This window comes from Mixophyes fleayi, chromosome 9 (assembly GCF_038048845.1).
Source record: "Mixophyes fleayi isolate aMixFle1 chromosome 9, aMixFle1.hap1, whole genome shotgun sequence".
NCBI lineage: Eukaryota > Metazoa > Chordata > Amphibia > Anura > Limnodynastidae > Mixophyes > Mixophyes fleayi.
The window spans coordinates 30680013-30824191 of NC_134410.1; the positions used below are offsets into that span (position 1 = coordinate 30680013).

The 144179-nt window shown below is 39.3% G+C and overlaps 3 protein-coding genes across 7 annotated transcripts; 2 read left to right on the forward strand and 1 right to left on the reverse strand.

The window, feature by feature from the left end:
• Positions 1-21786: 21786 nt before the first annotated feature.
• On the forward strand, positions 21787-101586 carry LOC142102367 (fibronectin type-III domain-containing protein 3A-like). 4 transcript variants are annotated; one of them, XM_075187202.1, is made up of 27 exons: positions 21787-21992; positions 50486-50578; positions 55391-55529; positions 67971-68061; positions 68692-68768; positions 71394-71628; positions 72530-72808; positions 74359-74417; positions 76395-76552; positions 78829-78888; positions 80143-80281; positions 80372-80425; positions 81540-81661; positions 81972-82146; positions 82330-82416; positions 83584-83722; positions 83809-83877; positions 84597-84715; positions 85843-85948; positions 86881-87056; positions 87152-87265; positions 90546-90695; positions 90800-91083; positions 91914-92126; positions 92682-92848; positions 93375-93496; positions 95551-101586. In XM_075187202.1, the coding sequence occupies exons 3-27, from the start codon at positions 55419-55421 to the stop codon at positions 95866-95868; spliced, it is 3624 nt and encodes a 1207-aa protein (XP_075043303.1). In that variant the 5' UTR covers positions 21787-21992; positions 50486-50578; positions 55391-55418; the 3' UTR covers positions 95869-101586. The 4 variants fall into 4 exon arrangements, with proteins under 4 accessions (XP_075043303.1, XP_075043302.1, XP_075043305.1 ...); XM_075187201.1 differs by lacking the exon at positions 50486-50578; XM_075187204.1 differs by lacking the exon at positions 50486-50578 and having other exon boundaries at positions 21788-21992; positions 67986-68061.
• Positions 101587-104041: 2455 nt separating this feature from the next.
• Positions 104042-112874, reverse strand: LOC142101407 (growth hormone secretagogue receptor type 1-like). The gene is made up of 3 exons (XM_075185870.1): positions 112118-112874; positions 105861-106158; positions 104042-104171 (listed from the first exon to the last, which is right to left on the reverse strand). Exons 1-3 carry the CDS (start codon positions 112872-112874, stop codon positions 104042-104044), a joined length of 1185 nt encoding a protein of 394 aa, XP_075041971.1.
• Positions 112875-117889: 5015 nt separating this feature from the next.
• Positions 117890-127809, forward strand: LOC142102366 (transcription initiation factor TFIID subunit 9B-like). 2 transcript variants are annotated; one of them, XM_075187199.1, is made up of 7 exons: positions 117890-118261; positions 121358-121439; positions 122477-122613; positions 124046-124180; positions 125054-125132; positions 125844-125957; positions 126334-127809. In XM_075187199.1, exons 1-7 carry the CDS (start codon positions 118028-118030, stop codon positions 126498-126500), a joined length of 948 nt encoding a protein of 315 aa, XP_075043300.1. In that variant the 5' UTR covers positions 117890-118027; the 3' UTR covers positions 126501-127809. The 2 variants fall into 2 exon arrangements, with proteins under 2 accessions (XP_075043300.1, XP_075043301.1); XM_075187200.1 differs by having other exon boundaries at positions 117894-118261; positions 125880-125957.
• Positions 127810-144179: the final 16370 nt, after the last annotated feature.

A 144179-nucleotide genomic window follows, 5' to 3' on the forward strand; every position in this document is an offset into this window, starting at 1 on the left:
TGGAATGTCATAATCTCCCCTGAGTTCTGTATTCCTCTTGTTGCTCCATTTCCTCCCGTTCTTCTTCCTCCTCTCTGTGCTCATGATTTACAGACCTCCCATTGTGGCGGTGCCTCTCCCTCATCTTCCTCTGAACCATAGTAGCCCCTCTTCCTGTTCACTTCACCCTAGTATACCTCTTCTCCGCCCTGTAGTAACCTTGCATGTGATTCTTGGTGTTGAAGTATTTCATGCCATTGTCTTCAGACTAAAACTGAGCTGTTTCTTCTGCTAACGATGCTTCTTTTCTTCCTGTCCCTCATGGTTCCTGTGGTATCACCCCTTGCTATTCCAGTGGTATCTTCTATCATGCTCACCTTCTCCTGAGCTGTCTTTTTCACTAAAATGTTTTCTCTTCCATTTGGATATTTCAATCATCATGATGTCACCGGGTTTCCTAGCAACACCAGAAACCCAGAGCCTGATTCATTAAGGAAGGCAAATGCCTATACGTGGCAAATTTTGTTTCAAATTGCTCATCGCATGCCCAGAACCGGACCATAGACCAGTGAACACAAGTACATCCCATTAATCCTCGAGAGCAAAGGACCCTTACAACAGTCTACGATTTCAAGGGCGAAAAAGGGAGGGGAATAGGCGTATACACATAGTCAGTGTGCAGTGACGGCATGGCAAGCTTGAGCGCATGCAGCAGCGCCCAATTCAAACTTTGGGCATCTCTAAGGTACATGTTTTTCTGTTGTATCACTTGCACCAGCTACAGGTCAGGTGTAAGTGCCCAATGATAGCGATGACAGTGGCGTATACATGCTAGAACATGTGTTTGCAATCAGCAGTAACTGTAAAAATACATTTTAGGTACAGTAGACATCCTAATAAATGTATTTTGTGCGGTGGGGATGACTATGGGTCTGATTCATTAAGGAAAGTACTCTAGAGCCGTATTCAACAAGGGATGTATCTTCATATTCGCTTGAAGTTGAATATTGATGTGCGTATGTCCGAATTATGTGCGTTTTCAAAAAAACTTTTAGGTTGGTCTTCAATGCATTAATGAATCATGGCTCCTGATGTGGACGTTGTTATCCGTTTGCATCCAGCGCATAGCATTCACTTTAACCACTGATTAAGTATATAATTGTCCTCCTTCACTACCAAACCAATCTTCACATTTTGACAACATATCAGTGTCATTTTTCCACCTTTCCCATTTCTTTCACCTTAGCATACACAAGTGGCTTTTGATGGAACCTCATTTTTATTTAATGAGCATTACGTTGCAAAACAGTCAAAAATACTATTAAAATGGTTTCCTTTTTCACTTTGATATTTCTCCTAGTTACTTTTACACAGTTATTGCTACACCAAATATTTCTGATACTGCTGTAGGGCCCAGGGACATAGATCTATTTTTTTAATTATTTTTTTTTACTCTCATTCTAAGCCTCTACTGCACAAAAGTACAATGTACCTTATAGTTTCCTAATCCACCGGAATGTCTGGGAGACTCACAGATTATTGGGAGATCTCGTAGACTCCCAGGGGAGCAGGCAATCCTCCATGAAGGCCAGTAAGTGGGTGAGAGTCTGTCATAATGATGCAAATTGCATTGTCAAACCACACCCACCTCAGTGAACAGTGACTTAAGCCCAAACACAAGTTGCACGCAACTTGCGGTTAAAAAAAAGAACACGGAATCCATCCGTATTCCAATCTAAACGGATTCCAAGATGTGTTCCGATTCAAATCTGGGTGTAAGTAAGCTCTGCGTAAGCATTATGTTAACAGACAGAACAAAGTGCTGTATACGCACAAGCTTATGTGCAATATAAGGTCATATGAGAGCACAAATAAAAAAATAATACCATTAAATACACAAACAGTATAATCATGTACAAAAACATGGTTGGTTAAAAAATATACTGTATATATTTTTTTTACATTAAACAGGCTTTCATAAATCAACCACATATGCGTTGGAATGCCCACGGCATCACCTTAGTGTACATTGCCAACGTCCATCTGTTTTTGTTATATAACTTTGCTCTTTCATGCAATACAATCTTTGATTTATGATTTTCCTTCTCCATTGTGCATAAAAATAAATAAATCATTTAAAAGCAGGCAGTATGCCCCCTCCCTCCTCACACAGCCCTAGGTCTCCCTGTTATAGTAACCAACCCCAGGCAAAAGACAGTACACCCCCTTCCCAGAAGCTACCAGCTCAATGCTTTAAGCACCTGGTTCTTTCTGCCCCCCCTGGACTATGGGGGCCGGTATAGATAACGGGATTGAAAACGCTGACATTAGTTCCAGTAGAAGTCCTTAACACCCCTCACACCTAAAAAAGTTAACTAAGACACAAACACTTAACAAATTACTCGCCGTATTATTAAAGTACATTTCTTCTGTGATGCGTCATAGTCAAAAGAAAATGAAAATCTTCTTTTCCACACCTGCACACGCACTCTATGAACATTCAAGGATTCCCTGTCATCTCCCACCAATCATAAGCAGCAAGTGTTGTGATTGTCTGGTGTTGAGGGGGGCTCCCGGGTTTGACCTTTTGGCTATTCATGGTACATTGGTCATTTTTATGGGGATTTTTCAGGCTTGTTGTATTTGTAGGACTGGAAATTTGAGCAGAGTACTTTACGCCAAATTCCACCAGCAAAATGTTACTGCCAAATGTGGAATGAGACACATATCCTGCAATTTTTTCATATATTTGCACTTTTAACACATTTTTTTTTTTTTTTTGTGGATACTTTTTATATTTTATTAATTTCATTTTTGGAGACCCTTTAAAATAAAGGAAGGTGTCTATCTGTCCTGCACAATAACTCTATTTGATCTACTATTATCTTGATCTCATAGAATTACATTGCATGTAAAGTACTGTGAGATTAAGGTTACATTTGAGCTAATAGTGCTTGGACATTCCTTGCACTACCAAAGGATTCCCCACACATAAGGTGATGTCACAGTGATGTCATCATGTTGCCTAAAAAACACCTGGAACTGTTCCACATTCCGAACACAGCGCTCTGGAGAGGTGCAGTTGAGGTACAGCAAGGCACATGTTACTGCTGCGATCCGTATTGTTACTCCTCTGACTGTGTGCTAAAGAGCATCTATTCTCTAAGCTGCTGTAATGGTAGCTGAAATGTATTATTTATTTAAAGGTTCTTCCACAAGACATATTTGAAGCCTTGTTTGAGTGGTATTTATGAGACAGACTAGAAGTGCTCAGGGATTATGACATCATACAGACTCCTGCAGGAGCTGAGCAGGGGACAGCTGAGTCACATAATCCCCCTCCCCCTTTGTGTGCGAATTCCGAGCATTCTTACTAAGCTTCGACTTTACTGCAGAACTTAATTCTAAGCTGCCAAGTCTCCAGACTTTGGCACAAAGAAAAAGGATTCATACAGGACGACTAAACCTAATATACAAATTGGCTTATATAAGAAGGCTACAAATATCATTCCTAAGTAGAAATGTAAAAGTGTCTGAACTGAAGATATTTGAGATACACTAAAAATGATTTTTAACACACGTTACGCTATGGTGTAAATAATTTTTCAGATTAGTGATGTCCATGTTTCACCAATTTGAACTATAAAGTGGAGGGATTAACGCACGAAAATATATCAAAAATGCATGCACACTTTTGAGGGTTTTTTTAAAAATGTAATATATATTGTATATATCTGTAATCGTCAATGGGAACTAGCACAGACACCTTGTGCAACATGTACAGTCAAATAACCTTAAAAATGAATTCTCAGCAATTGACGTTTGGTACTGTATATTCGAACATGATAAACAGTTAAATATACTGTAACATGTTTATGATTTGAAAACCTACTTAAAAGAAAGCTAGCAGAAAGCAATGAAGACATGTGAGTTATTTCCTTGTTTATACTGTTACTCAACTTGGTATGCAGTAAGCTGATTGCATAGTCTTATTTTTTTAGATATATATATATATTCTACTAAGACGTTGTATTCAGAAGGACTCCGGAAAGGAAAATGTTAGGATTTCACTATATTCAGGTACATGACAGTTTGAGTCACATATTTCTTTTAAAGTTTGGTAAGGTTATGGTAAAATACAGAAATATTTTAAAGCATTGACTGACTCACACCCTATTTCCTCTTACACTCAGTAAAATAACACATTGCTGACAGCGGTTGTTAAAAGTATGATGTGTGTCAATTAAGGGTGTAACTTTAACCATAGCAGACCATGCGACTGTTATGTGGCCCAGCTGCCAGAGGGGCCTTGACCCAGAGGACAAAAATGTGCCTTAAAGTAAAAGCTTAACAAAGCAGCAACATTAATTTAGTCAGGAATGTTTATGATTTAGATAATAAAGACGATAAAATAGCCATATATATACTTCAAAATAATGTGAAACTAATGTAATTAGTACTCTTCCCTATGGGATACTAACTGCGGATGGAGCAGACAAAATAGTGGGTATCACTTTCACTTTATGATGATGCGTACAGGGCTCCATCACACATTTGTTGAAGTGCCCATGTATTTCTATGCACCTGGTGTATATATATTATGACAGAAAAACCGTGAAGATTTTAGATGGTCTTTATGTGTGTCCCAGATTTTTATCTTATGCTTTTTATGCTGCAGGGAAATTGTTTAGTGTAATGGAAAGATAGCTTTCCAAAGGCTTGGCTCAATAAAGAGCTGCTTTATAGGTTCTTGGAGTGAATAGAAACAGAGGGCAAGCTCCATTCCTGGGGCCCCTTTCGGGTCTTCTGCCTTCCAAGCCAGAAGACAGGCTGATATATCCTCGATATGTACTCGGATTAAGGAAAATGTATGTAAGCTTTTCTTCTGATGGTACTTTGACTCCTCCAAACTGAAAACAATCTACCCTGCATCCACCGACCGTTGCTGGTGGAATTGCGGCTAGCGCGGCACCCTGTCCCACATTTGGTGAAGCTGCCCTAAAATTGTGCCCTTTTAGAGGCAGACATCGGCGCTCAACCAGAACGTGTCCCTTCTGCAATTCCTTTTGCCTCATCTACCTCTTGGGGTCCGCAGATTGATTTGGAAGCACCCCACCCATATTCTTACTGCAACTAGTTGTCTAGTTGCCCAAAATTGGAAAAAATCAGAACCTCCTACAATCCCAGAATTAATAATGTTTGGCAGATATATAAATTAGAACACATCACTAGCATTATCCATGACTGTCCCAATTACCAACTTGACAATCCTGGACCAATTATTTTGATACTTGACATCTCATTCATTGCAGCCTATTGTATAAAGGTCTGACCTGTATTATGAAAGTGCATTATATTTCTAATGATATGCTGTCTTTTCACTGTTTGTTTAAAACTTGTATTGCTAGTGTTTGCTGGGGGAGTTTATTGAGGTTCTGATTGCACTGATCCCACGTGTTTGTTAACCATATATAATCATTGTAGAATGGCTGCAAGCCAGTGATGGCTGCTTAGTGAGTGTGTATAGTTCTTAGTGTGTGTAGTTACAAGTGTATTAAGATTTAAATGGCATAATTCAGAGTTATGCCAGAGTTAAACAGGAGGAAACAGGAGAAAAACATTCTGTCTATTACCACAGCTACACAAGGATTAGTATGGTAGTATAGTATTAGTAGGTCAGTATTCACCTGAAACTCCATATTCTACCCCTGATATTTCCATCTCTCCCTGGCTACAAGCTTCACACCACAAGAAGCCTGTTTTGGACTCTGATCTTATTTTCTTATCAGCTCATGAAAGTTTGGTTTATCTTTAAGTTTATTTTCCCTGCACCATCCCTTCTGTTGTACTACTTGCTTAGCCACTCCCTACCCATGCTGCAGCTGTTTCGGTCCTCTATGTAATCATTGCACTTTCAATTCTACTAAAGGCTTTGTCTCCCATCACAAGTAGGAAGAAATGAAACTGAGTTTGAACCACTTTCCTATTCCATGACTCTGCAAGAACTCAGCTACTACATCAACTGTGATGTATTACTCTCCATTCAACACTTCCACCCACTCCCCCACATGGCCTCCCACATCATTACTCTATACTATCCAGACATCCAGGAATAAACTACATCTACTGCAGCCTCACTCTGCACTACTTCTCTGATTGCACAGGACAATGCAACTAGGTCATTCTTTTAATTCCCTCAATTTTTGCTATTTTAATCACAAATCCCAATGTTTGCCAAATCATTTTCCTTACTCTCCTTTCATGGCGTTATCTTTAGGACTATATCATCCTTCACCCGTCCTGCAACACACACCTCTGTCCACATTGCCCCTTCATTACTTCACTCATCTCTAGTGAACACCCATGAACTCTTTTCCTATTTCAATTCAATAGTTGTAACAGCCTCACCCTGTTGCCAGAAACTAAAAGCACACACATCTTACAATCCTCTTTCCTATCTTTCTTCCTCCCTGCTTCTATTAGCTTGTGATATATAACCTAATCCAGGTCCCCCTCACTTCTCCCATATACATATTTCATAAAACTACTGAAATCCGTCAAACCTCAAACTAATCACCTGTCTCCCATCTCTTCCAAAGTCCTTTAAATGTGCCCTTTGGAATGCGCGCTCTGTTTGTAGCAAACTTACCTCCATACATGACATCTTCCTCTCAAACAACCTCAACCATCTGGCAATAACAGAAACATGGCTCACGCAATCAGATACTGCCTCACCTGCAGCCCTTTCACATGGTGTTCTCCATTTCACCCACACTCCCAGAACTGGAGGCAGACAAGGTGGTGGGGTTGGACTACTTATCTCCCCACAGTGCACATTCACAGTTCCAAATGTTCCATCACTCACATTCACATCTTTTGAAGTACATACTGTTAGGATTTGTTTTTTTTAAATTTGTTTATTGAATTTTTTTAGGGATACAAAAAATAAAAGGTAAGAAAGGAAGGGGTGTACAGGGTCCATTTGGGACAATGGTAATCTACTAATAAATATATTTGTATATAAATATCATTTAGGCATTATTCACAAATAAACATATATATAAATCATAAACCATATAGTAAAGAGGAGAAATAAGGTCCATTGGGTGAAGGTCCTAAGACGTGAGGAGTAAAAGTAGGTAATTGAAGGAAATGAGAGACCAGGGAGGAGGACAGGGGGTTGTTAGTAGAGGATAGTAGGGGGATATAAACTGTTAAGTGTACAAAGGAGTTAAGAGTGTGGCTTATTCTATAGGTCTGTTGTGAAATAGGAGGTCCAGGCGTTCCAGGTGGAGGAGAACTGGAGGGGACGGTTGTGAATAATACTGGAGATATGTTCCATTTTATGTGTTTGTCAGAATATTAGAATGAGTGTTTGAAGAGTGGGTAGGTCTGTCTTCTTCCAATTAAGGGCCATTAGGCATCTCGTCATTACAAGAATGTGTTCAATTAACTTTTACCCTCCCTGCTGTCAAACTCTTCTACCTGTAGGAATATTAACTTTATTGATTTTCAACAGCTTTCCACCTCTCTTCAACATTTCTACATTCTCCTCCCCTGATATGACAGTTCCTCATTTTCACTAAACCCAAGAAACTGCCCTTGATCAAGTGGCTCCAGCGACTCTTCATACGCCACGCAGACTTCGTTGCCAACCGTGGCACACTAAAGTAACACGAAATCTACAAAAACTCTCTCGCAAAGCAGAACGTCACTAGCGTTGATCTTGTACCTCTAATGATTTCATCACATAACAGCTATCTACCACTCCTATCAAAATGCTCTGGACACTGCAAAACAAACATATTTCCAATCTCTCATCTATGCTCAGGCTTCTAACCCCAAACGCCTTTTTAACACATTTAGATCTCTTCTAAACCCTCCCTCCCCAACCCTCCGACTACCATCAGTGCCCTCTTCTCATCATTCTCATTTTCTTCTTTCATGTACTAACATTCCCTGGTTACCCTGTCCTCCTTCTTCTCTTTCTGCTTCAATCCAGTCCCCCATTTAGTACACGACCCCTTTCTTTTTTTCCGTTCCCCCTCCCATATTCATATATTATATAAAACTTCAATAAAATACTATTTTAATAAAATATATAAAAGTGTTTTAGAACAAGAAGTGTTTGGAGTATATTTGTGCTGTGTATAAGGATATGTGTTGCCACCAAATCCCTCTAAATTTGTTAGGAAAAAGGACACACTTGGTATAAAAAAATTTTTTTTAGTTAAGATGTCCCTATATATTCGTTAGTTTGTTCTTTTATAACCTATAGGTAACACTGTATCTTCCAATGTCCATTGAATGGTTTAAAAGCTAAAAGCTTTTCCCAATATTGCAGCACACTAGAAAGGAAAGCATTAAAGCAACACTGATTGTAATCAAGATGTTTTTTTACTAACTATAGCTATTGTCAATTCTATTTAACATTTTTTTGCATACCAAGAAAATACTGACTCTTCTTTTTTGTCTATCATAACTATGATGCACCAAAATGTCCAGAGTGCTGAAAATGTCATTTAGTAGGAGTGGAACAAGATGTGCATGTAACCAACAGCAACTTATCACATACTTACTCACTATCCCGAAATATCCATGAGACTCACGAATTCTGGGTAGGTCTCCTGGACTCCTGGGAGAGCTAGTGAAGTGTGAAGGATGGGGGCAACCTGATTTGCCACAAATCGCGTCATTTTGACCCTACAGTGACATTACATGTGTTAAAGAACTGGTATTTGTGTCATAATTGCGCATGTTATCTTCTTCTATTTTTTAATACGCTCGTTACATTACCATACGCATTTACACTTTCCCTCTTATGACACGCCTACTTCAGAACTTTAAACCTAATTTACTGTATCACATAAATTTATATATATATAATATCTCCTGTATCAAGACATTATAAATTCATAACCACAACGCAGATATATATGTATGAAATAGAATCATTACTTGTACAATAATGTAATAATATAATTTCGATAACAATCTTACACACAGTACATATAATAGATGGTATTTTGTGTGTAGGTACAATATCTTATTAATTTCTTTCTAATTATGCATGTGTGTGTACGTACATGTGACTGTGTGTATGTATCTCAGACCATAATGAAACTTCTTCTTACAATGCAAAGTCACCATCCAAAATGGCTTGCTTACAATGCTTTGCTACAAACACATGTTGGCTCAAAGGCTTCACTTACTAACAATGTAAAGTCAGGACAGGCCCTTAACTCATTACAACCAGTATTAGCCAGTCCACCACAAATAGCTCTCTATTCAGCATTCTTGTCTAACAGGGGAGAGATATCTACAAACTTCCCAGCAACATCCCAGCACGGTGGCTAAATGATTAGCACTTCTGCCTCACAGCATTAAATTCCGGACCATGGCCTTATCTGTTTGGAGTTTGTATGTTCTCCCTGTGTTTGTGTGGGTTTTCTCCAGGTGCTCCGGTTTCCTCTCACACTCCAAAAACATACTAATAGGTTAATTGGCTGCTATCAAAATTTACCCTAGTCTCTCTCTCTCTCTCTCTCTCTCTGTGTGTATGTTAGGAAATTTAGACTGTAAGCTCCAACGGTGCAGGGACTGATATGAATGAGTGGCGCTATATAAATAAATTGTGATGATGATGATCAACATCCAAAGAATTCTCTCTCCATCTTATGTGTTTAACTAGTAGCCATTACACACATGGGGGGAGGGGATGAGAGCACACACAGCCAGACCAGCTACCAAATACAGTCAGTATTAAAATCAACAACCAGAACTTCAATATATATACAGTGTTACACAATACAGTATGAATCTTTAGCTATTAGATATTCACAGAGAAGCCACACTATAGCTACATCAAATACAATACTATTCAAGTATGAGGTCTGTTGTATTGGTACAATCAAACTCCTAAGGTATTACTAATTTCAAACCCTTAAACTGCATCACTTCTTAAGCACACTAAAATATACTACAAACACAACATCTAATTCTATGGGGCATATTCGATTCTCGGTGGAAATGCCGAAAATCCCGCGGTCCGCGCACTATTACCGTTGTTACAGTAATAGTGCGCGGAAAAACGTTAATACGGTAATTTTCTCGCTGAATTTCAGCTCGCAGCTCCCTGAGCCGCGAGCTGAAATCCAGCTAACTATTACCGTAATATCGGTAATAGTTTTTACGCGGCGCGGGGAACGGAAGAATTGAATATGCCCCTATGACTATCCCGTGCAACTTCACTTTCTATGCTTACAGTGTTACCCTAAACAAAACACTTCTTAAAAGCTACACCACATGGTCTGTGACTCTATAACAAATCTTAGAACTGTCACGAGCCGCGGTGGCTCCGGGCACCGCCGCGACTCGCTTCCTCCCCTGGACCAGCGTCCCGGCCATCGTCATGACGACCGGGACGTCACTTCCTATTTGTCCCGACCGTCGCCAAGGCAAACGGTCAGGACGCTCTTTTGTTACAGCGCCGTGTCCCGGAATCCTGGGCATTAATTAATCATCAGCCCCCTGTGGCTGATGATCTCCTTCTGTGTCCCCACCTTCCTATTGGTTCCTGCCAGTATATTAAGCAGGGAGGGCCAAACGTCCCTGCCGGTTATAGTCCCTGCTACCCTGCATACTACCCTGCTGTGTTGTTGCTCCTTGCTTTCTATTGCTACCTTGATTATCATTGCTGACCCCTTGCCTGGATATTGACTTCGTGGATTGCCTGTGACCCTTGACCACTTGCCTGGATTCTGACTCTCCTTATCTGCCTGTGACCCTGACCCATTGCTTGGATACTGACGCTGCCGTATTGCCTGTGACCTATTGGACCCTCGGCCTGGACCTAGACGCTGCCGTTTTGCCGGCGACCCTCAATACCTCTGCCGGGATCTTCACTCCACTGTACCTAGCCTGTACCTTCTCTTCAGACAAAAATTAGTACCTTGACATAGTGGCGGAGGAGAGACAATAGTTATTTAAGGAAGGAAAATGGTATATATATAATAATCAATTATATATATCTTCTTCAACATGATTGCACTATTTCGTCGAAGGGGCGTGGACAAAATTATGCAATTCCTGACGCTGCTTTCCCCTCCTCATTTACACGTCACAAAAAACAAAAGTTGAGTATATATTACTTATCAGCATCACTGCTACTGAACTGACTTTTAACAGTTAATTGACAACAGGTTAACACCAGAAAAATATGAGTGCCAAGTTGTGGCTGATATCTCTTTCGGAACGTCAACACTGAAGGAGTAGTAAAGTTATGTGCCCATTTTACCTAGAGAAGTCATAGTTTCTCATGGTAGATTTACATGTCTTGTGATTTCAGCCTCATCTGCTTATTATACAACCAAAGTCTTCAAGTCAGATGTATATATATCCGTTTATAATCCACATACTATACTCAGGCTATTATGCAGAACATAAAACAGTAAATATTAGACGGATGGGGATAGAACAGGATCTAACCTGGATCTAATCACAGTTGGCAGTCGCAGGTTAATGTGTACCCCACAACTGCACTAAGATAATGTTGTGCAATTGGAATGTGCCCATAAAATATACCTTTATGAATATTTCAACGTCTTATTTTGTTAAAAATAAGAAAATAGCACAAGCTTTTGTTCTGTGGCACAAATATCCACAAAATATTTAAATTATTCTATCCTGCACCCTTTTTTCGATGTCAGAACTTAAATATAATTGTTGCCTCTCCAGGCATAGCTGCATGGCGGAGTTTTAAAGTACACAGGCTGCCCTGGGCAGCTGTCAAAGCAGACGCAGCTTATTGGACGCCTGCAGCGACTCGTCCAACAAGCTGCACTGACAACCATTCTATGTAACCTGTGTACTCTCAAACTTCTGCCTGGAGCAGATACTATCAGCATTAGCATCATTACAAATGATGGTGGTGGAGGCATTGAGCCTCTGTGGTTCAACTAGTTGAGACGAGGGGGCGTTATTTGCAAAATATTTTTTCCCAGGGGTTCTCCTTTAATTAGTTTGCATAACTAAAATAAAAAAAATTGAACATACAACAAAAATATTTTCTGCACAGTTCCCAATGGTCACTATATTTTCAGGGCCAGTCCCAAGTTTGATAGATTTGTCTCTAAACATATTTTTTAATATTTTCCAACTGCAAAATAAAAATCCTGTTTTTGTGCATGTTGAATTTAATTATTGTCATTCATTCTTATCATTTTATCTTTGTGAGTTAATATTTCTTTAGGAGAACTATTTAAATTGCAAAAAATAAATGGGCATGGAAGAGTGAAATTCAGTAACCATGTCATGACGGGGTTTTAGTACTCTAAGGTCCACCATGTTTTATCTGTGACATGCTTATATTCACCAGCTTATCTGCAAAGTGACACTAGAAAGTTTTTTTAAAATGTTGGCAACTATGTATCTGTATTAATGGTGTTTCAGTTTTGTCTAAACAACAGGTGCATGTTAAAAAGGCTGTCATATTTTATGTATTGTTGTTACTGTAAAGTTGTATAGGGGCAGCACGGTGGCTAAGTGGTTAGCACTTCTGCCTTACAGCACTGGGGTCATGAGTTCAATTCCCAACCATGACCTTATTTGTGTGGAGTTTGTATGTTCTCCCTGTGTTTGCTGGGTTTCCTCCAGGTGCTCCAATTTCCTCCCACACTCAAAAAACATACTGGTGGGTTAATTGACCACTAACAAAATTGATCCTAGTCTGTTTGTGTTAGGGAATTTAGACTGTAAGCCCCAATATGGCAGGTACTGATGTGTGTTCTCTGTACAGCACTGCAGAATTAGTGGCGCTATATAAATAAATGATGATGTATTTCATCTAAATCTTATTTTACTAAGCGCCATAATCTTTGTTTCTTCTTTTCACAAATAACTACAGCCTGACTTTCACCATTTTTGCATATATATTTTGTTCAGCACAAGAAAGCTCACAAAACTGTTTGATGGAAAGAATTAAAAGAGATGCATTATCCCCTTCAGTGCTAAGCCCTGCACATATACATCAAAAGGGAATTCAAATAATTAAAACTTAAACATTCGGTACCCCACTTGTATTTCCTAACGGTGGGGGCTAGACGAAGAGGCGGCGCATTATAAGGTAATTGTGCCGGCGTGCAGTGACGTTACTGAGTGCACCGGTGCTCAAGTCCTCGGCACTATAGAAACACTAGAAGAACCAGGAGATGGAAGGAGGGCGCTAAAAGTGCTCGATCTCCTTCACTCTGTCTCCCGAAGACTCGGGGCACCCTCATTTTGAAAGAAGGGGTCCTCTGTTTCAAACAATGTGGCCAGATGGAAGATATTGTCTGTTGATCATTAGTGATCACTAGACAATAACACCTACACTACATAAATCATTAATTCCAGGTATTGGGGAGGATCTTCAATAGATTCAGAGATAAACGCCTTTGAAAAGAGGGCTCCCCTCTTTCAAATTATGTGGCCCCTTATACTTTAGTGATCAATTCCAATCACAGACAGTAATGCCTTACACTATTAAGGTGCCCAGAAAGGGGTATGGGCTTTCAATGCCCTGATATCCCACATCTTGGCCCCAAAAAGCTATGGGAACACCTCCTTTGAAAGAGTATAGTCATCTCCCCCATCCTAGTTTAAATAAACACAGGTGTAGGCTCATTTGACGATGTAGATTGTCTACTTATTAAAAAGAACTGCACCTATTATTCCTGTGCAAGTGTGCATTTCATTCAAATTAGCAAAAAAAAAACACTTTAAAAAAAAACCCTATACGTAAAATCCTGCTTTTTGCCGTTGACTGAAATGCAAATTCAAGCCCCTTTTTTGGTGGTGTTTAGAAAAAAAGGAAGTTTGCTTTTAGTTCACTTTCTTGCATTTTCAATTCAAAAAAACACCTTTGGACGTTTTGGGTAGATTTTCTTTGCCGTTTAGGAGGTGTAAGCAAACTAGTGGTATTTTCTGCAATTTCAAAATCATCTGGAAAAAAATACAAGCTATAATTTGTGTGGGTGCACATCCCCCAAAATTGGATGTGGTTATAATATATAGAGGAACACATTATTTAGGCTATATAAAACGTGTGTATTTTATTGCTAACATAAAGAGAGAGATGGTTTTTCTATGCCAGTCATTTAAAATATTTGTGTGGTCAGAGACGATTCACTGGTAAGGAAGGCATTGTTATTGTGGGTGCAGTGGCGGAACTACCATTGTTGCAGCAGGTGCGTGCACCAGGACCCATGGAGACAATGGGGCCCGCTGCATGTATATGATCTTAATATTGATAGGTGGGAAGTGGCAAGAAAATGTACATTCTACTGTCATGTGCTGCCTCTGTACACATCTACCATAGATCATTCTCTTCAGGGGCGCACGCAGGGGGGTTTCTGGGTCAAAACCCCTCCCCTCCACTAAAGAAGTGCCCGTACATAGCGGCACTGTACTATACAGCAGCCGCGGCGCTGTATAGTACAGTGCTGCCGAAATGGACGCCGGCGCATGCGCAGCAGCTCTCTCGCTTTTTTTTTGGGTGGCGGGGAAACCCCCCCTTAAAAATCCTGCGTGCGCCCCTGCTCTTGGAGATTAAAATTCTCCTAGACGCTATACTGAAGTAGAAACAGCAGCTTGCAACTAGAGATCTTCACTGTTCGCCGTGAACTGGTTTTTGGTTTTGGATCTGGATTAGCTTCGTGTTTTGATTTTGGCAAAACCATCCTCGTGTGTTTTTGTTTTGGATTCTTTAGAAAAAATCCTAAAATATGCTAAAATCACATAATTTTGCTCTTTTTTTGTTCCTACATTATTATTAACCTCAACCATACTAATTTCAAGTCATTTGCAGTCAATTTAGACAACTTCACAGGTCACAATATTATTTTCATACACTTTTGGGCAAATACTGCAGCGACCTGGCTGGATGCTAAGCGACAGAGCAATGACACAAACACACGATAGTTCCTAACACATCTAGGACACATTGGCACACAGCAGTGGCAGAAAAGAAAAATGGGGGTCCGTCCTCCCTCCCACCCCTCGCTATGTTAGATCTTAAAAAGAAATTCAAAACTCCCGAGATCCGACGATGACGTTTTGCCACGTTTTCAATTCCGAGGGCGCGTGACACTTGGCACGGTACTCGGATCCCCTAAGTTCGGGTGTGTTCGGTTCTCGAGGAACCGAGCCTGAGCATCTCTACTTGCAACAAGAAGACAGGCACTGCATTTTTAACAGACTGAGAAGGCTATGGATGCTGGTACTGCTAACTCACTGTATACTGCTCACAGGTAATACATAGGTATTTTTTTTTTTTAGGACTATTATGGAACTACCTGTTTCAGTGGCCTTGGTTATCAGGGTATGCCAGCACTACTAATTACACAAGCTCCATATGTCTTAGAAGCCTGTGACAGCCAGAAGGCATGCTGGAGCTTGTAGTGCTACTTATATATTACAGGACCATGGTGTAGAATGGCAAAGTGGAACTTGAAGATTTTATTGTAAAACAAATATCGCTCATCTCTAGCGGCCAGTTAGGATTAACATGATGTGTGTGGATACATAAATATTTTCAAATAAAAGGGACCAACAAGTCCTTATTTATAAATATTTTTATATGAGTTAAGGAAAATGTGGACATGGCCTTTAGACAGAGAAGCTGATAAACTTACTTATTTCAAACATTAGACTGAAAAGCAATAAACAATAACAATAATAAAAGTAATACAAATATTTGTAGAACATCTTATTACAAATTCTGCAACGGCGATAAAAATAAATGAATGAAGATATCCTTTAAATATCAAAGTCAGGAGATTTAATTGGAGCATAAAACTTAAGGGATCTAGCCATAGTACTTTTTAATAGACCAAGTTTTTTTTTGTTTTTTTGAGACATGTTTCTGTGGAGTAGACATACCTTCCATACATGAAATGTGTATCTAGGCTGTCTGTAATTTATACATCTGGGCAAATTACACATTTACACAGCAAATACTGTAGTTTAACTACTCCTCCCATAGTAATTGCAGCACAGAAGTACTCTGATCACCTTGGACAAAAAAAAAATCCTTAAAATTGCCCAAAAAATATTTAAAACAGGGAGTAGACCCAAAGCTCAGCAGAAAATACCTTTAACATGACATCAGCTGGCTAATAACCTGAGGTTATACATTTTTATTATAGAGACAAACCTTAGTGAGGTGGGTGGAGCTAGAGTGAAATAGGAAACTCCATGTTTCTTGAAATTTGCAAGCTCCACATAGACCAGAGACAGGTGATACCTGAAATCTTTAGTACTCGGGCAAACGGTTGTATCAGACTGCAGAGCACTACTATACCATAGGGAACTGTTACACTATCCTGCAAAAGCTGGATAGAGACGCAGCCAGAATTTAGTTTTTATTGAAAAAACTAAGTTGACCACAATCAGAATACAGTTAAAGCTAGTTCCACTGATAGGGCTAGATTCATCTTCGAATGCAATGTGAATGCAGCTTGCTTTTAAAAAAGAATTGGACATTACGTGCACATATGTACAGGGCCGTAACTAAGGCTGTGCGACAGGGGCGACCGCCCAGGGAGCAACGCTGAAGGGGGGCGCAATTTAGGAATGTTTTAGGTTCATTTGGTTAAAATTGAGGGCTAGGGGGGCAGCATTTGTCTTTCTCGCTCAGGGCGCTAGAATTCTAAGTTACGGCTCTGCATATGTATGTCCAGGCAGATCTCAAGAAATGCCCTTACTGTACATTGCCTATGTGCTCCCCTTCCCACCCCTCTTCTGCCTTTCAAGTCGTAGGCAGTCGAAAGTGTCATCTGCATTCGGAGTAGAGTTAGATGAAATTGAGTTCACTGGCGTAAGGTCCATTTCTGAGCATGCGCAGAACAATTTCACACAAGATACGGCACGCAAAGGGACTCATGTCCGAGGATTAATCAGGCCAATAGGGTTATATTTACTAAACGGCGGGTTTGAAAAAATGGAGATGCTGCAACCAGACAGATTCTAGCTGTTATTTTGTAGAATGTACTAAATAAACGATAACTAGAATCTGATTGGTTGCTATAGGCAACATCTCCACTTTTCCAAACCAGCAGTTTAGTAAACATACCCCATAGTGTCTAATTGATGTTGTTACACTAACAGCATGTATTGTATTTGACTGCTTACCATCCCTACCAACAATCATGATTTTCACCATTAGTCTTAGTTTTTCGAGGCCGAAAAAGATTTGGCTTTCTGGAAAAGAGCATGTCATCATCATCTATTTATTTATGCAGCACCACTGTACAGAGAACTCACTCACATCAGTTCCTGCCCCAATCAGAGCTTACAGTCTAAATTTCCTAACACACATACAGACAGACTAGGGTCAATTTGATAACAGCCAATTAACCTACTAGCATGTTTTTAGATTGTGGGAGGAAACCCATGCTAACACAGGGAGAACATGCAAACACCACACAGATAAGGCAATGGTTAGGAATCGAACTCATAACTCATAATCCCAGTGCTGTGAGGCAGAAGTGCTAACCACTAAGCCACTGTGCTGCAGTGGTGTCATCAGCACTGGAGATCTAGCAAGGGTCTTCTGCTCTGTAGGGCCATGCTCTGTTCTATACTAGTGACAGCATCCTTTGATCGATTTCAGCATGCTGTCTGCTCAACTATCGGAAGACTCCTGACCACTAAGCAGCTCGCTATTAATGTGTTAATAACTTTACTTGCATAGCTTCCCATGCACAACAGTAATATTGGTTTTATGTCTGTACCAAAATACTCCTATCTCATATTTTAGCAATGTATGAGAAAAATACAAACACAGCACAATAGTATGGTGGCTTAGTGGTTAGCACTTCTGCCCCACAGCACCGAGGTCATGAGTTCAATTCCCCACCATGGCCTTATCTGTGTGGAGCTTGTGTGGGCTTCCTCGAGGTACTCCAGTTGTCTGCCACACTCTAAAAACATACTAATAGGTTAATTGACTGCTATTAAAATTTACCTTGGTTTGTGTGTATGTTAGGGAATTTAGACTGTAAGTTCCAATGGGGAAGGACTGATGTGAGGGAGTTCTCTGTACAGCGCTGTGGAATTAGTGGTACTATATAAATAGTTGCTGATGATGATAGCCTGCTGGTGTGGTCTATATTGTGAGATGGGGTTTGACATCACTGATTGTGTGGTCAGAATGGAAGAACCAGAATGTTACAGAGAACAAGCAATGGGAAGTCCAACACAACCCCCTAACCTAAACTAAAATGGGTTTCTGTACTAAGATATTATGTAAAACAGTACTAACATTTTGAAAAGAAAATAGTTTTTACCAGGGACATACGCTTGCATTCTACAAGAAATGTATCTCAAAACCTGGCTATAATCTATATTTATTAAAACACATGTGGCCAAATGGGTATGGATGCTGAATCATATTCAAGTAGCCACAAGTGCACAAGTCCAAAATTCTATTACATAAACCCTATAACTGTAAATAAATGTGCAAAGTGCTGAATTACGGTGGCTAAATATATAATACATTTGAGGGACAACACATTAGTCTAATTTAGCTCACGGGACAAAGGCGGGGAATGTGACAATGCGGCTGTGGCATTACTGCTTCGCACAACCCTCCGCAATCGCGTCAGCATGGCTGATCCAGGAGCGTGCAATCTCTACTGAGAATCCAAGAGGACTCCCTGAAATTCGGTATTCTCCTGGACATTCTGGGAGAGTTGGCAAGTTTGAGGGGGAAGCAAGAGCATGGTCAATGCCAAGTAGGTGGAGTTTTTATTAAAATAGTTTTGTCAATTGAAGTTAACCTTTAAGCATTGTTAGGTATGAAAATATTCCTTATTGAAATAATAGAACACATCATCATCATCATCATTTATTTATATAGCGCCACTGATTCCGCAGCGCTGTACAGAGAACTCACTCACATCAGTCCCTGCCCCATTGGGGCTTACAGTCTAAATTCCCTAACACACATACAGACTAGGGTCAATTTGTTAGCAGCCAATTAACCTACCAGTATGTTTTTGGAGTGTGGGAGAAAACCCACGCAAACACGCTGAGAACATACAAACTCCTCACAGATAAGACCATGCTCGGGAATTGAACTCATGACTCCAGTGCTGTAAGGCAGAAATGCTAGCCACTTAGCTACCGTGCTGCCCACAAATATAGTTTTAAATTATAATGGTCTCTTAGCTACCAGGCCATTTGTAATTCCCACTCGTACTGCTCCGGGTCCTGATACCGTCTGCCATCTTCTTGGTGCTCAGAGAAGAATAGTGAGGTGTCTGTGCTAATGAGCTCAATGCTGAGGTAACGTTGTCACCACATGGAATTTGGGTGTCTCAGAATGTCATGTGCGGGAAGGAAGGAGAGAAGAGGTGAGGGGAAGTTGTCCCTCCCTTAAAACCTTAAGGAACACTTAAAAAATTTGCTATGGGCCCTGAAATGTCTAGTTATACCCATGATTGGAAATCTCTCATTGGGCGACAACTACCTTTGGAGACTTGAGACACTGCTACTACAGCCACTTTCTATGGCAGCCTCCTAATGCCGTGATCAGAAGAACACTTTCTTTATCTTAGGGAGGTTTAGCCAATACAAAATAATTCACTAACTGTATGTGAAGGTACCACACTGTGCCAAATGGCTGTGTAATGTACAAACCAAAGTGTAAGCGCACTAAAAACATACCAAGAATAATATGGAACGGGAGAAAATTTGGGGGGCTAGCTCTAAAGACCTACACTTTGCCAGGTAACCCAGAAAATACACTCCCTAATTGGATAGGTCATGGAGAGCTATCACTTTGGCAGGAGGAATGGATATCTCAAAAGTACAACATGGGCAATGTAGTAGCTGTCTTTGATGTTGGAAAGATGCTCATATAGGCCTTCTTTTAATATAAAACATGGAGGAGGCCGAGGCGGTCCTTCTGCTCTGTTGTTTCCATTCCCCAAGAAAATCTTACAATCTCAATCTATTGAGAATTCTACCCAGTAGGGTTGCACTGTGAATCCTCTATTCAGTGCAACCTGCACAGTGCAATTTTTACTATCAAGTTCGGATTAGCACTATTATTCCAGAACAAACAGCTGAGAAGGGACAGTACCACTTACTTTAATACACCGCAATCTTATCGTAAAATTATGTTTATTGGAATAATCAAAACATGACACATCACAGTTAATTGTGGCAAATGGAGCTGGTGTAATGTTATTTTATTACTGCAGCCAGATATAATGTTGCAGGTTATACCTCAGGACTCTTGCTAAGGGAAGGATATGAACTTGGGGCTATAACCATTTAGAGCTTATTACAAGCTTTCCATTTGAACACTTTCAGGAACAAGTGCAGGATTTTGTCAGGGGGGATTGAGACTTCACCTTTTACTAAATATGTATATGCTATGCAGGGCCGGATTAACCATAGGGCTAACTGGGCTACAGCCCAGGGGCCTATGGCATCCAGGGGGCCCTTGAAAGTACTCAGCAGCAGTATTGATCAGTCGGGGGCGGGGGCGCCCCCGGCCCGATCAGTGCTGCTGAGTACTTTCACTGCGGTCCTTCCCCAGTGCGCTGTAGTCTCCTTACTGAGGAGATCTCGTGAGTCTCACTCTCACGAGATCTCCTCAGTAAAGAGCGTACAGCGCGCCAAAGAAGGAGGTAAGTGTCGGGGGGCGGGCACCTCAGATCACGGGGGTGAGGGGACCCTCACGGGGGAATGGAGGCCCCCTTAGCCCAGGGGCCTCCATTCCCTTAATCCGGCCCTGATGCTATGTACTTCAAACAGTACATAAAGTACATTTAAATATCTCTCTCTCCTTTCTCAATATCTTAATCAGTAAGTTTGTTATAGTGGAGGATTCTAAGCACCTGTAATAACCCCTGGCCTTTCCTATACACTTTAACATTTGAGTAAACTGACACACCTTTGCTTGCGTCAATAGTTACGACATTAACATACAAGTAAACGAAAGTTCTTTCTATATATAACAGAAGCAGGTAATCTGTAACCTGCTATTGTTGAACTACAAGTCCCAGCAAAGGCTGCCAATGCATGCTTGAACTTGTAGTTCCACAACAGCTGGAGGGCCACACAATGCCTAAGTCTCATTTAACACCACAAACAACATATGGAAACAAAACGATCAATGATCTATTTGAAGTTTGTGTGTTTTCCCCGTGTTTGCGTGGGTTTCCTCCAGGTGCTTTGGTTTCCTCCCACACTCCAAAAATATACTGGTAGGTTACTGGTAGGTTAATTGTCTGATATCAAAATTGACCCTAGTCTGTGTGTCTGTCTGTGTATGTCTATGTTAAGGAATTTAGACTGTAAGCTCCAATGGGGCAGGGACTGATGTGAATGAGTTATCTGTACAGCGCTGCGGAATCAGTGGCGCTATATAAATAATTGATGATGATGATTACACAGTCAATTTGACAAACACAAACAGGAAACCCAGATAGGGCACAGGGATCTTAGCCATAATAAAACAAGACCGCGATAGGCATATTGTCAGGGAAGAATCTTGTAGGGAATAATGTTCTCAAAATCAGGACTCTTCCTTGTGCCTGGAAATGAGAGAGAGCCACTATGCACTGTGGCTTTGTCAGCCAGTGGATCTATGTGCACAATAAGGGGGCTGTGTTGGTTTCCCATGCAGTGAAACTATTTGCACAGTGGAGAGGGAGGCAGTGTGGATTTTCCGAGCAGAGGAACTTTGAGCAAAGCCAAAGGGGTGGTTGTGTAAAATTTCCCTGCCAGTGGGACTAAGAGCACAGAGAGTGAGTGGGCTGGTCCTGTCTGGCCGCCCGTGCGCCTGCGCAGTCCCCGCATTCCAGCATGGCGCTGCAGCCCGGTAGTGGAGAATCTGCGCACTGAAATCGCAGCGGCCCCGGGGACACAACGGAGCAGGGAAAAAAGGGCACCGGGCGACACGATCCTTATACCGCCACCCCCCTCCCCCAGACCTTGGCACCTCTTCCGACCGCACCCAGGTAAGTGCTGCAGTATGATGTCCGGTGCTAACAGACCGGCAACCGGTGTTCTCCACCCTGCACGATCTGTCCGTTCTGGTCAAGGGAATCGCAGGCACTGCCCGAGCCGGCTGTCTGCCCACTTACCGTGGTGCACTAACTGAAGATGTAATCCTGGCTTTTGGCTCCTAATGATGTAATAAATTGCCCCGTGAGTGGGGTGAGTGGAGGACACTTCTGATGTGCTCACCCCGTCTTAACTTATTACCCACCCTGTAGGGCTGCAACATGCCTCCATCGGGACCGCAGGGGTTAAACACTACAGCTCTATGCTAATGACCTGGGCAGAATATGGCATTTGCCCCCACTGTGCCCTCCAGCCAGCAGCCCCCCTGTCTTTGCCTCCTGGAAATGCCACGTAGGCTCCAGTGACTGCAGATGGAGAGAGGCTCCCTGCGCCCTCCCTGCTCACTTTTCCAACCCCCCCTCTCCTCCTCCTTTTCCCTCTTTTTCAGTTCTTTCTCACATTAGTTTTCCCCCTTTTTTAAAAAAAATAATCTTTGTTTTAACTTGTGCTGTTCTTTCATTTTGCAACTATTTTCTCTCTATGCTCCTTTACCCATTGATCTCCTTCAGGCGGCGCAATGTTACCCCCCCCCCCCTCTTCTAGTCCAAGTCATAACAAAGGGCTATTGACTTTTGGAGTGACGTCATCCCCATGGACAGTTACTTGTTGCGGGCGGGCTCCAATGTCAGTAGGACGAGGAGGAGGTGGTGGGCAATGGAGGGGCTTTGGGTTCTAGAATCTGGGATTATTGCTATTCAGGAACTGAATTAATTTGTGGATTGTCTGGCACTAAAATCATACAGAATGTCTCTGCCCCATCACTTATGCAGATAAACTGTATAACCTTTTCTTTTTTATTTGTTTCTCTATCATTGTAAATATTTTTCAAAAGTTTATAAAGCAGGTAAGTGTTTTTTTTTGTTTTATTAGAACTCTTAAGTCATCTGTGTCCTCACCTGTTGTTGAACTACAACTTCAAGCATGTTCTGATGATAGCATTTCTGCAACAGCTGAAGAGCTGCTGGTGGCTTTATCTTAGTCCTATTGTAATTTATTCGCTGATGTGTAATTTGGTAATAGGGTGTATGGATGCTCATCTTGTATAGTAAAAGTTGACATATGGCTCAATTTGATTGTAATACCATATGGGACATCCTAAGTTTATAGCTTTCTTATTCAAATAATGATGTGTATTTGGTCACTGTGTAATAGTAGATTGATAGGTAGCGTAAATTGGCAATTGGGTGCACTGGTATTTATTGTACTTTGTCAAACTCAAAGGAGTTTGTACTTTGTACATTTAGCATCTGCTGAGATTGTGATCTCGTAAGCGGAAAAACATTTTTGACTGTCTTCCTAATTTTCATTTCTGCTTATTACTTTATTTTGTATAACAAAAAATATACACAATGTAATATAATGGCATTGTATTTATCTTTTTGATAATATATTTACATTCCATGTTTACCTTTTAAAGTTTAGCAGTCGCCTACACATAGCGGAGTCATCATCATCATCATCAGTTATTTATATAGCGCCAACATATTCCGTAGCGCTTTACAATTGGGAGTCCATTCTTTTGTGAACTAAACCAATATTCCTGAGAATACAATTTTATCAATTCACTAGGGACTAGTGACGACACTGAGTGCCCATGGAATGGCATAGTCCCAAGTGAATTGATGTGTTAAATATTGGTTCAGCCCACAAAATGGTTTATTCCAGCCATCGGGTACACTTTAAGGCAGCATCCATGAAAATACAAACTTACCTGGTTTCATTTCAATTATTATTGCAATATTCTACTACTTACAGTCCAAGCTAGTTACACCAAATAGCACTCGGCAGACTTGTAATAGACAACTTTCTAGATCATATCTGGATTAGCTGGTTCAATATGCAAATTCTTATTTAAACCGGTATTTTCATATTTAATTAAAACTAGCAAGTGATAACACCGGCTTCCTCAATAAACGCCTGCAGTCATGCACATTTATTAAAGTTATAATGTTTTGTAATATGGTGAATGGCTAAGGAACCTTCCTTATTTTCATGGTTATAGTTTAGTAGATGGACTTAGTGTTGCCTAGGTGATTAAAATGATTTAACTACTCTATATGTGCTCTGTTATTCCTGTCTATCATCCAATACTGTAAAAATGAAAATGTTGTTTTTAGGAGGATGATGATGAAATACAACTTGCTGGCTGTATGTTGCTGAGGGACTCCAGCTAGTTGTATTATCTGTGATTTACTGTTTACATTGTCTCATGAGTGGTTTTAACACCCTGTATAACAGGACCTAGGGCCTGATTCATTAAGGATTTTAACTTGAGAAACTTCTTATTTCAGTCTCCTGGACAAAACAATGTTACAATGCAAGGGGTGCAAATTAGTATTCTGTTTTGCACATAAGTTAAATACTGACTGTTTTTTCATGTAGCACACAAATATAAACTTTAAATTTCAGTGTACAAATAAGCTATCGAGTATTTGTGTGCTACATGAAAAAAAACAGTCAATATTTAACTTATGTACAAAACAGAATACTAATTTGCACCCCTTGCATTGTAACATGGTTTTGTCCAGGAGACTGAAATAAGATGTTTCTCAAGTTAAGATCCTTAATGAATCAGGCCCCTAATCTCTAAAATGCTTGTAGAAGTTTCACTCCACCTGATTGTGCTACTTCTCCTGAGATGAGGTTCATGGGAGATACAGTAGCAATCGTAATGCATTCCATATTCTCAGTGAAGTAGGTATAAAAGGATGTCTCTTTTATGCTGTAAACTCCATTCTTAGCATGACAGGAAGAACATGTAACACTTTAAACTCAAAACTGCTGCAAAGTTGTTTTGTATCTCTGGATAACTGAATTAAGTATCTGCGTAAATGTTGCAAGAGGGTAACGTGTTCTCCAGTTATATAGTCATCCAACAGTGGGTAGCCACATCATCTCCTTGTTCTCCAGAAGGGGATGACTATTCTCCAGCTGTTCCGACCTATGATATTGCTATGTCCTCATTCCTGGCCTGTATGTACTGAGTTCCATTTGAACAGCTGTGTAGTTGGCATCGTCTCCTTCTCTTCCATATGATTCATCCTCCGGTTCTCCATTCTCTAAACCGTCCCAGAACGTCATGGTTGAATTCAGTTACAATGAAAATCCATCCAAATTGTATGGAGCAAACGCATAGTGCCGGATACACTGGTCTTGTTGCTGCTTATATCTGCAAACATTCTTTTTCCACCTTTTTTTTTTCTTTCCACATTATTTCATGGAACGTGCCATCACAAGTGGAACAGATAGGTGTACCTGTGCTTATATTTGTTGTAACAAGTTTACCTACACCCCCACCCCCCAGCAGTACCTTTGGCCTAGGCTACAGCCAGGCAATACCTTGGCAATGACATTGAATAATGAATGTCTAGAAATGTTTCCTGGCAGTCCTTCTGGTTGACTATAAATAGCCTTTTCAAAAATGAGTAAGCTAATACTGTGCTGGGCTGGCTTTATTTTTGCTCATATAGATGCTCTCTCTTTCCCATAGAGAACAGTGATTTCCTTGTTCTCTTTAAGGTATCGGATCTCCTTTACCTATCTTTCTGATGTTCGGTGATTAGCTGCAACACAGCAAGGCAAAGCGGTTCATGTGCTGAAAATGACAAACTGAAATTCAGGAGAGACAGATCATGTTAAGTAGCTTAATGCTGTTTCAGTTACCTATTCAATAATTAGTTATTAATATGTTTTATATAAAATAGTGTTAGGGTATTGCCAGCTTTAGCAAACTTTGAATATATTTATGTTTTGGAGAGCTGTGACTTTTGTTATCCATCAACTGAGCCAGTGTTTGTTCTTTTGTGTTTGTAATTCCACAGTAATGTAATGTATTTAATTTATTTTGTAATCATACCCTACATCTGCACACTTGCAATTCTTCCTATAGCCATTTCAAATTGATGCCAGTCTGGTGCTAGCTCTGCTAATGAGATAACCCTGCTTTGGGAAAGTGTTACCAACCCTTCCACTGGTGGTACTTGAATGGTTTTGGAATCTATACACTTAGGAGGAGATTCAATTCTAAAAAAAATCTGCGCAAGGTGTCTCGAACGGCTGTGAGACACAACGCGCAGATTTTTTTCCCACAGAAATATCCCTCGTTTTTGCTCGCACCCAGGGCCTGATTAAGGGAATGGAGGCCCCTGGGCTAAGGGGACCTCCATTCCCCCGTGAGGCCCCTAATGTGAGCCGCCCCCCATACGCTTACCTGTCACTGCAGTCCTCCTTCCGCGGCGCGGTGTAAGCTCCTTACTGAGCAGATCTCGTGAGAGTGAGACTCAGTCTTACTATCGCGAGATCTCCTCAGTAAGCAGATTACTGAGCGCCGGGGATGGATGACTGCAGTGAAAGTCCTCAGCAGCATTGATCGGGCCGGGGGCATCCCCGCCACCGGATTGATCAATAATGCTGCTGAGGACTTTGAAGGGCCCCCTGGATGCCCGAGGCCCTTGGACTGTAGCCCAGTCAGACCTCAGGTTAATCCGGCCCTGCTCGCTCTCCACAGAGTTCTGAGCAAAAATTAGCAGATATTTTTAACGTCTAAATGGTAAAAATGCGCAGCCATGATATTCTGAGGAACCTGCAAGTCAATGGACCCCCCCTACCTCTTGTGTATGCACACTGCATGATCACCAGTTAATAATAGAGCATTGTTTGCGGCATTGTGAAGTTCACATACATGTGATACTTACAGCCCTGGGCACCACTCCAGTGTTGGTAATCAACTTTTAGGGGCAAAATTCAATTTGGCGTGAGGTGACGCAAAGTGTCTCTGGAACAGTCCACGAAGACACATGGTGTTGGCGGTTTTACAGAAATTCCCGCTAATTTTTCCTTGCGTCCCGTAGAGGTGTGCAGAAAATGAGCAGAGATTTCTTACCATAGTAGCCGGCAATATGCGCATCTGAACATCGAAGCTATGTCCTGCGGCATCTAGCGCCGATTTGAATCTGCCCCTAAATATTGATTACCAGCACTAGAGTGTTGGCAATTGTAAACAGAAAATGGGGGATTAGATATGTTTAGAAAGTTGATTGTTTGATTTTGCACCACATTAGCTGCATTATTTTTTTTTTCATTTGGAATCTCTATATGAGTGATGGCTAACCTGTGACACTCCAGGTGTTGTGAAACTACAAGCCCCAGCATGCTTTGCCAGCTATCGGCTAGTTATCTACTGGCAAACCATGCTGGGGCTTGTAGTTTCACAACACCTGGAGTGTCACAGGTTAGCCATCACTGCTCTATATCATCCATTTGTGATTTTTTTTAACCTGGTGTCTGATCCACTTTAGTAGAGATGAAGGTGTTTTTACTTGGAAACAATTAAATTGGCAGCCATGCTTTAACTGTCAGTCATCGTATGAGTGAATTTTTCTTTTTTCTTTTATTATTTACTTTTATCATTGTTGAAATGTACTCCCCCTTGCAGACTTGTGGAACCAGTATTGTAACGTAATGCACACATATACTTTTTTTTATTTTATTTAATGGATTTTATTATAATATCCAGTTGCAGTTGTAACTGTTGCTGTCTATGCATTGCTGTATGTCATGCAAATGCACAGGCTCATGGATAAATATGGCAAGAATGCACCTATAAGACTGTATTGAAGAGACAGAAATCAGATTGAATAATGTAAAATTTAAACCCAAAGCAGATTATTTGTTTAGATTAGAAATATATTTTATTTGTTGTTTGGTGTGTTGATAGAGGATTAACATTTTCCAATTACTTTAATTTATACATGAATTCCTGCAATTTTTTACACTGTGGTTAAGACTAAAACCACATTATTGGCGGAACCAATTCTGTGACTTGCGAACCTTGATTTGTAAAGTTTTTGCTCCTATCCAAGGAGTGTAAAACCAGATCTTTTCTGCTACCGTCTTCTATGTTTCCACTGTGAACAATTGTCAGGATTAAATTAGAGAGCGAACCACTGTGGCTTATAATTAAACTGTTATCCGGTTTCCACATTATCTTGTGCTAAGAACACGCAGTCCTGTGAGTGAGCTGACTTTTCCCATGGTCCAGAAATATTCAGAACGGGAAATCATGTTTGTGATGTCATTACCTTGACATTCTAAGGTTACTGGTAAACTGTCCGTCATGAGATTACTGGATCTTTGTTTCTCTCTCTTTCTTTTTTGAGTCTGAAATGACAAAGGCTCAGTCTATGTCTGTTTATACATCTTTGAGAATTCAAAGAATGCTAAAGTTAAAGTGGTGTTTCTGATAGGTTGTGATGTAGGGTGAACTGTGTCATCTGGCCTGCCATTGGTGGTCAGAACAGCCTTGTATACTCAGGAAATGGTTAAATGTGGGCAGCACGGTGGCTAATTGGTTAGCTCTTCTGCCTCACAGCGCTGGGGTCATGAGTTCAATTCCTGACCATGGCTTTATCTGTGTGGAGTTTGTATGTTCTCCCCTTGTTTGCGTGGGTTTCCTCCCACACTCCAAAAACATACTAGTAGGTTAATTGGCTGCTATCAAAATTTACCTTAGTCTCTGTGTGTGTGTGTGTGTGTTAGGGAATTTAGACTGTAAGCTCCAATGGGGCAGGGACTGATGTGAGTGAGTTCTCTGTACAGCGCTGCGGAAATAGTGGCGCTACATAAATAAATGATGATGATGAATGGTTGGTCTGTGCTTGCCACCATATTTTTAAGAAGGTCTGCACCACATTCCTAGGAAGCATGCACATAGTAGATCCCCTGTGTTGCTTCTGGCATTGAACAGAGCATAAATGCTCCTGTGAGGAAAGAGTGGGTCATACACATAAATATTCAGGGTTATGTAGCATGAACGATGGATGCATTTTGTACATTTATTTTTCTGTCTGTTTTATACTGCATTCTTCTTGCATTGCCAAATGTTCATGTGTATGTCTCTTGCATTCTTCATAGACATATTATAACCATGGTCTAAATGACATTTTCGCTCTATTCAGTGTCGGATTTATGAATAAATGAACGACAACACAGGGAATCACCTGTGTGCATGCGTCCTTATGCTGGCCACAGATGCTGTAATCTATCCAGCGCAGCCAATGTCTATGGTCCAGTCATTGGGTAGAATTAATGAATCACAAGGTCAGTGTTTCCTGCTGTCTTATGACCATATATTGGCCTGTGTAGGCACCAGACATGGCTTTTATTGTATTGTTTGGGCCTACACATGGTGCTTTCTGTCTAGAATGTTCTAATATGTCCATGTTGTTCACCAAAATCACTATCAGTGGCTACCTTCAGGGCTGATTCACACCCATGGCTTTAACTGCACTTTACATCCGCTGACAACCTGAAAAATGCTGTAATAACTGAATGAATAGTTTCTAATGGGCTCGTTCCCACTATCGCAATTTAACACAGTACACCTTATTTTCCAATGTGCACCACTAGAACAATAGATTGTTTGTTTGTTTGTTTGTGTGTGTATAATATATATTGGTATGGAGAAAGTAGCATCACTAAAGCTTGAATTAGTTTCAATGCATCTATACATTTTGCCAGAACATGTATGAACGAGCCCTAAGCCACGGAGATAGTTTGAGTATGTATTTTGACCCTTTTTAAGGATTTTTGTTACCTGTTGTGTATATTTAAAGAAAGAAAGCAAAGCAATAGGAACACATTTTCATTTATTACTGTATATTCTGCTCTCAACATCCAGTGTGTTACTCAGTTAGCTGTGGAAAGTGTTGACACTATGTAAGCAGCAATTACACGGTTAATAGATGTTTCTTCTATGGCATTAAGCGTGTTTTCCACTTATAATCATTTGAATAATTCTTCAGTTCAAGTTCTGGTGTTGACATTTATGATTTTTTTTTACTTTCCTGAGGTGCACCTAGCTTGGTGATCAGCTGTTATCTCTGCATTAAGTAAAAGCTAAATTGTATTTTTTTTGCATTCCTGCAGAAAATTAACACATTGAACCTCTTTTAAAGCTTGCAAGTCAAAAGTTAGAAGCGCTAGAGGCTTTCATTTGAGTATCTGTTGAGCACACACCTGCAAATGTGAATGCAGTTGTTACAATAGAGGGAGTTCCCCATTTGACCCTTAATAGGCGTACTTCATAGAGATCAAGAAAGGAGCAAACAGATGGTTATGGCTGTCCCACAGGAAATTGATTAAGGATGAATTCAGCTGGTACATAAATGTATGTGTATCTTCATTGGTGGGCAGCATGGTGGCTCAGTGGTTAGAACTTCTGCCTCACAGCACAGGGTTCAATGAGTGTTCCCGACCAGGGCCTTATCTGTGTGGAGTTTGTCTGTTCTCCCTTTGTTTGTGTGGGTTTCCTCCGTATTACATTTATTCTGTGTGGGAGATTCAATTCGACACAAGGTGTCTTCAGGAGACACATAGCGGCGATGTTCTGGCTGAAATCTCTGCTCATTTTTCCTTGCACCTCTATGAGAATAAAATGAGCGGAGATTCCTACCATAATTGTCCGTTCGCCACTAATTGACTCTCCCCCTTTGTCTGTTATTTCACATGTAAACCCCTCTAGTACAATGTATAAATCAATCAGATCAATATGCTCTTCCCATGTTATCCGCAATAAAGAGAATCTATAATGCTGTGGTTACATTATGACAGTACAACGATAGTGGATGCATGATGCACTTGCTGACCTATCTTCAATTTGCTTAAATCATAATGTCACAGTCTAAAAGACGGTGCTTCGGTAGCAGTGGAGTTGGTCTTCCTGGAATTTCCACACCGCTGTAAAAATCAACTTTTTTTTTTTTTCCTAAGTTGTCAGGTGGGCGTAGGTGTCATTTAGATCTTATGATCTGACAGGACCTTGTAAGGTTAATGTCCCAGTTCCTGCTTGAAACATCAGCACTGGATGCCGACATATACTTTCATTGTCCCACGTTTCTATTCATCCAGCCTTAATTAGTTTTAGTCTGTTCCTTTCCTCCTCCTCCCCTGTAAGGCCTTCCGTGTTGATAAATGCTCCCACAGGATATATTTATGTGTGAGTCAGGATTCTAGGACAGAACTGTCTGGAGTTCTGTGGTGTCCTGGGGCAAAGTCATCGTTTGTTTTATAGATGGAAATTGTGTGTGTGATCTGTGTAACCTAATATAGGTTTAGGATGGGAGAATAGTTTACACAGTGCTGGCACTTTAGTGCTTTTTTTACAATGTGTACATGACTGTTTTTTAAACACATTTGACCCTAGCTATTATTCAGCTTATACCCCCGCACGGGCAGCTTTGTGTTTTTAGTGATCGTAAGTTTCAGTATGAAATCCTTGTCATCAAGTAGCATAGGACTTGGCACATCTTATATTATATAATACATAACACATTGAGACAAAACGTTCATCCAGCAGTTGTCTAACTATCCCCTAACCTGCATAACTTCAAGCGATGCCTTTTTGTGTTGCAGGGTTTTAGAACACGAAGCCATCAAATGTTCTAATTGTATTGATTTGTACTACAAAGTTGATTATACATCTGTGTACTGGCTCATCTACATTGTAAATTCAAATAGACACTGGTTTGCAGCCCAGCCTTTGCTCCGTACAATAGACAGTATGGAAGGGCAGTGCGAAATGGGGATTTCGGGTCCAAACGAGGCACAGTGTGCAGTTCTTCATTCCCCAATACCAGTCATTATTGTGAGGGTTACTGATCCCTCTCTGCTAAAAAATACATGTCAGGCAGGATATTGAGGAACATGTTTATGTGATGTATTGTTACAATTCTCAAAGGTCATGCACAATGAGGTGATGCAAGTTTTAAGAACAGATGTACTTGGTCAGTTGCACTCATCTGAATATTCACTGCTGGAAATAGTCTCTACACATTGCAAGTTTCTGTAAGGTCTGCAAACAGCTTGCCCTTCCTATTGTGGTTGACCCTACAGTTTCTTGTATGTAAATATTTTTCACACAAAATCTTTAAAGTGGAACAAAGCCTGCAAAATAATTTAAAACGCTCTGTAAGATATATTTTATATGACTATAAATAAATATGGTTTATGTAAGGCTGTGTGTGTGTAGCCAAGGGGGCATTTGTATAGGAATCAATGAACAAACATTGTATGATCTGAAGCTGGCCACATGTTGGTAATTTTGTTGGCCAGCTGGGCTGATCTAGACTGGCCAGCAAGGGCCATAAATGTGGGCTTCCACCACCCACAAATGACTGCTGTGAACATTAGAAATCCAGTCAAGGTGGATAAAATGACTGGCTAATTGTGTATATGTGCATATTTGCTGTTCTTGACCACCCACACTTAATGCACCAAATAGTGGTGGTCCAAATACCCAGTGTTCTTTCAATGTGGCCATACATGGATGAGGTCGAATGGGACATTGAACCTGGACACCAACGTCTAATTTTTGATTGGTTGGCAGCTTAGAAGTCTAGTTGAGCATATAGTTCTCTGACCCCTTAGGAAAATGTTGAAATGATGTCATTGTTATAATGCCCTGAGTGTGCTTCCCACTTTGTGGTGGCAGAGATGTTGGCACTTTATAAATTATTAATAATACATAGTCATTTACTAGTTTATACACAGATAATCCACAAAATTAAAAGCACTGACAAGTGAAGTGAATAATATTGATTATCTCGTTACAATGACACCTGTCAAGAGGTGAGAAATATTAGGCAGTAGGTGAACAGTCAGTTCTTGAAGTTGATGTGTTGGAAGCAGGGAAATGGGCAAAGGTAAGGATCTGAGCTTTGACAAGGACCAAATTGTGATGACTAGACAACTGGGTCAGAACATCTCCAAAATGACAGGTCTTGTGGTGTATTCCCAGTATGCTGTGGTTAGTACCTACCAAAAGCGGTCCAAGGAAGAACAGTCGGTGAACCAGCAACAGGGTCATGGACGCCTAAGGCTCATTTATGTGTATGAGGAGCGAAGGCTAGACTGTCTAGACCAATACTACAGAAGGGCTACTGTAGCACAAATTGCTGAAAATGTTAATGCTGGCTATGATAGAAAGGTGTCAGAATACTCAAGGTGTCAGCTTGCTGCGCATGGAGCTGCGTAGCTACAGACTGGTCAGAGTGCCCATTGTGACCCCTGTCCAGTGCCTACAGTGGGCATGTGAGCCCACAACTGGACCATAGATCAATAGAAGAAGGTGGCGTAGTCGATGAATAGCGTTTTCTTTTGCATCATGTGGACAGCCGGGTGCGTGTGCATTGTTTAACTGCCAGGACTGGTCTAACACACACTGCTGGCTGCAGTGCTCTCATAGTGTCTGTTATAATAGGAGAAACAATGGTTTATTGCATTATAATAGGGCTCTGTTGGGCTCCAAGAGCCGGGTGGCAAGTAAAAACAGCCGGGTGAAGCACCTGGGAAATAGGTGCTGGGGAGAACACTGAATAATCGTCTCTATTGTGAAAATGTCTCTTTTAAAATGTAATTAATAATTAGTTAAAACAAAAAAGAGCGGATAAGTATGACATCCCACAGATACATGGTATGATAACAGAAAATGTCTAAAATATATTATCCTTTATATAGTGCCAACACGTTACACATCTCTTTACAGAGAATGTTTTATCATCCACTTCGGTCCTTGCTCTACTGGAGCTCACAATCTAAATTCTCTACCATGCAGACCCAAGTACACACTAGGGTCAATTCTGTCCGAATCCAATTAGCCAACCAGTCTGTATTTGGACTGTAGGATTACCCAGAGCACCCAAAAGACCCCCACGAGAACATACAAGTGCCATGCGTAGGGGCCTGATTGGAAAAGAACCCAGCGCTGTTGGATAGCAATGCTGACCATTGTGCCTTCCTATATGACAAATGTAAAACATACATACACACACGTGCTGTTTCTTAACTTGACTAGACTGAAAAATATTTAAAATTCACATTTTGTGTTCATGACACAAAAGAGAAACATGTTTGAAAGAGAAACATTCCTTAGTCATTTATTTCTCAGGCAGGCAAGGGGTTAATATAGGTTGGGAAAAACACTGCGTTAGCGTAGGTTTGCTAGAATCAAATATAGTGTCTGTGTCATCAATCATGTCCTGGTACAGAGCTGGCACTGAAAGCCTTTGGATAATTGTATTTCGGACTCTGCTTCATCTTCTGTATTGTGCCAATTTCCCTTTTTTCTCTCTGTTTTTGCACATCATAGTCATTTATTTCCGCTCTCTTATACTGAGTCATCACATCACTGGTTTTGCCTGTGGGATGGTCTTTTCCAGACTATACAATGACAAAGGCCACACAGTGTTCTCTAGTCACTTGATATGAATCAGGAAGACAATCTGAAAATAAATGCAGTCTTGAGAACACTGGCCAGCTTCATGAACCACCCAGTCTGCACATTAAATATGCCTTGAATACCCATACTTGCGGTGCAGCTCTCCAACTTCTAATAGCACAAATTATTTGGAATTAAATTTACAGACTGCTCAAAAGTGAGTTTGGAACTTCACTATTGCCCATCGCACCAAGGTTGTGTTTTTTTTGTTTGTAGTTTTTTTAATGGAAACTTTAGGTGGAAGTAGTGTTGCACTTCTTAGATGCTTTCAGGTTTCCGTGTGAGGATATAGAGCTGGTATTGTCCTTTTTTTTGGGGGGGGGGGGGATTACAGGTATAATATGTCTTCTTTAAAAACCCATTATGCCAATAATAATTACTGCTGCTCTAATTACATGGTTCCTTTTGGCATACGCTATGAGGAGCTCTGCTAAACAATGTAACGAGCAGGGGCAGTTTCGGAACAGACCAGAGGCATTTTTAAACATAATTTTAGTATAGTTTTGGCATGTTGTTCCAAACTACTATCTGGAGGGGGGATTCGTCTCATGCATTTCACATAATAGATCTCATGCACTTACGTATGTTTATTTTAGAGTTTACTTGTCACAAACCCTTTTGGAATAAGTGATAACGCTGGCAGGCATACACAACATACAAATATATAAATGATTTGATGCAGTGGTCAATCTTTGATACTTGATACTTGCATCTGTAGGTTTGTATATGTTGAGGACAATTTCTTTTTTTTTTGGGGGGGGGGGGTGTTCTATAATGTTCTATAGTTTTCTAATATGTGTTTTATAGTGTTCTAATATGTGTTTTAATGTTTCTGCTTTTTTATGTTCTCTTCAGCTGTCTGCTCCATAACACTTAAAATAATGAGCATGTCCCTGTGAATTACTTTCCGTGTTACCCTTGTTTTAGCATTGTTAGCATTTAATGGTATAAATTGTATTGTACATTGCTGATGGGGAATATATTGACTAGCCTTTGTATTGCATGATAACATTTTTATTGGTGCTTTGGTTAACTTTTGCTGGTCAATAAACAAGGGGGACATTTCAAAGTGGTGCCATGTGGCTCAATTTTGGTCGACAGACAGTCCGCAAGAAATTTAATGTGGCCGTCCTCTGGATCAGCATGCATGTCCCCATTCTGAATTAAAATCTCCAGCATTTAACAATGATACAGTTAAAACCGCATCATGCCGGATGTACCTCTCCCCCAGGAGTAAACGTATTAAACTGTGATTCTGGCAAATCGCTGATATTTGGTGACCTTGTCGTCTAGATTTAAAACGCCAATTTAATTTGCCAGAATCACAATTTAATACGTTTATCCCCTGGTCTTGCTGGTCCTGTCTCTATTTTGGCTCAACATGTGGAAGACCAAACTGTATAGATCTGTTCATGTAGGCCAGGGGGTAGGCAACCTGCGGCTCTCCAGGTGTTGGGAAACTACAAATCCCAGCATGCCTTGCCACCTATCTGCTGGCTATCTACTGGCAAAGCATACTGGGACTTGTAGTTTCACAACACCTGGAGAGCCGCAGGTTGCCTACCCTGTAGAAATTGGGCTGAAAAAATGGATCACAATGGGAAGTTAACTGGATATGCTCTTATCACCCGAAGACTCGCTCACTGATGGGGTCACTGACCAACACTGTTTTCCATCCAGCCGTATCCACTCAGACTTTGATCATTCATGGATGAATAATGCGAGTTATAGTATTACTGTAATGTAGTTTTATCTAGCATGTACTTTTATGGAATCCTACTGTACAAAAAGCAGAAGTGTCATGTTGGCACTTTTTGTTTACAGTAACTTGGTGTCTTGGCTTAGACTGCTTGTAGGAAGTTGGAATAATTTGTCTTGCTCTCTAATTTGTGTGTATCAGTGTCTGGGCCGGATTAACCCGAGGTCTAACTGGGCTACAGCCCAGGGGCCTCGGGCAACCAGGGGGCCCTTGAAAGAAGTGCTCAGCATCATTATTGATAGGGCCATGGGTGGGGGCCTCACAGGGGAATGGAGGCCCTCTTATCCCAGGGTCCTCCATTCCCTTAATCCGGCCCTGAACTAGTGACAAAATGAAATGACACTTCAGAGGCAGTCAGAAAACCAAGGAGCCATAAGTTGTTATAAGCAGCCAGGAAAAGGCTTCACCTAAACCGAAAAGCACCAGTAGTGGATATCGATAAGTGCTGTGCCCACTTGATTCGTTGGATTACTCAGCTTTGGTTTAAATGATTCCAGACCAGTGAGAGACACATTGTAAAGCTGTGTGTAGTATGCACTACATGTTCTTTTTTTTTTTTATTTGACTGCGGGGAGGGAATCGAAACCCATGCAAACTCCACACCTGTGTCAGTCTGAAGCTGCCCCTGTCCACTTCTAGCCTTGAGGTGTTTGTTAATCAACAAATCGCCTCTGTCCTGGCCTGGCAGATTAATGGTTGTGTGCATATTGCGCAGTGCATCTTTCATGGGACCCATTGGCCAAATGTTTGCTTTGTAACAAAGCGTTTGCATTCTGTCAAGGTTCACAGCAGCATCAAAACAAACAGTCACTGTGGATTCCCAGGCATACTGGGCCTTTCAGGCTCTCCTAAAAGGGTCAGAGTGACCTTTTTGCTTTTTTTTTTTTTTTCTGTGCAAACACAAGCCCGGAAACGAGGTCCTGGAGTTATTGTACTCCAGTGTTCTTTGTTAATTCTTTGTTGTAAACTTGGACAAGCAAGGGCTGGCTGGTTTCACCATCTCGCAGCTTTGTACTTCTCTTCCACTCTTAATGTTTTTATAACTCTTTCCAGATCCTAGACTAATTTTTGCGGTTTCCTGTGTATTGATCACTCTCACTTCTGGCTTTCCTCCAAGTTGTTGTAGAATTTCAGTTGCTGAAAGCAGACTATATATTGTTTTCAGATTTAAGCAACTTTTTACCTCAGAGGTTCATTATCCTCTGTCATAAAAAGATGCAGGACCCTCGGATAGCCATGTTCTGTAGATTCATTGGTCAAACCAATTATTTGCACCTGTCTGTCATGCAGGGTGTAACCATGCACAAAATGGTTTAGCGATTAAATTGTTTGTTTATAGGTCTATTAAATAACCTGTGAGAGGAAGCCCTCACATGGTGTGCAGCAAATAGCTCTTCCTATTGGCTGATGATCACTAACCAGCTGTCCCAGCCCCTTTCTAGAATAGGACCAGACAGGCATTGTGCTTTCTGGGACATAAGTACAGATAATCCTAGAAGATTTCTCTATGTAAAGTATTTTAGTAAGGGAGAACTGATGTAATCATTTATATTGACTATACAGTTCTCTCAGTATTAAAATAGGAGCCACCGATCTATGATGTTACAGGACAACTTCTCATTATAAGACATTACTACTCTTTAGGTAAATGTGATCATTTCTTTTGTGTGTACACTTGGAGCAAGATTTACTAAAACGTCTAAAAAGGAAAAGTGGAGGTGTTTCCCATAGCAACCAATCGGATGCTATTTATCATTTATCCAATATATTCCAGGAAATGATAGCTAGAATCTGATTGGTTGCTATGGGCAGCACCTCCACTTGACCATTTTAGAAGTTTTAGTAAGTCTACCCCTTGTTCTTTTTCAAAGCAGTAACTAAGACACTCTTATGTTAATCAATTTGCCAAGCTGTACAATAATATAGTTATAAAAAGTTCTTGGTGTGTTGTATTGTAAGGTGCATAAATAGGTGGCACAAATTAATACGTTATTGATTGGTGCATTCTTATCCTCACAAACTTCATACAGTCGTTTTTTAGTTTTATGCAAAGAGATTACAAATCTGTGTCACCTATGTGCAACTTGGACGTCCTTTCAACTAAAATATCCCGACTGCTCTGTGTGTAGGGCCAAAATGAACACCAAAAAGTGTTGCTTGCCAAAAGCTCTAACTTGAAATAGGCTTATTAGCAAGAATATAGTATTCAAAATGTCCTCTTTTCTTTACCTGTGCAATGTGTCTCTGAACACTGCTTAACTAGTAGAAAACAATCCCGACTTACAAATGTGTTGTCAAAGGGTGCCAACCTCGATCTTTAGCTATAGCTGGCCACATAGATTTGATCAAATTGTCCGCTCATTGCATTTGTCATTGACCATTGTGTGACCTCAGACTGACAGATCAAAACTGGATCCAGTTTGGAAAGAAATTGATCTGTCAGTAAATCGAGTTGGTCGATGAGCTCTTGGCATGTGTGAGGTAATTAGTATGACGCACATTTCCAGTTGCTTAGTGATTGTGCTGATTGCCCACTTTAACGAATCGCATATGAAGCTTGAAAGTTAAATACTTTGTTCAGTGTTGTTCTGAAGTACTACTGCAGCTTGCTTAAAAAAAAGTAGTTTCCTCCCCACCCTGCTATATACAGTTAAAGCCACATCCCGGGTCTGTGCTCAAATGAGATCTGATACTGGTCCAAAAGCTGAGATTTCAGTTGGATAAGATGCTGTGAAATCAGTGGTCCCACCCCTGTGTGTAAATCCACAATTCCACACTGTATTTCTGAAGAGCAGGCCTGTCAGTTTGCTGGCTCAGATATATGAGCACCTCCCTCCTAACACTGCAGCCTATGTTCACTGTAAAAAAAAAAAAAAAAAAAGCCCATCATATATTGAATCATAACATTTATTTATTCCCAGAGAATCGTTAATAAAAAGAGTCTGTTTTCTTCTTTTTTTTATTTTTTTTATTTTTATTTCTTTGTCTGTTTTCAATATGGTGTCAGAAAGTTTCACAAGAATGGACCAATAGTGTCAAAACAGTTGGCACACAAGTAGTGCTGGGTATACTACCAAGATCTCATCTCCCAGATGTTATTGCTCCAGCCTGTGACCCGGCTGTCAGCACTGTTTCTTTACACTCTGGTAATGAGTACAAGCAAGTTGTCTATTATATTTACTTATGCTTTTCATTTTTAAACATATAGTGAAATATAGTTTATACAGCTTTTGAACCATTTTTTTCACTACAGTATACTCCATAGACCCAGGTTTTGTCAATTTTTGTAAATAACTTTTTTTGTTGTTGTTGGTTAGGTAGACTGGTATTTTCATGATTTGAAATGTCTGGTCAGCTGGATAGATGACGTAGTGGTGAGGGCCAGTTAAAACTGCATGGTATGTACCCATCACTGACTTACTATTGGTCAGCTTGTAGGTAAGTTACCTACACTCCACTTGAGAGTGTATCCAGCATATTTTTTTTTTTTTTTTTTTTTTTTTTTTAAAAACAGACTGGGACCTGTATTTACACAGTTGACCCTTCAATTTTTGAGTGATCTTATTCTTTACATATTGACATTTTGCATCTTGCCTAATCGGTTGCATTTGGGTTTTTATCAAGCAGGATAAGGCTACACATTTTGCATTGTCGTTCAATTTGCTGACGGACTCTTAATATTCATCCTCAGCATTTGCGTTTTTGAGTCCTGTTTTTGATGAGTTCTAATACCGGATGGAACCTTGATACATTTCTTTTTCCCCTTCTACTTAGCGTTTGACACCAGTACTGTCAGTGCTAATAATACAGTTCTCACTGATCTGCTGATTGCTATTCCAAAGTCATTTTACTCTTTTTTGGTCACAGTAAGAAATGCTTCAGTGTAATGTCTTGTTAAAATTTACAACTACTTCTTATTTCAGATATCTGTGTCCAGAGTATTGAAGACAAATAATACGGACCGGCTTAGATATCCTATACTTTTTTATTTCATTTTAATATTCTGTATACGCTTCGTCTAGGCTACTTGAGGGCCCTAATGAAATTGTATGTTTTCCATCAGTGCCTCTTTGACAGTAGCTACATGTTTCGGCTGACAGGAGAAATAATATGGCCTTAACATATTTTATTTTGAGTAGGTGTGCTTCAAAGCTGGTAACTGCATATTTACTATTTGAGCCATTCCATTTAAATTGACACCATTTCCCCCCCTTTGGAAAGAACAGCACATGAGACGTTCTTAGAATGCCGTGCCTGTTTGTCCTCAGTGGTTTGCTGTTCTCAGGAGCATAACGCACAAAGTGTCTCTTTCTGCTGGCTAAACTAAGATATTAAAGGTATGCTCAAGGGGAAATTCACTATTCATAAACATATTTCGATGTCAAGTTTCCACTGTGGGGAATACGTCCTCTCCAGTGATAATCTCAATCGCCTGTTATTTCAGGTATCTGGCCAAGGTAATATAAGTAATCTGAAGTAATAGTCATACAATTTCAGCCTATCGGTTCACTAGGAACCAGTGACATCACTGAGATATTAATGGTGGCAGCCTAGGAATTTACTAGGAGCCATGATGCTGCAATGGAGCTAACTGTATTCGATTCAATGGTAGATATCATCATGTTTTCTGGTTAATGTTGAACATTTTTCTACAGATGAGGAGATCACCACTTTTTTTTTTTGATTATAAACATTTTTTATCTATATCAAGATTAAAATGAATACACCAGAGTGGAATCACCTCGGTAATTTTTTTGTAATAGATTTACTAGGTGTATAATAAGCTATAATAACCTTATTATAAAGTCTCTCCAGCAGAAATACCACACCGCCAGTTAAAAGGGTCATTCCTTGCGATCCTCACTGTTTGTAAATTCGCAAGAGACGATCATCTGCCAAAGTAGGTAGGTTTTTGAAATTTGCCAAATGGAGGTTACCATCTGCAATTCTACTTATAAAAGGTTTTTTGGTCTAAATTTAGTCTACGTTTTTTTCTAGAATCTGGAGACCTTCTTAAACTGGTTCCTGATGCTGAAGGTCTTTCAGCCTGCTAGGATCCACTCTATTCTAGTGGGATGTAGATATGATCCTTCATCATAATCATCACCCTTTATTTATATAGCCCCACTGATTCTGCAGTGCTGTACAGAGAACTTGCTCACATCAGTCCCTGCCCCATTGGGGCTTACAGTCTAAATTCCCTAACACACACACACCAATTTGATAGCAGCCAATTAACCTACCAGTATGTTTTTGGGGTGTGGGAGGAAACCAGAGTACCCGGAGGAAACCCACGCAAACACGGGGAGAACATACAAACTCCTCGCAGATAAGGCCATGGTTGGGAATTGAACTCATGACCCCAGTGCTGTGAGGCAGAAGTGCTAACCACTTAGCCACCGTGCTGCCAAAAATGAGGACAGGCATCATATTCCAAGTTGTCCCTGACACTCCCTGGTTCCACCATTGTGTATGGGACCACTTTGGTTCCCCAAATAGCTGATGATGATATGGACAGGTAGGTGTTCCCTAGTAAGTTCCGTAGATATTCTTAGGGTTCTGTGTGCTAAAATAAATTGAGAATCACTGCTCTGGTTAATACATACAAATTAAATTAGATTTGCTACCAAAACAAAACTCCAGCACAAAAATTTAGAACTAACTTGGGTAGACTAAGAAGTAAAAAAGAAAAGAAAAAAAAAAATCGTAGTTCCCCACACCCCAAAAGTAAAATGTAGTGAAATAAATGGGTGAAATACCCTGGTCATCTAATCCTTAACAAGGTGGACTTGTGAGTTTTAAGAAATAACATGATCTTTAGTGGACAGTGGATTTTGAGAATGTGTCCACTTTTAAAGCTCTATCTTGGTTATGTTCTGTTGTGCAATATAATATAACCCCCGATTAAAAAAAAAATAAAAAAATATCTATCTCAAGGTATAAGCTGCATTCAATGCAAAACTTAATTAAACCAATTACAGGTGCCTTGTATTAATACTACAAATGTTTAAATTATGGATGCATAAGTTTTGAAGTAGAAGAAAATATCTGGACAGAGTCTTGGACAGTCTCTTTTTTTTTTTTTTTTTTTTACCATCCCTCTAAAATAAAGTAAATAAACTTATTATTATTTAATTATAGTATTATTAAAGTTATTCACCGTTTAACCAACAAATCTTAAAAATATGTACTTGGTCAAGAGGCTATCGAAAACCTCTAGCCTTGATAGGGTTAAAGTTTGTTTTAAATTACCAAGTATTATTCTGAAATACAATACATGTTTGTTTGTTTATTGATTTTGGATTTCAGGGGTCAATACAATTAATTCTACTAAGTATTTTATTCCAACAGTGCTTTGCTGCATTCTTGACCTTAAATAGCACTTTAGGATTTCCTGTATGAGTGTATGTGGGTGGTCTGACCATCCCCCCACTAAGAGGGACTTGGTATTGTATTCCTCTTAAGGACACTTTCTGTGCATCCTAGTTTTGTGCTCACTAATCTAGGTATTTATAGGGTATCCAGTTCCTTCTAGTCTTTGGAGATTTCAGTTATTCAAAGAATGACATTAGTGCTTGGGAGATTCCTGCCCCCCTAGGCAATGTGTAGAATGGGAAGAGATACTTCATTATTTGCTTCATAATCAACTTAAATGATAATAAGAAACAAAATGTGCTAGGCTACGGTATTGTTGACGGGATAGCTCACATCCTTTACAATACATTATCCTTTTGATTTGGAGCTGCATAAAACAGTAAGTAGAGACTGTATCCAGGTGGAGTGTAGACTTGTCAGCTATAAAGTCACCACACACACAGGAAAAGGAACATGATTGTGTACAAAACTAACTCCAGTTTTATGTTCAATATGTACATAGTGTTATTTAGAAATGGTCATTTTCTGTTATTACTGTTTAGTAAGGTATTTTATACTCCAGTTAAGCTTGTCTACAAAAAAAAATATTCCATATCTCTGTGTATAAAGTCCAGCATCAGTCTAAATAGCAGATATGGTCACGTGTACATAGAAACATTGAATTTGACGGCAGATAAGAGCCACTTGGCCCATCTAGTCTGCCCATTTTTTTAATCTATTTTTAACCTCTTACCCTATTTAAGCATTCGTTCTTTGTAAGGATATCCTATGGTGACATAGTATAGTATGTTGAAATATATATATATATATGTATGTATATAATATTTATATATTTTTATATATAGTATATGTGTGTGTGTATATATATTTACAGAAAACTGAAAAATACAGTGGGAAATACTATATATGCAGCAACATTAGCGCTGAGGATGTGTATAGCTGCAGAATGATGGTTATGGCTGAGAATGGTCTGATCGACATTTAGATCAATTTCGGGAATGTCCCCAAGTCTGTTCAGCAGATGACAGCCATTGTTCTCTGATTGTGTAGCCTGTGCACAAATAGACCTCAATATGATGCAGGAGTTTGGTTTGAGAACCAGTCACTCTACTACCTGTCTGGCCAAATTGGATACAGATCTTGGTACTTGGCTCAACCCGCACGATCAGTATGTGTGTAGCCAGTGAGAGGGGGAGAATGACTAATAGTTAACTTTCCAGAGTTACGTGATTGGGACAAGAGAATGCATGCCTTGTCTCTTGCCAATCATAATGAGAAATGCATCCTATAAGTTCCTTAGCAACCAGTGACATCACTGAATTGCTGCTTTCTCCTGATAATGGCTACATTCACACACGCTTCAGTGATGTCACAGGTTCACAGTGAATACATATGCTGCAGTCAAGTAGGTTCAGCCCACAAAATCTCTGTCTGCACTGGGGGTAGATAATGGGAGCACATAAAGATTGGTTCAGAAAATTCATGTCAACAGCTCCCTTTTTATATACAACCAATATTCTCCTGCAAAAAGGTTTAATCTAGTTTGATTAGGTGTTTTACAACAGGATATAGAACTTTTTTTTTTTTTTTTTTTCTCCAAGCAAGCTATGTAGATTATTTTGTTGATAATTATTTGCAGGTCATCCAAGCCTGATATAACTTTTTTTCCTTACATCTGAATTTTCCATTTTGTAAACACAGTATCTGTCCCAGACATGAAACAACATTGTTGTGAATACATGGAGACTTGTATCGATGTGTTTCCAAGTGTTGGTTTGAATGACACATCCTTGGTAAACAGATATGAGTTTTAAAGACGTGACTTAGGGTAGAATTTCTAACTCCTTGAATCACCTTTGGAAAAACAGAGTTTGGTCTCAGACACAGTGAGTGGGATTTACAAACCTAGTGGCCCGTACATTGAAGTAATATAACTTCATTGTTTACTTGCTGAAATGAGAAATTGATTTTGGAGAATGTTATGTGACTTTTTGTTTTACATGGTTAAAAAGCAAACAAACAAAAAAAACGACAAGATCCGAATTGAATACTGAGCAATGTTCTAGATGATTTGACAATAACTTTAAACAAACTTATAGTCTCTAGGGGGAAACATAGCTATTTTGATTTTTAGTGAGAGTAAGTGCCATGTATAACTTAAGGGAATATCTTTTATGGACTGTAGTAGCCCTCTGGCGCTTAACAAGGGCATTTCCTATAACTATTCATATATGTCTTGCTGAAGACTTTTATCTTTACAAGGTATCAAATGTTTCCAGTATTCTGACTATAAGAGCTTCCTTATAACATCCGGTATAGTATATAGCAGCGGTTCCCAAAGTGTGCGCCGCGGCTCCCAGGGGTGCCGTGGCCAAGAAAAAAACAACTTACTAATCCAGTGGCGCGGGACCCAGCATCCTCCTTTCCTCGCTTCTCACTGAATGTTGAGCGTGACATCATCACGCCCGACATATTCGGGAAGTTTCCCTTTACAAGGCAGCGCCGCTTTAAATTTAAACGCCGAAGACGCGGAACTCGCGGGTGTTTAAGAACCCGGAGCTTAATACATTTACCCACAGGTGTGAATTCACGCCAGTAGAGAGAGAGAGAATGAAAAGATGAGGAAAAGAGTACGCTAGAAAGAGGGACGGGAAAGGGAGGCAGGAGCCAAGTGCATTGAATCTCGGAAGAAAAAGGGAATAGAAAAAAAATTGCAAACAAATTTATCATACAGGTCCTTTATTGTGATTTGTTTTTCTTTTTTCATGAGGATGTTTTTTGTTTTTGTTTTTGTTTTGTTTTTTTCCCCCCTTTTATATTTTAGTTCTGTGTAACAATAACCATATGTTTGTCCCATGCATCCTTGAATTTATTTTAATGAGTTTCAACTTCAGCTGATGGGACTATTCAATGGCTATTTCTGTAAATAAAAAAAATAAAAAAATCTTTTGGTCCTTCCGTTTTCTTCTAATTGCAGAATGTTTCCTCTTGTTTTAGTTAATGTGCACCCACTGCCTTCCTGAACTTTAATACATTTGGTATATTTGAATGTTTCTGTAGTATCACCTCTGTGCCCTCTCTCCTCAGTTTGTACAGTCTTTCCTGGTAGGTTTTGTTATGCTGTCCATGCACCATTATAATAGCCTTTCTTAGATATTTTATAATTGTATTGTTTTGAAGGTAGGACCTCCAGAGTTGTAGACAGTACAGGGGAGGTCTTACCAGTGACCTTTTAAGGTTGTGATACATCCTGCTCCGACTAATACCCATTTCTGTATGACCAAGTATTTTACTCCCACTGCTTGTTGAACATCATTGCCTCTAAGTCTGACTATATTTGCATTTATTTGGTTACCTACTATGATCATCTTTAATTGACAAATGTGACATTTCTTTTTGATAGCCAGCAGGGTTGTAATATGTATATGGCAGCACGGTGGCGTAGTGGTTAGCACTTCTGCCTCACAGCGCTGGGGTCATGAGTTCAATTCCCGAACATGGCCTTATCTGTGTGGAGTTTGTATGTTCTCCCCGTGTTTGCGTGGGTTTCCTCCGGGTGCTCCGGTTTCCTCCCACACTCCAAAAACATACTGGTAAGTTAATTGGCTGCTATCAAAATTGACCCTAGTCTCCCCCCCCCCCCCCCCCCCCCCTCTCTCTGTCTGGGTGTGTGTGTCTGTGTGTTAGGGAATTAGACTGTAAGCTCCAATGGGGCAGGGACTGATGTGAATGAGTTCTCTGTACAGCGCTGCGGAATCAGTGGCGCTATATAAATAAATGGTGATGATGATGATGATGAATAATACAGGTTACATGCTGTCAATTGCAGAGATTCGAACTCTGATTTTTACTGTTCTTATCATTTAAAGTCTGGGATAGTTTTGGTTAAAACAACAATTGGATCATTTATAATGTGGTCGTTTCATGAGGGATTAAATAACTTGGATCTGATGCTCATTTTTCCACATCTGTGTTTTCACAATATGTAAATAGGACACAAGTCTTCTACTTATTGCCCTCTGAGCTCAGTAGCCTGTCTTTCTTATGACACCCCATGCATGCACGGTGTCTAAGTGGTTAGCACTTCTGCCTCACAACGCTAGGATCATGAGTTCAATTCCCGACCATGGCCTTATCTGTGTGGAGTTTGTATGTTCTCCCCGTGTTTACGTGTGTTTCCTCCGGGTGCTCCTGTTTCCTCCCACACTCCAAAAACATACTAGTAGGTTAATTGGCTGCTATCAAAATTGACCCTAGTGTCTGTCTGGGAATTTAAACTAAACTCCAATTGTGCAGGGACTGATGTGAATGAGTTTTCTGTACAGCGCTGCGGAATCAGTGGCGCTATATAAACGGTGATGATGATGCTTACAGTATAATATTTATATCTGGATGGTGTTATCTCCCCTCTGGCCTCAACTTGTAGAACCTTCTGTATCAAGAGCTCTGATTGGCTCTTAAGATATGGAAATCTCTTCAAACACAATATTCACCTTCCCTGAATTGACAGTTGATAACGGCACAGGGGGTGGCACACAAAAGGCGCGGGTTTCTGACCCTGAACCCCTGCTGTGCTAGTTTGGGAGGAAGAGAAGTTGCAGTTTAATTTTTTACCTCTGGGTGATATTCTTCTTTATGTGGCTGCCAAGGTTCTTCAAAGAGATATTACCCTTTCTCCAATTACCAACCCTTCAGTGACATATGCAAACCAGCAACAGAAAGAGTTTAGTTATTTCTTTGCTGCCACCCACAAATATTGATGCCCTAGGCAATTTAAGATAAACAGTCCTGTTCTGTGTTTTGGTTTTCTTTAGTATGTGAATTTCACAACGTTTTAAAGTAATTCTTAAGTATTTCTACAGAAAGAAAATGTTGAAATCTGTTTGTACATAATATGGAACTTATGTTTTAAATTCTCCTTCGGGCTTCCAAGGAGTGATGTCATTAAATTGACAGAGAAGTGTGCTGGTTGCAGTACAAAGTGATATAGGATTTGGTCAAACTCACCTGTGGCCAGTTCTGAGTATTACAGAAGCCCCCAGCTGTGTACGAGTAGGGCTTTGGCCTTTGTAACCGATCTCTGGAGTTTCACCACAAAGGACTAGTGCACAAGGAAGGGTTTTAATCTGCCTGGAGCTGTGTTATTTCTTCATTAGACAGGAGAGAGGTTCCCGGGATGAAGCTTGGTCAGTGGTTAATGTAATAAAGAGTTTTGTGAAGTTAGGTCATAATATGAAAAGCTTTGCACACAGTATCTATTTGTGATTCTCAGTGTTCTCCCCAGCACCTATTGCCAGGTGTTCCACCCGGCTGTTTTTACTAACCACTCGGCTTTTGGAGCCCAACAGAGTCCTGTTATAATAGAACAAACTATTGTTTCGCCTATTATAACAGGCACTATGTAAGTACTACAGCCAGCAGTATGTGTTAGACCACTGACCACCAGTCTGACCAGTCCTGGCAGCTGTGGGCAATAACCTCCAACATTTTTAAATATTATTGCAAAGTATTACAACCGCCCCCACCCGGCTGCTTCTTAATGCCACCCGGCTGGCAACATTTCTGAGAACACAGTTGCTGTAAAGTGGCATTTTGTTTTGGGGCAAAATACATGTCTGTGGTATAGATGGCATATATTTTGGGATATATTTCCAAGGCTGCATTGGTTAAGTTAAAATGACAAAGGACACAATAATTTTTCTTTCTTGTGTCCTTAACGCGGTATGTGCCACTAGGTAGGTGTGTGTGTGTGTGTGTGTGTGTGTGTGTGTGTGTGTGTGCGTGCGTGCGTGTGCGTGCCCACCTGCAGCTTTTAGTAAATACATTTCATCATTATAGCTCCCTCCTGTGCCTTTCGGCCTTGTATGCATATCATCATGCTGGATGGTTGTTTGATATGAAGCTGCTCTCTGGATACAATTGTATCCAATACAGAAAGCAGAGTAGTGTCCCATTGAATCCCTGGGGAATAGAACTAAACATCTCTGCCTAATGATATAAAGAACTGGTAAAAGAGCACAGACGCAGGCAAGATAAAAAGAAATAGACTCGCTTAGTACAATTTTCAGGGGAATATGTACAAGTTAATAAACTAAAGGTGTATTGCGTGCCTTATTCCGAGATTGAGTCTAGTACTTATAATGGTGGTGTTACTCATCCTATACTAAACATCAGCATAGTTAGTCACTGTGTGTTTGAAAGACTGCGCAGTTTACAGTTGTATATTTGTAAATGACTGTTGAGAGGTTTTTGTGTGTTTTGTGTTATGTGGTGTGTGTGGATTCCTATATGTAAGTGATACCATAGTCTTACAACTGTGGCTTGCAAGCGGAAGTGCAGTGACCATAACAGGCTACATCTGTAACTAATATTTCTTCACTTCAGATTTTCCCCGATAAATAACCTTTCTTGGTTCTTATTATGTCTGTTATAGATGCTTATTGGTGTATACATGAGACACGGCTATGCCTTTAAGGGTAATGTTAACGAACTGTGAAGTATGCTAGAAAAATGTTTGTACAAAGAGTTAACAAGTGACATGGATTTCTTATTACACAAACATGATAGAGACTACAACTAAATTGCTTTTTGTTTTTTAAGCGGCTCTGCCATCTCCTAACTCCCAAGAGCAGTTGTAAGTGACATAATATCTTTTAGGGACTTCTCAAACCTCCATAATTCCTTTTTGTAGGAAGTTTCAGAACTAATTAGAACACAACAGCAAGAAGTCTTCCCCTATAGTTAATCTATAGAAAAGACAATCGGACTACTCACAGATAAAGGCTGGGAACACACGACAGTTAATTTCTCACGATGCGACATATTTAACGATTTTACAGACTGAAAAAAAAGTCCCGATCAGCATGCCGATTCATATGTACACACTATACACGTTTCGCATAATTTACCTTCAGATCTGTGCTCTTCATCTGTCATAACCATCAGCTGAAAAAGATTGTGACTGCACACTCCAGAAAGATCTATTGATACTGCCGATCGTGAGTACATACGCACTGCAGGATTGGAATCACATTGTTCCATCATAAAAACAACATTTTTAGTCCAGTTTAAAAAACAAATGAAACGATACAATGTGCTTTGGAACGATAATCGTTGCAGCGTACACACTAATGCAATATTGAGGCGAACAGTCGTTTATCGTGTGATTGGCCCGATAATCAGCTGAAAACACTGTAGTGTGTACCCAGCCTAACTTTGCTAGATTGCCTGTGTAACTGCATGTTACTCACTCTGTATCGGGATCACTAGAAAGAGGCCCAAAGCAGAAACATTGCTCAGATCAGTTCTACACTTTGTACCTTTTTATGACCCAAAAATGGTTTAGTTCCTACACTATTTACAGTTTTAGGGTTCCTGTAAGCCTAAAGTAAAGGCAGTGCAAAATAATGTTACCTGCACTCAGGTATCTGGTTGTATCCTCCCTTGGGGTCTGTGCAATTACCTACAAACAAAAGGTGTTATAGCAATGGCAATTAATATGACCTTTTAATAGGCCTCCCCGTTTAATTATGTCCGTTGAGGAGTTTGTATGTTCTCCCCATGCTTGCCCGGGTTTCCTCCGGGTGCTCCGGTTTCCTCCCACACTCCCAAAAAACATACTGGTAGGTTAATTGATTGCTAACAAATTGACCCGTGTGTGTGTGTGTGTGTGTGTGTATTTAGACTGTAAGCCCCAATGGGGCAGGGACTGATGTGAGTTCTCTATACAGCGTTGCGGAATTAGTGGCGCTATATAAATAAATGATAATAATAATTGCTTAACAAAATCTGACTACATCAGGTTGATGCAGCGGTATGCTTGGCTGTTAGAGGGGGGGATTCTATTAGCAAAAATGTACTATTAGGTCAGGGGGCAGATTATATTAAAACTTCTGAAAAGATGGATTTGACTGTTAAATTGTATTTGTAAATCCTGTAGCTCGCATGTAAAATGGCTTGTAAATGATGTGTACTTTCAGATTGAAACAAAATTGTGACACTAGGAAACTGTCACAGGCTTCTGCAAATTAAGGGTTGACTGTTGAATGGACTTTTTATGCTGCGTTTAATTGGTGAGAAATTAATTATTCACAGTACCTCTTAATTGGATTCTCTTGTTAATCATGTGAAAGCATTATGTAATCATTGCTTTTTAAGAATGGATCACAGTTGCTGACTGAGGCAGGTAGTAGAAAATATAAATATTTTCTTATTTCAACAAACTTTTCTCAGGAGCAGAACATAAAAGTTGTATTTATAAGCTTGAAAATTGTTTATCTATAAATTAACCTCCAAAGGCCGTTGGCTAAATGATTAGATTTTCTCTTTTGTATTTTCTCTCTGGTTTCTGCATCTGCGTTGTTCTGTTCTCCAGATGTCTCTGAAACTCTCATGACAGAAACTCTAAAGTTTATATAAACCATTGCGGTAGGTATCAGAACAGCAGATGCTCTGTGAGTAGTCTAGCTTTTCACAATGTCTTATTTTAGTTTAAACAATTTGAATATATGAAAAGAAAATTTCCTGTGTTAACTAAGAGGGGATTTTCCAAGTACCTCAGTTTTTTTTTTTTTTGTAATACAGTCTGAAAAGATGAAAATGATTTACTTCAGATGAGATTGCCACATTAAACCATGTGTAATGCACCAATTAACTTTGTTCTTATGTGTCACTTTATTGTGAAGGGATTAATGGGTTAAAGAGGTAGAGTCCCCAGGTCCTGTGATGACGTTTCTTTTGGTTTGTACGCCAACTACGTAATGCCTTGTCACTTTGTAGTTGGCATTAAAAAGTGTTTTCCCAGATTCCTTTGAGAGAGCATGTTATTGGTAGTGCAGTTGATGCAACGTGCTCTATCCTGGGATAGGCTTTTTCCAGGATACACAGAGATATAGAGGAGCGAGCACGGGAGAGAGCTCTCTACCCTGCAGCCCAATTCTCCTTCTAAGCTGAGCTTTTATAATACTCTACGCTAGTCTTTACTATTGATCTCAATTAGTGCATATCTTCCCTGGTTCCTAGACTTGCCTGACTGGTTCCTAAATTCTACAAAAAGATACATCTTGTTCTTATTTTGACATCTGTTCCTATGCAGTGCGCCATGTACATCCAATGTAAATATGACTGCGCCAGGTCTCAGTTTGTTAAACATATTTCTTCAGCCTGCAGAGTGCAAGCAGACAGCAGCATTTCTGTTCTTGGTCAGACTTTTTTTTTTTTTTTTTTTTTTTTAAAGCGCAATATAGAGATAGGCAAGGACGGCACAAAAGAGTTTGTTGCCTACATATATGATGACCTGCATCAATTGACTTGAGATGTGGGGCTCGCTTTCACATAACTATAGTAACTCTGTTGGGCAGGTTCTGAATTATTGTACTTCTATAATTCACAGGCTAAGTTCTACAATACAGCCTAAATTATGAACATCAGGGGGTAAATGTATCAAGCTGAGAGTTTTTCGGCAAGTTTGAAAAGTGGAGCTGTTGCCTATAGCAACCAATCAGATTCTAGCTGTCATTTTGTAGAATGTACTAAATAAGTGGTAGCTAGAATCTGATTGGTTTTTCAAACCCACCGAAAAACTCTCGGCTTGATACATTTACCCCCAGATTTAGTTCCACTTTGCACTTGTAATGTAGGATTTCTTCTAATTATGACCCCCATTGGCGTTCAAAACAAAGGAATGTGTGATAAGTACATGCACTTGCAAACAAAATGTCTTGTTTCATAAGGTTATCTGCTTGAAAAATAAGTTCCTGAGTTACGTATCATAACCACATGCAATAATATGTCACATGACATCCAAGTGTGTGCATAGTTTTTTATTTTTTATTTTAAGAATTATTGTGCCGTTGACCAAAGCAATGTTTTAACAACTTGCCACAGTCAGAGGAAGTAATGTGGGTATGTGATGTCCACACTGTGTAATGATCAGACCTTATCTGACTTTACAATAAAGAGAAGTTTAATTCTTTTGAAATGATGTTGGCTGAGTCAGTGGTGACAACCTATATTTTTTTTGTTTTGTGCGGGGGGGATTTATGGCAATCATGTTACCATGTGTCATTTAAAGACAGATTCCACTCTTGGGTTACTTTAATTTAAATGGCTTGGTGCCTACTTTCCTGCAGCTTTTTAATGTGCTTTATAGCTATCTCTTTATAGCCGAGTTATTTGTTTCTGTTCAGTGCCCTGGGATATTACACAAATCCGCTCCTAATACAAATTTTATCCAGTGCAGAAATCTCAAAGTAACCAAACAACAACTCTGCTGTAACTTTATGCTTGAAAAGAAAAAGCCTTTTGCTCTATTTAGTAAAAAATTGCCAGAAGGCGCACACAAGTCCATAAACTGACGTTAAGCGAAGGTGGAGACCGCTGAAGTGCACAGGGCAATGTGCAAGCTATATATTTAAATAGTCGGACTGCTAAATGCGGGGATGTAGAATTAGAGCAATAAAACTCACTCCAAAGAACAGTGCTCTTTTGTTTTATCCCTGCAGGGGGAAAAGATGCCAGATAAACGTAATATGGCATGACAAATTTCCTGTATCCTGTTATCTCATTTTTTCATGAGAGTGCTGAATGTCATTAACTGTTCAAACCACGATGTCAGTGTTTTTCTAGACACTTAAATTCATCCTGTTAATTGGTCACGTTTGAGAGGAAGTCGTTTCTCATGGATTTTATTCCGCAGATATAGAAAATCATTCAGACTCCTACTTTACATTTTTCAAACGGCCTGAAAAACTGAAATCCCAAGAAAGTGTTAATAAGGCAACGACATTCCACACTTAAGAATATATCATTTGCAATTGACCACAGTGGCTTATTGTGTAAAACCGTTTGTTCCAGCATGTAAGATGTCTACACCTGGTGGATGTTCTACTAACACATCACACCTGTACAATAAAATAAAATTGAGCAAACATATCCAGTCCTGTATATGCTAAGAACAGTATTTTTTGAACCATTGCATTACTGCAACATGAACTAAAGTATTTTATGTACATTTTCGGTAATACACAACTAGAAATAAAACCTGCTGTACAGTAGTATAATAGTTCAAAATGCAGGAAAAAAATTGTGTTTATGTAAGGGAATGTGCCCAGGGAAATATATTACAGAATAAGGGAATGTGGAAAAAGTCTAAAATGCGTTAAAGTGTAAAATCGAAACTTTGAAGTTTTGTTAACTAAAACACAATGTCTACATAGATTGGTTTATTATGCTTGCTGTGTTTGGAAAGCTTGAAGTCATTGACGAAATCTTTTCATTACAGTTGTTGTAACAGTCACAACTGAATGCTTTAAAAATGTTCTAGCCAACATAGTAAAACATGGAGAGAACAGTGTCCAAACATGACCATATTTTTTGGATGATGAGATACTTTGTTGCCTAAAAGGTAATATAGTGTTAACACATATGACTCTAAAATGCTTGCATTAGAAACTAAGTCTGTGGGCATCCAATAGGCTCGTGCATCGTCTCCATGGTCCTTCCCTTACCTGAAACTCCTCTATCCATTGGTGAGGCTGTATCCAATCAAATGGTTTCTTCTGTAAGCAGTGCTGCCACTGAATAAGATGCTGTGTAACACACGTGGCCAGAGGTGCAGTCATATACAACTGGCGAATTAGATACTTGTGTGGTGGTTGTAATAGATGCAAGCGCTTCAAATAACGGGGGGCATGGATTTATTTAGCAGTGTATGTGAGGCAGCATTCTACTGGATGTCTTCTGGCTTTTTACAAAGCGTTTTTCTGGGCACAGTAGTATTGGGTAGGTGGGAGGAATTTTGTGTGTGCTTGTAGGGTCTTATACACCAGCGCAGCTCATGATGCAGAGATATGGTGCATGGTCAGAACACTTTTCTTCTATTAATATGAATGTATTTAATTCCATATTTGGTGACAGAGGTCTAGTAAAGCAGAGGTTTGGCTTTAATGGCATTTAGGGTGAGTCTCCATGATCCTGCTTTTGCACAGCTGTTGTGTACCTCCCATAAATACAACTAGACTATTAGTAATTATAAATGTAATACTGAACTATGGATTCCTAAGATAACTAGCCAGATTTCTGCATCCACAAAGCTTAGCGCTAGTCTGGCAGGATCCCAGTGTTTACAGTAACTGCTATGTGCAATCAGAAGGAAGAGATAGAAGCCCGGTTCCTGTAGCTGATACACACAGGCCACAGGAAGAGCCTGTACCCTCAATCTGGGCCCTAGGCTGGGGGAACAAATGGTCTGTACGCCCTGCGTTAATGCATTGATTTTGTGGAGGATTTTTTTCCCCCTAAAAACACAAGAAACCATGGCTCGTGAATGAATCCTGTATCACTTTGGATTCAAGGATCGCTCTGCTACTTGCATGCACTTTAATTCATGTTCTGTGTGTAATAAGAATGAATTCAGATTCATAGTAGGTAAATAGTAACTTATGGAACCTGAGAGTTCACATCTACTTAGAGCACTTTAGAATTAACATAACATTATTGATTTGTAACATATCATATGAGCATGTGTATGAGATAGTTGGATATAGCCTATAAATAATTCTAGTATTCCTACATTTCATTGTGAGGCATTCTGTGTATGTACATTAACATTGCAGCTACCCTTCTAAATGTCTAGAATGTGATCATTTGTGTAGGCAATAAGGGGTCATCCATTTGTACCATTTGTGTAGGCAATAAGGGGTCATCCATTTATACCATTATGTGTATTTTCCATTTGAGTTGAAAGGATTACAACTAATTTTTTTTTACCGGCTGTATGCTACAGTATATTCTGTAAAGCAGTTTAAACGAGTAAAACGTGTATTTGCCAAACAATATAGGGATTAACACAAAAATGTAATCAAATTTTATTTTCTTGCCTGCAGGTGGTGGATGTAAAATATCTGTCGATGAATGATCATTTCAGCCATGATGGCCGACCAGCCTCCTCCATTGGAAGCCACATCTTTACTGAATGAAGTGTCACTTGTACCTCACATGGTAAATGGTGATAGTAACCAGCAGGTAAATCATGGCTACCAGCAGTTAGAGTGATGGATTAACGGTCTACATTTATTTTTTCTGGGTTAAGTTCAGCTAATTTATATAAAAAGCACAATCTTGTAGTTATTGTGTATGCACCGTTTGTCAGATCTCTTGTGCTCCCTGATGGCTGTAATCGCCCCTCAACCATTATTTACTGTACAAACAGAAACAAAAAGGTGCAAACAAAATAGAGCTTATCTGATCCATAAACATCAATCCTGGATATCGATTGATGTAATCCTACTGTACCTCATCTGCCATCAGTCCAGCCTGAGTCTGGTCTCGGAGATCAAGCAACACCATTAGGTCCCGATGCGTATCAGTGTGCATTAAGTAATGCCATTTTGAATCAAGTGAATGTGATTCATTAAAAAAAAAGTTGAGTGTCCTATTTACACTCTGGCAAGAATGTGTAAAAGTAATTTAAACACCAAATTTAGTTACAAACTTTTCAGCAGATGGTTATGAGAGATGAAGACCATAGATCTGAAGGTAAATTGTGTAGGTGTGTACGCATGAACCTGCATGATCATCGGGACTTTCAGTCGTTGGTAAAATGGTTACAGAATTCGCATCTGGAGTAAAATGCGATAGTGTGTACAAAGCTTTATGCAGCCTATGAATGCTTCAGAATGAGAATCATTATTTCTTAGAAAGTTTGTTTTTTGAAAAGTATTTGGCTTGTCAGTAATTCGTTGAAAGTGGAAATACCACTGACAGTATGCACAGATTGGATAACTACTGTACTGGATATATAGTATATGTGATGTATGTGAAATATAGTGTACTGTGAGCTTTATAGAGCATGGGAAATTTATCAGCTAGTCAACAGCTTAATTGACAGTTGTCTTGCTGAGGATCTTGAGTTTGTAGTTTAACAACAGCTATCTTGAGGTTATAGTTAGACGAAAGCTACAAGTCTATAGTTGGTGATGCCAGGACGATGTAACATAGCATGCGTTATTGCTCTGCAATGATTTCTGCTACAAATGGGATATTCAGTGATATCTCATTTGTATCAGTTGTAGGCGTTGATTCAGTGCAGTTGTAGCCATTTTTTTTATGGTCCTTTTAATCCTGCTGTGTGTTAATTTGTTCAGGCAGCTACCGAGGAGAAAATTGATGTGTATATAGCACAGCACCTATGCCAGGTTGATAAACGAGTAATCTGAATGTTGCATTGTTGGGTATTATTTTAGGATGGAGCAGATCTCGTAGGATGAATGAACCTTTAGATGTGAAGCCAAACTGGAGAGTGACTTGGCAGGTCTTGGGGCCTATGTGGAATTCTATTATAGCCCTCAGTAATGTCTAGTTCATACCCATGATGATATTAGAAATATAGTTGTACAATTTATATATTATAATATAAATCAGCCAAATTGGGTAGAATTTCAGGAATGTGACATTGAATACTCTTTCAGGACTTTCAAATGGCCGGTGGGTACAACAGTTAAAATTCTCACACAATCACAATTGCAGCAGTTTGCTGACATTCCGATTGAAGTAGACTGTATTATTCTAGCTGAGGCCGACCCAACGCTTTATGAAGTGGTATCACTTCCTTCCACTTCACTGATCAGCGACATTCTATTATTTCTCAGCCAGTGTAGCACATCCCTCCGCAGCTTTCACAAGCACGCAAGTAGTTTTCTTAGAAATCTTATACACGGGTGCATTCAAAGATGGAAAAAACAACCTAGCCAATGGGGCAAAATTACCATCATATTGAACCCTGTCAGGGGCCCGGGGCATAGCGGCGTTCAGTTTTCTGTCGATGCGAACACCCTGCAAAGGAGTTGGTCTGATACTGCTTAACAGTTGTCTCCCGAGATTGTTTCCAACCTGGGCTTACTGTACCTATTTAACTTGTGATTCTTTTTTTATTATTTTTTTATTTTTTTTATTGATCCAATTTTTTAATCTGTCAATATAACGAAAATGTGTCTGACGATACTAAAGCACCAATCCTTTTCTTGCCACACCACCTTGAACAGTGATTTCACATCAATATTCGGAAGCTTGAAAAGGAACGGTCACAGTCCTGAATGATAATGGCGAAAATCTCCCAACTGGCGCCGGTCCATCACCTAGTATGTTTTCTATTTATATAGAGTCCTAATGCAGAACATCCACTATATCATTCCTTCTTATTTTTATTATTTTTCACACTATTAATTGGCTGTAAGGAAATTGAGAAGGTTACAGTAAAATAATGCCCCTACTTCATTTATTTGACAGACTGGCTAGTAAGTTTTTTAGGAATCTGGACTAGAAGACTCCTTTATAAGGATATTTCCAGAGGATTTATTTTATTCGCATATACACTGCGGAGGCTTAGCCAGTATTCATGGGAATGAAGCCTATTAATTTACCAGTGTCATTGGTGGACTCTCTCCAGTTGAAGAATATTTAGCTCTGTTGGGGAAGTTAAACCTTTACGTGTCTTATTTTTGAACCTCGCCTCCAGAAGAAGGGAAGGTCCAAGGGACAAGTGTAGGGGGCATGATGACGAAACTGGTGTCATCACTGCCCCCGAACACACCATCACCCCCTACACTTGTTGCTCAGTGGTGTGAGTTACATCATGGCGGGTAGCGGGACATGACACGATTAGCATTGTATTGAGTCTTTTGAGGCTCCATCCACTTCAGTAGAATATTAAGTGGTATCTGGAAGGGGTTGCCGTGAGTCTACCAGAGGTTATAATAGAGTGGGCAAGTATGATTTGACCTCTGTTAATAACTGACACATCAGATGTTGGTCACCTACACAGGGCCGGATTAAGGGAATGGAGGCCCTTGGGCCTCCATTCCCCCGTGAGGCCCCCCCCGGCACTTACCTCCTTCTCCGGCGCGCTGTACGCTCTTTACTGAGGAGATCTCGTGAGAGTGAGACTCACGAGATCATCTCAGTAAGGAGACTATATCGCGCCGGAGAAGGATCGCAGTGAAAGTTTCAGCAGCACTGATCGCGCCGGGGACGCCCCCGCCCCCGACCGATCAATACTGCTGCTGAGCACTTTTAAGGGCCCCCTGGATGCCATAGGCCCCTGGGCTGTAGCCCAGTTAGCCCTATGGTTAATCCGGCCCTGCACCTACAAGATATTGGTCAATATGAGCGTATCTAACCCAATTCCAGCGTCCTTTAACTACGCTTTTCGGAATTCTCTCTTTCTACAGGCAGTGAGATACATTATAAAACTGCAGAGCCCATGTGCACAAGATTGTGAAACGTTCAGTTCACTAGAAATATGTGATCTCACCACGGCAGAAACTGATATCACATGTTCCAAGTGCGTTACATAATCTTTACTGTTGGAGGAAATGCACGCGTCTGTGATGTGGTCATCAACTAGTTAGCTCTGCAATGCATGGTTCAGCCTACAAAGTGACTGACTCCTGTATGTAAGTGACAGCTGCTATTTAACATGACTGCCTAGCTTGAGCAAAGTTCCTGTCATGCATGGGAGTACCCATGTCATGTCCACACAATGTGTCGTATATAATGTTTCTGCGTAGATGTCCTTTTGGTTTATCACTGTATGGTACGAGGTGTTATATGTAATGATGGCTGAAGAATAAATAGCAGTTTTTCACTGCATGTATTGGCTTCTTCTATACTATTTTCCATGACTTCACGCCACTAATTACATGTGGGTAGTGGCAGCCAGGAACAATGCCATAAATCTAACAGTAACATCGTTGGAATTTAGAACTCGTCTCTGACTCCGAATATATTTTTTTTCAAAATGGGACTGTACTAGCAAGTCTGAAAAGAATTTCCACGCATTGGCAGCTAGAATGAACAAATTACCTCTTTGCAACTGTGAAACAGATGTTTTCTTGTTTTTAAAGCCTCATGTTGCGCAACAGTACAGCTGAAATAAGCTTCTAATTGTTTAGCATTTCTCTAAAATACCCACCAGTGACAGATTGGCCACACTCAGAAACCAGCAGCTGCTAGAAAGTGGAATTACTGCTTGTTTTGAAAGGAATATTTTTTTTCTTTTTAAGTTTCAATTTTGAAATAAAGTATGGTCATTCCAGTACCTTGTATTGCAGTAGAGCAATGAATGGGCAACGGGTGACACAGTCCCTCCGAGCCTTCACCTGCGGCCTCCAGGTCCTTCCTACTTCATTGTCAGATTGGTTTGTTATAGCTTGTAACACTTGTTTAACATGCCTGCTAATATTAACTGATTAAATGTATTATTTTAACTTTAAGGGTGATTTGTACCCCTTCTGAAGGCTAGAGGGCTGCCCATGTGGCCCCAGGAGTGCATCAGGTTTCCTATTACTTCAGTGGAGGCTTCTTGAATGTGGTGTGGTGTAAAGTGGTATTCCCAGGCTATGCTCCCCCAACTAGTAGAACCATAGGGCTCCCACTGAGGTTTGGGAGAAACTGTCCTTCCTGCACCTGGCTGCAAATGCGAAGCTGAGCGCCCAGGAGTATCGAGGGTTGGCAGTAACCAGCCTGGGGGTGAGTCTGCCGAACCACAGAACTCTGCTTGTTAAAGTTAGGTGATGGTGTGTGGGAATTATTGCTGAAAAAAGTTTTGGGACGAGTATTTTTTTTTAAGGGAGGAAAAGCAGTTTTTTAACCACCTATGTCTTCCTGGCTTCCTACCATTAACGGCTACTCTCCTAGGCAAGATAAGCCAGCCACATACCACATAAACCAGTCCTCCGCCACCCCACCCAAATAAAAGTTGTGGTTTTTTAGCGCTACAGTTTTTGCAGACCGCAGCATGTACTGTTAAAGGGGTAATCAATTAAAGTTGCATTTCATCAAAGCTGTAGTGGAGAGTCAGGTACCCATGCAATCTTCACATGTGAGCTCTGTTGTCATTTAACCTGCTTCAGTCATTATTGGGGTCCCTTGGCGAGAGGGAGTAAAAAGCTTAATCACGTGTTGGACCATGTTTTAAAACCATCTCTCATGATCATTCATGTTAATGCCATCTAGCTTTCATTGTCTTTAGTTTTTCATTCATACCATTAGACCATTAGAGCTTCAGGGGTATATTTACTAAACTGCTGGTTTGAAAAAGTGTGAGATGTTGCCTATAGCAACCAATCAGATTCTAGCTGTCATTTATTTAGTACATTCTACAAAATGACAGCTAGAATCTGATTGCTATAGGCAACATCTTCACTTTTTGAAACCCTTAGTTTGGTAAATATACCCCTCTGTGTCCACAGAAAAGCCAATGCATGATACTATCTTATTGTATACCAACTGTTTCAACTGCTTTTTGTTATCTGCAGTTTCCCAACTTCTGTTTTTGCTTAGAACTACTGAAATTTAACGTTCTCCTCAGTTAATGTTTTTATTATTTTATTAGCCTCCATCTACAAATTTAAGTAAAGTTGAAATAGTCACACAGGTAACACACAAGTAAACACTCATTAGTTTCTGTGTTCTATTATTCCCTTCATATGAACGTAATGGCGACAACCATTCTGTGGGCTCTGAACCAATATTCAGCCTATCGATTCACCTGGAACTAATGACATGACTGAGGCAGGAAGTCTCTAGTGAATGTATACACTAAAGGGCCAATTCAATACTGCCGAGAATAGTGCGCCGTTGGCAGTTTTACCGTTAATACGGTAAAACTGCACATAATAACCCTTAATACGGTAATTTCAGCTGTGGATTTTTACTCGCGGCTCAGGGATAAAATCCAGGTTAGAATTACCGTATTAACAGTAATACTGTTAACGCCGCGCTATTTGCGGCAGAATTGAATCGGCCCCTAAATATTAGTGTACCTCTCAAAGAGACTTTATCACGGTGTGTAGGCAACTAGTTAATTTAATATCAAATCACCCACTCTATTAGGGAATATAGAGCTTCTATACAGTTGGGCCATCTCATATCTTACATAAACTTGGGCATAGATGTGTCGGTAACAAACGTCCATCAGTATATTTTTATAAGGTTATCGGTATAAATGAATTGCAAAGGTTGGCAACTCCCACATGCTTGTGGCACCTGAATGATGGACAGACACTGCTGGTGAGAATTGGGTAACCGAAAGTGCACATAGTGGAAAAACAGTGATGTAACTAGTTACTGGTGAACTCATAGGCTGGATATTAGTTCAGAGCTCCCCGGAGCAGCGCCTCTCTACCCTCGGTGTCATATGTCTGCACCTCCTTCCTCAGCCTCATATTCTGTTTCTATGTGCAATTTGTCTTTTGTATAATTTGTTACAAATAAACAATGATGAAAAGTGCATATTTATTAAAAATGTGAAGATAAAGGGATAGTGGGATGCAGTATAAGACCTGGGGCTAGATTTACTAAACTGCGGGTTTGAAAAAGTAGAGATGTTGCCTATAGCAACCAATCAGATTCTAGCTGTCATTTATTTAGTGCACGCTACAAAATGAGAGCTAGAATCTGATTGGTTGCTATAGGCAACATCTTCATTTTTTCAAACCCGCAGTTTAGTAAATATACCCCCTGATGTGTTTAGGGCTAAAACTAGCTGTACATCACAGGTAAATTTTTTAGTGTTAGGGGAATATTAGCAGTGTGCTTTAGACCTTAGTCTAGGGGGAGAGTACTTGTGCTCATTTTTGTTAAACACGACCTCCAGATTTTGTTGACTTTCTAACTCGTGCGTGGGCAACAGGTGATGAGATGACATTGGTCGTCTTGAGCAGCAGTAATTTGCATTCACATCATTCATTATATTGTTTAAGTCAGGAGAACACCTTGAACTGGGACTCTGAAGTTATAAAGTGAAGGTAGGTCACATACTTAAAGCACTTGTAGTGTTGGTTTTATGGACCTACTCTTCATTGCAGACAAAATATGAGCCATATTCCTAAGGCCACTTTCTCATAAGAGAGTGGCTCATGGTCATCCAGCACTGGGTTTGGGAACTTGTGATTCTTTAGTTGCTGTTGGATTACTGCATTCAGAATGCCGGGAGATGCAGATAAAACAGTCTAATAGCAGATCTAAGTTATTCAGTGTCTTGCAGCAATCTCCAGTAAATAAGGTGAAGTAGAAGGTCGTGCAGTGTCTGGTGAGTTCCTGGTTTACATTCTTGTAATAAAACTAGCAGACCATGATACCGGTGCTGGAGCTTAAAAGTCACTTGATATTCAGTCAATTCTTTGATCTTTTGCATCACTTTAAATGATTCCGATGCTTTTTTGGCACCTTACAAAATATGTTCCTGAAGGCACCATCGCCAATACCTCTGTTTTGTGCATTAGGCTACGTACCCACGGACATTAAAGTTCTGTGTTTAAGATGTGTTTCCAATGCAAGTTAAGCGTGTAAGAAAGAATGGGAATAGAGAAATCATTGAGCCAAATGAGGCAGTACATGTTTGCGTTTTCATGTGTTTATTTGGTGTCACAGTACATAATGGTGTTTTGAATGTGTTTTGTCCCATTTTAGTGCATCTGATGCGTAACTATATACAGTCATGGGCAAAAGTTTTGAGAATGACACAAGTAATGTTTTTCGCAAAGTTTGTTGCGTCAGTGTTTTTAGACCTTTTTGTTGCTATGGTATACTGAAGTAAAATTACAAGCATTTCATAAGCGTCAAAGGCATTTATTGACAATTACATTAAGTTTATGCGAAGAGTCAATATTTGCAGGGTTGACCCTTCTTTTTGAAGACCTCTGCAATTCGCCCTGGCATGCTGTCAATCAACTTCTGGGCCACATACTGACTGATGGCAGCCCATTCTTGCCTATCAATGCTTGCAGTTCCTTGCAGGTAACCATGGTTAACAGAGGAAGAACAATGTCTTCAAGCACCAGCCTCCTTTTAAAACTTCCAGTCTGTTAACTCAATTAGCAAGACAGAGTGATCTCCAGCCTTGTACTTGTCAACACTCTTAAGTGTGTAAGCGAGAGAATCACTGACCTGATGTCAGCTGGTCCCTTTATGGCAGGGCTGAAATGCAGTGGAAATGTTGTTTTGGGGATAAAGTTCATTGTCATGGCAAAGAGGGACTTTGAAATTAATTGCAATTCATCTGATCATTCTTCATAAAAACTGAGGCAGCAGACTTTGTGAAAAAATAATATTTGTGTCTTTCTCAAAACTTTTGGCCATGACTGTAGTTAAACATTCATCCCAACAGAATCGCATTGTAAAAATCGCTTACATATGTGTATCCACCTGCATTTGTGACAAAACAGTTGTCAAGTCAGACACATGTTAAAAGAATGCGGATTAAACACACCTGTAAACACCTATAAATACATTGAAGGCATTGGACATAAATGTCATGCAGTGAGTGTATGTTTACATGTTCACCTAAAAAAAAACCAAAAAAACACTGCCATATATATGATGTGTGTAAATGTATGGATGTGTGTGTATGTGTGTATATATATATATATATATATATATATATATATCTCCTACACCAATCAGTATAAAACTACAGCATTTTTTAGCTAAAATCTAGGGCTAAGCCTATGTATCTGTAGTGAGGCAACAATGCTAAAACCGCTCCCACAATATAGATAATTGATCTTAACTTTGAACGCAACTTTTGTGCGAGAGCTGGTTACAAAGCGCGTTTCACCCTCTCCCACCACAGTTGGTTTACATGGCTCGCTTCTTAGTCTCTTACCTCGGTTGGTTCGCTTCTTAGTCTCTTACCTCGGTTGGTTTGCTTCTTAGTCTCTTACCTCGGTTGGTTCGCTTCTTAGTCTCTTACCTCGGTTGGTTCGCTTCTTAGTCTCTTACCTCGGTTGGTTTGCTTCTTAGTCTCTTACCTCGGTTGGTTCGCTTCTTAGTCTCTTACCTCGGTTGGTCACATGACCCTTGTCACCTAAAATCCTTTTATTTGCTGGGACCATAGTTTATATTTTTCCAGCAGTATAAAGTATTTCAGAGCAACGACCTGCTAGTGCAAATGCAGTGCTGTTCTACCCAGTTCCCCACAGCCACCTTCTCTCATTTCCAGACCGCCATTGGCAAAGATAACAGCAAAAATGCATCTGTAAATGCATTGTATACTCTGAGGTGTGTCTTGCTCACTTTAGTATGGAGGTCAAGACATCTGTATAGTGACAGCTATTTTAGCAGTGTCTACATTGCAGTTGTTGCAGCTGAGGTAAAATGTTCTTGTCTTACACAGGTATAGAAGGCAAAGGCTGGTGTTTGTCTAACACTAACCTTATTTGTCCTTGAATTGTCTTCTATTTATAACTGAACTAATATTTGTGGGCTTAACAATGTTAGTGACGTCAATACTTTGGTGAATTGATAAGGTTATACCATCATATATATAGGTTCAGCCCACAAAATGTCTGTATCCCCTTGTGTTTGCGTGACATTAAATAATAATAACAGTCTGTCATACATGTATTTCTTTAGGGCTCTGCATTTGCTCATACCAATCGATCAGCTTCAGTCTGTGGAGCTCAAGTCAAGCAATGGTTTGTTTTTTTGTATAACAATAACTTGTGTAGGATACTAAAAATACATTCACGTTTACATTGGAGATAATATTAACATTGCAGAAGTATCAGCTTCTTGTTAGTTTGTAAAGACATTCACATAAAGCTGTGAACTTTTTTCTCACATATGAGACTTCCTGTCTGTAGCCTAAATTATGCGTTTATTCCATATGAAAATTGCTTGCCCTGGTTGTCAGATAAATTCCGGCATACATGGTATTGCTTAACACACATGCAGCCATCAATTAATTTTCTACAACTACCAAATTAATAACCAAATTGCTAAGAAATAATTACATTTCTGGGCTCATCATCATCATAAGCTATTTATATAGCGACACTAATTCCGCAGCCCTGTACAGAGAGCTCCCTCACATCAGTCCCTGCCCCATTGGAGCTTACAGTCTAAATTCCCTGACATATGCACACACACACACACACACACACACACACACACACACACACACACACACACACACACACACACACACACACACAGACACACACACACACACACACACACACACAGACACACACAGACACACACACACACACACAGACCAGGGTCAGTTTGATAGCAGCCAATTAACACAGGGTGAGCATACAAACTCCACACAGATAAGGCCATGGTCAGGAATCAAACTCATAACCCCAGTGCGGTGAGGCAGAAGTGCTAAACACTAAGCCTCCGTGCTCCTGTACTGTCTATGTGCAAAATGTTTTCCCCATGTTCAGAGCCTTATTTCAAATCTATTTTTTACAATACATCTACGTTTATTGATGTTACGTGAAGCTCTTTAATGTGGCAAACCGTTTAAACTTTGTTTCCTTAAGTGCAAGTTTTTTACCTCTTTAACATGAAGCCTTTTCAGGTTGTCCTATAATTCAGTCAAAAATCGATCTGTAACATAGATAGTTATAGCTCCCTCTGTAAAGGGAAAAAAAAACTTTCACACATGGAAACATTGGTTTCTGCTTATTCATAGCAGAGTGTAACCTGATCTGATTCTGAGCCAGTCAGTCACGAAGTTCCTTAGTGATCACATGATAGCAAGGAAAGAAATGGAATTGAACGGGCAGGAGGGCTTTCCATGGCCCCTCTCTCCTCAGTACATTATATTTCATGTAATTGGTTGTCATGGTAACCACATGTTGGGTAACTTGGGTTTGGCTGCTATTGAACTACATTGATTCAATGAATGCTTCAATGTAGTTTTAAATAGTGGGGTTCAGCCAGAAATAACCAATCGGAACAGCTATATGGACCTACGAGCACTGGGTGCCAGGGCATGCTAGCACCTTTTTTTTACAGGGTCAATATTTCCATATAATGTAGGCAGGTGCTGAATAGGTTAGGGTTGTGTGACATTATGACAGGGAGACTCCAAGGTCACCAGCCCATAGCTTAGTACTGGTAGCCTTTTCAGGAGGACCCAACGCTGTCTGGTGTCTCAACAGCAGGAACATACTCTTGATAGTGTATCATCATTCTGTATGCATTAATACACACGTAACACGATGCGTGGGACACTTTTTACGCAAACTCATTGACGCTCTTACAGAAGACACAGGGTGAGTTAATTTTTAGAAGGTATTACAGCTTTAATTTAAACTGTTTTTTTTTTTTTTTTTAGTGATTCTTTAAGATAGAGATTATATATCTATTACATTCCTATTTCATATATGATCAGCTTGTTTTTAGATGAAGTTACTCTGATAGGGTTCTTTTAAAATAACATGTAAAATATCAAATTAATAGTTCATCAGACTCGCATACAATGGAATTGCTAAATTTCTATTTCAGAAAAATTCAAATGTATTTTTATTTTTGCAGTGCTCTTATCTTTGGTGTTTTACATTTTATAGGAAATTACACTTACATTTTGTATTAATCATCAACATAATTAGATGTATTATTTACTTGTAAAACATGCACGTTAAGCTGTAATGCCATTTCTTACACTACTCATATAGCTTTTTGATTCGCTCCTGCAGATGGTGAATTAATGTTAGAACATTGATTGTGAACCCCTTGTCAGTTATGCTATATTTCTCTTTAAAAAATAAAATTTAAAGAACTCTACATATATAAGATTTGACCTCATTTGCAATCTGTTGTCCTGTAAGGTGACTACTCCCTAAATTGCAGATGGCTGCTACAAACCATCCAGAGTTGGATTTGGCAGGGTCTATCCATTTATTTATTTATTTTATTTATTTATTTATTTATTTAGAATCTTCTATGTACCCTTTTTATTTTGAAAATGATCAATGTATAATACACAAGTAATGCTAACACTGTATATGTATAAACGCCTGTAAATGAGATCTGTATAAATGGTGTGTTCTGATGTCATTACTTCAATGTTTATATTATAAGGAATGATGTACCCCTAACTGTAAAATAGTATGTCCGCTTGACTTTCCCCTAACCTGAAAAGGGTACATGACCTGTGTCTGGTCATGGAACTCCAAAATTCCAATAACTAACATTATCACATATATAGTAAATGAATGATCATAACATTAATTAAAAAGAAAAAAAAAACAAAAATATTATTTGAAGTCAATGAAGCCTTACTTATGGTTCTATTTTAATAGAAAAAAATGTTGCATTACCATTTATTATTAACAAATGTTCCAAAAAAAAAAACACACACACAACCACCCTTGATATGGCGCCTATATAAAATATACCAAACAAAAGATGACCAAAGGATCAAGCTGCTGCAAACCACCTACATAAAATTTATTGACAAAAAAAGGTAGAATTGCAGCACTAAAAATCAAACTGGCCCTTAAAAATATTGATGTTGTTATGAACCAATTAACAGTCACGAATCATCAAACAAAAAATTTATTGTACCATACAAAATCAATAAAAATATATAATGTACACCTTGACTAGGTATAATATTATAAACAATTTATTATTGACAATGCTAAAAACCCGAACTCTTCCAAACAGCCTCTGTATTTGCAGGTTATTGTGGTGCAGGTGAACCCAGGAGAGACCTTTACAATCCGCACAGAAGATGGACACATTCAGTGTATCCCGGGTAAGGGAAACAAATTCTGCTTCATGCTCTCCTTTCAGTCCTGGGGTTTTCCCAGCTCTGACTGTGATAAATTAGAGATACATAGGCAGACCACAAGACTTGTTGTTCTAGAACTTCCTGGAACTGCGAGACTGCTTGTCAGCACTGCCGCGTTATATCTGATATTGTGCCGTATAGTGCTATCAATAAACCACTGTTCTTAGAACATCAAACCAGGTGTATAAAAAAAAAAAAATTTTGTAGTTTAAAAAGAAAAAAAAAGTTGTTCTTTCCAGTCATTGAAGATATGGAATTTCCCATGGGTAACTTCACTTAACTTTTTTGTGTGATTCTAACAGCATATTTTTTCTTATTCATGTACACATTAAACACAGTATTGTGGAGTGTTGAACATTTTTTTGTCTATTTTGGATACTATCGGAGACATAAAAATAAAGTGCTGTCAATTTTTTTTATGTCTGACAGCACCTTTTGTGCACCCGTCTATATCGTTATCAGGTTATGTATATGTTTTATTTTTCCTCTGCAGTTGTCAAATTCAGGCTAATTTATGTGCTGGCCAAGTGTTAAATGTTAAGAGTAATTAGCTAGTTCTTGTTGCCTAATTGTGTTCTTTATATACATCTACAGGCCCAGCACATGTTCCCATGATGTCACCAAATGGTTCAATGCCTCCCATATTTGTGCCACCTGGCTATGTGTCTCAGGTATAATTTCTGCTTTTTATTAGTTTCACTCCTCTTATTAGTATTACTTATGGCGGAATTCAGTTGGCCGCGTTACTGATGGCTGCGCACTATTACTGTTACTATGGTAATAGTGCGCACTATTACTGTTAGTACGGTATCAGAAATCCGGGTTAAAATTACTGCATTACTGGTAATGGTGCGCCAATTGAACTCCCCCCTAAGAGTTATTTTAATTTATTATATCATTATGTTATCATATTTAAGTTATCATATTTATTATGCTCTGTATTGAAAGATGAACACAATCCTATAAACATTTGCTTAATGGGTAAATATTAAATGTGAACTGTAGATATAAATGTATTGGGGGAACAGTGTAAAAGAAGAAAATATGGATAGGATTATTCAAGCATTAAAAAATACCATTTATGTCTGTGTTTAGAGGGAAGATGGAGTATAAAGTAGTTGATAATGTCAAGATAGATGTTTTAAATGTCCACTATGTTTGTGTAATATTTTTAATTGTGCTCTAAACTGCCTTTGTTTAGCATAGGTTGTCTAGAGACGACAGTTTGTGCTGCCATCCTCCTTTTTGGTTCCATCACCACATACCTTTCCGCTGAATTGTATTGTAATTTGAGTGGAACTTCTTCAATTAAATTACCCTGTATAAAACAATAAGTTATCACTGCCCATTTTAGACAAATGGTAAATAGAAAGGTGTCACAATACTACCGGTGGTAGTAAGTATAGGAATCAGGTACTTACCCCTTTAATTTGCCTTTCAGATTATTTTTACAGAATAATATTTACCTATGGCAGGTGTGTTTTTCTAGTTGCCGCTGCGGCTAGCTTTAAGCCCCAAGGTGTGTACATAACATACCTACACTTGCTTATTTTAACTTATTAACTTTAACATATTAACTAGTGGCATAAGTTTACCTCAACCTTATGAAATTTGTTACAGCTGAGCCATTGATCACTAAAATCCATCTCTAACATAAAGACCTATTAACACACAGGGGTAGATTTATCAGAACTTCTAAAATAGAAAAGTGGAGGTGTTGCCCATAGCAACAACTCAGATTATATCTATCATTTTTTTAGAATTCTGATTTAATCCTTACCTATTTTATTTATTTCTATTATTTATCTTATGATCTGTGTCTTATTCATTTAAACTTGAAACCTCTCATGTTTTGTTGAGGTGTATGCCAGAAATGTAAAAACAAATTATTGCCAAGGCCTGCTAGTTGCCAGCCGCGCCTTATCCAGCAAATATAACAGTGCATTAATAAAGCAGTTGCAAATATTGGTCCTTTTCTGGTAGCTAGAGCTCACTATGGCACAGAAGCATAAAGGACTAATAAGTGGCCATTGACTTGTCATTCGCTTTCACAATTGAAAGCATGCTTGCAGCCGTGTGAGGTAAATTACCGTCACTGACTGGATATTTCTCTTTTATCTGTCCCTGGCCGGGACTTCAACATGTTTTTGGCATAAATAGCAGCTCCACATCCGTCATTCTTGTTTGGGCCGAGTGGGAAATGCTATGATAACATTCTACAGCCAAACCAAATATGGAGCCAGCAGTGTCTTAAAAGTGTCTTCATGGTTCAAGAAGAGAACGGTTACTGAAACTTGTCTTAATATTTACAAATGCAGTATTTACCTTCCTTCTGCTATATGTGCTGACGCTACCCAATGAATAGAGTATCATAATCAATGCATAAGTATTAATTGTAGGCCATGGTTTGATCGATTACATAATATGCTCACAGCTGTGATTGCTGTGTATTTTGTGTGTTTTTAATGGCTTAAAAAAAACCTGACTAGAAATACTGACTGGAAAAATGCTGCATGGTCCAGTTTTAAATGTATTTTGCCAAATAAGAAGCTGCTGTAATGTTTGCCGGTTCCGTCACTTTGTCCAGATGAGATGTATTTACTTAAAAAAAAAAATTAAAAAAAATAGGCTCCTCCCACTTGCATTCCATTGCTCAGCTTGGAAATATATTTTATGATGGAACAAAGTGAGTCACTAGACAGGAGGATTATAGGTGTGAAGATCACTTTATATACTGTTAACCATACACTATCCAGTTATTGCCATCTGATTTTTAACTAGCCTCACCAGTGAACTGTGAGGAGAATTGGACTCACATAGTAACACTGATCATATATGAGACTGGTTATTCAATTCCTGGGTGTTTCATTAATATCATTTGAGTCCTCAAGATGTAGCTAGCCACAAGAAGACACTTGTAATACAATGAAATCGGCAGAGTAGTAGTATCACTATACATCTGACATCAAGATATTCTCAGAACCATCATTTCCAGATTAGCCTTCCACATTTACATATTTTAATCTGTTAATTGTACTTTGACATATCTGATGATTATAAAGTGATATGGCAGGGCACATACTGACCGCCTATTCTGCAGCTAGTAGTGAACGCTGCCTGTCCCTGGTTGGCAACATATTTGGACTTTTTGCATATTTTTTGGGGGATTTACACACAGTACTGATAATTTGTGGTGTTCAATGCACTTGTATATGAAAACAAGTGAATACATCCAGTTTCATTTATTAACACTTTTTTTTTTTTTTTCTTTTTTTTAATGCTATTCTATGCTACAGGTTGTGGAAGAAAATGGTGTGCGTAAAGTGTTGGTCTTACCACATTCGACAGAGTTTCATCCATCGATGCACCCCCCGCCACCTCACGTGGCCCATTTTATGCACCACCACCACCCTGCTCTGCTCCCCCACCCTCCTCATCCTGTGTACCCCCCAGTACCTGGCACAGGAGAACTGCAACATCAGTTTATTCACCAGCATGCGCCACCCCCTCCACACATTTTCCAAGAACAAGGTAATTTTAAGAAAAGGTTGTTTTTTATTTATTTATCAGTTTGTAAAGTTAAATGTAAGAAGATGGTCAGTCATCTCTTGCCCACCAACTGTTAGTGACTTAAGATAGATTAAAGTCATTGTTTAATAGCTGCTGGACATTGGGATCCAGATAGATCTGTTCAGAAGGTGGCAGAAAATACTTGTAGTAGTAGTAGTATTATTATTATTTATTATTATTATTTTATTATTATATTATTATTATAACTACCAGTCACGCATTAATGCTGTTATTGTATTGGAGGAATCTGTGTTGGATAGTATGACATAAGCATACTTGGTGCTTAATTATTATAGGGAACTGAAAGCTAAATACAGTTCTGCTCTATAACCATAGGGTTGTGTAAAACAGAGACAGGTTAGAACTAAATATTTATATTTTGGCAAGTACCTTCAGCTCTGTTTGTAATCTTCAGGGTCTAATAGGTTGGAATAAATGTCTGTTTATACGATATATGTGGAGACAGTAGTTGGCTTCAATACCTATAGTATTCTGTATTTCTGTATTTCAAGTAAGGATAAGTAAAGAGACCTTGGTAATGTAAAATGTACTTGGTGTAGCTGTGCCACTACAGAGTAGGCAGCCGTTTTGCGGACTGATTTATTATTTAGAAGGGGGGCATCAGTTTTGTAGACTGAACCAATTTTCCTGAAAATGCAGCCTGTCTGTTCACTAGTAACACGTATGATGTTAAGTTCTTAGTAGACTGCGTTCTAAAGAAAGTTGGAGCCACACAAGTGCTGCATCCACCGTGTTTAGGTGAAAGGTTACACTTTGATTTATTTATTTTTTCTATCTATTTGTTGTATTTTAATATTTTGTTAGTGCTCCTTTTAATAATCGGACTTTTTCCTCCCTAAAGAACCACGATCCCACGGGAGAATGAATTTCCTGCCGAGAGATGAGCGCAGCATGAAGATGCAGGAGCAACTTCGGAAAAGATTAAAAGATCGACAGATCAGCGCCCACAATAACAACAAACTGCACAGCCCACCTGCCTCCCCTCACAAAGCACACATTGCCGCCAATTCACACCTACAGAACGGATACTCCAAGGGACAGCACCTAACAGGGGGGCCCATCAAACTGAAGCAAGCCTTTCGAACACGGAGCAGCCCCCCTGCAGAGAATGAACCTGGCGGTATGTTGTAATAGAGTCCTTATTCTGTATCTGATATACTGTTAGTTACCTGGTTTAGTGACCAATGTTGTATCGTCCTGTGATGCGTTATATGCGGTTTTATGATACCAAACCAGATTGGAAAGTCCTCACAGTACATTTTCATTGGGTTCCAAAACCTCTAGTTATAACTCTGGCTGATGGTAAAACGAAATAGGGAAACCTGTATTATAAGTGTGTATTTAAAGGGCAGCATACATGGGGGTAGTACAGACGAGGTAGACATAGGTCATATAAGCAAACGGAACGATCACAAACATGTGCATAGCATATGTAGAACGGAAAGGAGCTGGTAACAAATCCAAGTATGAATACAAGAAGGATAAAATCATGTCATATTACAAAGGGCAATTACAAGGATGGCAAGGATGGCTGAACATGACGAGGGAGGGATGGGAAGCAAGTGGAGAAGATGGAGGTGGGAGGAAACGAGAGAGGAGGGTTCTGCTCCTGAGAGCTTAACCTTTAAATAGAAGTACGAGATATAAATGTGGAAAGTATGTCTTGAATCAGGAAGCACCTTTTTAGTTTGAATAATCGATCTCCTATGTTCAACTTTCAGCACATATTTGGGTAAATGTATCAAGCTGCAGGTTTGAAAAAAGGGAGATGTTGCCTATATCAACCAATCAGATTCTAGTTATTTTGTAGAATGTACTAAATAAATGATCTGATTGGTTGCTATAGGCAACATCTCCATTTGTTCAAACTCGCCGCTTGATAAATTTACCCCATTGGCTTTATTCCCTTTACAGTTACTAAGTTTGTCATCTGAGTGATATAAATATAAACCTTGTGTTAGGGTTTTGTTGGTGTACAAAGACTGGTCACTGAAGTGTGTGACCGTTACCTTGGCTTTACTTGGCTGACATATTATCTCTTTGTGAGATGCAATGAAACAGCCCCTTAACCATATTTCCCAGTTCTGCAATAAAAGCTTGTAATAAAGCAAAAAGACAAAGCAATATATGCAGTGAAAAATTGCTGAAAGCTATATACAGACTAGCAATGTAAATGTATCTGAAAGAGGAAAACCTCTAGTTATAATTGCACATGAACTTTTATTCTGTATTTAATTTTTTTAAGCTTGTGTCGCTTCTAGATGTTTCAAATGAGCTGTAGTTTTCCTCGGTGTAAATGGACAACACTTGGCAACACTAATCCAGGATGTGTAATAGGATACTGTCACAGCCACCGCTGAGGCCCACACGGAAGTGCGGAATGAGTTTTTAGGGATGAATGATTACTTATGTTGTGCAATACCCAGGGTTGCATCACTCCTTTTCTCAGATGGTGGCAAAGTGCATTGACTGATTATGTAAATACCAGTTCCCAGCAGATTAGAGACTAACATCTGTGTATTTGCCAGTACCCTGACTGTTAAATCAATACTAGTTGGCGGTTTCTTAAAAGCTTTAGATAAAAATAAACCCACAGCACAATTTTGGCCTTTTAAGCCTACTGTGCATGCATGTTGTTACAATATATTTCTGTGCTTTTGTCTTTGTTAGATGGAGAAGCAGAACCAACAAATCTACAAGATTTAAATCCCAGCATGGGCAAGCCTGTTGTAAGTATATACGGAACCGATAAATAGGATGATTTTCTGGAAGCCTATGTACGGTGTGGAAAATCATTTATTATAATGGTCTATGAAAGAGCGGATTACATACTGCTTCTCGCTACTTTCACTAGAAGTAGCACTATATCTCCAACCTTTTACTATCCATAGGTAATCAAACTCTTTTATATGGCAACCATTCACAATAAGGGTCCATGCATAAGATTCATAGTTTAAATTCACTAGTTCTGCATCTTGTTAAAGCAGGGACTTGGGACTTTGCTGTTTTTGTCCATGTTAAATTCAGCAACAATCTGGATGGAAAATGGGCCAGCTCTTGCATAGTCCTGCTTTATGCTCCCTCCCCAGTCTGCAGGAGACTTAAATGGCATTAGGGTCTACTTGGCATTCTGTATTTTTGGGTTTGGAGCCTGTCTCAACATCTTTCATTTGAAATAATGGCAGCTTCAGAGGTTTCTGCTTCTTTCCCTGCGTTATCGGGGTACTTTTAAGGACACAGAGTTCATTCAAATAACATGACATCATAGTTATTAACAATGCATACTTGAGTGATATTTCCTGCATTGTGGCTTATAAAATAGCCATTCTTTTCTTACTCTAATGAAGAATACAATCCCTTATATTTTGTTCACCTACAATGAGACCGTTCCCCCCCCCCCCCCCCCCCTCAAAATATACTTTTCCAGATTTTCTTTGTAATATGCAGTACCATTTCAAGTACATTGCTTATCTGATTCTTTATAGGTGGCTTTAAAGTCGCTTGTTCTCTCTTTTTACAATAGTCACTAAGCTGAATTATTTTTATCTTTTTTTTGCTTTCTATACTGTGTTCTGTATAGGGAACATATGTTATAGTTTTAGATTAGAAAACACTTTGGTTTAACCTTTAATGTAGCGCATGGTATGCCAGTGTTGTTACAAGGTGCCTACTTTTCTTGGGTAAGTGCACCATTTATGCTTCTTGAATAATGTTTTCAAACTTTACCTGGAAACCAAAATACAAAGACAGCTTACAGAGTGTTGCTAAAGTTTGTCTCCGTGCCTTAACTGTACTCCACTTGTCGGCCTCACGAAATCCAAGGGACTGTAAGTGTCTGATACGTATGGCTAAAAATCCTGCTGGAAGTTGTACACAAGCACAGTGCAATTAATTTGGCATAAGAAGCATAACTACAATGTGCAAAGCCCCTTTCATCAAAATCAGCCCCATAATCTTGACAATTGGTTTCATCTGTCATGGTTAGACTTTCACCACATTACCTGTAATGACTAGAAATAAAGGTCAGTCCACAATAGGGTTTAGTTTTTACAGTATCTGACCTCACTTCCTGTCCAGGGATAGTCTACGTCTATTTGCATAGCAAAAGATTGATCCATTAAGGAAGCCAATTTTGTAACATTCACAAACATTTGTGATTATTCCCCGACCATGGCAGAACTTGAAGTATGATAATGTATTTACATTTGCTGTGCAGCTGAATGCAATCTATTGTTCCCTGTAAACTGTTTCAGATTGTGTCCTTCAGTAGACTTAGACAGGAAGTCTGATGTACATAGGGAAAATCTACAGCTACAAAGGCAACTTTATCTCAAATATCTTAAGGTCTGGTAACAATTACATATATGTTTATGAATGTTACTTTTATACAAGCTAATTGTGTTTAGGTTTAGTAGTCTATTAAAGGGGTGATGTAGACAGACTTTTTTTTCCTGTGCTCTTGAACAACAGATAAGCTCAGGTCTGTGCCTTGGATATAATTGTATCTACACAGCATATCTAAAGGCAGTGAAAGTAAACCTCTGCCTGGACAATGGAATTCTCTACAGGTGGAGTGCCCCTTTAAACTTGCACATGTCTTGTAATGTTTATAGAATACATACTTACATGATTAAACTTGACTCAGGCATACCTTAATAATGAGACCAAAAAAAACTTTTAAGATTTTGTTGTAACTTTTTACATAGGTTTCTAGCTTAGCAGCAAGGTCGGCTGTGTTGTCATGGAGCGTGCAAGTCAGTTCCCAAAACCGGGAGAGCCCTGCAAATCTCTTACCAGGGACACTCCTGTATGAGGTGGCTGTATCCAACAGTGGCAAAAGCGGAAAGTTCAAGCCTGCCTACTCGTGAGTAGTGACTGTCTGTGGCCTGTTCATTTATATTGAAGGGAAGCAGTTGCTATAAGTTCCCCCTGCACAATACACTCCCCTACCTCTACAATACTTTATGTCCTGTTGTCTGTGCACAGGGGACAGACTGTTTTGCAGTGCACTTCCTCACGGTCTGGATTATGTACTTATGGTTATATGGACTTACAAACATCACTTTTTTGGTAAATCAGAAATGTTTACTTATATGCAACTTTTTGTTCTGTTCATACCTGGAAACGTCTCACCAGGAGCACTCCACAATGAGTGACGCTTGCTGTTTCGGGGCAGGGTTAATTACCTCACCCTGGGGGAGTGACCTGTCCTGGCAGGAAGTTATTGCGCTATGATAACCCTGGACACCCCACTTGCTATACGTCTGATAATAGTCCCAGCCCCTAAACGGCCAGTGTAAACCATTTTAATGTCACCTGAGTGAGACATTCCTGGGTAAGTTTTAGGCGTACGGTTCAAGGAAAACTGGTCGCGTATAGACAAAAGAATTAACAAACAGAAGAGCGCTGGTAAAAGTGATATATAATAAATATTTTATTTAGATCTTATTAAAACAATATAATATGCATATAATAAGACACAGAGAATGCGCTAAGTATTAAGGTTAAATAGAATGCAGAACCCAAAATAGCAACAACTAGTCCTCCAACTTCATAGTTCATAGATAACTTGTAAATAAGAACTCTTAGGGCTAGATTTACTAAGCTGCGGGTTTGAAAAAGTGGGGATGTTGCCTATAGCAACCAATCGGATTCTAGTTATCATTTTGTAGACGGTACTAAATAAATGAAAGCTAGAATCTGATTGGATGCTTTAGGCAACATCCCCACTTTTTCAAACCCGCAGCTTAGTAAATCTAGCACTTAGTCTTTTATAGGTATCCGTCCCAATAATGAGAATAATATCCAGTATTTCCGATTATCACATTGATGGGTTCCTAATTTGTCTCCTTCAAAAGGTCCACAGATAAACACTATGGTTGAGGTCCTTCACGGGGAACCCCATTTATAGCCTGTACCAATCAGATGAATGGTGTGTATACACAGCAAACAGTGCAAAAGTCCATAACCAAATAGGTACACTTGATCCATTCCGTTTTAATTAAATGAAGCTATTTGGAAAGTCCGATAAACTTGATTGTCGCAAAAAATATATACACGCTGTAACTTTGATCTTGAAGGAACATCCCCAGCTGTAATGGAGGCTAAAAGTCCTATATATGGAACAATTCCGGATAGATGATGTTGTACATGACCCAAGCCTACTCTTAAGAGTAATATAAACATACTTTTTGTTTTTTATCAATATAGAGCAAGGTTTCTTTGCTCATTTACTGATGCCACCACTGGCCACCCCTTACACAACTTCAAGAATAGGGAAATTAATATATGGGTACATTGACTGAAAGAAGATATCTAAGAAAGAGGTCTCTGCTCTTGGGAGTTTAACATCTAACTAGGTTTATGGGAAAACATATATGCGCCAATTTGTCACCCGTTTCTTCTGTATAACATGGACCACATGATCTAGGGAGGATTTCCAGTGCTTATTGGATGGCAGACAGCTCTTAGATAATGAGCAGCATAAGAAAAGTGTTTAAAGCATAATCGTGGCAGGAGGATATGTGAGATTCATCTGCAGTGGGGAAGTCAGATGTTAATAAATAGTTGCTTATTTTCACCGTTTGAGGTGATATTTGAAGCCAAATAAACTATTAAGTTGACCAATCTGGAGTGTGTAGTGAGCAAAAGATGAAAACTTAAGGTCCACTCACAAACTAATTAATCTATTGTATCATAATCTATGGAAAGGACCAGAATGACTACTTAGTACAGGCCTTTGGGACTTGGAAGTCTGATGGTTGTAATCGCCTGACCAGTTTTGTAGTATATGAGGACTGGTGTTTAGAATCCTGATATAGTCAAAGTTGCCCAGATCGGTGGACTTCCAAACATGACTAAGCAAAAACCAAGTCAACAACACAAAGCCCTAAAACATACAACATAATATTATGTCAAATATAGTTGCTGTATATGGCTTATTAATATTTGGAACAGGACCAAAACGGGGATAAAATTGTAGGAAAGGGCAACAGAGTAATTTAACACCAAATAATTTCTGTTCTGCCAAAATAGGGCAGTTGGGAGATAGATTTGTCTCATGTCCTAAAGCCGTAATGAATACCATAAGCCTGTGCATTGTCAATCTGTTTAGTAACCAATGATGATTTCTGTTCATAGAGGAGGTGCTTCTACATGCACGCTGACTGACCTGCGACCAGCAACGGACTACCTTGCACGGTAGGTACATAGTGACTGTGACTTGATCTTTATTATACACATTACATGAACAGAACACCCTATTTTAAGGTCCATGTATATGCTTAGCTTACAGGATTTTTAATTATAGGTTGTTAACTAAATATGTACTTAACTTCCTACCTTATCTTCTGCCTCTCCCCCTTCTTTCCCCTTCACTGCCTCCGTCCCCCTACTCTCCCTCTCTCCCCTGCGTTTCTCTGTCTGTCCACCCCTCCCCTTAGATTGTACACTCCTCTGAGCATGGCCATCCCTCCTCCTGTTTCCACCACTTCTAACTCTGCTCTCCAGCTACTTAGCCCTCCTCCTCGAGGACCCCCCCGTCCCCTCTCGCTCCCTCCTCCCCCCTCTGGCGGTCTCCCTGTCTTCCGCGCCCTCCTTCTTGGGCTCCGTCGTTTGCGGATCCTCCCTCCTCCTTCCCCCGCCCCCTCTAGCCGTGCATTGAGCTTACTGAGTTACTGTACTGTGCTGTCTCACCTTGTATTGTAATTCGTTTGTCCCTGTACGGCGCTACGGTCACCTTGTGGCGCCCTATAAATAAAAATTAATAATAATAATAAATTTGCAATGTTTAAAAGGGAAACTACAGTATACTTAACAGTTTGTTTAATGTTTTAGGTCAGTACATCTTCAGCATACAGGCATACATAACTTTATAATAACTTTATTTTCATACTTGGATTTAAAGTCATGTGGTAGTAGCAGCAATTTTGTTGGCAAGTTTAACTCAATAAATGGCTGTCAGCACTGTGTGTGTAAGCAAGTTGTTCATTTAATGTAATTAAATTTAATATGCTGCCAAATTTCTTACTTTGCCAAGATAAAATTAAATATTCATCATAGATTCAAATGAAACAGTGTCCCCAGTGGTGCAGAATGCACAGCAGTATCAAGCAGTACTAAGCTGTAGCCCACAGCAACCAATCAGATTCTAGCTGTTATTTTTTAGTTCTGTGAATACAGACATCTGATTGGATACTGGTGGTTACAGCACTATTTTTGCACAGTTATCTGCACCACTTTTTTCATCACTGGCTCCCTCTGTTTTCAAATGAAATAATATTATTCTTAGGTAAAAAGACAAACAGACAAGTTTATGTTGAACACGATGGAATATAGTTTTTTATTTTGGCCAGTAGCAAATCCGAAAGGTCAAAAGTCATTTACATAGACAGGATGTGGCTATCTTATTCATATAATTTTTTTATACTAAAGAAAACATGCAATTCTTTTTAGAGTTTCTGCAACATGTCCGCCTTTAGAGGGATCCGTTTCCGAATTCATTAGTTTCACGACCGAAAGTTGTGAGCCGGATTCGCCGGCCCCACCAAAGCTTACAAACCGGAGTCGAAATTGTCTGAATCTACAATGGAAGGTATGTCTACTGGGCTTAGGTTAAAATATATTATTAGCTGGACCTTTTTTTGTTTTAGTTGTTTTAATATTTGTTTCGCTTTTCTTTCAGGCATCTAATGACAATGGCTCCAAAATTAACGGTTACCTTTTGGAATGGGATGAGGTATTGGAACTTGTTTTCTATTTTTCTTTTAAATAACATTGATTGCTTTAACGAAGGTGTCTACTTCAGATGAAACAGACACCTAAGTTTTCTAATTATTAGGGGAGCTTGCTTCTTAGACCCACACCATAACTTGTATAGTCCTAACCCCCGTATCTTAGTCCATGAGGATAATCACCGCATTTTCTGTGTGCTTGATACACGGAAGCCAGAAGTTCATGATGATTATTGGTTTCTGTGGGGAAATAAAGCTATTTCACACACAGAGTTCTCAACAAGATAGATGGTTGAACATAGTGGAAAGTTGGGCAGCACGGTGGCTAAGTGGTTAGCACTTCTGCCTCTCAGCACTGGGGTCATGAGTTAAATTTTCGACCATGGCCTTATCTGTGTGGAGTTTGTATGTTCTCCCCATGTTTGTGTGGGTTTCCTCCGGGTACTCCAGTTTCCTCCCACACTCCAGAAAACATACTAGTAGGTTAATTGGCTGCTATCAGATTGACCCTAGTGTTTCTCTCTCTCTGTCTGTGTGTGTATTAGAGAATTTAGACTGTAAGCTCCAATGGTGCATGGAATGATGTGAATGAGTTCTCTGTACAGCGCTGCGGAATTAGTGGCGATATATAAATAAATGGTGATGATAAACGATTACTATTTGACTCCCATCTTTGTTCCATCATCTTGCATGTGCATGCTTAGAGCATTTCTTCATAGGGATCACTGGTCTTGAATGATAATCACCCCTGCATTTAGCACTCCTAGGGACAGAAAATAGGTGGATCGCAGCCTGGAGGTCCGATCGCCTCATCCAGCCAGGTGCAGCTTGTCATGTATTTCAGTGCATCAGACATCCATACTGTCTCCTCAATGAGTAGCTGTAAATGGGAATGGACCTCAGGCTAGGAGATAGTGAAAGGGTAGGGACACCACTCATTTTGTTCCCAAATTAGACATCACATTTAAATGAATAGAACACTGGCAATATTTAGGACATACTACTTTTGTTTTGCAGTCTGATTTTGTCATTGTAAGCCTTTGAAGTGAATAATGTGGACTATTGCAGACTTGTTAAAAAGTAACACAACACTAATATTGTTTTGTTTTTTTAATCTAGGGGAAACATGGACCATTTAAAGAGTGCTACTTTGGTCACCTTAAGCAACACAAGTTAACAAAGCTGTCACCATCCACAAAATATGCCTTTAGAATAGCAGCCAAAAATGACATTGGAATGAGGTATGCTTAATTCTAGCCTTCTGTTTACTATATTGTTTGTCTTTCCACTTAGTGTTTCTCATGTAATCAATAGGGGGAAGTACGCTATAGAGCCGTATTAAACCGTTATTCAGCAGTTTAGACAAATATACCAGGACTCTGTATCCTGGGCACCAACAGAGTATTACATTACCAAGTCCTGATTGCCTTCTTACTGATGTGTTTTAAAGCATTTGTTATCAGTCCGCGTTGGCAGTTTTATCTGCTGCAGAGCTCTCTGTTTGGTATATCAAATAACTAGTTTAATAATGATACTGTATATTTCTTCCAGTGGCTTCAGTGAAGCAGTGGTCTACTACACTGCAGGGAGTGTGCCACCTGCGCCATCACCTCCACGGCTCAAACAAGCTGCCACCACCTGTCTCTGTTTAGAATGGAGTCCGCCAAATGATATGATCTCAGATGAGACACTAACTTATGTCCTGGAAATGGAGGAGGAAGGTTCGGTGAGTGTTGATCTCCTATTCCTCAAGTAGTGATGTATATTTTTTTAAATCAGATTAATACCAGAGCTAAACGTTTTTGTTTTTTTTTTCTATATTATATATATATATATATATATAAATCTTTCAAAGTATTGTTCACATTAAATTTAAATGGCAACTCGTATGTTTATTTGTTTATTACAGGGTTATGGTTTTAAACCTAAACAAAACAGTGAAGATCTCACATGCACTTTAAGAAACCTGAGACGAAATACTTCATACAAATTTAGGGTATGTATGCTGTTTTTTGTTGTTTTTTTTATTTTATATTTCAAAAGATTGGTATTTGTATCTACAGACTTTATGTTGTTGTTTTTAGCCTATGCTATACTAAATTGTGCAAACTTTGTTCATCCACCCAGGAAAGGTGTCCACTGTTCCTCATTTTGTTTCTCACTTTTCTACTGATTTTAAAACAAAAACACTTTTTTTGCACAATCGCCTTGTGAAAGGTTTTGGCGGATTTCCTATTTTCAAATTCCACACTCACTGATAATGATGCCAATATTAGGAGATTGGCCCAGTATCGGCCCTTGTATGGTCCCAAAATTATTTGCATGCCCGAGATATGATTATTTTCAGACATGTCTATAAATTTGTTTAGCAATTGACCACAACAGAGTCAGGTAGATATCGGTCATCTGCTTAGTGAATTTATAGTCATGTGACCTGACCAAACATCCAACCCTTTCTAGTTTGGCCAGGCAGAATCTGCCACTATGCGGGCAGCAAAATTGTTATTTGTATCTACTTAACATTGATGCTAGCATCTTTTGTCTTGTGTGTGGTATAGCTGACTTGTATTTGTTTTATAGTTTTTTTAGTGTAGGGTGGTCATGCTTTTGCATTACATGCCCACATTGGTGTGGAAACTATGCTGACTCTGTTCTGTTTAGTATGCCAAGCTGTCATTTTATTCCCAGTTAAAATGCTTTTGAAGACACATTAGCAATATATAAAGGTGCGGTGCTCCTTATCCCGGAGGCTGAAGAATCCCTGTCCGCTTCATTCCTTTATTTTCTTTTGTCAGTGCGATACATTGAATGCTTCTTGCTATTTCCCAGTACCAGTTGTCAGATCTAGGGGTAAATGTATCAAACCACAGGTTTCTGGCGGGTTTCAAAAGTGGAGATGTTGCCTATAACAGCCAGTTAGATTGTAGCTTTCATTTTGCAGACGGTACTAAATAAATGATAACTAAAATCTGATTGCTATAGACAACATCTACACTTTTCAAACCGGCCAGAATTACCCCCTAGAGTCTGTTTTTTTGCTACCGTTGCTTGAATGGTAACTACTGGAGGATTATGCTACAAATTCATCATTGAATTTAGGTGGGTCATCCGGTCGTGTCAGTCAATTCGACCTCTGTTCCATGAAATACTTTGTCTTGTGCAGGTCTTTGCAGTGAACAGTGAAGGCCGAAGTAGTCCCAGTGATATTGTAGAATACACAACTTCCCCCGACAAACCTGGATCTCCATGTAGACCAAGTACAAAGGGGAAAATCCATGCGCACAGTGTAAAAGTCACGTGGGGTAAGTCTATTATTTATTATTTAGGTTGTTTATATTTATTTTATTTTTGTCCTTTTTATTTGTATAACTATTGTATTGTATTATAGATGCTCCAAAAGACAATGGTGGTTCAGAAATTCTTAAGTACTTCCTTGACATTGCAGAAAACGCAAATGGTGAGCAATTAAAACACTTTTTTTGTTGCGTGGGTGTTTTGTTTTTTGTTTTTTCCTCCTTTCAAGTTATTAAGCTATATAAAAAATGTGTAAATAGCATAAATGTTTATAAGCCCAAACCAAATTGATATTCACATTCGTCTGATCTCTTACTATGAAAGGGATCAATACTAGAAAACTTCAGTATTGATGACCGAAGTGTCTGACAGCTGGCTTTTGATTGGATAGCCATGGCGCTCATTCAGCTAAGAGCCGGATATCATGTCTACCTCAATGTCGGAGCCTCCTCTCCTACTGCACTGACCCACCAGTGATTCTGCTATTAGGTCATTGACACAGCTGCATTAACCAAAGACCAGGGGTCCCAGAAAATAAATCTCAGTTTAAGGAAACTGTGTATATAGTTGCACCATGTTATTAAATACAGGTTCCTGCCAAAATATTTATGGATTTGCTCATTAGGGAACCATAGTTCAGTTTATGTTTGGAAACATAGTGTTGTTTCATTCCTTCATATCAATATGTAGCACTGACTCATTGTCCCATAGATTGTAAGCTTGTGTGCAGGGCGCTCTTACCGCTCTGTATGTATTACCCAGTATTGTTTTTCACTTCCTAATTGTAAAGCGCTACAGAATTTGCTGGCGCTATATAAATAAATGTTGATAATGATCGGTGAGACATGATTCATCAGATTCTCATTTTTTTTCCTCTTACAGGGAGTAAATGGGATACAGTGTACAGTGGCTCTTCCAAAGAACATGTGTGCGATCGTCTCATGCCTGGTACTTGCTATAGGTTCAGAGTGTATTGCGCCAACATTGTGGGCTCCAGTCAGGTAAACGTTGTAAAATAAATGTATGAAAACTGTACTTTGTGTAATTTCTTTAATCTTCAAAATCACTTTAAAGGAGAATACCACCCAAAACTGAAAGCTTGGGTGGAATAAGAGAGATATTAAATAAGAAAATGTTACTAATACCGCTTTCATACTGCCGCCCCGGCAATATCCCGGGTATATGAACCCGGGATATTGCCGCGGGACAGAGGCTCCCCTGTTCATACTGAACACGGGTCTGTTCGGGTCTCCATGGCAACATCACTAGAGGAGCTCTGATTGGCTCCTCTTGTGATGTGTTTTTTTTTTTCAAATTTATAATTGTGTCTGGTGAGACCCAGGTTGAAAAACAGGGGACTCACCATTCATAGTGCAGGCGTCCCGGGTCGGCCCCGGGAATTATCCCACCAGAAGTCCCGAGTCTAATTCCCGGGTCATTAGACCTGACGCCATTCATACTGCGTCTCAACCCGGGACGTCTGGGTTTGCCCCAGCAAAAACCCGGGTTTTTGGCACAGTATAAATGGGGTATTGTAGTGTATTCCAGGGTCCAAACAGGTGATCTCTTTCCTGCTCTGGGTGTGTTCTAATTTAAATGATAGCAGAGTTGTGAAATGCCGCCCAGTGTTGTGATTGTCCCTCCCTCATGAGCTTCTCATTTGGGTAGTTTACTTATGTTTTTGCTGCCTAGCAGTACAGAGTTCACACGAGTCAGTTAATGTATCCCATTGCTTACTTTGTAGTGATTGGTTTGCACATAAGTTAAGCAACTTGACCGTGTGAAAATGGATAATGTGATTAGCACTTCACATTCTTCTTCACTCCATTGACTTTCTTAGTTAACTTTCCCACCTCTCTACTGTATTACAAACATCAGGGGCTGTAATGGATTAATGAGTGCTTCCAATAACCACAGTATTTTTTGACAACTGTTCTGGGTGAGCACCCCCTTTTGTTTGTTAATTCTAGAAAATAAGAAATAATGATTAGAACATAAAAATAAAAGATGTATTTGGGATAATTCATTGACAAATATTACCATGAAAATCTTTCTAGTTTCTGGTGCAGATAAAATCACAATCATTAGTTCTGCAAGATATACAACAGTGTCTCTATTCCCACTATAGGTTTCTGATGTATTAACAGTCCAGACAGCCATTGTTCCTCCAGGTCCTTGCCAACCCCCTCGTCTAGCTGGCAAAGCCAAACTCAAGGAGTTAAATCTAATGTGGGGTAAGTTTCAACATCCTGACATTCAATAATTACATTAATAGCCTCACTAAAATAATGAAAAAAGGTTTAAAGCTCTCCGTAGGGAGTTATATACAAATATGTTACCCTCACTTTCTAAGTAGGCCATTCATATGGTGGCCTTTTGTCAGGCCCTTTGCTAAGCCATCATCTGACTTAGGGTAACTATTTTGCTCTTAATTTAAATGTAATTAAAGTGGATCCTCAATATGCAAATAACATTAACATAAACAGACAACAATTAAGGAAGTTGTTCCTCTGAATTTAACAGCTTCCAACCAAAACTGAAAATTACATTTTGGTTGGCATTTTGTGTTAAACATTAAATCAGAATATTGCTTACCAGGTATGTGGCATTACCCAATATCTGACACAGTGCGTCAATGCTGTATTATACTTGCTGGCTGTTTGAGGTTGCTAGACCACACACTGGCTGTATGATAAAAGCCAACCTCGGCAGGAACTAGGAAGGCTACTGCATGGACCACTGTAGTCATTGGGGGACTCTCCTCACTCCTTCCGCGGTAGGGTTATTCATACAGGCAGCGTATTGTCCATTGGCAAGTAGGAGAAAGAAGAGCAACACTAGACTGCGGGGGATTTGGGGGAACCAGCAGATTGAGTGCAATACCCGATCCTAAATTATGTGTATCTTCTGAAATATATTAAGTTTTAAGTGGGTTTATATTTTGAATCGCTTCTCTTTATCACACTTTTAATGCGTTTAGCTGCTTGTATAGAAGGCTGTGGACTGGCTGGCAAAAAAGCTATAATCATTATTAGTAGCACAGAAAGACAATATTATCCACTTAAACGTTGTATTAATGGACCCTATTCCTTTTTCTTGGTGCAGCACATTGATTTGAATACTGTCATTGCGTCTTGCTCTAAATGACTTTCTGTCCTTTTTCTAGATCCTCCATGCGTGGATGGTGGCTCGGCAGTAACATGTTACACTGTAGAGATGGCAAAATCTGAGCAAGAAGATCGCGGGGCGGTATACCAAGGCTCGGATGTAGAATGCACAGTGAGCAACCTGCTGCCTGGGCAGACTTATAGTTTCTGGATAAAAGCTACAAACAAAGCTGGGGTAATGTTTAATAAAAATGTGTTTACACTTAGATTATCCTCGTTTATTTTATTATAGCTCATTTTGTATTTTTGTTTTTTTTTATTGCCTTTTAGTGTGGACCGTATTCGGATGCATCTGAGTTCTGCACGGCACCTGGCCCTCCGGAAAGATGCAAAGTGCCGTTGGTGATCTGTAAGAGTGCAAACTGTGTGCTAACAAGCTGGGAAGTGAGTATGGGCGCACTGGGAGTGTACATTCCTTATGGAAATGTGTAATTATCATAGTTTTATGTAATATATAATGGTCCTATTCTTGTATCACTATTAGATGTGAGCTACAAATAACCAATAGCGTTACATTCAAAACCAAGATATTTTACCTTAATTGTTATAAGGTGAACATTTTATCTTGTGTCTTCATCACTTTAAATGCACTCTGGCCCCATTTGTTTTCCCTTTGTATTTGCCCAAGGTAGAGATTTAGAGCTGAGTGTAGAATAATGTGTATAATAGGACATGACATATGAGTTTCTAGTCTGCACACAGAGCTCTCCGGTCAGTAGATTGTTTGACTTTGTGTTCTCCCACAATAAAATAGCAATTGGGGCATGACCTGGTGGCAAGGGGTTGATGTTTTCTCATTGGGGGTTTGTCCAAAGTTTGGAGTCGTGAAAATGTGATATAGCCAGCAAAGAGGAGGCAGACAAAACTCCTTACATTTGCTCACAGCCGCCGGAATCATCATCCTCTATTTATATAGCGCCAACAGATTCTGCAGCACTTTACAATTGGTAACGAACGATAATAAAACAATACTGGGTAATACATACAGAGAGGTAAGATGGCTCGCAAGCTTACAATCTATGGGATAATGGTTTGATACACATGGGTAAGTGTTACATCATATTGCATATTTGTCCAACTAGAATACAAAAGTTGAAAAGTATTTAGTGGGCTGTATGATCAGTCCCACAACTATGTTGGTCAGAGGGTTGTTGTCTTGTGTTAGCTGTGTAGAGGGTGGTAATAGGGTAACCTAGGGGGTTCAAGAGGGTGTTTGAGGAAATGTTATAAGCTTGTCTGAAGAGGTGGGTTTTTAGAGAACACTTGAAGGTTTGAAGATTAGAGTAAAGTCTTCTTGTGTGAGGTAGGGAATTCCACAAAATGGGTGCAACTTGAAAAAAGTCCTGTAACCAAGAATGGGAGGAAGTGATGAGAGTGGAAGAGAGACGAAGATCTTGTGCAGAACGGAGGTGTTGAGTTGGGAGATATTTGAGACAAGTGAGGAGATGTATGTTGGTGCAATTTTGTTGATTGCCTTGTATGTTAGCAGAAGAATTTTATATTGGATCTGTTGAAAAGCAGGCAACCAATGTAGAGACTGACAGAGGGGCTCAGCAGAGGAAGAATGATTTGCAAGGAAAATCAATCTAGCCGCTGCTTGCAAAATAGATTGTAGGGGCTAGTGTCTGATTTTGGGAAGACCAGTAAAGAGGGAATTGCAATAGTCGATTTTGGAGATCATGAGTGCATGAATTAAAGTTTTTGCAGTGTCTTGTGTGAGATATGTATGTATTCTGGAAATGTTTTTTAGATGTATGCAGCATGTCGTAAATCTAGAGTTGATGTGGGGAACAAAGGATAGTTGTGAGTCAAGGATTACACCTAGGCAGGGAGCTTGCAGGGTGGGATTTATGGTCATGTTATCAACAGAAATAGAAATGTCAGGCAGGAAGCTTCTATTGGTAGTTGGGAATATTCTTAATTCTGTTTTTGAAAGATTGAGTTTGAGTTGGCGAGAGGACATCCAAGATGAAATGGCAGAAAGACAGTCAGTAACGCGGGACAGCACAGATGGTGAGAGGTCAGGAGAGGATAGATAGATAGATTTGTGTATCATCTGCATAGAGATGATACTGAAAGCCAAAGGAGCTTATTATCCTTTAGTGAAGAACAGTATAAAGCTATGTGCAGCATACGTTTTCTGCTGCACTAGGATAAAATCTGCAAAGAAACATTTTGAAGTCGGTGTCTATCACATGGTTGGGAAGTGGTTTTCTGGAATTACCAATGTTTGATTTATATACCCTCTCTTGGGAGACAGACGTTTATTGGAATTGTTTAAAGATGTAGCAAGCAGATCCTCTCAGTCAGCTGTTGCCTCTGAGGCTGAGGAGATAAAGCTCATCCGCTTATGTAGCTGCGTGGGGGTTTGTGGTTTTCTGCTTTGCCCAGTGTAGTAAGTCAGGAGCCCACAGGCTGCAAATAGTTTGGTTTAATTGATCCCAGTCACTGTTTTCCTGTAGTAGAGTGATACAGATGACGACAAGGAGCTGGATAAAACAAATACATTCTTCCTTACCCTTTATAAAGCCTTATTCCCCTGCTCTACACCATTTTATTTTGCTATTGCCCTACTCAGAAGATTGTGCCTTCTTATTTTTTTTTGGGCAGTTTGAGAGATAGCTTTGTCTGTCCTTGGAATGAGTGGCCTTTTGTTTCACTCCTGATATAGGGGTAGCTCACCCACACATATGAAGCCAGACAAGTGGACCCGTTTCTCTTGTCCCAGGTACTGCAGCGTCATGGCTGGAAGGGCTAAACATAAGCCATTTTTTTCCCCGGTCACCTTGTGATCCTGAGAAACCGTTCTGGGTGCCTGTGGTTGCGGAGTGAGAAATGTAAAGTGAGACAAATGTACTGTAGAGTGTTTTATTACAATAGGAGAGCTGTGAAGGCCTGTTGTTTACTCCAAGATGGTGGACTTCGGACACCAGCTACAATGGGACAAATATCAGCAATGGCATTTCCCTGTGAGACTCAAACTATAAGGTGCAGGATCGATGAGGGCACAGACAAGCGGGAAATTGTTGGGTGGACCCCTTCAGGACCCCAGAATTCTGGTGCAGACTCCCTGTTTGTTCTCTTTGATGGTCATAGTAAAGGGTTCGGATCCTGTCCTCCAAGTCAGTCGACCATTAGGAGAGCTAATACAGTTGTGGGGCTACTGGTGTCCTCCAGGCTTAAAGCACACTCAACCAAAATGGTTGGCTCCTCCTAGGAAGTGCGGCATGGGGTTTCAGTGGTCCAGGTTTGCAGAGCAGCCTCAAGGTGGCTGTTACTTTATTGACATCCCTTTTCAACTAGTAAAAGGCTTTGGGACATACCATTGTTTGTGTCCTCCTACTGCAGTTGGAGAAAAGGGAGGTTCTTACCCTTAAATATTGTTATCTGATGCTGTAGGTCTTTGTCCTCCACAGCTGCTATTGTCTTTTCAGTTTTCACCCCTTGCTTGGGAGAGGTGAATGGGAGGTAAGGTGAGGGAGCAGTTTACAAGGGAGAGGAGGAGGAGTTCTACTTACCTCATTGTAGTACAAAAATCCCTTGTTCCCTTGTTTTGCTAGTTTCCATTAATCGCCTTTATACTTTTTTTTCTGTTGAAATTTTTATTGTATACAATGTAACCAATAATGGATTGTAATGATCATATTTTTTGTTCCATATTCAGGTTCCTGGTTGTAATGGAGCAGAGATTACAGAGTACCGGTTAGAGTGGGGCAAGATGGAAGGGTGTATGCAAGTCATTTATAGTGGTTCTTCTTCAAGCTATGAAATAAAGGGACTTACACCAGCAACTACATATTACTGCCGAGTTCAGGTGTGTATAATAATACATATCTATTAAAATTGCCGTTTCCTTTGCATATTATCGACTTACCTTCACAAATGAACCACTGGGCTGATTATCTTTGTCTTTTCCAGGCTGTTAACATGGCTGGTACTGGGCTATTTGGAGACACTGCAGTCCTTACAACACCAGCGTCTGTTCCCGCTGCTGTATCTGTCCTACAGATTGTTGACGAGGAGCTCCTGGAGGCTCCTCTACCCTCGCCATCAGAGTGCCTTGCTCTCCAGTGGATAGAACCATGCTGTAATGGGTCAGAGATCACTGGGTACACCATAGAGTATGGGGAGAAGCATCAGATAACAGTGGACTGTGTCACAAGCTGTGTCCTCACAAATCTGCTCCCTGACCGCACTTACAGGTAACGCCAGCTGCCTGTCTAACCTATCTACCCAGCAGTGCTGTGAGTCGTGTATTTACTGAATATCTATTCTAATATTCTATTTGGTTTTTATTGGTAGACCAGATATATACGTTGGGCCATGTGATACAATATTTATGAATGTTGGAGAATGATTTATGTTAAAATTTTCATCAGCTATAATGAGGTGTACAGTGCTCAGGGCTTTCTTGTGAGAAAACATTTGTTTTCAGCACAGTAATGTATTTGAAGTTGCACGTTTAAGGATGGAAGCTATTTAATGAGCATTGCTGCTGAGAACGGTGGCTAAGTGTTTAGAACTTCTGACTCACAGCAACAGGGTCATGAGTTCGATTCCTAACCATGACCTTATCTGTGTGGAGTTTGTATGTTCTCCCCGTGTTTGCATGGGTTTCCTCCGGGTGCTCTGGTTCCCTCTCACAATTCAACTAGTAGGTGAATTGGCTGCTTTTAAATTGAACCTAGTTTGTCTGTATGTGTTAGGGAATTTAGACTGTACAGCGCTGTGGAATTAGTGGCGCTATATAAATAACTGATGATGGAAGTGAAATGTGCAGAGGAAAATATTTTTTTTTTTTTTTTTATATTCCAGAAACTGCACGTCATGATTACGTATAGGAATGTTTGTGTTCTAACTTTATATGTCACACTTTTCTAATTTAATAGGGATAACTATACATATCTGGTCTAGGACTGATAAATAATAAAGTTGGTTTCTGGTTTCCATAATGAGACATTTGTTGCATTTATTATGCCAAGTTGTATTTTATAGTACTGTATATTTCAGTGGTTCTCGTTTATTTTTCTAGAATACGAATTCAGGCCATAAACAGCTTAGGAGCAGGTCCTTTCAGCCCATCTATTAAAGCCAAAACAAAACCACCGCCTCCCAACCCTCCCCACCTGGAATGTGTGGTCTTCAGTCACCAGAGCCTTAAGTTAAAGTGGGGAGATGGATCCAGCAAAGCTTTAGCCACAGAAACATCACTGTACAATCTACAAATGGAGGATAAACTCAGCAGGTGAGCATGCCAATGATTGGGAAAGCATTACAGTTGATTAATGGGTAATTCATACATCCCCTTGAATGTCCATTAGGTGTAAGTGGTTACTGTTTACCAGACTCACTTTACCAGGCATCAATCATAGTCTCAGTTAATGGACAAAGAAGCCACTAATTAATCTTGTAGAGATCCGGTTATGTTTGTTACTTTCTGCATGTTGGAGTTGTGCTTTTCCCACTAAGTTGTCAGTGTGCAAGTCCATCAACAATTTCCACCGGGTTCCTCTGCATTTTAAATAGCCAACACTGCCTGAGAGATGCTATTAAAACAAAAGAAAACTGATCTTTCTTGTTATAACTGTATATTGCCAATTGGATGAGTACTGTGCTCAAGTCAATAGCGGGGAAAGTCTGAGAAAACCAATCATGACCAATTCTTTCATACAGTTACATGGGTCTCATTGCTGTTAGAGTTTGTCAGCTCAGGGGCACATTTAGTAATAACTTTATAATCACACTTATGTTGCCAAACTGACCATTTTTGTTTATTCAAATGTTGTTTCCTTTTGTGAAGGTTTTCTACCATCTACAATGGACCGTGTCATACATACAAGGTGCAGAGACTAAATGAATCGACTACATACAACTTCAGAATCCAGGCATACAATGAAGCAGGAGAAGGACCGTTTTCCGAAGTTTACAGTTTTGCTACAACCAAATCTCTGCCTGCGGCATTAAAAGGTAGGTGTTGGGCAGCTTTAATGCCTGTTATGTAGCCTCTTCTAGGACATCTCTACCTTCCTGTAACTGTTTCTGTAGAGGCCTCCACGGTGTAATCATCCACTTTCAAACAAGTAATTAACCATTGTTATAGAAGGAAGCAGTCATGTAGGCTCTCCCTCCTAAATAGGGAGCACGGGCAGGGCGCCTGTAGGCACGCAGGGGCGGGGCGCTTGTGGGGGCATGCACGGGTGGGTCTGTTGGAAAGTACAGCACTGGACTACTTTCACCCCTTACGTTAATGTGCACAGAAGGGGCACTCGGTGTCAGCCCTGGATGCTGTCTTTGCCAAGAAGTGAGTTTATGGTGCTGTATACCTCATCCTTTTCCTTTTGAAAAACACTTGAGGACTCTACAGAATGTGTGATCATGACAAATTTAAATTTTACCATAGAACTATGCCTCCACTTTCAACCATTATTGTATGCAAGTTCCACAGTGTTACAGAAATGGCAATCATGCTGACCTTTCTCATCTTCCCTTCCAGCACCCAAAGTGCAACAGATTGATAACAACTTGTGTGAAGTATCTTGGGAGCCTCTGCAACCGATGAGGGGAGATGCAATTGTTTACATCCTTCAGCTAACCAATGGGAGAGAGGTCGATCAGGTGCTTTTTCTAAAACGTCTTCTTTTAAAATAAATGTTTAATTCCCCCAAGTACTTATATATTTATACACATGAACTGGAGCTGTAATTGTGTTTGCTCTGTCAAGTTAAATAAATTGGATATTGCCCTCCTTAATTCATATGATATGGATATGTGAAGAGGAAGAGCAGGAGGATGTAGGTAGAGTGCAGGTCGCAAAAATCCACGAAGACTTATAATATTTGTAATAAAGTGCAGTGGGGGGTAAAATACACCCATTTTCCTAATCACTCAAGTGATATCAGAACTCACTGTTTATACAGATTTACAGGACTTATTTATATAGTAACATCACATTTTTATTCTTTATCAATACACTCTTTTAGAACAGTACTCTCATTTGCCAACCTTTTTTGGAAAAAAATGGTACAAAACTGAAATGGGAAATCCAGGCCCTAACATTTTAAAGAAAAATAGTGCCCCAAATTGCCACACTGTTGTTTATTTTTTTTTTCAAATCATGTGTTTTTTATTGGAAGATTTTTATAACATAAATAAAAATTATAACAAAAAACAAACAAACTGACATATGGTATGCTAACAAGTATTTGGTAATCTAATCAATGAATTGATGTATTAGTTTTCCAGTTATCTTAATAAAACAATGTCATAATTTTAGGCCAATGTCATTTAAAAAAATCCTGAGACATGACAGGATCTCTTTTCTCAGTGATTACAGAATATATTAAGTAATTTGTCAGTGTATTTAGTAAAGCTGCAAAAAACAAATGCATAAAGCGGCGCACTGTCACACGTAACGTTATAAGTACAGCGGTTTTACACACCTAGTAGTCTGGTGTAATTACATAAGTGACCTAAAGGGCAATAGCCGCCTTCACAATCCACTATAGCCACACACACAACTATTGGGCAGTTTTAATGTGGTGCTGATGTAGGGGGAAATATATCACAGATAAAAAAAAAAAAAAAATAGTATGTCCGTTATGCATGTTTACATCAGTGGTAATAACCTTGTGATGAATCCACCAATCTGCATTCTGCACAGAGCATTTCTGTTAGCAATGATGATAAAAACCAATCACACAAGATATGTATTTTCTTTGTATCAGTGATTTAAGTAAGAGAAGCAACTCAATCTGTTTTTCTTCTGTTTTGTGTTTTAATATCTTTATTTTCTAAAGAGTACTACAGGCAATAGTTTATTATTATTTATTATTATTATCTTTGACTTATAACACATTTATTATATAGTTACATTAATTTCCAAAACTGTCTTTATACTTATATTGTATATATACATTTATTCATATATTCAAATCAAGTAAACTACTAGTTTGATGACCGAACACATGTCTTTGCTTCCCATTACTTATCCAACATAGAGTGTAAGCTGATCAGTCTGTAAACCACATATTGTCTGTGGCCGGGGTAGATCATCATCATCATCACCATTTATTTATATAGCGCCACTGATTCCGCAGCGCTGTACAGAGAACTCATTCACATCAGTCCCTTCCCCATTGGAGCTTACAGTCTAAATCCCCTAACATACACACACACACACACACACACACACACACACACACACACACACACACACACACACACACACACACACACACAGGCAGAGAGAGAGACCAGGGTCAAGTTTGATAGCAGCCAATTAACCTACCAGTATGTTTTTGGAGTGTGGGTGGAAACCGGAGCACCCGGAGGAAACCCACGCAAACACGGGGAGAACATACAAACTCCACACAGATAAGGCCATGGTCGGGAATTGAACTCATGACCCCAGTGCTGTGGGGCAGAAGTGCTAACCACTAGGCCGCCGTGCTGCCCCATGTTCTTATGTATTACGCTGTTTAACATTCCTTTAATGTTGTACTGTACCCCTAGCAGCCCCATTTAAGAATTTACCATTGGTGCTTAAATACACATTGTTACAAATAGTGATTATTAATGTCCCTATAATGAAATATTGTGGAGAGAAACATCCATCACCAGATGTATCAAACTCTGTATTTGTTTTAACCACAGTTTTTCCTCTTGCCCAGGTATACAAAGGAACGGACACCTCATACACTTTTGCAAACTTTCAAACAAACTGTGAATACCGGTTTAGAGTTTGTGCCGGGCGGCAATACCAAGATTCCAATGGATTACAAGAGTTGTGTGGCCCTTACAGCCCAAGCACCACATTCTCATCTCAAAGACAAGAGTTGGATCTGCCATGTTCTAATGCTGCTTTGGAGGCCACAAGAAGCAAGAGGAAGCCTCTCAGCGACGAGCAGTTTGCCATCTTGCTCCTCATGATGTTTGCTGTCGTAGCATTTCTTTTTGCTGTTGTCATCCAGTACTTTGTAATTAAGTAGATTTTAAGTGCCCTGTTCCCAAGATTATCCGTACAGTTTCTTTTTTCAATATTTATGTTTAATTATTCTAATTAAATTTATAGATGGAAATGATTGTATTATATATAAGTGCATTTCCATTCTTGCTGCTCACTCATCGAGAGGCTGGATTAGCAGAATCCTCCTGTATGTGGAACGTAAAACATCATGAAACTCCTAGAAAGGGAACTTAAATCCTGTGTTTCTAGGGCCATGATGTTAACTGCCTTAATACACTCAAAGGTCAAGACGGTGCTGTTCATTTATGTAATGGATCATTTGCTTTAAAAGCGTGTCCTTTTTGTTTAAATGTTCAGCTTTGTATGTGGTAGCTCACGAAAGGATTGTTTGTTACACAAGTGTATGTTTCTGTTTTCACACTGACCTGTGGTCTTAGTGGATAAGAGTAGCTGAATCACAAATTGCACCTTCGTAGAATAAGACTTGGTAACACTCAAAAAAAACAAAAACTTGTAAAAACGTGGTTGATTTTTAACAGCCCGTTCCTATTGGGATATAACAGTCACCAGCTCACATGTTGTAGCCTTCACTGCCAGGATTTTTTTTTTCGTTCCCATAGGAAGAGCTGCACATGTGTTTACAGATATTTTCGTTAGCTGGGTCCAAATAAAAAGCCAAACACAATACAACAGGTTTTTTTCAGGCAAACTATGGCCCACAACAAATAGGCATGGAGAGTGCTTTGTGCTGCGAATGCATTAAGTTGGCCATGCCCCTTTAAACTGACCCTTGTAAGATTATCCAGACGTGCATTTTTAAAATGTTAATTTTAAGGCGTTTTATTCATTGGCTCTCTGCAAAGGACTTGTGTGACAACAGGTATTGCTGATTTGCTTTTTAAATAATATTTCCAACAACGAAAAATAAGCGAATTAATTTGCCATGAATCCCGGTTTGGTTATTGTGTTAACCCTAAAATAATTCTTGTACGCAGCAGGACCTGAATATGGGGCTTGTTGTGCTAGCGCGATGTTCCTGAACATCACTTGTGTTTTATAGTAAGTAAAATCCCGTTGTGTCTTTTATTGTCGGTGCAGGGTGCAGCAGGCGGCCACTAATACAGATTATTACATGAAAAAAGGGAATTAAAACATTTTCTTGTTGGTGCACAATTGTCAAATCCTGTTTTACATAGGGTAAAAGTTTAGTTTATTTGACGGTTTATGATTTGTCAGTGAGAGGTGTATAAATGCGGGAAGTATTTGAAAGCTTTTAAGATAATTACAAAGAGCTGTGATTATTGAATTGAAGTAATGATGTGATGTCCTATGGGAAGTGAATACGAGTAGTTTGAACAGCTGCCTCTGGATATAGTGGCAATTTTTTCTGAAGCACCGTTATTTGGGTTCTGTAACCCATAGCAACTAGATATTGGCCTTAATTTTGTCCTAGAAAATGGGTTAGAATTGAATTGGTTGCTATGGGTTACAGCAAGTGTGCAGTGTCCCTTTCTTACATGTTTTCCAATCAAAAATATATTCAGTTATGTAGCAAGTGTACTTCTTACCTGCCAAAACACCTTGCATCAATATGTTATACTGTCAGGTGGCCATTATTGAATAGTCTTTGAAAATACATATAGGGTATACAAATTAAGTCTTTTCCAAACTCAACTTTACTCTGGACTAAGAAAAGTGGGAAATGTTTCTGAAAGAGCTACAGAGAAAAATGTCACATGGAGACCATAAAATATTAGCGTAGAAAATGACTCCATAGCATTAAATGAAGCACACAACATTTATAAATCACAGATGTGGAGCAAAATGTAGAATCTACATTGTTAGAATTATGCTGCTTCTATAAATTGTTTGAGATGTGTCTTCTGTTTTCTTCCCCTCTTCCATGTGTGTTTATAGTATTGTGACATTTTCATATAGTGCAGCTGTTTATTACAAATGTTCCCCACTGTGTATTCTTACAAGCAGAGGTAAAAATGATTTCTTACCGTTTATTTGTATAGCTACCACCATATTACGCAGGGCTTTCCAGAGAATATTGAACCATTCACATTACACCCAGACACACTCCCACAAAGTAAAGTGAATCAGTAACGTAGCAAGACAAAAACATTTTTATTTGCCTAACCTTGAAATAAAATGTATGTCTGCCTCTATAAAACTTTCTTTTTTTTACAGAACATTTCTGTAAATTAAAACACTGTGAAAGCATTTTCTGAGTTAACACTGTAAACAATAGGTCAAATCTATGTTGCAGAATACGCAATGAGTGGCATTGTGTACTCTGCAAGTCTTTTTTCATTGTTGGCCGTTGAGCTCTGAATATGTGTAATGTACATGTGTAAGTTTAAATGTACTGCTTGTATTTGTTTTATAGACCTGTATTACTGAACAGTTTTATAGAGGTAGTCCAGTGGGGGGGGGGGGGGGGGGTTTGATGGGTGAATAAACAGGTTTTCTTTTTGGATGTTGCTAGCTTTGTAAGTAATATGTCTTAGTTGAAATGTGGACAAAACAACAAAAATGATAACGTGTTGCCTTTTATAAATTAGCCATTTAAATATACGTCGATTTGACACCAAAAAGATAGGAACTGTTAAATTTGTAACGATATTGCTACTTCTGCGTGACACACCATCCTTTTTAGACATAGGTGCCTTGTAAAGAGTCTAAATTTAATACAGTAGACTTTGTGTCTTTTCCGTTTTACGGACAAATTGCGGAATTTCATTTCCAACTACTCTGCGAAATTGCAGAACTTTCAATTTGCACAATCATTATAAAAGAGAAACTTGGGATGTATTTGAATTGGTTTGTTAAATAATTGGACTGCAAAAGACGTTAGACTAAAAAGGCATTCATAGGCTTCCAGACAAAATGCAGTGTGCACTATACAAGTTGTAATGATGGCTCTTCATATTCCCATCTCCAGTCTAATCTCCAATAATTATGTCTAAAACGCTTGCATAAAACTGTCACACATGAAACGGTGGTCACTTGCTGCAAGCCTCTAGTCCATGGGGCAGGCTTTTGATGCTGTAATCTTTAATTATGTGAGACAATGGTGCCATTGCTCTGTCTGGTAATATGCGATTGCCTTTTTTTTTTGTTTGTTTTGTAAAGTTTTTATTACAAAGTTGGAAATTTAAATCAACAGTTTTAAAATGAAGCTATTCCATACTGTATAGTAAGAGTTAGTTACAAACATGTTTACGTAAATACCAGATATGTCAAATATATTAGATTTGAAGTTTCAGATCTAACCCTTGATAGAATGGTATTTCAAACGATTAATATTATTAGCCATTTTGTCCGTTCTTCAATATACCAGTGGTTGTCTAATTCCACCAGAAATGCAGTTGACTATAGCTGTGACTTAAGTTACACCCGTTGCTACAAAGCAGATTATTCACATCTCGCATATCTCTAGTCAAGCAGGCAAGCTAATATAAAGTGCGCCTCTTGCCCAATCACAGTGGGCGCGGACAAATATGGACCTGTATTCCTAAGAATACAGACAGCCTAGCAACTACCCAATAACATTGCTAATCTTATTGAGTTGATGGGCTGATTATTGGTTCAGCACAGAAGTGACCGTCTCCACTGTGTATAGGGGAGAGACACTCTTATGAATAAATATATATATATATATTTATTTATAAAGAGAGCTAACATAATGTATTGCATGGCATGTACAGCTGGTCGCCATCAGCTGGCTATTTGTATACTTTGCATTTAAGCGTTGTCATTGTTTCATTTTCCATATTTTTATTGCAATATGCCAAGCTTGTTCCGTTGCTTTCACCACTGTGGTATAATCGGCCTTACAACCTCCTTTCTCTGTATCTGGACTTTATATCTATACCCAACTTTTGACCTGCTTTTGCATTTCACTTATGTGTTACAAAATCTAAATTTCTGTGCTACTTAAGAATATATTGCAGCACTTTCTGAAAAAGCACAGATTTATCTTTATGGAGGAAAAAAAAAAGTGCATTTATTATAAATGTTACACTATTTGGCTCAAAGTGAGCAAATGTTTTTATACTGTCTATAATCTAAAAAAAAGTTAAAAGAAAAGTAAAACCGCACGTTTTTTTTTTTTTTTTTTTATGAGATGCCCATATTATGTATTATCTACTAACCTAAATATTTTTACATATAAGATGTTTTTTGTAAGAAGTTTTCGTGCTGAAAATATAAATATATATAAATATACATTCCATCACTTTATATTTGAGAGGTTTTTTTTTTTTCTTTTATCTCACAATGTAAGTTTTTGGTTATTTAGGATACTTTATATCTGATTTAAACAGTTTACAACTGTGTGAGCATAATTTGCATTGTTTTTAAATCATTGTGTTTTTGACGGCAAATAACGGTCCATATTAGGAGATAACCCTCCTCTAAGTCTTTTTTTCTTTTTTTTTTTTTTTTTTTTTTGCAGATTAAAAAACAAATTACACTTCAACAATGAAAATATTTGTAGGCAAATATTGTAGTGTTGAGATTTATTGTGTGAAATATTTGTCAAATTCTTGGATCAGTCACGTTGAATTATCTACCTTTTGCAGTTGGGCAAAATGTACGCTAAAATTCTGTATTCATGTATAAGAATGATGATACATATTAGTCTTTATATGTATTGCTCTGGTTTGTGTCAATCATCTATGAATATTTCTGCATATCATTTCATTTATGACTATTTTATAGAGACGTGTATTGCCACTTTCTTTACAATAGATGTATGGTGCATACAAAAATACCTTTTTTCTCCCCACAAATATATTCTTTTGTATGATATTTTATTTATTTTCATTTAAGAGGTCATGAAAAGTGTAAGGTTTGAATGTATGTTTTAACCTGTAGCAAAAAAATAATGGTCTCTGTGAAAATCACTTCAATTTTATGTAACGCTTTACTGGCCCTACTACGATGCAAGGAACGGGTTCAGCACATTTTGTAGACGTCTGTGTGTGTAAGTCTATGCATATGTTTTTGTACACACGTAAGTCTAACTAGGCTACAGGTAGAGATAAGCGAAATGTCACGCCAATCAAATTTTGATATGGAACCAGGGGTGTGAAGTTCCGGCAACTACAATCCAAATTTAGTTTCGCCATGTACCAGTAAATTTGAATTTCATGGCATTTATAGTCTCTGAATAGAGCTGGGGTGGATGACCGTTCATTCATTCTGCTGTGTATTGTGGTTGTGGTAGGGCTGGGAACACTTGCCAAATTCTACCGGCGAAACGCGCAAAATGTTACAGCCAAAAGCGAAACTAGATGACTATTTCGCTCATCTCTAACTACAGGCATGTTTACATCTTATTCCATTTTATTCTATTTACACACCATTCATGTTATGTAGAAATGACTCTCCATTGCCAAAGGATTTTTATTTTTCAGAAAACACATGTTTGAGAACTCACCTGAAGCATTAAAAACAACTTCCATGTATGTTACATATTACAACATATATTTTGATTTTTTATTTTTTATTTTTCATTTTTAGCAGACATATTTTTTAAAGTGATCATAATTATTCAGAAAATAAATTACAGCTTTTCAATTTACTGATTAAGTTAGCACACTGCCATTCATTTATACTTTATATCTATGGCCATATTTATTAGGGGAGAAGCTGGGATATATAACGTAATAGCTCTGTTTTACTAGAAGATCGTTTTACAAAAATATTCTTGCAGTAAGTACGGAGCCTGAAATGGTCCCATTTTTACCTTCTTAAATATGGTTTACTGCTATTTTACCATTTAATTACATTCCAGACTCATGTACTTTAGCGGTGTTCTTGTTAGAAATACGTTGCTTTGTATTTTCATTGTAATTCGAGGGGTCTTCTACAATATAAGATTACCTTGCTTATGTATTACTAAATTGTTACTATGAAATAGATAATATATTTAATGTCTAATAAAAAGTATAAAAAAGGTTGTAGGAGAGTTTGCTTTTTCAATTCTAATTCTGTAATTTCCTTGGGGGGGGGGGGGGGGGTTGTTGTTTTTTTTTGTTGTTTTTTTAAATAGATGATGTGTTTATATCTTCCCTGAATTGGTTATTGGAGCTGCTGTAGAAACTTTTAGTACAGAACATTCAGAGCTGTTATTAATAATGTATACATTTTTCTATTTTCCTGGGTAGACCTGACCAAACACAAAACTTTTAATGAACACATCTTTGGGTCTCGAGTCATAAATATGCATCCTACAGTCACTCATTTCCTACAGTCACTTAAAGAGATCATAATTATTATGATTAAATAATTTAAAGAGAAAGGACAGACAGGTAAAAAAAAATGTAAATATGTTTTTAAATTTAGTGTATGTTAGGAATGGTACTTCAAATTATGGGAAAAGCTCTAAACAGATGCAGGAGTATTGCTGACCCTCTATGGTAAAGAAATAAGCATATAATAACTATCTTTACTGACCATATGAAATGCAGTTCTTTTCTTATTTAGGCATAGCAAAAATAATTATTCATAGGGCATCATTAAGAAAGCCACGTATACATGTTTAGATAATATATTGCAATAAATATTTGTAAAGCAGCTGGAAAAGTGTAATACTAACGTTTGTGTTAAGAGTGTGGATTATCACATAAAGGCAAACTCTAAAAACAGTGGGGTGGGGCCATATATGACATGTAACTACACACAAAAACAGTGCTGTAACCCTTGGCATACAGTCAGATTCTGCCACTCTTCTGGAACGGTTTACAAAATAAATGCAGATTTACATTCTTTGTAGCAATAATAATTCTTAAAAGCTTAAATATTTGGGTTTTCTTTTACTCTTTTCCCTAAATATGGAAAAATAAAGACAAAACAATAATAAAAAGCAGCAGATTGACCATGCACATTGCTATTCCTGAATATTATTTATACTTAATAATAGTTAAACATTACCAACTACACGACCTGCTTGGGAATTGTATATGTTTGAGCCCATGTACAGGGGTGGAACTGTGCATCGCCCACAGTAAAATGTGGGTAGGGCCCCCTGCGCTCAAAAGAGTGTTGTCTCTGAAGGGATCTAGGCCCTGTAGCAGCTGAAACATTATTACCCATCCTATGGATTACACCTGTAAATTGGGGCTCTAAAATGTACCTTTTTTTAAAGAAACTAAAGGTAACCTAGGGCCTGATTCATTAAGGATCTTAACTTAAGAAGCTTCTTATTTAAGTATCCTGGACAAAACCATGTTACAATGCAAGGGGTGCAAATTAGTATTCTGTTTTGCACATAAGTTAAATACTGACTGTTTTTTCATGTAGCACACAAATACTTGATAGCTTATTTGTACACTGAAATTTAAAGTTGATATTTGTGTGCTACATGAAAAAAACAGTCAGTATTTACCTTATGTGCAAAACAGAATGCTAATTTGCACCCCTTGCATTGTAACATGGTTTTGTCCAGGATACTTAAATAAGAAGCTTCTTAAGTTAAGATACTTAATGAATCAGGCCCCTAGTTATTTTGTTATATTTCAGTTCACCACGAGCTGTTCACGTGAATTACAGCATCATTGTTTGCAAATCTTTTCATTTGTTACTTTTGCTACAAACAAAAAAAAACATTTGATACATTTTAGACACTGATAAACTAATTAGTATTGTAGAGAGGTAATTTTAAAGCGGGACTAAAAACCCCCAAATATTTTAATATGTGGGCAAGGTTGAGCTGAATTGCCTTAAATTTACAAAAATGTCAGAAACTTTCTAGTTAATCAGACAATTGACTATAATATATAATATATATTTCTGTATCATTACATCCACATCCTTAGGCCTCATACACATGAGTACCATTAAGATAATTAATGCTTCTACAGTGTTTCATACAGAAGGTGTTCTTAATGTTCTGTGAAAGCTGAAAAAATTAGGATTCATTTAACCTTTTGGCAGATGCTTACTCTACATATAAGTAATCACAGGGGCATTACTTTGAGAAGGAGCAAGAACGTAGAGGTTGTAGAGTCAGACTTTAATCAATGAATAGACTGCTAGCAGCAAAGTATGCAGGCTTATATTTGTTTTTTTTTTGCCTGTCTATACACTTTTCAGCCATGACATTAAAACTACCTGCCTAATATTGTGTAGGTCCCTCTTTTGCCACAAAAATAGCTCTGACCTGTCAAGGCATGAACTCCTCAAGACTTCTCAACGTGTCCTGTGGTATCTGGCGCAAAGGCGTTCGTAGTAGATCCTTTAAGTCCTGTAATTTGCGAGGTGGGGTCTCCATAGCTCTGACTTGGTTTCCAGCACAGATCAGATTGAGATCTGGGGAATTTGGAGGCCAAGTCAACACCTTGAACTCTGTCATGTTCCTCAAACCATTCCTGAACAATTTTTGCAGTGTGGCGGGGCGTATTATCCTGCTGAAAGAGGCCACTGCCATCAGGGAATACTGTTACCATGAAGGGGTGTACTTTGTCTGCAACAATGTTTAGGTAGGTTGTAAGTGTCAAAGTAACATCCACATAAATGCCAGGACCCAAGCTTTTCCAGCAGAACATTGCCCAGAGCATCACACTGCCTCCGCCAGCTTGCCTTCTTCCCCAGGTAAACAATGCACCCGGCCGTCCATATTATCTAAAAGAAAACGTGAGTCATCATCCAGGCCACCTTCTTCCATTGCTCCATGGTCCAGTTCTGGTGCTCATGTACCCATTGTAGGTGCTTTCTGCGGTGGACAGGGGTTAGAATGAGCACTGATGGTTCTGCAGCTATGCAGCCCTATGCACAGTAAGCTGTGATGCACTGTGTGTTATGACACCATTCTATCATAGCCACCATTAACTTTTTCAACAATTTTGCACTACAGTAGCTCTTATGTGGGATTGGACCTGACACCTAGCCTTCGCTCCCCGTGCGCGTCAATGAGCTTTGGGCACCCATGACCCTGTCACTGGTTCCCCCACCGGTTGTCCCTCCTTGGACCACTTTTGGTATGTACTAACCACTGCATACCAGGAACACCCCACAGGACCAGCCATTTTGGAGATGCTGTGACTCGGTCCTCTAGCCATGTCAAAGTGGCTCAGATCCTTACATTTGCCCATTTTTCCTGCTTCCAACACATCAACTTCAAGAACTGTTCACTTGCTGCCTAACACATCCCACCCCTTGACAGGTGTCCTTGTAACGAGATAATCAATCTTCTTCACTTCACTTGTTATTCACTTGTGGTTTTAATGTTGTGGCTGATCAGTGTATGTTGTACTAATAACATAATCAGAACAAAGAATTTTCTTTGTTTGTTTCACTCTATGCATATATGGAAAAAGGGAGCTCAGCAATACAGCTCTGAGTCCAGTGAGGCAGAAATTTCCAGATGGACATAAATCTACATAAAATACACATTGACAACTTTAACATGTATAAATGTAAATGACATATGGAGTTTTAAATTACCATCATCATTTGAGGTTCCACTTTAAGTGCTGTTTTCTCGCCATGAACGCTACCGTCTACCATTCTACCCTCCACCTAAGCTGCATAAATTTCAATATTAAACACGGTTAATGGATATCAGACAGTACTTTAAAAAAGAGATTATTGATCCCTATGAGGATCACAAGAGCCATCTGCACAACCACTCAAGGCGCTGCAGGGAGGATGTTCTGTTTGTTCAGTGCATGCTGCATTGTTTGCCTTTGGAAACCACATAGGGATCTGTGATCCATTATTTTAAGTACTGATGGAGTTGCATCCTGGTTCTTTCAGTGCTCTAGTGAAGAGGTCACATTGGCTGCGCTCCATTAAACAATGGTTAAATGGAGCACAGCTCAGAACATTGGTACCTTTTAGAATGTTTTGAAAATCATTGAGGAACAAAATAAAATGAATTGCGTGTTGCAGGGTTCCAATTATCTGATCAGAAAAATACAGTATTTCTGTTTTGCATGGCTGATTCAGAATTTCCTTGGTTGTTTTTTGGATGATCTCTTGTGCGTATGGAAATGTTACATGAAAGAACTGAGCTCTGTCCCTTCCAGAGAGGACTGCTCACTCCTTGTGGTGTTCCTGGATTGTGGATCTGGTCTTGGGTTTAGTATCTTACCCATGGCGGCCCTGTACTTTTGTGACATAATGTTGTAGAGCATGGGGTTGATAGAGGCGCTCAAGTAAAATAGAACCATAGAGATGAGATTGAAGTACTGCGTGAGATCGTAAAACATGTATTCCCCTATTCCAGCCCAGGCAAACAAGATGCGGCCAATATGGAAAGGCAGCCAGCACAGCACAAAGGACAGCACCACAACAGCTGGAAGAAACAGAACCATAATACAAATTAGTTATAATATGTAAACATTTAAGTACATAAAATACAATAGGTAACCCAGACCATAAAAATGACATTAAATGATTATTTAAAAACCTGGTGGTAAGAGTAGAAAGGTTATGGAACCTATAGCAACCAGACATGTGCTTTCATCAGCAAACTGCACTACCCTGATGGAAGCAAATAGTGGATTCAGCGCCGGAACTACCATTGGTGCACCGGGGCCCATGCAGATAATGGGGCCCGCTGCATGGCAGACAGGGGCGGATCTAGACTTTATGTTTAGGGGGGGCGATTTTGCATAATCATGCCCCCTCCTTTGCTCTGATTGGCTGGCCTGCGTTAACCCCGCCTTTCGTCCGCGATTGGCCCCGCCCCCTCCCGTTGTGGTCGCCGGCTGGGACCACTCTTATTGGCTGGCCCACATTTAGCCCCGCCCCCCGCTCGCGCTTTAGTCCCACCCCTCCCATTTTAATCGGCGGCTGGGACCTAGCTTTTGCTGCTAGGGGGGGCGAATGCCCCGATCGCCCCCCCCCCCCCCCCCCCTGGATCCGCCACTGATGGCAGATGCAGAGGGTCGGGGGCCCTGACTCCCGCCTCCATGCATCGGGGCACACAGCTCGCCAGTTCTGACTCTGAGTGGATTGGTTGATGTTTCTTGCAACTCATTTTTACACTTTGCACCATATTATTAATGAAGACTTGATATCTCATATGTAGCACTTCACAGGGTACTCCTAGGGTATCGTGTAGTAAGATAAATTCAATGTTAAACTAGTCATTTGGTTTGTATGTACAGGGGCAAACATAGCCAGATTATTTTTGGTACCGCTCTATATGCCCTAAATCCCTCAGAGGTGGGGCATCTGGTCATCTAATTTCCCTCTGTATCCTATCCTGTCCTGCCTGCCTGCACCGGGTCTATGATTCACTGCTAGACTGTAACAACTGTACTACGCAGCTCCTAATCTCACAAAGAGAGATCTGATCAAAGTCTCATCTTGTGAGCTCACAGTTTCATACTGCACTAGACAGCCTAGAGCTAGCTAGTCTGTCCTGCTGCAGTCCTCCCCGCTGCTGCTTCTTGCCCTACTAGCCACCGAAATTGGTGGTGGTATATAAATAAATGATCAGGAACAGTCACTACAGGTAACTGTAAAGAGAGGGAATTTATTGACAGTTATAATCTGACTGGAGGAGATACTGAAATCGGGGGGGGGGGGGGTAGGTTATAAGTGGGATCAGACAGTCTGTGAAATGAACTAGGGGAAAATGGGTTGGGGGATCATATTTTATTTAGGGGATGATTAACTGGGAGGATCAGTCTTGACCTGTTGAGGAATAAATTTGGGGTGGTCAAATGGGTATTCAATTAAGATCAGACATGTCCTGGGGAAGAGTCGGTGCAGGAAGAGTTACCTGGAGGAGAGTTAATAAAGGAGGCATGGCTTGAGGGCTGAATGTATACTAGGTGGTAAGATCCGAGGGAAAGTCTATATAGAGGGCGTAACTTGGGGGAAAAATATACAGATGGGTATGAGCCAGAGAAGAATCAATGCAGGGTCTTAACCTGGCTTAGCCCCACCCCTCACCCCGATTATTGTTTGCAGATTGTGTTGAGTAGAAAGAGGGACAGGTTTAAGCCTCTAGCCACACCTCAGCCCCATCCCTCAAAGATATTTGGTAGATTTTTACATGTATTTCATAGTGATTCTATTTTTTATATTTTTTTGAAGGAACTCAGCAGAGAGGTTGTTCCAAACATCTTGGAGAACTGACCACAGATCTTCTGTGGGTGTAGGCTTGTTCAAATCTTTCTGTCTCTTCGTGTAAACCCCGACAGACTCGATGATGTTGAGATCAGGGTTCTGAGAGGTCATATCATCACTTCCAGGACCCTTGTTCTTCTTTACATTGAAGGTAGTTCTTAATGATATTGGCTGTATGTTTGGGGTTATTGTCTTGCGCAGAATAAAGTTGGATCCAATCAGACGCCTCCCTGATGGTATTGCATGATGGATAAGTACCTGCCTGTATTTCTCAGCATTGAGGACACCATTAATCCTCACCAAATATCCAACTCAATTTGCTGAAATGCAGCCCCAAACTTGCAAGGAACCTCAACCATGCTTCACTGTTGCCTGCAGACATTCATTATTGTACCGCTCTCCAGCCCTTTCGGCGTACAAACTGCCTTCTGTTACAGCCAAATATTTCAAATTTTTACTCATTAGTCCAGAGCACCTGCTGTCATTTTTTGGCACCCCAGTTGCTATATTTATGTGCATAGTTAAGTCGCTTCGCCTTATTTCCACATCAATGGTATGGCTTTTTGGCCGCAATTCTTCCATGAAGACCACTTCTGGCCAGACTTCTCCGAACAGTAGATGAATGTACCTGGGTTCCACTGTTTTTATCCAGTTCTCAGCTGATGGCACTGCTGGACATGTTCCAATTTGAGAAGGTCACTAAGCATGATGTGTCTTTCATTGGATGCACTGTTTCCTTGGCCAACCACTGTATCTACAGTTCTCAACGTTGACTGTTTCTCTGTGCTTCTTCAAAGCATATCTTAAAACCCCAGTCTACTTTGAAATCTTTGCCTGAGAGATGTCTGATTGCTGCAGGATGCTGACCGCAAATGAGTCCGACTACTGAGGTGTTTGTCAAGAGATTTTAACGTCAGTGCGACTTCTTTTCCTCTTAATTTAAAGCGGCAATGTTTGGTTAAGTGTTTCAACACTTAACCGAACATTGGAGGTTTGGGCATATGCTGCAAGGCGCTGTATCTTTCCAATAGAGCAGCCAATTCCTCTTACAACTGAGTGTCCACCTGCAGTGCCAATCTTTGAAGCCCTCAGTCCATACCCCGGATACAATGTATTTATTAGTAAATCTTTGGAGAGTCTCCAGTCATAATATCGTTGGGCCTCCCCTGCTCTGGTGACTCCAACCCTCGCCAAGATGGCGGTTTTCAGCTGCTGCTAATCGCCAGCCTGGTCCTCATCTAGGTCTATATAGGTGTGCTGTGCTTCTCCTGAAAGATAGGGAGCCAGGTGTTCAGACCAAGTCCCAGGTGGCCCCTTGGCTCGGGTGGCGGTACACTCAAAGGCTATTATATATGCCTCCATGACATCATCAGAAGTTAATTTCTGTAGTGTGGGGGTAGATGAAGCCTTCCTGCCTCGTCTCCCGTGAGCGATCTCCTCATGGAGAAGACGGGTATTTTCCTCCTGCCACGTTCACTAGGGTTCTTAAAATGTCTTCCATTCCATCAGGAGTTTGTGCTGGGAAATAAAACCTAGCTTCTCTCAGCATTCACAGGCAAATAGGAGCTGTGTTTTAGCTATCCTACAGATCCCACAATGACACCACATTTGATAAGGCACGGCATTCACTGGAGTCTCACACAACTTGGCTGAACCATTTCATTTTGCTGTTTATTAGCAGTTGTCAGGACGATTTAAACAGTGTCAGCGGTGGTTATAGAAAACATATCCAATAAAATCTTCACAACTCTCCCACAGCCCTAATTCTGGCTGAACAGTAATTCCCTCACTACTACCCGGCAACTAACTGGCATTGGTAGCCCCGCCCACAAATACAAACCAATTACACCCATGTGGAACACTTGTGTGTGTGTGTATGGTGAAAGAGGATCCCAGGGAAAATGTAACTCTGTCTGCAGCCTATTTTCTTATAGGGGAACTGTGACAAAAAAATAAATAAATATATATATATATATATATATATATATTATCCAACATTTGATTATAATTTACAGGGACAATTTGTGGCACATTTGGCCCTCAATATAGGCATACATACATGTCCCTCAGCACATGTGTGATGTAATGTTCCTTTAAAATAAATGCCATTCTCAATTATCATTGGTCAGCCTAATTATATCTATAAACCAGACTCAGCACCCAAAACTGATTGCAAATAATAATCATAGGCATATTTAAACTGTTTCAGTGCTAAAATTCCGCAATACATGCTTTAATATAGTTTCATCCAATTATTGACCTTTCAGTGACCTTGATTTCTCTTTTCTCAGTCTAAAGCCCTGAAGAGATGTACATGAGGTTTTTATATTATAATAGACTGGGATGTATTATGAAAAATATGTTTCATCAGAAGGAAAATGGAACAGTACCTTCTATCAATAGCTAATTACACAGTTGGCATAACACACTGTGCTATGGAAGTCTTTGATCCTCTGATTGCTGTGTGTTCTGGGCAGAGCACTCTTGAAGCCTACGCAATGACCTGGTTGTGGAACAAGACTGTAAAGGATTTTTATCATTATTCCTTTTGTAACTCTAAAACCTCCCCTATAAGTACTATTGTATTACAGTGATAGTTTGTATGCCGGACCAGATCCCCTAACCTAATCTCTCTGTATATGGACAGATTGAGCTCTGTCTTTTTTTCTGCAATAGACCTAGACCATCCACTAACAAAACGCATGGCTGTTATTCCTGAGCCCCGAGTGGCATGAGAGAATGTCAATCCTGCTGGTTCTTGCCAGCCCTAAAGTGAGAGTTTATGGAGATTGAATGTAGGACTTGTAAGATCCTTCAGAAGCAGTTGTCTTGTCCAATCAAAGTTTACTTACATTCAAGTTCCAGACTGTGAGCCCTGAAAAATCTTGGCTCTGGAATTGCCAACAGGGTCATATTTTACCGAAATGCAGGATCTTCTCTTATTGTGAGTGTTTAGGATTGGGGTTTATTGCAAAAGCAGAGAAAAATCATTGGAATTCTCCTATAAAGTATTTTGCTGTTGCTGAAATACTACTGCCATAATATAATGTGCCTGAACTTTAACTGCAGTGTTTAATCGCTCCAATGCTGGCACATAATAATGAATGGATTTTATAGCCCATGTCAGACTAGTTCTCATTGTGTCTATAAACACAGCAGGAAGCACAGTGTGCCATGTATTTATACAATCCATTCATTAGTATGTGCCAGCACATGTAGAGGTTTAAGATGACATTACCTTTCATTGATTTGTTTGTTTGTCTGTTCTGTTTGCTCCTGGCACATCTACATACAACGGGGATGAATATGCAGTACACCGTTCAGATTGTAAGCTCACATGGACAGTTCCCTCTCCACCTTTTGTGACAGTTTTTAAATGAAAGTTAGTATAGGTATGACACCATTTGTAATATGCCAGCACTATGCGGTATGTTGGCTTATTTTTAGTATATTTCAAAAGTACATGTATGTGATTTGAGTATGACTAGGGGCCTGATTCATTAATTATCTTAACTTGACAAACTTCTTATTTCAGTCTCCTGGACAAAACCATGTTACAATGCAAGGGGGTGCAAATTAGTATTCTGTTTTGCACATAAGTTAAATACTGACTGTTTTTTCATGTAGCACACAAATACTTGATAGCTTATTTGAACACTGACATTTAAAGTTGATATTTGTGAGCTACATGAAAAAACAGACAGTATTTAACTTATGTGCAAAACAGAACACTAATTTGCACCTCTTGCATTGTAACATGGTTTTGTCCAGGAGCCTGAAATAAGAAGTTTCTTAAGTTAAGATCCTTAATGAATCAGGCCCTAGGTCATCTAATATTCTACACAAGGCCCTGTAAGTATATTGCACAGTGCCAGAGAGTCTATGATAATACACCAGGCTTTTTTGTGTTTAGAAACTATATAATGTTATTATCTTATGAAAAATCATATGTTGTCTAAAGCAGTGTTTCTCAAACCCAGTTCTCAGGACCCCGCCCTAACAGTGCAGGTTTTCCAGATGACAAGGGAAATAATTATACCACCTGTGGATCTGTTACAATGTGTCAGTCAGTAATGAATACACCTGTGCTAAAACAAGGAGATATGGAAAACATGCAACGTTAGGGGTCCTGAGGACCAGGTTTAGGAAACACAGGTCTTAAGATGACTTACCCAGCATTTTAACTGTTTGTTTATGGTGTTTGCCTCTGTTGGCAGCATTGGGTCCCTGAATCCCATGCTTGTTCTTCCATAGTTTCCTACAGATAAGACCATAAAGCAATGTCAGAAAGAACACGGGTATGAAAAAATATACGGTGGAGACCCACATCATCACCCGTAATAGTCCGTTCTGGTCAGCGCTCTCCATGTATTTACATTCCATGGTGTCCTCAGGTTGAGTTCCTGGACGGTGTTCTACACCAAAAAGAAACAAACTGGGCCCTGCCGTGACCGAGGAAAGAATCCACAAAAAAATAATGATGACTCTCACCCGTTTCTTAGTGATCATTATTTTGGCCTTCAGAGGAAAACAAATGGCCAGGTAGCGTTCTACACTTACAGTGGTGATGTGAAGTATTGTACAGTAAGTGCAGGTCTCACTCAGGTAAACCAGAAACTTGCAGGCAAAGTTCCCAAATATGTATGGTTTATACTTCCAAATTCTGTACAAATCAGAAGGAAGGCCAAGAAAAATAAGAATGTCAGACACTGCCATACTGGATAGGTACATGTTGACTGTGGACCTCATGTCTTTATCCCTCTTAAAGATCAAAATTGTTAGCAGGTTTCCTGTTACCCCCAACAGAAACAGCACAATGCAAAGGATAGTAACTGGAACCAGAATTTGAATATGAAACAGTGCAGTTGTTTCATCCATAGTATAGTTTGCACTATCTCCAGATCCGCTGTCGGTTTTGTTAACGCCCATTGTGTCTTCCTTACCTTGATGTCCAAAAAGTGTTTGTGATGTGGATGATCAAACAACGCGTCTCTGGAGTATGTTTCTCATCCAGAGTTTCCATTGGAACTAGGATTAAAATATGGTTGGTTATGGCCAAACATGGCACAATAATCTCTGCATCTCTTCAAAATGATTTTAAGGGAGATGTTATATGCTCTTTGGATGCATCGTTCCAGGTCATAGTTATGACCATCCTTCAAAATTGCTCTCGCACAAAAAAAATAATTGACTAATGTTCTGTAAGAGTCTCTAAGTTTATTTGATAGTAACGTATTTTAATGTTCAATTAGTAGATTAAAACCTGCTCTTTTGTGCTTTAACAGTTCATTACCCTCTGCAAAATCACATTTGTCACCGTTTTTGAACGCTCGTCTTTATCGTACTTGCATGAAAGATAAACATGCATATTTAGTGATCTATCACATCCCTTCCGTCACCATATCTCATGACCCGTCATAAAACAAAGCTCTAATAATTTGCATGACTAAGAGTATCATATAAAGAACAGAATAGTGTATAACTTTAAAGTGACTATTCCATCACTAGTACAAGATCTTGTTACATATATTAAAAAAAATGTTAAAAAATTACAAGTTGTCATCAAAATATAGTTATTTTTATATTTTTAACTAAGAAAATACTGAATCCTAGTGTAAGAACCAGGGCAAAAGGGGCATTTGTGATTGGCCACAATTAGACTTTCAAGTTAAGGAGCCAGACAAGGAAGAGCTCTAAAGAAGCATTGCCAACTTCAACTGTAATCCTACTGCTAGCCATAACGTTAGCCCAGAAAAGGCCCAATATATAACCGGAACCTTATCCCCAGAAAGAACTATGATTTCACAAGAAACTCTTCAAACAATTCATGTACTGGAAAAAAATTGTTCATATTGAGGAGCATTACCATTCATGCAAATTGGTGCACAGTTAAGTGTGCCATGATCCATGACAACTAGTCAGATTATGTAATTTTTCTAATACAGTTATATTTCTGTGGGTTTATGGTACCTTTTTTGCATTGCACCAGTATTCCTAAATGTCCACCATTATATATTATACCTCTATCTTGTGACGAGAGATGAGCGAAATCTCTCTTCATTCCAGTTTTCTGACGTGACCGGCCATTTCACAGTGGTGCAACGTTCTGGAGATACAATCTGCAAGTTCTACTCTTACATCCTGTTTCCATGGAAAACCATATTGCATTACATTTGTACATTTGCATTTTGCTGAATTTATAGTCTAACAATAGAGCTGGGACAACAATTGTCTATATATTCTGCTGTGTCATCACACAGCAGAATATATATAGTTGGGACTGGGAAAAATTTAGGCCAAATTTTGCTGGCAAAAAGTGTAAAAGTTTGTGTCCAAATGCAGAATCACATTATGCAGAACAGTTGTGAACATTTCCAGGGCCCAGGGCCTGATCAACCAATATGCTGATCAGACTGCAGCCTGGATCCTGGGGGGGCTTCTGTCATTTTCCCCCCAAAATGACAGAAGAGGGCTGAGAAATTACTGAATGAGGCTGATGAAAAGATGAAAGGGGGCTGTAAAGATGGCAGAAGGGGGCTGATGAAATGGCTGAAGTAGGGCATTTAAAAAAATAGAGCAGCTGTGGGAGGGGGGCATGATCTCTCAATTGTTTGGCGATCAAAAGGATGATATCTGTATTGTGTGGCGTTCACAGGGATGTTCCATATATTGTGTGGCGGTTCCATGGATGCTATTTGTGTTCTCAGTGGTTACTAGAATACTAAATACTAGTCAGATGGGGCTGGTAGATGTTAGTATTCGATTATAGCTCTTTGACAACACATTTTCATATATTTTATTGGCCATATACGCCTCTTTTATGGGGTAGTTTTGTCTGGAAATAATTGAAAATTGTGTTTTAACTAAAGAGTCTAATAATTCTAGGTTTGTTATCATTTTGCATTATAATATAATTTTTGCATATTTTCAAAACAGGATCCCAAATTTCTAATAGCCAACTTTACAACAACAAAGCTGCAGGGACAAGCAAGAGAGAACAACAGGTAGTCAAAGTTGCAGGAACAGGCAAGCGTAAGAAAATGTGAATGCTGGAGAATACTCCTTAATATTCATAATCAGGATTATTCCTATACGCCTTAATATTCATTAATGAGTTCCACATATATGACTTACATGATATGATACGCCAACATATGTGCATTAATTGGTTGTTATGCATGTGCCGTATGATATACTAGTCGTTGCTGAATACAAATGTAAACATTAAGAGGCGCTACTTGTGTATTAGCCTAGGGTGGCTGGAACCCTTTATCAGTTCCTGATTTCATCCATCTCTTCTTGTGACATCGGTGGAGATAAACCGACCTCTCCTTTTTCAAACCAGTGCGTGGACAGGGTTTCTATGGTAGCCAACCCGATTACTACAAGATTCCATGTTGATTTGTGACTGACAAGTGATGAGCATAATACTGAATTCAATATTCAACTTCTGTCCATTCAGAATGTTACCTATATCCTCATCTTCTTTTTTTTAACCAATTCATTGTCTATATACAGAAAATTAAGGCATAGTGCTGAAGTGTTAGAGTATTTTTTCACCAGTCTGATCTTAGTGAACTCCATGGACATGCGAGAGGTTACAGGTGTCTGAAATCTCCCTCTAGACCAGATCACTGAGTAATATCTAAATGAATACTGTAGAACTGCCATCTCTATCAGTGCACAAGCCCTTGCATTGACTCCTTTTTGCAGGGTAGTGGGATTCAAAGGTTTTTCAGACCATAAAGTACACATAAGGTTTCTGTATATTGTAATGTAAAGTATGTATATATAAATGTATATAAAGAAAATATGAGAATCTCGGTGAAAAGCAAAGTTGGAATCCTTGCTGGCAAAATCCTGCGCTTGCCCCTGACTTCTGTAAAGTAGCCAAAACAATTGTGTTTTCATACTCACTAGGGGTCTATTTAATAATGAGAGATGAGCCCTAAATCCTATGAAAAGGGATTTTTCACAGGATTTAGAGCTTCTTGCTATATACTAAAGTCCCGGTACAGGCTATGAGTAGCCATCACTGAGGACCTCCTGCCATGCTTCCCCATGCAAAGCAGGTACAAGTATTGCTGCTGTCCTCTGATTGCCAACACAAGCTCAGGATGGCGTTAGTAGGGGAGTACGGACATGAAATATGCTTTATTATTAAAATAATTAATTTGTTCTGGGTTTTTATTATTAGGCCTCCAATTACCTCTGCTAGCCAGTATCACTGGTGAGCTTTGCATCATTCAGCTGCCCCTGGTGACATTTTGTAAAAAGCTCTGCGATAAATAGACCCCTTAAATTACGGCCACATATATAATATACTGTGTTCTAGGTGTACCCTCTGTTTAAGTAAGACACGTTAATATTAAGATAAATGATCTCAACAATGGCAGGTGCTTGATGACATAATAAATGTATGCCATCGGCATCTCCAATATTTGGGCATGGAGAAAATGTTTCCTTATCACTTTGTCATTAATACTGAATTAATAATAATAAGCAAAACGGAATTACAGTAGTTTTTTGTTTTGTGCCAATGTCCTGCCTGTGTTAGTTTGATTTGACAATAAATACCCATACATGTTCCCTTGACCTTAACACAGAGTTACTGGATTTAAGTCCATTGTGTCATTTATGTGAGTGACTGAATTGGGGCAGCATGGTGGCTTAGTGGTTAGCACTTCTGCCTCACAGCACTGGGGTCATGAGTTCAATTCCCGGCCATGGCCTTATCTGTGTGGAGTTTGTATGTTCCTCCCGTGTTTGCGTGGATTTCCTCCGGGTACTCTGATTTCCTCCCACACTCCAAAAACATACTGGTAGGTTAATTGGCTGCTATCAAAATTGACCCTAGTCTGTGTGTAAGTTAGGGGATTTGGACTGTAAGCTCCAATGGGGCAGGGACTGATGTGAGTGAGTTCTCTGTACAGCGCTGTGGAATTAGTGGCGCTATATAAATAAATGATGATGATGATGAATTAAGGCCCATTTAATACAGTTTGCTAGATGACTGGCAAATCTCAGCTGACTGGATTTACTTTCAGTACCATCTTTATCTGATTCATCCCAATAAGATGTTAACCAGGATTGCTGATTATTTGGTCTAAAATGTAAAAGTTGCCTGTCCAAATCACTGGGTTAAAGGACCACTAAATGGATCCGCCGAAGCTTCAGCCAGGGCTCAACAACTAGTCCACCCCCTAAGGGGAGGACCTACCTGGGTGTTCAGGGGGGCCGGAGCCTCAGGGCCACACAACTCCCCCCCTAGATCTTCTCGGGGACAAGAGCCTTAATGGGGCCTACCCGCACACAATAAAATCCGGAAACTGTGACATAAAAGTGACATTGACAAACGTGAAGAAAAAATAAATAACTGCAGAGTGGGTACGGCCCCAGCCTTATGGCTGGGCTTGGTATAAAAATTTTCTCGCCCAGCCATAAGGCCGGGGCAAATAGCGATGCTCAAAAAGAAAATGGTCAAAGTGCGTGGGTGCCAACATAATCACGTGCTTTAAGGTCCCATGACCAGTGATTTATGGCACCCCCTGGGTCGCCACTCCCGGAGGCACATTTGTCCTAGGCTTTCATAAGCAGCAATCCCGGCCCCTGGCCAGAGGACCAAGTGCAGCTCTGCCACAACTGCACTTGATCTTAGCCAAAAGGCCGAGAAGCGAAGGCCTTCTAGAATTTGAAATGAATATACTTCAGCATTCAGTGCTTATAAATTATGTTGGGGTGTTGTGCACATAAATTACACCAAGCACTATGCCATTAGTGATTGGTGGGTGTAGAACTCAGTATGCTCAGTCCAATGACCAATCACAAGTCAGTATAACAGAGCACGTGCCAGAACGGTCACTTACTCAGCCAATCAGAACTCTGTGGACCGTTACACATCTGATCAGCACATTAACTGAGCCCGATGCGCCATGGCCAACAGGTCTCCAGTGTCATCACAGACAGAACATGTTACATCGGTTCATTTTAAAACGCCGGCATTGCCGATACCAGCGTCTAAACGCAACAAATCGTGTATATCCGGTCTGAGTGGACAGAAACGTCAGGACGCCATCCACAACATGGCGCTGCTCGTAGGGAGGAAGTGCCCTGCCTCAACAAAGATGGCGCTGCTCGTAGGGAGGAAGTGTCCTGCCTCAACAGAGATGGCGCACTCGTCCAGCCGGAACACCGGTGCTCCCGCTTCTTTGTTGTGGTTCCTCTCTCAGTTTGTCGGAAGCCATTCTGGCTTGGAATCAGATGCTATGGAACAAGCGAAGATGGCGTCTCCTAAGAGTGCTCCGAAGGATGCTCAGGTACTGGACGTGCTCACTAAATGTTAGTGTTGGTTAAAGTATTTGCTCGGGGACTAGCTGTAGCTGCTTTAGTACTACAAGACTCAGCATGCCTCGCTGGTACTTGTGGTTCCACAACACATATGGGTCTCAGGTTGTATATGGCTGTGGAGATGTAATAGCCGGTCTGTCAGATGAATATTACACCTTTAGTCTCATTTTATTACATTTTGTACGTACTCAGTGCTGCTCCTCTGTTATAACCCGACGAAATTCTCATTGATTAAGCCTCATTGTTTACATACCCAATGAATCATCATGTCCAGCAATTGACCAATAAAAAACATTTGTAATTTAGACGAGGCTGCTACTTGTATATTGACTATATGAAAGCAGTCTTTATAATCTCTCTCTCTCTCATATATATATATATATATATATATATATATATATATATATATATGTTACATTTCCTGAATTGCTTTCTCCCCTACATATGAAGTAGGTTTATTTACATGATGTAATGTAGAAGATAACTATACAATTGCCTTGTTTGTGTACATGACAAAAGTGTTGCATTTACATGTATATATGCAAAACTATTTTTACACATTCTATATGTGTAATATCATCATCATCATCATTATCATTTATTTATATCCTCTGAGACATAATAAATGTCCATTTTTAAAATAAAATGTGCCACATTCCTTATATTGCTGCTGGGTGAATGAAAAATGGATCAACCCTGGAGGTCTATATTTTTAAGACTTGTGGTAGTTAGGCTACATACACATTAGTGTGTGCAATGTATGTATGTTATGCATTCAATCTGCAATTTTTAAAGGTGCATCTCTGACATAACAGGAAGTTATCTTGTTCACGCCAAGCACATGTGTAAATGCTTTTAACCGTATCTCATTGCATCTGCAAAGTGCTCCCATTGAGATGAATGTACACTTTCAACTGCGTTGACATGAATAAAAAACACACAGCAGCACAGCTTTTTGAATGCTCTTGAAGGGAGGATTTTAAAGCCACTGCGTATGTATCCATAAGTGCTCACTTGTAATATTCTGGGAAAGTTTGTGCCAATAGCTAGGTGCTCAATAACTGGGATAGAGATCTATGCAGGTTTGTTTTAGGAGAATCAAACCCACAACCATCTTTAACCTAATTTTGGAATGGAGGTAGAGTGGTTTGTCTCTGCAGTCACACAGAAGCGGATCAGCCAGCAACTCGATCCTGGCTACCTGTATTACTTTAATAGTGGATTAGCTAGAGAAAGGCAATCACAACATAGGAAACCTTTGCCTAAACATAGACCCCCCCCCCCCCCCCCCCAGTTTTGCATATTAAAGTGTTGTACACAGTGCTTGTGTAATTGATATATTCCCTTGTAAATAAGCAAAAGCCTGCCCTTGTGGTGTTTTGCATGCAGCTGTGGTCGGCAGTTACTGCACATATATAGTGCCCAGCAGAGCCCACATACTTCCTATAACTGGCAGTGCTCACGTACTCATTGTGACCCTATTGTAGTGAGCTCTATGCATGAGTATTTTAGTGACTGGTATATGACACAGAGGGCATTCCAGTGATCCATATGCAATATATACCTTTAATGCACTAGACCACATATCCATGGCAGCGTTATAGTGCAGACCCAATACATGTGGTGACACTATAGGTACCCATCCCACCCTGTTTCCTCTGCACTATATTTTCTAGGGAAGTGCTGCTTGTACTTACTAGCGTGGTCTTGGTTGGGCCAAGCAGACACTGACTCGGAGCATGTGACTCTGGTTCATAGTGATGCACCATGCATAGCAGAATGAAGAGGGTTTGGAATGCAACCAAGATTACATTGCACAGTGGAGGGTGGGCTGTGTTTCACTGCTGCATGCGACACAACACTATGGTCAGTCACTCAGTAGGCGTCAGTGACTCGTTCTCTGAACACTGCACTAATATGTGACCAAATTTAAAATCACTGAAAACTGTGTTGTCATTTTTACTCCCCAGGATTGCAACGCAATAAGGACCTTAAGATACTTAAGTGTTCTTACTTTCAAGTTCCCCCAGCATCCCAAACTAATATCACAATTTTGTTCCCTGATTCACTCAAAAAATGATTTGGTTGTGGATGTAACGGAGGCAAAGTAAGGCTGTACTCCTCACAAGAGGTGTGAAATGTGGACACATTCCCTTGTAAAAGTCATCCAAAATCTAGTCGGGTCCCTTCATTGCGATATATGTACTGTGCTGCGTGAAAAAGGTGTGGTTTTATCAAATAGTGGGAATAGGTTTTAGAAAACAGTCTGAGTTTAGACAGAAATACTGGTTTATTACAGCGAAGTGTCCTTTATAGTGGTGGTCAGCATATAAACACAGACAGTACAAAAAGCAGAGGCTACAAGGTTATAAACTTGTGTACATTAGCTGCCAGATTTGTTTCTGCTTTCTCTATCTGGCACTGATTAGAATAAAGAGAGAAAATAAAAGCCATATCTGGCGCAATCTAAAAAAATAATTGAGCCTTAGCTGCTACCAAGAATACAGATTGGGTTGACTGTCACTAGGTTCAGACCCCTCATTTTTGGGATTAGTAATATTGTTTAGTGAAATAACAGTACTGCTTAAATAATCTTTTGGTGCTCTGCTTCACCTACCTGGTTTGGGTGATGAAGACTTAAAAATTCAAAGCAAGTTTTTATGTAGTTTGTGGAGTATTCACATAGGCCTGTGGTTCCTCCATCATCCACTTGTCTTGTGGTAGGGAAAGCAGGAACAGGAATGCCTGCAAAACAATGCAGCAACCTTTACAAATCACCTACAACATGTACCAGTATTCTGTTTTGCAGCCGTATCAGGCTAAAGCTACTACAAGCACAATTATTTGTAATTTTGGCTAGAGGCCACCTTTTAAGATTACTTGATCAGGTAAACAACTTGTTATGACAGCAATGAGAATAGCCCTTCTATCAATGAGCATCAAAGCTAATTTTCTTAAGGGTTAATTATTTGGTGAATAGACTACATAGGAAGAATAGTGAGTGATGTTTTGTTTAATAATATTCAGAGTAAATATTATATACAGAACTGTCTTTCTGTTTACAGGTTATGGCTCAAATTCTAAAGGATATGGGTATTACAGAGTATGAGCCCAGAGTAATTAACCAGATGCTGGAATTCACATACAGTAAGTGGATCAAACATTTCTTTATCTCACATGGCTCTTATGAAAATGTAATTTTTTATATAACCTAGTGGTATATTGGTGCTTTTAGTATTTTAGGAATACCATAGAAATTGAAAAGCATTTATTTTTCATGAAAGGCAATGCTTGCCAAAATACATTATATTCTTTGCATGAAATTGTGTTTAAATACGCTATGAAATTACTGGTTGTAGTGTTAGAATTAAGTATACCCCACTGTGTATATGTGTATGTGTGTATATATATATATATATATATATATATATATATATATATATATATATATATAATTTTTCATTGTGTCTTGTAAGTGCTTCCTGCACCTTTTGTAATTTTAGTCGATAGCAATCATTGGATGGCATGTATGTCCCCTTCATAACATGTTAAAATGTCACATGTCGCATACCCATCTTTTCATAGTTCACTATAGCAGGACGTGACCGCAGGACAGTTACAAATATTATGCATATTCCATTTCAAATAAACCTCTTTACATGTACTTATGTCTTAAAATATATAAATAAATAAAGCCCTTTTGTTTTCTGAACCCAAGACTTGTACACCTCAAACTCCAATACTTTTAAAGTCGCTAAGGTCTACACAGCAGTCTCCTGAGAGAGGACATTTGTCCACTGGTACCCCTGCTCTTTTGTTGTTTCACATATTGTTACTGTGGAGGCCTTTTCTGAAATTGTACAATAATGATAAATAAGTACTAACGGTAGCAGTACCAGATTGGGTGGTCATTACACTTATCCAATCAGGACCCAGTTGTCATATCTACCAGTGTATCAGATCTCTCCTCTCCTCCAGTACTTCCAACACAGGTCTCCACTAATGGTCAGTATGGGACACACCTCCCCCAAAGTGACTAGAATGCTGTAAGGGGAGAAGATGATGGCTGGGGAAGGAATTATAGCTCTTACTTTTCAGTTTATGTATAAATATTATTCTAACCTGTATCATCATCAGCTATTTATATACCTGTATAAATCATTTCATAATTGTTGATATTTAAGGATATGTGACAACAATTCTTGAAGATGCGAAGATTTATTCCAGTCACGCTAAGAAGAATAATATCGATGCAGATGATGTCAGACTGTCCATTCAGTGTAGGACAGACCAGTCATTTACATCTCCTCCTCCAAGAGATGTGAGTATTGAATTTGATATGGTCTAGTGCAGTGTTTCCCAAACTCGGTCCTCCTGGCACCCTAATAGTGCATGTATTCTAGGTGACAAGTGTGTTTATTAGTACTACCTGTGGATCTGTTACAATGTGTCTGTCAGTCAGTAATGAATACACCTGTGCTCCAGCAAGGAGATATGGAAAACATGCACTGTTAGCGGTCCCTGAGAACTGGGTTTGGGAAACATGGGTTTAGTGTCTTTTGTAGAAGGATACTGTATAGTACGTAAAAATGTATACCTTGCAGTGCATTACAAAGCTGGACTTTACACACTACCCCCCCTCCACCCAAATAAACTCTTCAGTACATCCTATAACCCCCCGTACTGTACTAGTTCACACTGTTCCCTCCAATACATCATACAGATCCCCTATACATCTGCAGCACATTGCACGGTCCCCTCCATATATTCTATGGCACATTGCACTTTCTTTAATGAAAGTAAAATCCTCCCCCTTTCTCGCTCCATTCTCATGTCGTCTTTTCCTCCTACTGTATAATACAGTGTGGTCACAAACTACTCCTCTGGATGGTTAGTGAGTCCTAAATTGAAAGTTCTTCAAGCTGTCAAAGGCACTACAAGATTATTTTACAAATTGTGAAACTTCCATTAGAGAACTCTTGTTACAATTTGGGGAGGGGATACAATTGAAGAAATAAAAAACAAGTAAACTGGAGAAAACTTTTAATCAACCAACATTGTGTAGTGTTAACCTGACGTGCCAGTGCAGCTATGTTGAAAAGTAAAGTAATTATCTCCTCACTCCTCTAAAAACAAATGAAGCTTCTCCCATATTTTTAGGATAGTGCCCTGGTGGGATCTCATACAGGTCACAAGCCAAAATCTTTGACATGTTGTATGGTCATATCATGCCATTATCCTATAGGTTAAGATCCCAATTACACACCATTAGTTGGTTCAGCATATTTAATGCTGAGCAGTAGACTTAACACCAACTTTGTTTTCTTAGTCTCATTACTTTACACACACAAATCTACAGTATTAATGTGGATTGCCCGGACTTTTCACTCTCTCAACAGTGGGAGAAGCTAATTAATGATTTGTTAGCCATGTGGAAAGGTGCTGTATGTTTATATCAGTTGTACTCAGGAATAAGATTTGATCACAGTGCTGTGAGCCTGACATTACCACTTTGAATTAAACTAATTGTTCTGATTAATTCTAACATGGTCATACTGTGTACGCCACCATTTTTGATCATATAGCGTTTCCTTTGTACATATTCATCATCTTCGCTGCCTTTTTAGGTCACTGGACGTCAGACTGCTTTGGTTCTAATAATATTCACTGTTTTGTGTAGTGACATTTGTCACTTTAATTTTTTCTTCAAGTAACAGAACCCATACATCAATACTGTTTCTTTTCCTTTATAGTTTTTACTAGACATTGCAAGACAAAAGAACCAGACACCTTTACCCTTAATTAAACCATATGCAGGACCTAGGTTGCCACCAGATAGATACTGCCTGACTGCACCAAACTACCGACTTAAGACAATACAGAAAAAGGTATGTACATCCAAATGTCCACGTGCTGTGGGGATGTGGGAAAGTGGTTGCATTTTGTACGTCGTTGAGCAGTTATGGGATTACTTAATAATCTGGTATGGCACAAATGTGCTGTATTACATGCAAACCACTCAGACATTTCATTTCATTTCTTAAACTGTGCTAGAAATAAAAGGATCTGATTGGTTGGTCGGTTTGGATGCATTTGTGCACACTATACTATACTCTAGAATAAGATCACCATCTATTATATATGCAGGAAGGACATTGTATCTCAACTTTTCAATTGAAGTGCATTCTAAAATTTAGCAGAACAATGTATATTTTCAGGTTTCTAATCTTATTTAAACATAATTTGAAGGGCTGTGAATCCCTTGAAATGTCTGTTTTGTTACTTTCCTATACTATTTTCACATTTGGCAAGCTGTAATGGATCTAGCTTTTTAACAGGTTAATTATTGAGTGGTATTGCATAGACCCAATTAAATGGGTCATAGAATGTAGATATTTGAGGAGCAGGCATGCAATTTACCATATTCACCTAGGACTTAGTAATTTGTTCCGTCTATACATCTGTCCTCCTAAAAGACAAAGGGGTAACTTTATCAAGCTGCGAGTTTCCAATGAGTTTGAAAAGTGGAGATGTTGCCTATAGCAAACAATCAGATTCTAGTTATCATTTGTTCAGTACATTCTACATAATGATAGCTATAGTTTGATTGGTTGCTTTAGGCAACGTGTCCACTTTTCAAACCTGCCTGAAACTCGTAGCTTGATACATTTACCCCCAAGTGTTGATATGTGAGAACAATGTGTTCCAGGCTGTAGGTCATTGTTATTATTTCTCTAACACTTTTCTCTTTATTTGAACAGCTTCCAGCAGCCGGTAGAATAACTGTTCCAAGATTAAGTGTGGGGGCTGTAACAAGCAGGCCCAGCACTCCTACACTAGGTAAGCTGTACAGCCCTTACAGCCCTTTTCCATATTTTGTCTAGTTTGCCCTGACCGATCTTGTTTTTAAGTATATTTTCCATGCCATAACAGGCTGAGGGAGAGTCAAGTTAGAATCAAGATGGATATTGTAGCTGATATTTAATTTTCTTTCAGTGCGCATCAATATATCTATTGGAGCTCCTTTCCTGGGCATCTTACGAACTGTTGCTATAGGACACCCTCATCCTTCCCATATGTATTCTATCTCTTCTATAAACTAAACACTGTGTGCATTGATGCCACTTGCCTAAAAATGGCCCTCTTATTCAGATAATGTCACATATATGACCCCCTGTGTTTGCTAACTTAAAAGTGTCAATGTCCCAGGTAGCTTCTGTATAGTAGTAAAATAATTGTAAAGTGAATCAGTCTTCAAGGGGATGTATTTTTGAACATAACAGTACAAAAACTATTCCATCTAACCTGTTACTTTTGGAAGGTTCCACAGCCATGACACATCCCAACTCCAACGAGGCGGCTAAATTGGGCTATTGATGTGTTAAGTGCGCTGCATTGCGGACCCTCTTACATTAGTATGTGGGTGCATATGCAATTGTTTTGGTTGGATTGTTATTTATGTACACAGTGTGCATAATTTGACATTTTAAGATAACTATAATACACTCCATAATTTTGCTGAACACTAAGTATTAATAATGATCTTTTAAGGGACACCCTCAGCTCAAACTGTGTCTGTTTCCAAAGTTGGTGGCACTCCTGTGACTCTGGGTGGTCAGCGATTTACAGTTCAGATCCCGACTTCGCAGACAACAGTTAAGACAGGTTAGTAATGCTTTTCATGTTCTGCTTTCTTTCTGCATCTCATACTGTTGTGAATAGTTCTGCTAAAGCGCACCTGTTGTCCACACACAGTGGACGCAGCGGCTCTATAAGATAAAATAGAGGTCACGAGAGAGTAGCCTATCTATGCATTAGGACGAGTGCTGTCTTTAACATGCATTCATGTGTAAATATGCTGCAATAAATGGCTCTTCATATTAAAAGTTGTTTTTTTGATACATTGTAAATCTGTGACTGGTTCCATAGGTGTAAAATAATTAGCAGTTTGTGTTAAGCATAATAAGAGCAATTACATTTACGTTTATCACACTGATCTCTTTGTAGCTGTGTGTTAAACTCTACTTTTTTTTTTTTCTAGCAACCCCCACAACAGCCACAGTTCAGAATGTCCTAATCAACCCTTCCCTGATTAGTTCAAAGAACATTCTCATCACAACCAACATGGTGTCCTCGCAGAACGCAGTCAGTGAATCCAACCCACTAAAGCGGAAACTTGAAGAGGATGAGGATTACGATGCACTATAAAAGTATAGAAACCTGTGTTACAACAAACATAAAGAAGACTTGGATGGTTTTCTGGGTCCCTTTATGAAAATCATGAACTTTTAGTAAGAGGGGACTCCAGGAAATGTTGTTGTTTTTTTATTTGGAGGAATAAAAAAACCCCATTTATATAAATCCGATACATGATTTCAAACATACTGCGTTTGCCATGGATTAAGAACTTCTGCTTTTCAATTACCGGAGAAACATACACTGCTCCTATGTAAAAGGTGGTGGTATTCACATTACACTGCTGTATCTGCCCTTTCACATACACTTGTATGAGAGAGGCACGGCCGGAGGTAGGCATTGCTCTGCGACAAGCGTAAACTGCTGCCTAAGTCTCTGATTTCACTTTAGTACTACATCCATAACCAGAGCTGGGGAAACCCACTGATCTAGGTAGTCAATGTCTCTACAGATGTACTTCATGCTTACCTCTCTATCAATGTCAATGGATGCACATCTTCCTTGGCTCTTTAAAACAACATGTTGATTTCTTGATTTAAATTACTGGTTTTTGTTTTGTTTTTTTGTATATAACTAATATAAACCACAACAAAAAGGAAGAGCTATATCCGCACACAGTAGAAACCCCAAAAAAAAGCTAAAAAATAATAATTTTAAGTGAAATAAAATCCCGGCAAATTGACACAACAGTCATTAAATACAATGTAAAACATAAAACCACAAAAAGAAATGTCACAATAGCCTATAAGCTTAAAATATTGCATCATTAAATGGCGAGGGACATTTAGCTGCAGCAGCTTTTTCAATCTATGTAATCATACACCCCTGATGTACGTGTTTGTATATGGCTTTAATTGTCTTTATGTGACTACAGCACTCTCCCTTTAATTTTGTTAATTTGACTTGCAGGGATTGGTTGCTGTTTGGCTTTATATTTAGACATGTCAAAATAACGAAGCAAGTTTGTTATGGTCGTTAAATTAAGGGTTTTTCTGTGCAGACAGCAGGTTTAAATCACTGTCCGTGTCCTCCTGGAAATGAAGTGACTGTGCCGAATGGAAAGTCCACCCTTAAAGGCTACATTTAGAATCTAATGTTATGTACAACTCTGCCTAGCTTAAGAGTAGTGACAGCCTTTACTCCTGTGTATATCAGCCGCAAGAACCCCCAGTGTTTGTTCACTTCTTTCTCCTGCACTATGTTGGATTTCTCTTCTGCTAATACTGATGCATTATGAATGCTGCTTGTAAAGGGAACAGTAATTGCAGTATCTGCACTTAAATCAAAAGTAATAAATTCCCTTTTTTTATACTTTCATCAGCACCTTCTTACTGTCTTTTTAAACTCAGTCTCCAGACAGCTTATAATTGACAGACAGGTAACTATTCATTTCCAAGTATTGCACCTGTTTTTAAATTACTTTCATGTGACAAAACGCCTTCTTTGGAGAGGGAAGACGTGGTCCGTACAAGAGCATGTCTACTTACATACCGTATGCGGTGACGGCATGTTTACTTACTGACTGTGCCAAGCAGTGCCACAAGGTGGAACTTGGAGGATGCAAAATGCATTCAATTAAAAGTACTGCACTCTGAGAGCTGGAGCTAGAACCAGAGTCCTTTGCAGCATGGAAATGGGTATGCATGTAAAAATGTGACCTCTCCAACCCTTTACTCATTCTGCAAAATGAAACTTGATAACATATGTTTACAAAGGTTCACTCTGTAAAGAAATGTTACAGATCAGTGGTAGAGCAGACTTTTTTTTTTTTTTCCTATGGTGACCCACTTTGGATTTAATTTAAAAATCAATAATACCTTGATTACTGATATTTACTTTATTCCAACATACTTATTTTTGCACACCGAATGTTTGCGCTATAAACAAGGCGATTGAACTGGTCACCTTGTAACGGTACTTGGCTGTGATCCATCCCATTACATCTTTAACAGAGAGGCACAATCCTGCTTTGATTGTAAAGCTATAAAAAACACATTATAAATTGAATTACGCAGCAGTGTTCCTCTTCTATAAGGCCTTGTTTATATCTAAGTAATGCACTTAACAGCCGGTGACGCCTGAAAACCGCATTACAAATAGGATAAATGTTTTTTGTATGGCTTGTTCCCACCACAGTGGCCTGAAATGTTAATGATCCGTTTAAATTTGGAGATACCAGTACGTTATTTTATCGAGTGCATACAAAACATATTAAAAATACATCTAAAACATTCTTAAGTTTCCTGCGTTTTACCAATTCTCCCAGTGCATTTTTATATGAACGAGCCCTAAGCCTTTTTTTTTTTTTTCTATTGGTATAATGGAGATAAAGTAACAGTATCCAAACAATGTATCATCATCACCATTTATTTATATAGCGCCACAAATTCCGCAGCGCTGTACAGAGAACTCATTCACATCAGTCCCTGCCCCATTGGAGCTCACAGTCTAAATTCCCTAACAGACAGTGTATTAGAACTCTTTTACAAGGTGCTGGACAACATTTATCAGGATACCTGGGTATTACAACCAGTTAGTGAAACTGTCCACATAAAAGTGAAATGCAGAGAAAATGTAATATAATCCATTATAAGATACAATTTTTTAATATCTTTCCAAATTAGTGCTGAGCAAAATGTTTAGTCTTATTTTTCTGTAAATTCCAGTGTTTAGTGACTGGTGAAACATTTTGTTAATTATTCTAATGTATTACCACAGAAAGTTGAGCACCAAAAAAAATTAAGCTGCTATTATTAGAGAAATTAGGGTTGAGGAAATGAGAAAAATGTCCAAAAGGGGGAGAGGTAGAGTTGGAAAAGCTATTCTCCGCTTACAGACACATCTGCAATCATTGGTGGGATAGAGATAATTTTCTATCACATTAATTTTGTAAAAGTCTATAAAGGGTTTGTAAGTTTTTTTTTTTAAATTAGCAGTTTTTGGTAGTTATCTAACTGCTGAATACCTCTGTAGCAGCAGGGTACGGCTTGATTTACAAACAGGTATTGGCCTTTGTAGGTGTGCTCATGTCGTTTACCCTGCTACTGCAAACATTCACTCCTTGCTACCTTTATTAATAATAAGTAACCTAGCTATTACCCACCCGTGTATGGGTCATTTAATAACCTAAATGTGTGTGTGTGTGTATGACTGCCAAACGGCACTACCGCTATTTAGTAGGTGAACTAACAGACATATCAGGTGCCTGATTGGTAGCAGTATACTAAGTGTGTGTATGCATGACTGCCAAACGGCACTACCGCTATTTAGTAGGAGAACTACAGACATATCAGATGCCTGATTGCTAGCAGTTCAGTAACTATTTAAGAAGATTACAGGGACAAAGGATTACTAGATTATACCACTCAATAAATACTAGTCAGAGATTCTTTTAGCCCCAGTAATACTACTTAACAATATATATTAATCCTCAACTTGGTGTGAGTTTATATAAACATGAATGTTTATTGATGTGATTGTATATGGGGTATACTTATATAATAAAGCGCTCCTCACAGTCAAATAATCACCAGAGGTCTGAGTCAACATATAAGCTCATTACCTTATAAATTGTGTCAACTATAATCATATGACCATTGGTTCTAATCAAGGTGACTATAGTACACACATCACACATTTTCAGTTGAAATGGTATCTTAGGTAGTCAAATATATTTATAATAGGAGTGATTATTATACACTGATTATCTTTATATATATATTGATAATAAGTAGCAGGGCATAGCAATTTAATTTGCAATTTTAATTTACTTTTGGTCACTTAAATATTTCGCTATTCAATTAGGAGGTATATATTAATATTTTAAAGTATATCAATAAAGTATAAGCTTTTTTATTTTTAACAAGAAGATCGCTGAGTGCCTTCCAATACACAATTCTTTCTATCCTTTTCATGCTTCAATATTCGCTATCTGTGTAATAGTGCACCACCCAGTAAATCATTCCAACCTTTATAATTATATTATGATACTGGAATAGCGATACCTAGTGTAGTGTTACCCTCTTTTTAGCTAATCAAATTATAGTCTTCTTTGGTTGGACAGACCTTAAAGCCTGCTCTAAAACCTGACCACAACTGTATGGGTGTATGGTCAACTGCTGACCAGACATCTTGAGTTTATACATACAGCACATATTTGGCAATTTAGACACCTTAAAATCGCCTTAAGCATATAAATATGTAAAACTGGCCACCTTTAATTAACTGGCCCAGATGAGGTTTATTGCATGACAATATGAGTTCTAAGTATTCAACTTGTCCAAATATTTAGAAAAGTGTATACGGTTTCCATTCTGCCAATATTTTTTTATTTGTACAGATATATTTCACAAATATCCTGACTATGTAAGCAAACCATTGTTTATACATTTGTGTAGTGTCAATACACATGGTTAGACATTTATTAATTCTTTTGACTAGGAAAGGAAGTGTATATTCAACTGTTAGTTTAGTCTGCTTGTTACAGTATGTTATATACTTTAACTGGAACACAAGGTGGCAGTATTATACTTTGAAAATGTCATTGTCTTCTGTAAACTATTTTAGATATGTTTGGGTTTGCATGTAGAGAGAAATCATTGGATCGCAGGCAACATTGCCTAGGTGGCAAGTGTAAGTAACTAAGTGGACATGGACTGTCTATGAAAGTAAATTCATAATTAAGGTGCTTTTAATCTGATTTCTGTGTGGTTTGACATATACTAAATGAAAAAATATAAAACAGAACATTTTCTGTGACACCATTCACATCTCTGCATTGGATTTGAAGTGACTTACCCTGTTTCTGATGGTGCACGTTATTTGAGGGGAATGCAGTGTGCTTTTTTTTCTGTTCAGTCAATGACGATATCTATATCAAAACATGAAAAGCACATTAAAAAAAAAAGGGCACCTGCATTTCAGATACATTTTGCAGGGGCTGCTGGAAAGAATGTCTGAATGGACTGTGATATTTGATCAGCTTCGACTTTAGATTTAGTGAAAACTAAGTTATGCATTGCAAGCTGCTGAAGTTGGTTGTGCCAAGCAATGGACTAGACACACTAGACTTATAAAATTAGCTGTGAAATCCACATGCCAATTAAATATAAAAATTCCAATGAAAAACAATATTTATTTCAGATACTCAAATTCCCAGATACTGAAATCAGCTACATTGAATGCACAATACACTGACTTATGGCTGGTACTATGCAAGGACATTGTGCTTCTACTGCTACCCTATGGGGGTAAGTGCAGAGGACAAGCCCAGGTTCTCTCTTATGGTTGCAGATTTACAAGGTGCTATAAGTCTACAAGATGTTTTTAAGAGTAACAAGTCAGACTAAAGCCTCTGTTGCCACAATCATAACTTTTTATCTTACATCTCCTGATGCACACACGATCTGCATCGGTTTTGTCTCTTCCTTTTCAGTACTGTAGAAATGTAATCTGCTGCGGCATAGACATCCATCATAGAGAACCATAAATGCTGTCATGTGCTGATTGCCATACTTACAGTAAGAGAATAGATTATACATAACATACAGATCAAGAGAAATGATTATGAACATCTGTCCATAAGGACAGATCATGAGAATTACATTAAGCATACAAAACAAAAAAGTGGTTCTGTGCATTTGTTCAAACATAAGAATATAAACTAGTGTAGTTTTGTGCAGCAGAACTTTATAGATTTGAAAGAACTGCTAGAAGTCAAGAACTTGCCGTCTTTTAAATACAAAATCAAAGTCTTATTAAAAATAGAGAAAAACAGCATTAATTGGAAATTAATACAACTTGCCCCATCTCTGAGTCTTGCTGCCTAGCCGTGGACATTGCTTGCTCTTTCATAGTCTTCCATGACTAACAAACTGGTGCTGTGACAATATTTTATATTGGTTATTCTTTGGAAAGAAATAATCTATTTCCTCAGGGAGTAGCTTATTTGGTTGGTGAGGCTTTGGGACGTTGTTTCAAGGAGATGTTGTTGGAATAGTGGTAGATGGTGGTGTCATACATGGGAATCAATCCATACCTGGAATACTTTGAAAGGTTAATGCAGGATGCTGGATGTGGATGAAAGTGTTATATAGGGGATCCTTGGCAGCAATACCATCACCATCTTTATTATGACATGGAAGTCTTGGTGGACTAATCTCTTGCTGCCACTTCAATAGACATGCATGACCAGGACAGGAGTGCAGAGTAGCTGCACTGTGGCTGTGCACAGCTCCTTATCTATGGCTGGCCCTGCCACTATTTTACTGGAAAAGGCTAATAGCAGCCATCAGTTTGTGGACAATAGTGGGTAACCAGAGAGTCTTAAAACTAGGAACAAAGTAGGAGTTCCCATAGATTGTAAGCTTGCGAGCAGAGTTCTCTTACCTCTATGTCTGTATGTAATACCCAGTATTGTTTTATTAATGTTTGTTCCCAATTGTAAAGCACTATGGAATTTGCTGGCGCTATATAAATAAATGTTGATGATGATGAGTTTGACATAGGCCTGGACTTGTATACACACTCAGACTCCGAATTGAGTGTATGGCGCAGTTTTGCATAATGTGCCATCATCATCATCAGCTGTTTATATAGCGCCACTAATTCCGCAGCGCTGTACAGAGAACTCCCTCACATCAGTCCCTGCCCCATTGGAGCTTACAGTCTAAATTCCCTAACACACACAGACACACTTAATAGCAAACAATTAACCTACTAGTATGTTTTTGGAGTGTGGGTGGAAACCAGAGCACACAGAGAAAACGCACACAAACATAGGTAGAACATACAAATTCCACAAAGATAACGCATTCTAGCTGGACCAATATGCAACATGTAGCACTTACCTCATGTATCAAACTACCATTGTCCCATATATTGTAAGCTTGCGAACAGGGCCCTCTTACCTCTCTGTCTGTCTGTATTACCCAGTATCATTTTATTACTGTGTTTGTTCCCAGTTGTAAAGCACTATTCAATTTGCTGGTACTATATAAATAACTGATGGTGATGATTCTGCTCTTTCTGCCTGCCTATTCCATCAAATTAGTCTGTGTATATCTAATGTAGGTAACTGGGTCCAGAGACCAAAGGCCAAACACTGATTCATATGTTTTTAAAAATTAATTTAAATGGCCAGTTCTGATACAATCACAATATAAGGCAAAGGCTGAGGTACTGAGAAGAATAATGAATGATCACAATATTGAAATATTTGTCATTATCATCAAAAATACATATTTTTTTTATCCTTAAAATGTTCCATGCTCAGACATACATATTTGTTTATATTTACAGAAGGTCTGTAACACAGCAAAAAAAAATAGAGACTGGGAATTTTCCTAAGAATACTGGCCAACGGTCATACTGTATGTCCATGGTAATATTCAGTATATGTCCCTATTGTGTATGTATGCATCACTGCATCTACACTGCCTGTAAATCTTAAGATATATTGAAGATATGAAAACTACAGTAGGTACTTTTCATCATGTTGGGAGATGTAGTCTTATATCTGTACAACTTGCGTAGATGCTACTGTCTGGGAGCAAGTATCAGTGTAAAGTGGATTTGACTGTTGACAACTTTGCCTGTGTGAAGAACGATATTATAGAACTTGGAAGCATCAAGCTTTATAATGCTCCCTAGCTCGAGTGCTCTAGAAATCATACAAGCCATTTTGCAGTTGAAATGTCACACAATGCACACTCATGAAAGTACAGAGCTTGCAAAGTGCTAAAATCATTCATATCCAACATCCTGACTGTACTTTTTCTACTGCTGGTCATCTGTGATCTGGGGGTAAATGTATCATACTCCTGTTTCTTCAACTCGTGGGAGTTCGGCGAGATGACAGCTATAATTTAAAGCGGCGCTGCCTTGTAAAGGGAAACTTGCCTTTACAAGGCAGCGCCGCTTTAAATTTTAGCTGTCATCTCGCCGAACTCCCGCGAGTTGAAGAAACCGGAGTATGATACATTTACCCCCTAGTTTTCAACCAACTCCCATAACTCTACTTTCACCCCATCTCTCGCCACACTTCAAAATCCTGGTAATCTAGTGAAACCGGGTGCAGAATCATCTGAATTCTCCAGCCCTCTTTGACTAGAAGATTTATTCTGCAGTGGTAGCCTCTCTGGATGGTGTGTGTCCCAAGCAAAAGACCCACAAAAGCAAAGGACATGTTTGTCAGTGACCCATATCAGTATTTGTCCATGTGTTTTCTGCATACTATTGGGAATACAGATTTGCGAGTGTGCATGCATGAAAATCTATGTACCTAGCAGTATGCAGTGTGCACAGAAGAGGTGTTCTCCCCAAACAGCAGTAGAGATGCTTGAAAATGTCAAATTGGATTCAAAATTTATGCCTCACATTATAGGATTGCTATTCGTGGTTCACTTTTCGTAATAAAAATATGTTTAAATATTCAGGTGTGTGAATACTTTTTTGTTTATGAACTACTGTTGTGTTAGTTACCCACTATGTACCCCTCCCCCCAACTTAATGTCTTTCGTTCCCTTCCTTTTTTTTCCTTTTATACCCTTACTTCAAATTCTTATAAAACTTAATGCAAAAATTTCAGTCAAAAAAATAAATACATGTTAAAATAATTATAAATGTTATATGGTTACATTTTAGAGTGTTTTTAAACATTTATCAAAAAACACAGAACGTTACTGTATTTTGAAGTTTTATATTCGCATTAGAAAAGTGTTAAAATATATTCATCTAAGCTCATGCGTGAACCAGCTCAAAGATGTGTGAACCTGCTTGAACGTATGCTTGACCATGGACGAACCCACTGAAACTTGATTGAACCTGTGTACATTGCTTGAATTTACTTAAAGTTTTTAGTCAATCTAAAGTATCAGAATTCCTGTGGAATTTTCGAACTATAAATGCAATTTTCTGAACTGATTCAGGAAACAGTTTTGCACAAATTTCAGGCATCTCTAGTTGGCTGGAACATCATGCTATGGCACCAGTGGCATGTAGCTAATAACCGTTCTGAACGTTGATGAGGGTAAAAAGGTAAAACAACAGCTGTGTATGCACACACTCTTCACCCTTAAAAAAATCTACTAAAATCTGCATCGGCAGTTCACTGAGAAAGCTAGTATTTCCAAACCTCTCCCTCTGATAACTCCAGAATGGTTCCTTCCGCTCTCCTCCTTTGTTCCATCATCCTTGTCAGAGACTGCAAGCACTTTTTTTTTTACATAGTGTTAGAGATAGAAAATTGTATAAATTTCATAATACAGACTAAGAGCTAGAGATGGGCAACATTTTCAAAACTGTTCATCATCATCATCATCATCATCATCATCATCACCATCATCACCATTTATTTATTTACTTATATAGCGCCATTAATTCCACAGCACTTTACAGAAAACTCACTCACATCAGTTCCTGCCCCAATAGAGCTTACAGTCTAAATTTCCTAACACACACATGCACACGCACACACGCACACACACACACCTAGTCTCTGTGTGAGTGTGTGTGTGTGTGTGTTAGATCAATTTGAAAGCAGCCAATTAACCTACTAGTATGTTTTTGCTTTGTGGGAGGAAACCGGAGCACCTGGAGGAAACCCACGCAAATACAGGGAGAACATACAAACTCCACACAGATAAGGCCATGGTTGGGTTCACCGAAAAATTAGCCTCATTCTACGTTCAAACATAAAATGTCACATGTTTTGCCAATTGGATTTGGCTTGATCCCTGATCTATGTCGTACCCCAACCACACTACATAACAGAATAAATATAAATTCCACAAAATGCATATTTACAACTATAGTGCGCAATGGTGAAAACAATACCACGGCCTGTTCCGCTGTGAAAGTTGATTTGCGTGATATTTTGATGCAGTTTAGTTAATCTCTGGCCAGAACCCAAAATGAATTTTAGAAATACGGAAATTACCAACAGCAAGATTCTTTCCATCCATATATAGAGATTTGCGAAGGAGACATGATAGAAGTTTAGACAGTTAAATGAGATGCATTTAAGCTGCCATCATGTCAGATCTGCAGCAGTGTGATGCATTTAACATGTTAATCTTTGTGTTTAACACACTGACATTAACATATGCCAAGATCCATCAGTTGTTAATTGAAAAAATAAAAACAAGCATTACAAAGCTCACAACAAAATTTGACAATAATGTAACTGTTTTTCTGTCCTTTTCAGGTTGATTTTCCAATTAAATATGACAGGAGAGAAAAAAAAAATCAATGAGATATTTGTACAGTGGGGGGACAATGTGCCCCCAAGCACAGTATGGGTTCCAATGAAGTAGCTTCGCACGCAGGGGGGGTTTCCAGAAACCCCTCCCCTCCGCTAACAAAGTGCCCCACATTGCGGCACTGTACTATATAGCAGCCGCGGCGCTGTCAAAGAAGCGTTTGCGGCAGCGCTGTATTGTATACAGCGCGGCTGCTTTATAGTACAGTGCTGCTGAAACGGAGCTGCTTCGCATGCGCGGGCACATGCGCAGCAGCTCGCTCGTTTTTTTGTTTTTTTTGGGGGGTGCGTGCGCCCCTGCCCCCTTCATCCCTCACTAGGCTGCCAAAGGTACTCTTATAAAAGTATTCACTGGCGAAAGCTTAGAACACAATTAAATGTTGTTTTCTATTGTCTCAAAATGAGACATAGACCCACAAGACGTGGACAACCAAGTTAAAAAAAATGGTATCTCACATTGTCACTGCCACGAATGTACATAGAGCTACAATTGGAAGCAACAGGGACCCTCCTCTATGTCTGCCATCCAAAATTCCAGCTGGCACATTGCATGCATGGAAAGCATCACCTACTATAATCATGATAAGAAAGCTAAATTTGGCACCCTGGTATTTTCAAGAATGTCTTCCTGGTTTTCGTTTAGCAAGAGTGCTAACTTCCCCCTGACCTTGCTAGTATCTATTAGAACATACCTGAAGCTGCTTCCAGGTTCTCATCGTGATCACATGGAACAGGCTCTTTCATGTTACGTAAACTACCTCATTTTAACTAGATGCTTTGCAGCTATTCCAGGTCCTGCAATCAATACATATAATCACCTAATCATACATATAATCACTTACTGTTAAATTTATATTTTAAATGATGCCTCCTTCTGTACCTGTACCCACTCCGCTCCCACCCATTCCCCTGCACCCCCCCCCCCCTAGTTTTATACACAAAAACAAAGGAGAAACATTAGTGTTGTAATATGTTTACTGTTATTTGTTATATGTTTATTTGTAAGTATATGTTTATTCAATAAATACAAAGTTCAAATGTATAAAATAAGACATAATAAAAAAAAATCACTCTAAATTGAGGTTCAGGGTTCAGGCAGACCAAAATGTTATTAATTTGCTTCATCAAGCAGTTACACCACTTCTGTGACAACCTCCTACTGCAGTGACCAGAACACTTTTCGATCTTATTGCTGTGACATTTCTGTATGAGCAATGTAAATGCCACAATTATCTACTTGCACGCCTACGACATCAGAATAACAGCAATTGTTCCAGAGGGCAGGTCAGGGATTAAACAATGTCATTGGATACTTGTAGAATAGGGTGCAAAAGAAAGTTACTAAATAGAATACTTTTTCCTTAGACAATTTCACAAAAGTACCTAAATATTTTAACTGCAATATTTTGTGGTACAGTGTAGATCCTGGTGACGCCGTACATCCAAGTGGTGCTTGCTGTTCATGACAATGGTAAAGATAACATTCCCTTAAATTTATTGCACAACACTATCGTCCAACATCTTGGCTGTGCATCATTTCGCACAGCAGTACCACGTCTATTTATTTCTGTCCAGTATTTGTGCATTCTGATGGATATCTCTGGTCGTAATGGCATACTAATCACACGAAGATGATGACACTGAATGATCATCTGCTGTTGTATTTAGCATTCAACTTGTTCATCTCTTCACTAATTACAAGTCCCCAGCTTGTTATGGCTTCACATTCAAATGATGCTCACAGTACGGTCATCTGCATTCTAAGACTGTCTGCTGGTTCTGCGAGCATAGAATGTAACAAGGAGGAAAAACAAGTAATGCCTTTTTCTAAGAAACTAAAGGAAAATGTAATTACATGTTACAGTGGGATTATAAGCCAGCCCTCTAATTGCCTGTGACAAGTTGAATGTAGCATCGTCTGCAGAATCAGCTAAGGTTTGTGACAGCTCTGTGATCATTTAGCTGCAGTCCTGTACTAAACTGTTTGTCTATCCTTCTTGCAGTCTGTATGTAAAAATGAACAACATCTTTCTGAATTTGTCTGATTTGGGCCAGTTCAAGAGTCTCAAATTAATTAATAGAATGAGACACTGAAAATTTGGTTGTAGAGTTAAAATATTTGACATTATGTTGTTCTGATCATGACTGTTCCAGTGGTCTTCCCTTGGCCTGGGTAGGATAGGAGGCAATGAATGGGGTACTAATCCCATCTTTGGAAGTAATGTCAGTGACTGTAGATTAGGTATTTAGTGTAGTGGTCTAGGGGGTAACATTTGTGTAACTGTCACTTACAGTTATTTTCTTGCAACCTGCAGAAAGCCAGTGGTTCTTTCCCTGTTTTTTTTTTCTTCTGTAATTTTTTTTTTTTAAAATATATATTTTAATTGTTATTGCTACTAAGTAATCTAATCTCTCTGGCCTGGTGTGCCTTTTGTTTGTCACTCATAGGGAAGACCACTGTAAGCAGTAACATCTATCTGACCTCTCCCAGTGCTCTGATTTGCTAGTAGTGTCAAACAGGAAACTACAAAGAATTTCCTGCCCAACACTACTAACGAATCAACACAAATCGTATAGCTAAATGTGAGTGACAGCTCACAGTGGTCACTCTTATGAGTGAGAAGCCAGTGGCAACTCAATGGACGGCAAGTACATCAGGAAGCTGCCATATAGTAGCCACTAGAGTGAACGTCCTGGAACAAACTAGCTATCATATTGGAAGTCCTGACAGCAGAGTAAAATTCCTAAAGGTCCATCCAAATGGTGACCACCATATTGAAGATCTACTATGCAGTAACCAGCTTATTGGAAATCCTGCTGTCAGTGTCCCACTGTTCTTCCCAGCACTCTGATTGGTTTCCTGGCTCCTGATTCGACTTGTCCTGACCTTCCCTGCGGATCTTCCCTTGACATTATCGCTCCCATGGTATTGACTTCGGACCATCTGACTACGTTTGTGCCTGCTCCCTATGTACTACACTGCCTGCCCGGCTTGACTTCGGATTGTCTCACAACGTCTCTGCCTGACCCCTTGTACCGTACTACCTGTATCCCGTTCTTGGATTGCTTGCCTACGTCACTTCACTGGTGTCTTACCCGGAGGGCTGCGACCTGCGTAGTCCTGCAGCGAACTCCAAACCTCGTTGTGGGGGTCTTGGATAAGACCAGAGGTACATTTAGACTCTGCGCTTCCTGGATTGCAGAGCTAATACCAGTAAGTAGCCTTAGTAAACCGGTATCATGATACCTGCCATACACTAGCCACAATATTAGACATCCTGCCATACACTAGCCACCACAATGTAAGTCTACTTTAAACACTAGCCACCAGATTGATTTCTGCTTTGCATACTAGCCATTTGTGGATACTGTACTGTATTTACCAGAATAATGTTGTGGGGCAGATAGGTACCCTGCTTAGCAGGTTGTATAAAGTCCAAAGATTTATGATGAAATTGTTGGCAAAATTGTTTGCTGTATTTGGTTCTGCATAACAAACTATAGTGAAAATAGAGAAGACAATAGTACTCAACAGATCATATGAGGGGCAACCTGGGGTGTGTACCAATTTGTAATTATGTACTTCCCAGGGGTGTGATGCAATTTCCAATAACTTGCACTACTGACGACATACGGAGGATCTATGAGCTTCTGAATAGTACTTAGAAAACCTCATAGTTTACTGTACTGTAGAGAGACCCTTTCATGTACAGTACCCACCCGTGTGTAACAACTTTGCATGCTGATATGCAAGATTCGGCATGATTTTATTGGTACTGATTTGTGTAGTGATGATATTTGCTGTGTCTTGTAATTAGATTATAACAGTTTTGCTTTTTCTTTATTATATATAGCTATTAGTATGTGCTATGTATAGTCCATTAAAAAAATAATATCAATTAGTATGGTTTCCGCAAACTGTCTGAAAGAAGAGATGAAATGATATGTCTATAGTGCCAATGTCCAATGTGAACAGGTTCCTGCTGCTCGCCATGAAGAATTACCCATCCGAAATGTAGAAATGAATTTTATAGACAGCATATGAACTGAGGCTGAAATAAAGCAGCATTTAATAGAAATAGGAGGTGAAGCATGACATTGTAAATTCAGCCATTGCCTTTATGAAATTACAACTTAATTCAAACATATTACGCTGTGCCTCCATACTCCACTATAATCTCTATTACTGAGAGATGGATATAGTTAAAGCTCCTATCACTTTACAATATTATTCTGTACAAACCAAAAAACACATAAAGATATTATTTCATTAATCAGTGAAGCGTTTCTTAGAAAAATCCCGTAGTATTATTTATTTTATGTGAATATATGTTTCATTCATATCAGATATTGAAGAAATATCTGAACATTACGACCCTCATTCATCAAGGAACGCAAAATTAATGTAATATGTGCTTTTTTTAAAAAATCCCATGTACATCGGGGATGCACATGTCCGTATTCAACAAGGAGTGAATCTGAAAATATGTCTGTTGATGAACATGGGTCTAGGTCCGCCCTGCTCTAACAGACAATACACTTCAGCATATGTCCAATACACATGTGGAATATAAAGTCCCAAAAGAACACACATAAAAAAAAAAATCTATTCAATTAATATCACATGTTATTATTATAGTAATTAATGACAAAAGATTAAAAAATAAAAAATAGTGTTTTTTTCCACTGCCCCCCCATAAAATACATTTATTAGGATGTTATTAATGTCTACTGTACAGAAAATAAATGTTTACAGTTGCTGTTGACGGCAAACACATATTCTTGCTTGCATACACAGCGGCCATCAGTAGTAGTCGGCACCAGACCAGTATCTGGAGCAAGTGTTGTGACTGAAATTGACGTATCTTTGAGTTGCCCAAAACTTGAATTGGACACTGCTCCGTACGCTCGAGCTAGGCACGTCCTTACTGTACATTGACTACATACATATGCCCATTCCCCTCACCATTCCGCCCATGAAATCCTAGGCTTTCGTAAGGGTCCTTTGCACTCAACGGTGAATTGGACGTTGCTACGTTCTCTGGAGTATTGTATGTTTCTGGGCATGCACAGAGCATTTTTTATGCAAAATATGGCACATATTGTCATTTACGTTCCTACATTACATTCAGGCCATACATCTTCATTGGCATCAGGAAAAACAGTTTCCAGGTCTGGAAAGGCTTTCAAAATATCAGCCATTGATGAGGACGCAATCTATTCAAAACATACTTGCCAGCCTTTTCCCGCTGTCAGGAGGGGAGGTCAGGTGGCAAGTGCAGGAGAGTAAGCGATGACACCATCGCTCCGCCTCCTGCTGTGCAATGCAGCGAATCACAGCAGTGGGAGTGACTGAGGATGTGGCTCAATTCATTAAGCCCTGCCCCCGCCTGGGATCCAGGAGGATGCCTGCTCTTCTGGTAATCCGGCATTTGATGTGCAGTATGTAAACCGTACAAGTCACTAAAGGCAAAACTGCACATCTAATTCCATGAATCAAAACTGCAAGGTCTCATAGTACATTTGTGCTTTAGAGACATTGCTGGGATATATAGCGCCCTATTTATCAAGCAGGGGTTTCCCAAACTGCATGGCAAACAGCTGCTGAACAATAACAAAGAAACCTGTTGTTTTGACAGGTGAGGTAGTTTAAACCGCATACTGAAGAAATCACCATTGTGGGTAAAGAAATGTGCCAGGAAAGGCAATAGGAAGAAGGAAACAATGTGTTATTTCAGCAATCATTAAGAATGGCAGTTGAGAGGAATATTTATTGGTAACATTATAACATACTTGAAAACCGCAAGTGTTTTGTGAGAATGTTAGTTCACATAATTAATCAGCACTAAGAGGAGGCTGAGTATATGCAATCTGTACAAGAGGAAAGCAGGATGCAGTGTGCCGGGCTTGTTACTAGCTGGAAGGGGTGACACTGAGGGCCTGACTTTAAGGGACACTTGCTGAACATAATGAGCATTTTGTTTAAACGCACGTAAGTTGGGGATACACACGTTCTAATTCAACAATGAGCTGACTTGAAGATAAGTGTACTGATGAGTGCGGGTGTAGGATACTCTGCTCTACTAGACAGACGCTGCAGGATACGTCTAATACCTATGTGGAATATAAACTCATAAAAGAATGCAAACAAAATTAATTTAATGTCACCCATTAATAATAATATAGTCATTAATGGTGAAATATAAAAAATACTTTTTTTCCCATGAAATACATTTATTAGGATGTTATGTATGTCTACTGTACATAAAATGCATTTGTTTCAGTTGCTCCTGATTGCAATCGCATGTCCTAGCATATATACTAAGCCGTCAACACTAGTACTCGGCACTTAGACTAGACCTGTAGCTGGAGCGAGAGTACCTGAGAGGTGCCCAGAATCAGAATCAGAATGCTGCTACGTGCGCTTGAGCTTGGCACGCCCCATTCCTCACCCTGAAATCGTAGGCTGTAGTAAGTGTCCTTTGTGATCAAAGATGAATGGTGTGGATTATACTAACAAAATCGTGTTTACGTCCCTTAATGAATCAGGCACAGAATGTTTAGTCCTCCAGTGCAACAAGTGAACCTATACACCAGATGGGATTGCCGCTCATTACACTGAGAACTTTCGCTTGGGACCTTTGTTAATATTAAACACTTAACAAGTGGAGGACCAAGACCGCCAAGTGTATTATCGCTCCAATGCGAAGGTAATCTGATACATGTAATACCAGATCAGTGTTAACCTGGTTGCATGACTACATGGAAACCTTGCTATCATTCCTCCTTATCTTGTATCTTTTGTGGATAGACCTTATACCATGGAGGTTACTTTCTCAGCATATTTATTTGATCAGATTGCAGCAAGTGATCACTTAGTTTTGTTTTATACTCCCATTTTCCCGGGCTTAATGTATATAAACAGATCTGTATATATACGGGATCATAGTGTGTTTTGTGGTGATTTATGGGCCTGAAGGTAGAACTTGTCTGAAAAACAGTTGGAAGATTATGTGAACTATAAATATATATTGCTTCTGTTATTATCTGTCAGATTTGTTATTCAAGATAAGATACAAGTGTTGTATATGCTTTGATATTTATATTGTGGTAGTCACAAGGATGTTTTAACACACTGTCCATTTTGCTACAAGTTATTGTTTTTTTAACATTGTGAATAAAGGTATTCATTATGCGCTAAGCCAGTAGCAAGGAAATTGTTTTCTTTATAGAAGGTTTTTTATGTAACTTATGGATTCTGACTATTAATGACCAGTGCCTGCACTTATTTCCCTATAAGTATTGAGCTAATGTGTCTTTCAGAAAAGGACAAAAATGAATAATTAAATATAACCTATCTGGTACAAGAAACACTTCTGATTGGCTGTCCGGCTATTAATTAGCCAGGTTCACTGGAGAGAGATTAATTTTGC

Coding starts and splice junctions, on each gene's coding strand:
- LOC142102366 (XM_075187199.1), top strand. CDS start 118,028: ATGGCGCTGCTCGTAGGGAGGAAGTGCCCTGCCTCAACAAAGATGGCG. Junction 121,440..122,476: donor GATGCTGGAATTCACATACA/GTAAGTGGATCA, acceptor TTGATATTTAAG/GATATGTGACAACAATTCTT. Junction 125,133..125,843: donor GCCCAGCACTCCTACACTAG/GTAAGCTGTACA, acceptor TGATCTTTTAAG/GGACACCCTCAGCTCAAACT.
- LOC142102367 (XM_075187202.1), top strand. CDS start 55,419: ATGATCATTTCAGCCATGATGGCCGACCAGCCTCCTCCATTGGAAGCC. Junction 55,530..67,970: donor ATGGTGATAGTAACCAGCAG/GTAAATCATGGC, acceptor TCTTCCAAACAG/CCTCTGTATTTGCAGGTTAT. Junction 82,147..82,329: donor AAATGGAGGAGGAAGGTTCG/GTGAGTGTTGAT, acceptor TGTTTATTACAG/GGTTATGGTTTTAAACCTAA.
- LOC142101407 (XM_075185870.1), bottom strand. CDS start 112,874: ATGGGCGTTAACAAAACCGACAGCGGATCTGGAGATAGTGCAAACTAT. Junction 106,159..112,117: donor ACAAACAGTTAAAATGCTGG/GTAAGTCATCTT, acceptor TGTTTCTTCCAG/CTGTTGTGGTGCTGTCCTTT. Junction 104,172..105,860: donor ACAGAGCTCAGTTCTTTCAT/GTAACATTTCCA, acceptor CAAATTCCCCAG/ATCTCAATCTGATCTGTGCT.